The following is a 144,179-nucleotide window of genomic DNA, read 5'->3' on the forward strand; positions in this document are numbered from 1 at the left end:
GTATGCCTTGTTACCAGCAGTAGTTCATTTTAAAGTAAGCCAGGTTTTTGCCAAGGTCAGTGTTTCCTCAAAATGAAGGCAGAAATAGACTTATAATAGTGTGCTCTTGTACCTCTACATAGGTTCTTAAATAATTTTGAGCAGTTACGCATTTATCTAGAGGAAATCAAACTGTGAATAAATGCATGTTTACCAAAATGATTGTTTTACAGTGCATTTAGTTCTGATATTTATTAAGTTGACATTTCACACAATAACTTTTAAATAGTTTAGAATTCTATATAGTTTAGACATCAGTCACATCTGAGATAAGTAAAGGAAAATGTGCAATATTTTTTACGTAGGTGAGCTAACACAGTGTACCTAATTGCGGAATTATCTGGTTAATTTGTAATAGATAAGTTGTATAACATTTTCATATCTAAAAATGTCTTTTAGATCAATCTCAAGTGAAGTAATATTTTCAGAATAAAATGATACAGAAAAAGTCTACTGGCTATGATATGCACATTTTTAAGCAAGATATGAACTAGAGCCAAAAGTAGCATTTGACAGTTTGATTTACTCTGCCATAATATGCAAGCTTCTTATCTGTAGATATTTTTAAAAACATAGTCATGATGTATGTGATTATTAGTAAATACATCAGTATTATAATTAGATATTTGGGTCTTCAGTTTAGAAAATACATCATTTCACTGACATTAATGGAGTATGTTTACCTTGAATGGTAAGATTTTATAAATAGGGCTTCCATGATTTGGGGTGTGAATGCTAAAACTTATACGTAAGTTAATTAGATGTGTAATTTGGTTATGAAGTCTTTTCTAAAATGATACCACCAGAAAATTAATAGATTAATTTTTTGAGACAATCATTGGTCTGGATTGGTTAATAAAAACTGTCTTAAGAGGTTTTCTTTTCAAATATTTCTAGTGTATTAATCATACTTGTTTTTGTGGAATGGGGGTAAACCACACCATTAAGAGTACAAAATGTAATTTGGAAAGAGGTAATTATAAGATTTGTTTCAGGCCCCAAAATATAAATAAAGATTGGTGTGGAATTTCAGTGTATATGTTTCCTGCCCTTGTAAAATATCTTTTTAAAAAAGCATCTATTTCTAATGGTATAATACACAATAGGTGAACTTTCCAAACATCATCTTTTTTTTAATGTCTGAGTTACTTTGTTTCTTCAAAGGAAGACATGAAGTATAAATAGTATTTTTAATTTATTGAAGTTTCTAAAATGTGCAAAGCATGGTTTAGTGGAAATAGTATTAGATTCATTGGATTGTCCTGCCTCTGCTGTTTGATATATTTTGGGCAAATCACTTAATCACAGTGGAACTCAAGTTTCTTCAGCTGTATAAGGGTGGGATTAGATTATCTCTAAGGCCTTAAGTTCTTCAGTTTTAAGTAGAATTTGGTTGTAATGTCTAAACCTTATATGAGAAAATGGGCTTAAAATAACTTAATAGCCCTTAAAATAACTCATGTGTGATGAGTTACATTGATACCATGAAGGTTTACTATAGGTGTCATCCATAGAGTTTTCCTAAAAAAGCACATAAATCTGCCACATTCTGATTATGGTAATGTTAAGATAAAATTATCTTAGGTTACCAATTTATTGAATATATGGAATTTTGTAAATACAGAAATTTACCAGTTAAACCTAAGTGGATGTAGTAGTGTTATCATTTCAAAGAGGTCAAACTGTGTTAGCTGTAAGGGAGCACTTAACCCTTAACTTGAATGAAAAAAGTTTATATAAAACTATAAAATTGAATTTCAAAGTATTAAATCTTTAGTTTTATAGCAAAATAAACTGTAGACTCTATAACACGTTTATGGGTGAGACCATGGGGATGGTCTGAGAAATATCTCACAACAGCCATACATCGCATTATAGCTGCCTTTCCTCCAGTACAACTTGGGTTTAAGTGTCATTGGAAGAGCCTTTTATTGATATTTGTAGAGAAAAGTACTGCAAGCTAATTTTGCTTATCTGAGCCAAACTAGTGGGTATTCAAGAGGCTTTTGTTTCCTGTTGGTATTAAGGCAAATCACTGATTGCCTTTGTTGTTGAACTGAAAATGTAGTGGAGAGGCTCTGAAGCCCAGTGAGGGGAATCATTCAAAGAAAGTACACGTAAATCAAGCTCTTAGAACTTTAATCATACTTGCACGTTGCTTTTTCCTGGGATCTGTCACTCCAGCAGATAAAACACATGCTAAATGTTCTTCTGTGCAGAGCTTTCTGCCTTCAGTTGGAGAGATGGTCATGCATCTTGAGGAGCTCTGAAGACAACAACTGAAAAATCTGCAACCACTCTTAGGAGGAGGTCAATATTTTACTAAGAAGCCATAAGGGAAAGACCATTACTGAGCAGTAAATTTGACTAATTCAAAGAACCCTTTACCAGTCTGATCCTGCCTGTTAAAAATGTATGATGATTTTGTTCGTCTTTGATGTTGGACATTTATCATTGTTCTTACCCAAGGAAAGGCTGTTACACATTTAGAAGTAAAATGTTAGGTTGCCTGTTCTAACCCTTAAGTGAAGTTTGCCTAGCCTGAGTGATTAACAGTTTCCTGCTACGTAATGTGTGCCCTGTCGGGAACATTATCAAGTCACTCACAGAAAACAAACTTTCAATTTAGACTTCTGGCCCTCTGACATTTGAGTGCCTTGAAATGGGAAACAATTCTCTTAGGGAAGAAATGTTTCGGATCTTTTGTGATTATAAGTTTCGGTCAGTGTCTTACAGGAGTGTCCTTGGGAGACATCTGTTAAATATGAAATAATTAGAGCTACACAGGAATAAAAGCTAGATCACATAGCTCGAAGTGGTATCATGACTGATGGCTACTTTGAGGTGGTCATACAGGAATAGGCGTAAGGGAGGATCTTGAAGTTTATGACAGTGGAAACATTCTATGGTTTAACTGCATGCACAATTTGACATGTTGAGCGTGAAGAATAACTACAGTCACACATCTATAACACCCATCACTGCGACCATGATTAGTTTGGCTCTCGGAAACTTTCTGTTGGGGATCTTTTGCGGGAGGGACCGGAAGAGGTGGATCCTTTCTGTCGTGATGTGGGGAGGCCGCAAGCTGAGCTCCTCCGGGAGTCGATATTTAGGAGCGCATAAGTCGGCGTTCCGGGGCACACAGGCGGGCTGTCCTCGCTTAACCACGTCGGCGGGTGAGTGTGTGCGTGGGGGTCGCTCGCACCCGGCCCACGGCGCGGGCCGGCTGTTCTGCGCAGGCGCAGGCGAGGGCGGCGGGCTGTCTCGGGGCTCCGCGCGGCGTCAGCCAAAGACCTGTACGTTGGGTCCTGGGCCTCGCTGTCCGTTGAACGCTCGGTCTGGGCTTTTACAGTCCCTTACCCAGAGGCTGGGAAAAATAGCTGAGGGCTAGCGGTCCTGGCCGAGGAGAGCGCAGCCTGCGGCCCACCGCCGTGTATCCAGTGACCTTTGTCTTATTTTCGTTGAGCTCCTTCTGCAGGAGCCGGCCGCCACTGTGCCGGCTGGAGTCTCAAGGTCATGTGCCTTTTTCCTTTGCCCCGGCGGGAAAGGACACCAGCTGTCTCATAGTTATTGGTCGCCTTTTATTTGTGTTTTGTTTTGTTTTGTTTTGTTTTTGAGGTATGCGGGCCTCTCACTGCTGTGGCCTCTCCCGTTGCGGAGCACAGGCTCCGGACGCGCAGGCTCAGCGACCATGGCTCACGGGCCCAGCCGCTCCGCGGCATGCGGGATCCTCCCGGGCCGGAGCACGAACCCTTGTCCCCTGCATCGGCAGGCGGACTCTCAACCACTGCGCCACCAGGGAAGCCCTTATTTGTGTTTTGTTTGCACGTATCTTGCCATGTTTCAGAATTTAAGGCAGCAATATTATTTTTTGATGAATAGGTTAATTCAACACATTGTATTGGCAAATAAGATCAAGAAAGTAACACACCGAACCTGATGCTTGTAGAAGACAGTTTGATTATTTAACTCCCAATATTAACCAGAACGTTAAGTTCATTTTTTACATGAAACTCATTTAACAAATACTGTTTGCCAGGCACTGGGAATATTTAAGGAAGTGATACCTAAGGACCTCTTTAAAAAAACGTCAGGATGGAACTAAGATCAAGCTATAAAGAGCAAAAACTGGGAAACTTAAAGGCCTCCAATAGAATTGACAAGTTGTGGGAGTTCCCTGGTAGCCTAGTGGTTAGGCTCCCGGGATTTCACTGCGGTAGCCGGGGTTCAATCCCTGGTAGAGGAACTGAGATTACGGAAGCAGTGTGGCCTGGCCCAAACAAAAACAAAAAAATAATTGTTAAGCTATTACTCTCAATAGAGTGAAAAATAGTGCAACCAATAAACATGATTTAAATCAACGTGTAGCCACATGGAAAATGATTAGATGTAGTGTTAAGAAGGTAAGTTACAGAAGACCTAAATAGACATTTCTCTGAGGAAGGCGTACAGATGGCCCACGGACACATGAAAATCTGCTCAGTATTGCTAATTATTAGAGAAGTGCAAATCTACAATGCGGTATCACCTCACACCAGTCAGAATAGCCATCATTAAAAAGTCTACAAATAATGTTGGAGAGGGTGTGGAGAAAAGGAAGGCTCCTACACTCTTGATGGGAATGTAAATTGGTGCAGCCAGTATGGAGAACGGTATGGAGGTTCCTTTAAAAACTAAAGATAGAGTTACCATATGATCTTGCATTCCCATTCCTGGGTATATACCTGGAGAAAGCTCTAATTTGAAAAGTTACATGCACCTCAGTGTTCATAGTAGCACTATTTACAATAGCCAAGACATGGAAGGAAACTAAGAGTCCTTTGACAGATGAATGGACATAGAAGATGTGGTATATATACACAATGGAATATTACTCAGCCATAAAAAAGTGAAATAATGCCATTTGCCGCAACATGGATGGACCTAGAGATTATCATACTAAGTCAGACAGAGAAAGACAAATATCATATCATTTATATGTGAAATCTAAAAAAATGATATAAACGAACTTATTTACAAAACAGAAATAGACTCACAGACATAGAAAACTTATGGTTACCAAAGGGGATAGTGGTGGTGGGGGGGAATAAATTAAGAGTTTGGTATTAACATATACACACTAATATCTATAAAATAACAAGAATCTACTGTATAGCACAGGGAACTCTATTCAACATCTTGTAGTAACCTGTAATGGAAAAGTATCTGTCTGAATCACTTTTCTGTACACCTGAAACTAATGCAACATTGTAAATTAACTATACTTCAATTTTTAAAAAGGTAAAAAAAAAAAACACCTTACAAATCAGTTTGTATAATGAACTTGGAGATATATAGCGAGAATAGAGATACATCAAAATTTTAACAGTGATTATCTGAGGTGGAGTTGGTGATCTATCATTTTATCATTCATTATATACTTTTCATAATTTTTTCAGTAAATATGTCTTTTATAATCAGAAATTTAGAAAAGATACAGTATAAATATTTCCAAATTTTGGAAGTGAACATAGAAGGAATAAATATTTGGGATGAGGGAAACTTCTTAAACAAGATATTTAGGGAGCTGTATGGAAATTGTCCAGTTTTAGAAGAAGTTGGAGTGGCCAAAGGACCAGCTTGAGTATCTGTGGGGAGGTTTCTAGGAAACTGCGAGGTGTTCCTTGAAAAGTACAGTGTGGATGGAGGGCTGGAAAAGAGGGCAGAGAATGGCCAGGGATAAGACAGACATTTTAGGCCATGACAAGTACACGAAAGACCATGTACACCTCCTGGGATTGACTTTATCTTCAAGACAGTGGGAAATTACAGAACGAACAACATACTCAGACTCGTTTTTTAGAAATAACACTTGGCAGCTGTGTAGACAGTGGGTCGGAGGCAGACAAGACTAGGCTCAGGGAGGCCTTAGAGTAATCCAGACAATAAATGATGAATGCTGGAACCACGCCATTGGCACTGTAGAGGGCTTGTTCACTGTCAGCATGGTACCTGATAGGTGTTGATAAATGACTTTTTGAATAAATTAAAAGAAAAATTTCCCCATTCCTTTAAAATTTCAAATACCAGAATGATCACAGAATCGAGGTAAAGAAGGAATTGGTAGCATTCTATTAATACAAACTTGATTAGTTTCTCTCAGTTATGGTGAGGTGGATTTTAAGGCTCTTAAGAATTCTGGCCATACTGATGACTGAGGGACTAATTTTCCAGAAATAGGGGAGGTGAGAGGGAGATTGGGGTCATCACTGACCAGAGAGCAAGGACTGTGTTGAAATCTTTGAGGCTCAATTTCATGATAATACCTTACACAGTGACCCTTGAACAACACCAGTTTAAACTGCACCAGTCCTCTTAAATGTGGGGAGTTTTCTTCCAATAAATATGTAGTACAGTACTACATACACTTCCTGAGGTTGGTTGAATCCAGGGACGTGGAGCAGCAGATGTGGAGGGCTGACTGCAAAGTTATACCTGGATTTTTGACTGCATGCGTGCTTTGGCGCTGCTAACCGCCACATTGTTCAAGGGTCAACTAACTGTAAATCCTTATCTGTGTATCACAGTCTACATAATTCTCTGATATCTCATTTACCTACCTAAAGTCATAGGGAGGTGATATGTGACCTGGGTCTTAAAAAATAATACAGATAGAAATGGTGGAAGAGAGAATAACTTGAGCTAAAGCCTAGAAGCACAAACTTTTTTTCTGAGGATGTTAAAATGAATTTTGGCCAGGCTGTGAGGTCCTATTAAACAAAACAAAATTTTAAAAACATAAAAAGCCCAGGAGAAAAATGTTCAGAGACTATGAAAAGACAAGACATGAAATATAAATGACCATTTGTCTTAGTCCATTCCTACTGCTACAACAAAATACCACAGGCCAGGTGGCTTATAAACAAGAAAAGTTTATTTCTCACAGTCCTGGAGATTGCAGAGTCCAAGGTTCGGTGTCTGGTGAGTGCTCACTCCCTGGTTCATAGGTGGAACCTTTTTGCTCCCTGGGGTCTCTTTTTACAAGGGCACTAAACCCAGTCATGAGGGTTCCATCCTCAAGGCCTAATCCTTCTCAAAGACCCCCGCCTCCTAATACCATCCCCTTGAGGGTCAGGATTTCAACATGTGAATTTGCGGGAGACATAAATATTCAGACCATGGCACCATTAAACTTAAAAAAAGACACTTAACCTCACTCATGATAAATTAAAACTATAGTGAGATACCATTTTCACCTATTGGATTAACAAAGATAAAAAAGTTTGATAATACACTGCACAGGTGACTATCAAAGTATTATCAGTGTGGGGAAACCAACACTAGAAACTCATAGTTTCTAGTAAGATTGCAAATTGGTTCAATATCTAAGAAAGTAATTACAAATTTATAAATGCACATGCCAATTGACACAATTCTTGCGGTTTTACATACAGGTACTCTCAAAAAGAAATTATCTATGTAATTCAATCTTATGTTTTCGGAATAGCAAAAAATTAGAAATAACTTAAATAAATGTACATTAATAGGACACTGCTTAAGGCAGAAATAGAGACAGATGTAGAGGACAAACGTATGGACACTAAGGGGGGAAAGTGCGGGGGGTGGGGGTGGGGGTGTGATGAATTGGGAGACTGGGATTGACATGTATACACTGATGTGTATAAAAGGATGACTAATAAGAACCTGCTGTATAAAAAGTAAATAAAATAAAATTCAAAAAAATATAGGGCACTGCTTAAATAAATGACGAGTTACAGCCATACAACGGATTACCTTGCAAACCTAAAAAAAAGGAAGTTCTTTATGCTCTATTATGAAAAAAATCTCCAAGATACATTGATAGGCGGAAAGAGCAAGGTGCAGAACGATGAGTATACTGTGCTACATTCTGTGTAAAATAAGAGAGAAATTGATACACAAAAATGAAATATGTATAAAATATCTGGAGGCTTACATGCAAATCTAGTAACATTGGTTGCCTGCAGAGAGGGAAGTTGGATACCTAGAGTCAGGGGGAGGAGAAGCACTTTGTAGTGTCCACTTTTATACTTTTTAATTAAAAATTTTTTATTTTGAAATAGACTCATAAGAAGGTGCAAAAATAATACAGAGAATTTCCATATGCCCTTCACCCAATTCCTCAGTGATAACATCTTACATAACCATAACACATTGTCAGAGTCAGGAAATTGACGTTAGTATGATACCATCAACTAAACTACAGTCCTTCTTTGGATTTCACCACCTTTACATGCACTCATTGTGTGTGTGTGTGTGTGTGTTACCACACAGAGATTTGTGTAATAACCGCCACAATCAGGATATGGAACTGTTCCACAATCACAGCGAAACTCTTGGCAATATTCCTTTATAGTCAAACCCGACCACCAACCTTAAACCTTGATCTATTTTCCATTACATTATATTATTATTTCCATTATAATTTTGCCATTTCACAAGTGTTATGTTAGTGGAATCTTACAGTATATTCCTTTTGAAAAAATGTTTCTGCACTCAACATAAATACCCTTGAAATCCATCCAAGTTTTTGCATGTATCAGTAGTTCATTCCTCTTGATTTCTGAGTAGTATTTCATGATATGAATATGCCACAGTTTGTGTAACCATTCATCTATTGTAGGATATTTTGATTGATTCCAGTTTGGGGCTGTTATGGATAAAGTTGCTGTGAACGTTGATGTACAGGTTTTTGTGTGGACTTAAGTTTTCACTTCTCTGGGATAAATGCCCAGGAATGCACTTGCAAAGCTGCATGATAAATATATGTTCAACTTTATTAGAAACTGCTAAACTGCTTTTCATGATGTCTCTACCATTTTACATTCCCACTAGCAATATGTGAGATCTAGTTTTTTCATGTCCACACCTGGTCCACACCTGGTAATATCAGGGATGGTTAAATTTTAGCCAATTTGATAGGTATGTAGTGGCTTTCATTTGCGTTCGTCTAATGGCTACTGCTATTTAACATCTCTTCATGTGCTTATTTGCATCTGTATATCTTCTTTGATAAAATGTCTGTGTCCTTTTTTTTTTTTTTTTTTTTTTTTGCGGTACGCGGGCCTCACTGTTGTGGCCTCTCCCGTTGCGGAGCACAGGCTCCGGATGCGCAGGCTCAGCGGCCATGGCTCACGGGCCCAGCCACTCCGCGGCATGTGGGATCCTCCCGGACCGGGGCACGAACCCGTGTCCCCTGCATCGACAGGCGGACTCTCAACTACTGCGCCACCAGGGAAGCCCGACTTTTCTTTTTCTTTTCTTTTCTTTTTTTTTGCGGTACGCGGGCCTCTCACTGCTGTGGCCTCTCCCGTTGCGGAGCACAGGCTCCAGACGCGCAGGCTCAGCGGCCATGGCTCACGGGCCCAGCCGCTCCGTGGCATGTGGGATCTTCCCGGACCGGGGCACGAACCCGTGTCCCCTGCATCGGCAGGCGGACTCTCAACCACTGCGCCACCAGGGAAGCCCTTTCTTTTTCTTAACAAGGTGTTTTGCCGAGGAAAAGTTTTAAACTTTGATTAATTCCAATTTAATCAATATTTTCTTTTATGGATTGTGATTTTGGTGTCAGATGTGAGAACTCTGTGTGTAACCCTAAGTCAGGAAGATCTTCTCCTATATTTCCTTCTTAAAGTTTTATAGTTTTGCATTTAGATGATTTTGAGTTCAGTTTTGTATAAGATGTGAGATTTCAGTCAAAATTTTCTTTTTTGTCTATGATGTCTAATTGTTTCAACACTATTTACTGAAAAGACCATTCTTCCTCCTTTGAACTGCTTTTGCACCATTGTCAAAAAATCAGTTGGGTGAATTTTTTTTTTTTTTCCTCTGTCTGGACACTCTTGTTGCATTGATATTTCAGTCTGTCTCTCCTCCAGTACCACACTGTCTTGATTACTGTAGCTCTATTATAAGTCTTAAAATTGGGTATTTGATTTCTGTAATTTTATTTTCCTTTTTAACATTGTTTATTCTGTCTCTTTTGATAGAAATTGTGTCAAACATATAGATCAATTTGGGGAGGATTTATGTTGACTCTTCCAATCCATGAACACAGTATGTTTCATCATTTACTAGGTTGTCTTTGATTTCTTTCATCAGTGTTTTATATAAATTTTCAGCATACAGACTCTGAACATGTTTTGAGGGATTTATACAACAATGGAAGTATTCTTTCTTGGACTGATTTTAAATAATAGAGCATTTTGAATTTTGCTTTCCAATTGTTCATTGTTAATGTATAGAAACAGTTGACTTTTTTGTGTGTTAAATTTGTAGTCTGTTACCTTGCTGAACTGACTTATTCCAGGAGCTTTTTATTTTTATTTTTTAAAGATTTCTTGGGATTTTATACATAGACAATCATATCTGCAAATAGGGACCATTTAATTTCTTCCTTTCCATTCTGTATGCCTTATATTTCCTTTTCTTGCCTTATTGTACTGGCTAAGATTTTTAGTAGTACGTTGAATAGGAGTCATGAGAATGGGCATTCTTGCCTTGTTCTTGATTTTAGGTGTAAAGCACTTAGTCTATCACCATTAGGTACTTTGTGAGCTATAGAATTTTTATGGGTGTTCTATCAGATTGAAGAATTTCTCTTCTATTCTTAGTTTGCTGAGAATTTTTAGTCCTAAGTGGGTGTGGAGTTTGTCAAATGTTTTGTCCACATTAATTAGTAAGCTTATGTGTGTTCTTCTCTCAACTATTAACATGGTAGATTACATTGATTGATTTTCTATTCTTGAACTAGTGTTGCATAGCCAGAATAAATCCTACTTGGTTATGCTGTATTTTTCCTTTTATATGTTGCTGGATTCTGTTTACTAATTATTGAGAATTTTTGTGTCTGTTCATGAGAGAAATTGGTCTGTGGTTTTCTTTGCTGTACCATCTTTGTCTGGTTTTTGTCTGTTTTTTGCCAGAGTAATTTGTCTTCTTGGTGGATTCTCTCTCTCTTTTTTTTTAATTGAAGTATAGTTGATTTACATCTATATATGTAGATTTATATATAGATGTAAATCTATAGATTTACATCTGTATATGTAGGTTATTACATGTATATATAACCTATATATCCTATATATAATCTATATATCCTTTATAGGTTATTACAAGATATTGAATATAGTTTCCTGTACTATATAGTAAATCCTTGCTGTTTTATCATAATGTAATGTCCCTGGTAGTTTTCTTTGCTCTAAGGTCTACTTTGTTTAAATGTTTATTGAACAACTGAATGTTCTGCAGCAGAGTAACTAGTTCATAAAGCAGGTCCCTGTGTAAGTTGGAACACATAAACTGAATGACTGTTTATTTTAGGAGATACATATGTCTATAAGTGCACATTTTTTTTCCTCTGTAAAATGTGTTGAGCATACATAAATATCCATTTCATGTAGCTAACATGAAAGTGACATAATTTGAACTGGTTTTGATAAATAATCTCAAAATTAATATTACCCTAGTTTGTGGGAATTCCCTGGTGGTCCAGTGGTTAGGACTCTGCGCTGTCACTGCTAAGGGCCCGGGTTTGATCCCTGGTTGGGGAACTAAGATCCCACAAGGTGTGTGGTGTGGCAAAAAAAAAAAAAAAAAAAAAAAAAAAATACTCTAGTTTAAAAGGTAATGTAGTTTTAATTTGAATATAATTTTTAAATAATTTTGTGCAGCATAATGTGTATGTAAAAACAAATGGCATGAAAACTTTACCATAGGCATTACTTATTTTTGATGATTATTATTTCAGAAATATCTGATTGGAGTTAGATGGCAGAATGCAAGATTTTTATTTTATAATTTAAAGTAAAATCCAAAATTAAGGGGAAAAACCCTTTTGTTTATCAACTGTAATATAAGATTGCTGTATAAAATAGTTTCTTCAACTACATGCATATCAGGGATTCATACTGTGCAATGCTTTCTCTAGACATTTAATTTTCTTTTTTCAGCTTATTCAAAAAATCAGCTCAGTTGGACTCTACAAATTAAACCATCGGTTTTCAGTGAATACAGAATCATGTGTTTCAAATCCTATAGCACGACTTTTGCCTGCCTGAATAGGATGAAAAGTTACAGGTAAGTTTATTCATTACTGTGGCAAATATTCACATAATTATGTGCAATAATAGTTTAGTATTGATTGTGTTTAATAAACTTTGTCAGTATAGCTCATGTGGTTTGATTAAGGTAGCTTTTATTTATTTAAATATTCTTATTTTTCCAACAACTTTTAAATTTGGGAAACCCACAGAAAATTTGTAATATAGTGTACATCCAGTGCATGCCTTTCATCCATATTTAGCTATAGCTTTTATTTTTAATGCAAGACTATATTACTCAGAGAACTACTTTTTACTTCCTCATAATATCCTTATGATAGGACACAAATAACTCAGTGCTTAAATCATGAAAGATTTGGGTGTAACATAAATATAAGGTGGCTAAGTATACATTCTAGATAGTAAGATTGAATCAAAGTAATATCTTTATGTATTCATATATTAGAAACCAGTTTCTAACTTTGTGAAAAATATTGCATTGGGTTAAGGTATGAGCTCTGTTTTCCAAGTGCATGCTCCACTTCTCATAGATGAACTGGCTCTTTTAAGATTGGCTGTCTGTAAAATCATTCTTAGTCAACTGAGCAACCACCTACTGTTAACTATTGTAAGTTAGTCCTTTTTAAAAAAATTTTATTTTATTTATTTTTGGCTTCGTTGGGTCTTAGTTGTGGCATGCGGGATCTTTCATTGCGGCACACAGGCTTCTCTCTGGTTGTGGCGTGCAGGGTTTTTTTTTTCTCTCTAGTTGTGGCGTGCAGGCTCCAGAGCACGTGGGCTCTTTAGTTGAGGTGCGTGGGCTCAGTAGTTGTGGTGAGGGGACTTAGTTGCCCCATGGCATGTGGGATCTTAGTTCCCCGACCAGGGATTGAACCCATGTCCCCTGCGTTGGAAGGCAGATTCTTTACCACTGGACCACTAGGGAAGTCCCTGTTAGTTAGTCCTTGATTACTGAGGCTTTGCATGAAGCATGAAAAAGAGGGTAATATTCATAAAATAATATTAAAGAAGAGTAATATTTAACTCTTAAAAGGATATTAAGTAATCAATATAGAATGTACTCTATGTAGCTTAGAAAAACATAATAAAAATTTAAATGGCATTACCTATGCTAATGTAACAACCTATTCTCTTTTACCCAAGAACCTCTGGAGGATTTTCCTATCATGTACTTTGACATGGGACCTGGTGTAGTGTCTGTCTGATCCCCATTTAGTCCCTGTTTGATTCCATTTGATTAAAAAATATATTTACGTGAATTATATACTTTTCTGGGCCTTCTCCTTCAGATTATTTATTTGACAAATATTTCCCGAGCACCAACTGTGTTTTAGGAACTGTGCTTGTCACTAGGAATAAAATGGTAAGCAAGACAGCTTATGTTCTAATGGAGAGACATGATCAACTAATCACATAGGCTCACAAAGAAGTACAGAGTTGTATAGGAGTTAAAATAGGACAGTATTAGATGACATTCCATTTAAACTAAGGTCTAAAGGATGAGAAGAAATTAATTAGGTGTGTAGAGGAGGGAAGGGAGAATGTGAGAACGATGTTCCAGGCAGAGGGAATGACATGTCCAAAGTATCCGGGGAATGAACAAGCATGGCCAATTCAAAGAACTTAAAGAAGGCCCATGTGGCTGGAGTAGGGAGGACGAGGAGAGTAGTGGGAAGTGACTTTGGAGAGGGAAGAAACTGGGGACCAAATAATTCAGAATATTGTATGCTATGCTAAGGATTTTGTTCTTTCTCCCAATGTCACTGGAAAGCCATGGAAGCATTTCAAGTGAGAAAATAGCATGATGATATTTATATTTCAGAACAGTCACTCTGAGTATTGTGGGGAACAGATTAGAGGGGGATGAAGTCCTAAGCAGGCCAACTAATTAGAAGGCTAGGACAATAGTTCAGGCAAGAGATGACGGGAGCATGGATTAGTATGATCAAGCAGTAGAAATGGAGAGAAGGCTGAGGCATCTGAGTTCAAATCCTGGCTCCACCACTTAATCTCTCTGAGCCTTCCTTTTCTTGTCTGTGCACTAGAGATAATAATAGTACCTACCTTATGGAGTTGCTGAGGATTAAGTAAGATGACATATGACATATAGGGATTTCTTAAACAAGCAGTACCTGGCATTTAGTAAGTATTCAGTAAGTAGTTACTACTTCTACTACTTCTACTACTTCTACTACTACGTGACCCAAAAGGCCAAGTTTTATAAAGTTTCATTTTTGTTGTAACTTACTTCGAAAGCAAATTAATTTGTTTCATCTGTGACTATATATATATATATATATATATATGTATATATACACACATATATACATATATATATATTTATTTATAAGCAATGTGATTATAAGAAAACTTGTTTTGAAGCATCAAAAATGAGCGATACATGTATTTAGAATCTAATAAATTTCAAATTAGAATATCTTTCTACTTAATATATCCCATGTTGCATTTTTTTAAATGGCAGTTTTTGCCTGGCTCTTCCTTCTGACCTCTTAGACTCCCTTGGACAAGACTGTACAGTACTTCCCGGACCACTGTAGACAGCAGTGAGGTGAAGACCTTCCTGGCCTTGGTGCACAGGTGGTGGGACGAACAAGGAGTATATGCACCTCTTCACTCTATGAACGACCTGAGGGTGCCGTTCATTAGGTAACATTACAGAAATTCTAGGTCTTTTAAAATACAACTCTTTTCAATAATTCATTTTCTTTCGAGTTCATTTTTCTCTCGGTTTATGCCTAGGTTCAAAATGCTGCATTTTAACTTTGCTTTAGAAATTAGGGAGATTCTCTTCAATGTCCATTGTTTGACACTATTAATTTAATTTAATTTAATTTTATTTTATTTTATTTTATTTTTTGCGGTACGTGGGCCTCTCACTGTTGTGGCCTCTCCCGCTGCGGAGCACAGGCTCCAGACGCGCAGGCCCAGCGGCCATGGCTCACGGGCCCAGCCGCTCCGTGGCATGTGGGATCTTCCCGGACCGGGGCACGAACCCGTGTCCCCTGCATCGGCAGGTGGACTCTCAACCACTGCGTCACCAGGGAAGCCCTAAATATTTTTAAAAATTTGTTTTACTTATTTACTTTTGGCTGCGTTGGGTCTTCGTTGCTGCACACAGGATTTCTCCAGTTGTGACGAGCAGGGGCTACTCTTCATTGCAGTGCACAGGCTTCTCATTGTGGTGGCCTCTCTTGTTGCAGAGCACAGGCTCTAGGCGTGTGGGCTCAGTAGTTGTGGCTCACCGGCTCTAGAGCGCAGGCTCAGTAGTTGTGGCACACAGTTTTATTTGCTCCACGGCATGTGAGATCTTCCCGGACCAGGGCTCGAACCCATGTCCCCTGCACTGGCAGGTGAATTCATAACCACTGTCCCACCAGGGAAGTCCCGAAACTATTAATTTTTTTTTTTTTTTTTTTTGCGGTATGCGGGCCTCTCACTGTTGTGGCCTCCCCCGTTGCGGAGCACAGGCTCCGGACGCGCAGGCCCAGCGGCCATGGCTCACGGGCCCAGCCGCTCCGCGGCACATGGGATCCTCCCAGACCGGGGCACGAACCCGTATCCCCTGCATCGGCAGGCGGACTCCCAACCACTGCGCCACCAGGGAGGCCCCCGAAACTATTAATTTTTTAATAGCATCACTCGAATTCTACACTGTTTCATAAATTGAAGTATTTTTGGATATTATCGAGTTAATTAGAATTAAATCCATATGAAAAGGAATTAGGGTCTTATGGCATCAAGGTCATTTTATAGCATCTTTGGCCTTTAGGCAGTTCTGATAAAGAGAATAGTACTGAGAAAGTTCAATTCAACAAATATATTTTTGAGAACTTAACTTGTACAGAGCTTGGGGGCTAGAATCTGTAAACGCTACTGAGATATTCATCATTCAAAACACAGTCCATGTGCTTCAGGAACTTAGAGTTTGCCATGGGAGATAAAGGCAAGGGTTCATCAGACTCCACTTATCCGGACTCCACTTATCAATTGTTCATTCGTTCTTCTGTCCATTTATTTATTTATTTATTAAACATTTTTGAGCAGCTGACATGGGCAAGGCACTGTGATAGACACAGAATATCAGATTCAGACTGCCCTCGAGGAACTTCCTGATTGGTTTTTGCTGGTTTTATCAGTGCAGCAAAAAGGAAAATATTGGCACATTCTTATTACCACTGAATTAGTGGATCATTGAAACACTAAGGCAGAGAAAAGCAGAAATGTCATTCTGTTAGGCTAGATCAGTGGTTCTCAAGGTTAGCCCTGGACTAGCAACATCAGTATCACCTGTGATCTTGATAGAAATACAAAATTCTCAGGTCTCACACTGGACTTACTGCTTTGGGGAGTCAGCAGTCTGTGTTTTCCTTCCAGGTGATTCTGATGCACGCTTAGCTTGAGAACTACTCTGTTCCAACTAATGTGACATTACTAGTTAGACATCACACTAAAAAAGACCATCCAGGGCAGTACAAATTATGGTTAGAAGCTTAGATTTTATTCTGATCATAATTAAAACCATTGAAAGGGAGCAATGTGATCTAAACTATGATATAAAGAAGTCATTTTGGCCATTGTGTGAAGAATGGATTGGATTTCATTTGAAATGGGTCCTTTCTGTATATTATAATGTCCTGAAATTAACTACTTAACCACTATCTAGGTTTTTCTTAGAAGTCAATTAATTTGAATAGCAATAAAAGATTTCCTAAGATGTCCTTATTATATATGACATTTATTTTAATATAAGTATAATTAGAATTTGTATGTAGTCCAACTTAAAAGTTTAGTTTACGATACTGTTAGCTATATATATCTGTGTGTGTATATGGGTGTGTATGTGTGTGTGCTTACATTTGTGTATGTGGTAAAATATTGCTATGATTATCTTAGAATTAAGTTTACTTGATTTGGATGCCTGTTTACATGATCATGAAAACACCACTAAGAAGATGAAAAGTGACTCAATTTAGAAGGGAATATAGGCAAATTCTGAAAATATAGATCTCCAGTCTGCTTCTGCTAAACCCTGTAAAATAACCTATTTGTTGCTGATATGAAATGGGTCTAGCAAGTACTAGCAACATAGCTAATAATACCTCAGGTGACATGATATCTCAAGTGAATAAAATTAGGTTAATCTAAACTAGATTGTTTTTAAAGCTTTTCTTTAGATTATTACTAAAGTAATAGTTAAGTCATAATTATTACTAGATTATTTCAAGAACTTTACTTTAAACCTCTTGCTTCTGATTACTAAAAATATCTTATAAATTAAGCATAATGTCATTTTATGCTGAAAATAAAAGTTTTTTTACCCCCAAAATCAATAGTCTATTTCAAAAGAGAGTTTAATATTTCTTTGAAAATTATGCACTTTTAAGATTTAAGATAAAATTAATAATTTGTTTTTATATATTTTGAATTTTTTTAAAAGAGACAATCTTTTAAAAACAGTTGCTGATCACCAGCCAGGAAAACCTTTGTCTGGGATGAAGATTCTTGATGTTGGCTGTGGTGGTGGATTGTTAACGGAGGTAAGTGATTTACAACTGTCCTGGCATTTTTCTTTTTTTTTTTAAGGGGAACTTTATTTTTATTTATTTATTTATTTATGGCTGTGTTGGGTCTTCCTTGCTGTGAGGGGTTTCTCTTGTTGCGGAGCATGGCCTCTAAGTGCGCAGGCTTCAGTAGTTGTGACACGCAGACTCAGTAGTTGTAGCTCTTGGGCTCTAGAGCGCAGGCTCAGTAGTTGTGGCGCACGGGTTTAGTTGCTCTGCGACATGTGGGATCTTCCCAGACCCGGGCTCAAACCTGTGTCCCCTGCATTGGCAGGCAGATTCTTAACCACTGCGCCACCAGGAAAGCCCAACTTTCCTGGCATTTTTAACTGGGAAAAAAAAAAATTGAGAAAAAGTGGGCTTATGCCTCTTTTATCCTTTTAACAATATTGTTCATTTTAAAAACAGGAAGTGTATAATGTTTTAATATTTTTATGATTATAAACTAGTACATGCTTTTTACTTTCTTAAAAATATATAAGTATTTCAGAAAATTATAGTGAGGAATTTTTTTTTTTTACACAAAAATGGGGCACTGGTAAAAATAAATAAATGGGACCTAATTAAACTTAAAAGCTTTTTCACAACAAAGGAAGCCATCATCAGACAAAAAGATAACCTACTAAATGGGAGAAAGTATTTGCAAATGATATGATTGATAAGGTGTTAATATCTAAAATATATAAACAGCTCATACAACTCAACATCAAAAAACAAACAACCAGGTCAAAAAACAAACAACCAGGTTAAAAAACGAGCAGAAGACCTGAACAGACATTCTTCCAAAGAAGATATACAGATGGCCAATAGGCACATGAAAAGATGCTCAACATTGCTAATCATCAGAGAAAGGCATATCAAAACCACAATTAGATACCACCTCACACCAGTCAGAATGGCTATCATTAAAAAGTCTACAAATAACAAATGCTGATGACGATGTGGAGAAAACAGAACCGTAGTACACTGTTGGTGGGAAGGTAAATTGGTGCAGCCACTACAGGGAACAGTATGGAGGTTCCTCAAAAAACTAAAAATAGACCATATGACTGAGCAGTTCCACTCCTGGGTATACATTTGAAGAAAACAAAAAAACTAATTCGAAAAGATACACACACCCCAATGTTCATAGCAGCACTATTTACAAGAGCCAAGATATGGAAGCAACCTAAGTGTCCATCAACAGATGAATGGATAAAGAAGATGTCACACACACACACACACACACACACACACACACACACAGGAATAATAGCCATAAAAAAGAATGAAACTTTTGCCATTTGCAACAATGTGGATGGACCTAGAGGGTATTACACTTAGTAAAATAAGTCAGACAAAGACAAATACTGTATGTTATCACTTATGTATGGAATCTTAAAAATAAAGCAAACAAATGAATATAACAAAACAGAAACAGATTCACAGATACAGAGAACAAACCAGTGGTTGCCAGTGGGGAGAAGGAAGGGGACAGGGACAAGATATGGGCAGGAGGATTAAGAGGTACAAACTACTATGCATAAAATAAATAAGCAACAAGGATATATTGTACAGCACAGGGAAATATAGCCATTATTTTATAATAACTTTAAATGGAGTATAATCTATAAAAGTATTGAATTACTATGTTGTACACCTGAAACTAATATAATATTGTAAATCAACTATACTTCAATTTAAAAAAAAAGCACTGGTCATTTGGATAGCTTTGGAAATTTTGTTGTCTCTTCTCTCCCAAGATATTAGGCAATTTCTGCTGGTTTAAATGCACTGATAAGCTGTCCTTTTGCACTTGCTTCAGTATCAAAACGTAGCAGAATTTTGCCTGCTTTGGGGGCTCTCCCCTTCTTAGGTGCTCTAGAGTACTTCTCCCTGTGAACAATACTTGCTTTAGCTGACAGAATATTTATTCCCTACAGTTCTATTTTGTAATCTCCTATCAACACAATAACTTTTTGTTTAAATGCTGCATCATAATCTTTGCTTGAAATATATTTTAAGCAAACAGTACAGGATACAAATGTAAGTGAAGATACAATGGTGTGTGTTACTGTCAAGGTCATAACAGCCAAGTTGACAGTGAGGTTAACAGAGAGAGGCCTTTGATACATAGCTAAGTTTCCATATGCACAGAAAATGTGTCCTTCATATGGCAGTGCACTGGTTTCTCTTGGCATCAATTATAAAATTTCAGGAAATGTACAATATGTGAAAATACATCCCTTAGAATCAAGAATATGAGGTGTATCAAATTGTAAATTAGTACAATTTTACTGTATGTGTTCTATGATCTTCTCCATGGATTATTACAGATTTATGTCTCTAAAGTTAAAATAATTTGATTTATACTTTTAACTTATTAACTAAAGCGTTATAAAATAAATGCTATGCAGTTTTGATCAAAACAAAGGCTGTGTTTAAAAACCTGGGCAAGTCATGGGAAGTGACTGAATATAAAGGCTGAAAGAAGAATTAGCTACGAAGAATCGTTTTTAGTCAGTCACAAGAGAAACTATGGAGAAAAAAATGTGCTTTAGAGAATTTGAGTATTAGAAAATTTTGCTCTTTTTACAATGGCATGTTACATTTATTGCACTTTAAATATGTTAATACTGTACTGTGTGCCTGTAAATATATCTAGAGAATGTAGACAAAAATTTCCTCACTATTCTTAAGCAGTTCTTGATAAGTTTTGTTGTTGTGATTATTGTTCTCACTTTTAAGCTTTTTATTATGGAAATTATCAAACATGTACAAACTAGAGAAAATGGTATATTGAACTTTCGTGTACCCATAAATGATCTCCAACAGGTATTACCTCGTGCCTAATCTTGTCTCCTTTTTGAGAAGCTTTTTATTGCTAACGTGTGTTCTATTTTCTTCCTGAGGGTAATGTTTTCTTATGCCATTAGCCCCTAGGGCGGCTTGGGGCTTCAGTTATTGGAATTGATCCTGTGGATGAGAACATTAAAACAGCACAGCACCATAAATCATTTGACCCAGTCCTGGATAAGAGGATAGAGTACAGAGCGTGTTCCCTGGAAAAGACTGTGGAAGAAACTGCAGAAACATTTGATGCTGTCCTAGCTTCTGAAGTTGTAGAACATGTGATTGATCTAGAAATGTTTATACAGTGCTGCTGTCAAGTGTTAAAAGTAAGACTTACAGAGTTTACTTATTTGTTTTTCCTTTTGAGTTTGTGTATGTATCCATAGCAATAAATGTTTTATAATACTTGAAACCAGAAACACAGGATGAGGGGACCGCACCTCTACTGGAGACTACTTCTGCCTCTCAGCCTGCCCTCAATATCTGGGGTTTTCCAGATCCAGTATCTTGATGTCCAGGGATCTTGAAAAATGTTGGTGCTGAACACTGCAATACAAACAATAGATTTATAGTGGTATTTTTCTTTGGTATAGTCTGGATTAATTACCTAATAGGCATTGAATGACAATTACTAAGAAATTGACTTGGATTAATACTTAAAAATAAAAAACCATAATTAGCATAAATTGGTTAGCCAGCATTTGTTAAGTCACTCTGTATATGTGATATGTGTAACAGTTATCAGCTTATAACAGAATACTTCATACAAATGATCTCATCAGATCTTACCTACAACCAGATGAGGAAGGTAAGGCAGGCATTGTGACCTCCTTTGACCCAATAAAGATCAGAATCTGAGAAGTGTCAGAGGTCACATGGTCTTTAAGTCAAAGGTCACTAGGCACTTAAATAGGGCTTAAGGCTACATCTTTTTATCTGCTCAGCGGCATGTGGGACCTTCCTGGACCAGGGCTCGAACGTGTGTCCCCTGCATTGGCAGGAGGATTCTTAACCACTGCACCACCAGGGAAGTCCCTACATTATTACGCTTATATAATTTGACACAGTCCTCTGAAGGTGGTTCCAAATTTTCTTTTAATAAATATTTCCAAAGTAGTATTATTATTATTACTATATCAACTCTGTTGTTTATGTATTCAAGAGGTAACTCCCTAAGGTCAAGAGCTAAAAGAATTAAATGCTTAGCCTTTATCTAAATAGAGCTTTTAAAAAATACTTTTTGTTTTAAAATAATTTTAGATTTATAGAAGGGTTGGAAAGATAGTACACAGTGTTCCCACTGTGAAGGGTGGTGAAGGGTGCCCTTCACCCAGTCTCCCCTACTGTTAACATTCTACATAATAAAGGTAGGAACTGGGGAGAGGCAGGTGTGGCAGAAAGTCAAAGGCGGCACTCGCTTTTCTGCGCCAGTCCTGCACTTGCATGCCCCAGAGAGTGAGCGCCTCCTTGGATTTTGTGCCCTCAGTACCTCACTTGCCCCACCATACTCCTAGCCCTGTACGTAGCCCATGGTACATTTCTCAAAACTACAAAATTAGTTGACATTATACTATTAACTACACTACAGACCCTGTTAAATTTCATTAGTGTTTCCACTAATGTCATTTTTCTGTTGCAGGATCCAATCCAGTATTCCATATTGCATTTAGTTGCCATGTCTCTGTAGTCTCCTTCAATGTGTATAGTTTCTTGGTGGTGTTTCCTCTTAAAAACAAATTGTATTAGGTATACCTCCTATTTTCCAAGGAAAATTCCTTACTTATTTCTTTTTGTGCAGTGTCTCAGTCAGTGTGTATGGATGAAGTTCTCACATATATTAGGGATACTGGCATCATGGAATTTAAAACTAATTTTTGCTTTAATGGAAAGCCTATTTTAAAAAAAAATGACCAATGCTCATCACTGTTTCCTTAGAGTAAGGTTTTATGAAACACAGATTAGATATTTATAAGTAATTTTTCGCTTAGCTCTACTGAGATATAATTGACACATAAGTGATTTTTAATGAGATATTTTAGAATACTAGAGTTTTACAGAGAAAAGTTATAATGTGTAATGAAGTAGTGTCTGATATTTAGTTTTAAGGGCACATCCCAATATTTCAGGGCCTTCTCTTATTATTTTTATTTTTGGTTTAGAGTGGTATTTGAGATATTTTCATACATACATATCTTAATATGATTATTTTGGAAGGGGTCTTTGGCATTTTATCTCCATCAGGTGCTAATGAGAATGTGTGGAAGAGACATTAATGTTCTTGCCATTTGTGGGAGTAGATACAGGAAACACTATAAATATAGTCACTAAAAAATGGCAGACTAAACAATCCCGTAAGTGGTTTGCATTCACTGAAGTTCTTATCTTGATCTCTTTATATTCTTTATACTAATGAAATCAAAACAAAACAAAACACTTTCATACCTTAATCATTAAGGCTTTTGTCAGAGAACACCTATTGGCCTTGCCAGCCTGCACAAACCATGGGGCAGTGTGCGCTGTACCAAACAAGTTAGGCAGGCTCGGCACCCAAAAAGAAAGCAGTGTTGACACATTAAGACATCAATGTGGACATGTAACAAGGAAGAGCAGCCAGATCTCATTTCTATATTTTTATTATAAATTATTTGATATGTACCAAAGACTGTATAAATATAAACATAAATCATAGTAATGTATGATTTTAGGAGTTAGTTGTAAGCACTGTTGCATAAACTCAGTACGCGCATCTGTAGTGGACTGCCCATAACAATGAACTTCCCGAGAGAAAAAAACCCTCTATTTTGGTAGATTATATTTTATTCACATTTGTGGGTTTGTGTTTTTTTTTTTTTGGCCGCGCGGTGTGGGATCTCAGTTCCCCGACCAGGGATCAAACCTGTGCCCCCTGCACTGGGAGCACGGAGTCTTAACCACTGGACCCCCAGGGAAGTCCCCATACTTGTGTATCTTAACTGCACTTAAATTGTTTGGAAGGAAGGAGGAGGGTGGGGGAAGCCAAGCCTTTATCTAACTGATACTCCTAACATTTAAAATTTTACTTCTACACATATTTTTTTTTAGCCCGGTGGTTCTTTATTCATTACTACAATCAACAAAACACAGCTGTCCTATGCCTTGGGAATTGTTTTTTCAGAGCAGATTGCAGGTATTGTACCAAAAGGTACTCATACATGGGAGAAGTTTGTTTCACCTGAAAAGCTAGAGAGCATTCTGGAATCAAGTAAGTATTAAAATTTTTTCCAACTTCCAAGGCCTAACTGAACTTTTAATGTGCCTATAATTGTTAATCACATAACCTAGCACTTAATGAAATAGGCCACTATTCTTTGGATGTTGGTTTTCTCTCCTCAACTAGATCATAAACACCTTGAAGTTAGGATTACGTATTATATCCACTTTTCTATCACCTATGGCACCTAACCCAGGACCAAGCAAATCATAGGTGATCAGTGAATACTTTTTGGCTGTTTAGTCCTCACCTGTTTAAGGATGAGGTACAAATGTCTTTTAGTTACACATCCTCAGTTTGTCCTGTTGAGGCCGTGCTTGAATCAGCTTATTTTACGTATTACTTTTCCTGATTCCTTCATAGTCAGATATATTCAGATATATTTTGAACTTCCTTATCACTTTTTTTTTTTTTTTTGCGGTACGCGGGCCTCTCACTGTTGTGGCCTCTACCGTTGCGGAGCACAGGCTCCAGACGCGCAGGCTCAGCAGCCATGGCTCACGGGCCCAGCCGCTCCGCGGCATGTGGGATCTTCCCGGACCGGGGCACGAACCCATGTCCCCTGCATCGGCAGGCGGACTCTCAACCACTGCACCACCAGGGAAGCCCATCACTTTTTATGTAGCATTTTATGCTAGTTATAGCATGCCTTATAGTACGGTTATTTTAGTGTTCTTAACCTCTTTCTGGCTTGAAGGCAAGACTGTCTCCTTTTTGTGCTCCCCACAATGCCCAGCTCTGCTTTACACCTCGTGAGCACTTGATTTACCTGTTGAATTCCTGTCAAGTAATAACACTTGTCAGTTCATTTATTTGGCATTTGGTATTCCTCTTAGGCTCATGCTTTTTGTTCATATAACGGTATATCAATAAACTTGATTTTACTTGGAATAATATTATCTGTCCAATGAAATGGGGTAATTTCTTCTCTGCAAGTAACTGTTGAAAATAGAGTAGAAAAAATATTTTAAAGATGATTGGAACAGTCAGTTGTTGGCAGGTATTTTCTAAAAACAGCTAACATTTATTGAGTACTTACCAAATTCCAAATACCGTGCTAGAGTTTATGTTCTGCTGCAGTAAAGAATGAGCTGTTCATGGCTACAAAGTATTTGTGCCTATTGAGTTAAGAATCCTTTTTTAATTTGGAGAGTTGCATGAGACTCTTGGCATGTGGAAGGTAAATATTTATTAAATATGCTCTGTCTGATTTTTTTTTTTTTTTCTCAGACGGTCTGTCAGTTCAAACTGTGGCAGGAATGCTCTACAACCCCTTCTCAGGTTACTGGCATTGGAGTAAAAATACCAGCCTTAATTATGCAGCTCATGCCGTGAAATCCAGCATTCAGGAACACCCAGCTCCTGCCGAGTTTGCTTTAAAGGAGGAAACAGAAGAGCTCCGAAATGAAACCTCCACCAACTCAGGTGTGCATGAAGAGCTGAAGAAATGAATTGTTTCTAAGGACAGTAGTAAAATGGCTTGAAAGTCTGATGTTTACAAATACACAAAATATACCATTTGTCTTTTGAGACAGGATCATAAAGAAAAGAAAGTCAATAGGGCTAAAACCTTAGATAAAAGCTTTTGTTGTTTCATCTAATAGCTACCTTCAAGGGATTAGTCTATGTATTAAAAAAGTTTTCATGAGGTATTATGTGATCTAGGAGTTTAAGTTTCTCAGCCTTTGTTATATAAATAGGGTATACATATTTCGCTTCATCTTACAGATTATATGATATTTTTCCCACATGTATGCACATACATATATACTGTAATGTTTTAATTTAAGTAAATTTGTATCATCTAGGTTCTTCTTTATTTGGTTTTAGTTACAGGCAGTTATGCTTCTGACTGGTTTTATTTTATACCACATATTTAGGAAGATAAAATGTCTTTTTTCCTTTAAATTTTGGTTTTTGGAAAGCAAATTGATTGTTAAATATAAACTGGGTTTGGTCAAACATTAGAATCAAGGAATTCAGATTATGTTGGACATTTTTCTCTGTACAGTTCTATAAATGTTTTGTGGTGCCTTTTTTAAGTAGAAAAGATTTTTGAACTCAATTTAAGAGTTTAGTTATGGAAATTTTCTTTTTTGGCTAACATTTTGTAATTAGAGGCACTGACTTGAAATATACTTTCACGCCTCTTGAAGTATGTGATTTTTTGGCTTTTTCTGAAAGTCCAGAATGTATAAGGACTTTGATAGAGGGTGTTGACCAAATATGAGAAATATAGGTTGAACGCCTGTGACTCATATAGAAAGTCAGCTTTTACTTTCTAGCCTTTCTCACCGTTTTTTGTTTTTGTTTTTGGCTGCACCCCACTGGACCACGGGGAACTCCCTAGCCTTTCTCACTTTTAAGCTCATAAGCTTTGTGTATTTCTTTGTCAGTGCCTGTTGGATTGGGCTCACCACGCAAACAATTCCCAACCATCTTAGCTTATCACTTGCTTGTTCTCAGTGGCATTCCAGGGAGGAAACTGAAATTTAAAGGGTTAAAAGAAATTTTAACTTCAGTTGCTAATGTCTAATTAGGACACTAAAAATCAGGAGTTCCCACTGGGTTTCATTTAAAAGTTTGATTCTTAGTCTGAATTCTAGTAGTTTTGTTACCAAAGCAAAGCTTCTTCATTCTATCTTGGAAAAAAAAAAAAAAGTGTTGGTATTAGAAATTAATCTAAATGGAAAACCAGAAACCATAAAACTCTTAGAAGAAAACATAGGTGGAATACTCTTTGACATAAATTGTAGCAATGTACTTTTTTTTTGTCTCCTAAAGCAAAGGAAACAAAAGCAAAAATAAATGAATGGAACCCAATTAAACTTAAAAACTTTTGCACAGCAAAGAAAACCAACAACAAAACAAAAAGACAACCTACCGAATGGGAAAAAGTATTTGCAAATGATATGATTGATAAGGGATTAATATCCAAAATATATAAACAGCTCATACAACTCAACATAAAAAAAAAAAACCAGATTAAAAGATAGACAGATGACCTGAATAGACATTTTTCCAAAGAAGATATACAGATGGCCAATAGGCACATGAAAAGATCGCTAATCACCAGGGAAATGCAAATCAAAACCACAATGAGGTATCAACTCCCATCTGTCAGAATGGCTATCATCAAAAAGTCTGCAAATGACAAGTGTTGGCAAGGATGTGGACAAAAGAGAACCCTTGTACACTGTTGGTGGGAATGTGAATTGGTGCAGCCACTACAGAAAACAGTATAGAGATTCCTCAAAAAACTAAAAATAGAACTACCATATGACCCAGCAATTCCACTCCTGAGTATATATCCAAACAAAACAAAAACAAAAACACTAATTCAAAAAGATCTGTGCACCCCAACGTTCATAGCAGCTCTATTTACAATTGCCAAGATATGGAGGCAACCTAACTATCCATCAACAAATGAATGGATAAAGAAGATGTTATTTATATATATATATTGGGTTGGGCAAAAAGTTCGTTCAGGTTTTTCCACCCGAACAGTTTTTTTTTTTGCCACCCTAATACACACGCACACACACACACACACAATGGAATACTACTCAGCAACAAAAAAGAATGAAATTTTGCCATTTGCAACAACATGGATATTGTTGGAGGGTCTTAGATGCTAAGTGAAATAAGACAGAACGATAAGGTGAAGGGGCAAGATAACAAGAGATACAAACTACTATGAATAAAATAAGCTACAAGGATATATTGTACAGGGACTTACCTGGTGGCACAGTGGTTAAGAATCTGCCTGCCGATGCATGGGAGGTGGGTTTGATCCCTGGTCCAGAAAGATCCCACAGGCCGTGGAACAGCTAAGCCTGTGCACCACAACTACTGAGCCTGCGCTCTAGAGCCTGTGCACCACAACTACGAAAGCCGGGAAACCTAGAGCCCGTGCTCCGCAACAAGAGAAGCCATTGAAATGAGAAGCACGCGCACAGAAACGAAGAGTAACCCCTCCTCGCCACAACTAGAGAAAGCCTGTGCACAGCAACGAAAACCCAATGCAGCCAAAAATAAAAAGTTAAAAAAAATGATTAATCTAAGGACTGTGTAATGAAATTGATTAAAAGGCAGCCCCCAAACAAAGGGCATTTATTTTAGAAAGAACACTCTAACTTTCAATTATTAAAAATATACACTGTTAAGTGATGGAAATTCAGTATAATTCAGTAATAGCCCCATTAGGTAGGGACTACCGTCCACTCCATTTCACAGAGATGTTAGATGTATTCAGCTTCACACAAGTAGTAAGAGGCAGACCCAGGCAGTCTGATTGCTGAGCTTGTGCACATCACCACCTTGATACTTGTATCTAGTATCTGTGCCATCATATGGTCATCGTGGTAGCATAACCACACACAACTGGATTATTATCACTTATTTGAATTGTCTGTATGCAAGGTAGCACCTTCAAAAGCATTTAAATCAAACAGCGTCACAAAATCTAGAGTCTGGGCTATTTGCCTCAGTTCTCTTAGAGCTTCATTGCCTTTCTATGACTAAAACAATTACATGCTACTGATGACAACTTAATAAAACACTTTAAAGCCCCCAAATAAAATTATAGCCTTACTTTCTATTATAGTTACAGGTTTTACTATTGTATTAATTATAAATTGAAGAGAAGTATTGAGTTCAAGTACTACACAACAAAAATATCTCAGTCAAGCAAAAAAGTAAAAAACTTTGACATCATTTGAAATGTCTTTTTTTTTTTTTTTTTTTTTTTTTTGCGGTACGCGGGCCTCTCACTGCTGTGGCCTCTCCCGTTGTGGAGCACAGGCTCCGGACGCGCAGGCTCAGCGGCCATGGCTCACGGGCCCAGCCGCTCCGCGGCATGTGGGATCTTCCCAGACCGGGGCACGAACCCGTGTCCCCTGCATCGGCAGGCGGACTCTCAACCACTGCACCACCAGGGAAGCCCTGAAATGTCTTTTTGATGTATGCTAGGGACACTCACGAGGGCTTCTGTGCTACCGTTGACCTGGAATACACAATATTGAGAGGCATCAAGTAAAGATTTAGAGAGACTGCTCGGTAACGAGGCATAGGAGTAAGTCATGCTTACTGGAAATATTTTTTAAACCTGGATTGGCAAGGTCCCTGCAATTCTGTAAAACATATTTGTATAATTACAGGCTTACAGACGTTGATCCAAAAATCTACAAATCCTAAGAAAATGTCAATGGAGAAATAAAGACGGAAATGAAACCAAATGAAAGTGTTAGAACAGTCAACACATAATTGCTTTTATTAACTTACAATGTGACTCTATCTCCCTTAGAAGGGAGATTCTTACTTGACTATTACTAATGAGATGCAAATGAGATGCAAGTCTTCTCTATCAAAAAAAAAAAAAAGCCAAAAATCCTGACACTGATGGTTTGCATGAAAATCAAGCAAAAGAATTTATTGTGAGATCAATAAACCTCTTGTATCCCAGCAAGAAAAGGATGCAGCACATATAAATGAGCCACTGTCTAGGAACTAAAAGTCACCAGTTGGAGCCAAAGGAAGAAAATATGTTCTCAAGATGATGTGGACAGAACTGAGAATGGGGGTGGAGAGTTACAAAGTAAATATGGACACGAGATGTTTCCACTCTGATAGATTTGAATCTTTGTTTCCCGTTGACAGATGGGACCCAACGGACATAAAGTCACTGACATCATGTAAGATCTGCATTTGTCTTTCTGACTCTAAAACAGCCTCTGTATCTGGGGTCCTGATACAGGCTTCTGAGGTTCTAGGAGCCCCCTGAAATAGGGAACAAAATTTTGCGTGTGTGTGTATTTTTCTGCCGAGAATGTCCCCTAGCTTTCATCAGAGTCTCAAAAGTTTCATGACCCCCAAAAAAGGTTAAAGGTGACTACAGTTAAAATACTGCAGTAGGGAAATATAGTCTTTACTTGACAGAATATGTCAGGAAAAGAAAACTATGGTCACTCTGTCTTCTGCTTATATTTTGTAAAAGTGAACATGAAGACTGTCAATAGCTGTGGAAGGTGAAAACTGGATCACGATTTAAATTGCCTCTTTTTGGTCATTCTTTTGATATTAAATTGAAGAGACATTCTGGGATTCTGTTTTTAGACTTAGTTTTGTCAGGATGGGATGGTAGAAGGCCAGTCTAGATTAATTAACAATTAGATTTATGCAACGTTTAAAGAATTTCAACTCATTAAAAAAAAAGGATTGATGTATTATTTATGTATTTATTTATTTTTTGGTCGTGCCCTTGGCAGTGAAAGCACAGAGTCCTAACCACTGGACTGCCAGGGAATTCCCAAAAGATTGATTTTAAATAGAGATAAATAGTTGGATTAACCACCTAGGTAGCAGGCTAGGTGGATGGATGGATGAGAAATATGCAACCCAATGTTATCAAGGAGCCTAAGGGAACTGCCTTGTGCGGTGGGATATCCCAGCAGCTCTCCTCCTCATCTTCATCTGCCCCCATCCTCACACACACCACCAGGTAGCACCCAGACTCACCACATAGTAACGAGGGCTTTGCGCTCTCAGGCCTCTGCTTGTTTACCTGAGCACCCACCGACCTGGCAGTTTTGCTCTCGTTTTTCCCTGAGAACCAATCAATGGATGCTGAACCTTAACTCTTCCAGAGGCAAATCTCTCCGTGCTCTTGAGATGACATCTTCCTCTGAGATCAATCAGTTCAGGCCCAGGTGACTGGCACTCCACAGACCTGCTGGGGCCAAATGTTTTTGACACTCTTGTAGCCTGATAAGGATCCCTGCAATCTCTAGTCGTTGCCCAAGATTCAGACACCCACGCTGATTCTTTTCTATGATCTCTCCCTAAGACTGTTTCTTGAATTTGTCTTCCCTGACTCAACCTCCCACTTCTCCCTTCTACACTTTTCTGCTGTGACCTCTATAAGCACCAGTTCATGGTTTATCAACTACCCTACTTCTCAAGTCTGCATTGAAGTTTCCTTTACTTTCTACCTTAACTGAAACCTGGCTTTCCTCTGAGGGTATGGTTTCACCTGCCGCCATTCTGAGAGGAAGTTCCCTAATTGTCTATGAACCTCAGAGTTGCGAGATGGGATTTGAGTCCTTTTCACTCACTGCCATTACACTTTTTTTTTTCCTGCTTTTTAAAAATTCTTTTACAGAAGTGGACTCCTACTACATGTGAGGTTTTATAAATGTACTGTTCAAATTTATTTATTTATTTTAGGCCCCACCATGTGGCATGTGGCACCTGGTTCCCTGACCAGGGATTAAACCTGCACACCCTGCATTGGGAGTGTGGAGTCTTAACCACTGGACCACGAGGGAAATCCCACTGCCATTACTCTTTTTTTTTTTTTTTTTTTTTAATATTTACTCATTTATTTGGCTGTGCCAGGTCTTAGTTGCGGCATGTGGGATCTTTAGTTGCAGCATGCGAACTCTTAGTTGTGCGTGTGGGGTGTAGTTCCTTGACAGGGATCGAACATGGGCCCTCTGCATTGGGAGCGAGGAGTCTTAGCCACTGGACCACTGGCATTACTGCCATTACTCTTGAATAAAAGCTCTCATGTCTCCAAGCCTCAAGTCTAGCTCTCCTAACCTCTACTCCCCGTTTATTGCCAAACTCCACTTCTGGCCACAACCCTCAATCACAGTGTCTTTGTTCTTACCTAAGGCCTCCCAGCTTCCTGAGTAACTCCAACGTCTATGTGGATGGTTTGTGCATTACCTCATCAGCAACAGAACCTTGTCTCTAGAGGCTTCTACCATACCTTTATGGTCAACACTTGAGGTTACCTAAGAACATCTGAAGCCATAGATTGGAACATCCCACTCAGAGGAGAAGGCCTCTTTGAAACTATGATAGAAAACCAAGAAGCCGTAGAAGAAAAAATTGAAAAATAGCAAGCTGGGGAAAATATTTGCAAACTAATTTACAGAAAAAGAATTCTCTTTCTCAATTAGGACCTCATATAAATCAATGAAAAAGACTAATAACCCAGTGAAAAAAAATGAACAGTTCATAGAAAAGTCAATACAAATGCATCTTTCAAAAAAAATGTACTCAACCTCACATGTAATAAGAAACAAATTTAAAACTACAATGAGACACTGCTTTCTCATTGACAATTAGGAAGGATCAAAATATTTAAGAATATGTGCGGTTAGGCTACGTATGAGAAAAGAGACACTTTCAAAACTATGGAGAGTGTGTATTGCTCTTTATGGAGAACAATATGGCAACATCTATCACAATTACAATGCATGGCTCTTTTGACCCAGAAATTCCACTTCTATATATATATATATATATATATATCTGTGGTATTCTATGAAGAAAGAAAGAAAGGAAGGAAGGAAGGAAGAAAAAAAGAGAAAAAGAAAGAAAGAAAAGGAAAGAAAAAGAAAAAAAGAAGCTTGGAAGTTCTATGTTTAAGATAAAAAAGAAAGTAAGGTGCAGGACAGACAGTTAAATGATACAATTTGTGTAAAAATAAATAGAAAATGCTTTTATAATGCATAGAATATCTCTGGGAATAAACACAGAAGCTGATGGTTGTATTTGTCTCTGGGGAGGGGTCTGGGGAACAGTTAGGAGGAGACTATCCTTTAGCGTCCCAGCAGGAAACTGAAGGCACATGCAAACGGGATATTTTGAGGACCATTTAATAAAAGGACTATTTACAAAAATGCAGAACCCCAGCGCTAGCAACAGCAGGAAGCCATTGCCAGCCCTCCGGCTGAAGGAGAAATGCGTGGACTTTGTTCCTGAAACCCACAGAGGGAGCCACGTGAAGAGAGACACAGCATGGGGCAACTCTGCAGGAAAAGATACTAAGGGATTGTCATCCCTTCCTTACTCCCCTCTGGTCCTCTGATCTCCATCACAGGCAAGCTCCACGGTGGCAGCTTGGGTACCCATAACCACTGCTATCCTTCACAAAGGTCAGCATCTGGGGCAAGGAGCAGGGTGCATCCGGACGCGACATTGGTGTGTGTGTGGGGATATCTGGGTAGAAATTGACTTTTCATTGCATTCTCCTCTGTAGCTTTTGAATTTTGTACTGTGTTTATGTATTAATATCAAAAATAATGCATGTGATCCCTTTTTAAAAAGAATGGAGAAATATTTATTCCCCTCTCTGACGATCAACCTTTGCTTCCTCCTTTCACAGCCAAATTCATTGTGGGTGTTTTCTGCACTTACTATCCCACCTTCATTTTTCAAGCCTGGCTTCTGACCCCCTGACACTTGAAAGTGCTCACCTGCCAAGGTCAGTAATGTCTACGCTGCTGGGCTAAATTTATTTTACTTGACTTGTTAGGAGCATATGATGCAATTGATCCCATCTCACACTTTCTTGAGATGCCCTCTTCCCTTGGCTTCTGCGGCCCTACACCTGTCTGGCTTCCCTCCTGGCCTCTCTTTCCTTCTCAGTTTCCTGGGTGGTCCTCTCTTCCTCTGGCCATCCTCTAACTGTGGTGTTCTCAGGGCTCTGTCCTTGGCCCCTGTCTCTTCTCACTTAGCATTCACCCTCACATTCTCATGTCTACGCTTTAATGACCCCCACCTATCTCATTCCCAGGCCCAAAGCTCTTTTCTAAACCCACACATTCTGTTGTCATTGGGCATCTCCATTTAGGCATTCAATAGGCTGTTAGGGGTTGAACTGTGTCCCCCTAAAATCCATATGTTGAAGTCCTAATGGTCCAGTACCTAAAAAATGTGACTGTATTTGGAGGTAGTGCCTTCAAAGGTATAATTAAGGTAAAATGAGGTAATTAGGGTGGTTGTAATCTAATATGACTGATGCCCTTAGATAAAGAGAAGATTAGGACATAAACGTACAGAGCAAAGACCATGTAAAGACACAGGGAGAAGATGGCCATTAACAAGCTAAGGAGAGAGGCCTTAGAAGAAATCAACCCTGACAACAGCTTGATCTCAGACATCTAGCCTCCAGAACTGTGAGGAAATAAATTTCTGTTATTTAAGCCACGCAGTCTGTGGTACTTTTTTAGAGCAGCCGTAGCACACTAATGCACTGCCCAAGCCAAAAATCTTCCAAACCCTTTCATGACCCACCTTCTTAATTGCCCCTCACTTATCTGAGCCTGGTTATTATTTGAATATCTTTTCTCAGCATCAAGTCAATCTTCAGGAAATGTTTTCTGAGTGTTGCATACTGATTAATAAAATGCCCAAGTCCAGTGGATCAGAAAGTAGATAGGCAAAGCCACCTTATGGTGACAACAAGCTTTCAGCTATAACGTTGGATATCTGGTTAGGGGAGTATTAGATCTCTTCTCCACAAGTCAAGCCAAGAAAGCAGAAGCTTTACAGAAAAATTCAGGGTAACATTATCAAGTAAACTGTTTATTTTTTGAATAATACAGAGATATTTTAATAAAATAACATTAAATTTCATTATATAAAACCAGCAATAATGCTAACATCACATCCACCTTTTTTAAAAAAATATTTATTTATTTATTTATTTGGTTGCTCTGGGTCTTAGTTGTGGGAGGCAGGCTCCTTAGTTGTGGCTCCAGGGCTCCTTATTTGCAGCTCGCTGGCTCCTTAGTTGCAGCACGTGGGCTCCTTAGTTGTGGCATGTATGTGGGATCTAGTTCCCTGACCAGGGATCAAACCCGGGCCCGCTGCATGGGGAGCGTGGAGTCTTATCCACTGCACCACCAGTGAACCCCACATCCACTTAGTACTCCAAGAGCAGGATCTTAAATCTCTTAAGCTATATTTTGAAGCATGAAGTATAACATTCTTGTGAAAATGCTTTCCAGGATAAAAGAAACTTATAAAATATTTTATTCACTTGTTTATGCTCTTTGTGTTGGTTCCTGAAAAAAGGTGCCATGATGTCACTAGTCCCCCAGGATACTCTGTCTTCTCCCTCTTCTCCATCTAACGCCCTACCCCCACCCCTCCTGCCCCGTGGCTTCTGCCCTCAGCTCCTAGAACTCGAGCATCAGATGAACTTCTCATAAGGCATATGCAGTATTCTGTGTTCTAATTGCTTTTCTTGAGTCTTGATTCATTTTCTTTCCATTTCTGATTCTACTGCTGCCCCAGCCCTTTTATCTGTGTGTCTAGCGTCCAGACCCAGCAAGAATGGTGACTTAATTGGGTTGGTTAGGAACCATCCAACATGGGATTCTGTCTCTTTGGGGCAGAGTTTTTGGGGTTTTTTTCTTTATTTTTTTGTGCTTCATTTTTTTTCTTTTTAAAACATCTTTATTGGATTATAATTGCTTTACAATGGTGTGTTAGTTTCTGCTGTATAAAAAAGTGAATCAGCTATATGTATACATATATCCCCATATTTCCTCCCTCCTGCATCTCCCTCCCACCTTTCCTATCCCACCCCTCTGGGTGGACACAAAGCACCGAGCTGAACTCCCTGTGCTATGCGGCTGCTTCCCACTAACGAGCTATTTTACACTGGGTAGTGTATATATGTACATGCCACTCTGGGGCAGAGTTTTTTTTTGTTTGTTTGTTTGTTTTTTTTTGCGGTACGCGGGCCTCTCACTGTTGTGGCCTCTCCCGTTGCGGAGCACAGGCTCCAGAAGCGCAGGCTCAGCGGCCATGGCTCATGGGCCCAGCCGCTCCGTGGCATGTGGGATCTTCCCAGACCGGGGCACGAACCCGTGTCCCCTGCATCGGCAGGCAGACTCTCAACCACTGCGCCACCAGGGAAGCCCTGGGGCAGAGTTTCTGATGCCCCTCATAAGCTAGTATTCTAGACCACTGATAATCAAAGTGTGGTCTGGCTTCACCTGGAAGCTTGTTAGAAATGCAGAATCTCAGACCTCACCCCAGAACTCCTGAGTCAGAATTTGCACGTGAACAAGATCCCCAGTCATTCGTATACACAGTAATGTTTGAGAAACACTGATCTAATTGTACCTTTTGATCATTGTGGCAGATTCTCAGATGATACATATACAAACTTTGGGAAGCACTGATTTATTTGTCCCTTGTCATATCATTATGGCCAGGCTGCAGAGTGACATGACACAGACATAGCAATATCTGCGTAAAGGAATGGCCTAAATCTACCTTTCTCAAAAGGTGATAGCATAACAGGCAGGTGTTTGAGACTTTGTAGTCATTGGATTTAGACGTGGTTCAGAAGACTGAGCCACAGACCGATGGCCTAAAGAAGAAATACCATGGACAGCACTCCAGTACTGGTACCTGGGATGAGAGCCATTGTAGGTGGTGGAAAGCCCAAAGGGCTGCTGGTGTGGGACACATGGGGTTTGAATCCTGGCTCTATCATTACCTAGCTCTGGGACTTGAGCTTGTTAACTTACCTCTCTGAGCCTCCGTTTTCTTATTTGTAAAATAAGGATGCCAATAGTTAGTTAACACAGATTGTTTTGGTGAGTTACTGAAAAATGTATCATCACTAGACAGACAGGTGTTCAATAAATATTAGCTCCTTCCTTTTTTTTTTTCTCTTGTAATACCTCAATAGTAAAACAAGTTTCTTGAAAAAATAAAAATAACAAGATGCCTCTAGCCTGGAGCTAATGTCATGGTTATGACGCCAAGGCTTTCAGAATTGGCGGTGGTGGTGGGAGGGGTGGAGTAAAGATGCTCACTCTAGCTCCCCAGGTCTTCATACCATCTCACTAGGTCCTCATGGCTGGACCTAGACACTCAGGCCAATAATTAGGTACAAACGGATATTCTTTAAATACTGGCTCAACATTTAAAGAGAGCATAGGCGGGTGCCATGGGGGAAGAACAATGGAGAATCCCTGGTGCCAGTGCTCCTTGCCCCCTTTCTGCACAGAGCCTTTAGTTCGGATCCCAAACCTGTCCACTCTGCTTCCTATGCGGCCTCCTGCTCTCTCTCCCCGGAAGACAGTCTGGTGACCACCTTTGTCTCTCCAGCAGGCCCTTGGGTTCCACTCCTTGCAACCTGCCCGTGGAAGGTTCACTTCCAACCGCACGCTCTGCTTCTTGCTGAGAGGTCCCATAAACGTCTGCAGGGGTGTTTGAGACCCCTTGGTCTGGGCCCTGGCTGGCCCCTGCCCTTATCTGGTGGGGGCTGGCACCACGCCCCACATTATTAGCTGTATGACGGCCCTCACTGCCTGCTCTAAGGGGCTGGGACGGCAGGGGAAGTCGAAGGGCGTGTCCGCCTCCACTCCAATGTCGGCTCTCTCACGCAAACGCGTGGAGGCTTCCTATATCCATCCTTTCACCTTAAGAGTGATAACCGCCCCCCACCCGCCACTTGAATTTTTTTTCAATTCCTTCAAACGATTTTAAACTATCCATGCTCTTGCTAAAATTTGTGTGTACATCATACACTTGTATGAAGCACGGTCCTATTCTTTGTACGTAGGAACTTTTAAAAATGATGTTAAAGGGAAGAAAATTGATCACACACACACACATCCACGATTGACAGATTTTCTGCACCGAAAAGGAAAGGAAAAACAACAACACGCCACATTCCCTGAGTTCCCTGATAATGATTTCCAAGGGGAAAGCCTAGGACTTGGGCTGCGTCTGTCGGAGGGGAAATCGCTCTAGAGTACATTTTTGTTGTTATTTATCAAACCAGACATCTCTCCGTGGGCACACTGCCGAGACTTAGGTAACTGTGTAATGTGATAAGTGTTTTTATGAGTTATGCAAAGACACAGCGCTTTCCTGACGGCCGGAGCAACGTAATTCGCGACCTTGTCCGGGCCCGGGTTCCAGGCTTGCGCGGGGCGGTGTCTCTGCCCGAGCTCCGCGCGGCCGCAGGTGAGTCCTGCGCGCGCCCCGCTCTCGCGCCTGCGGGAGGGGCTGGAGCGGAGGCGGAGGACGGGCCGGGGGTGGTGGTGGGGGACGGAGATCCGGGCCCGACTGCAGATTCCTCCGGGGGGAGCCGCATTTCCAGCCACGTCCGCAGCCCTGCCCTCGCGCGCCGAGCCGTTCCCGGCCGTGCCGCCTGGAGGCGCGGAGCCCGCCGGGCTCGCCCAGCCCTGCAGCTCCGGCCGGGGCGGAGGCCGCCGGACCGCGGAGATGCGGGGCGGGGGCAGGGCGCGGGGTAGGTGACTTTATCCCGCCTCTGTTTCCCTGCCCCAGGGAGCAATGACATCACGCGGCCTTCTCCCGGCGCCGACACAAAGAGCGGCGCGGAGAGGCCGCTGCGGGGGGAGCCGGCGGCCGCCGCTGCCGCCCCGGGCCGCTGGGCCCCGCCGGCCAGGCCCGCCGCCCGCGGCCCGCGCCCTCCCTCTTCCTCCGCCGCCGCCTCGGTCGCCGCCGCCCGCGCCGCCCGCACCGCCAGTGCGCCGCTGAGCCCGCGCCCGGCCGCGCCGGCCCCTTCCCATGCGGGCGGCGCGGGCCCTGGGAGGGGCGCCCGCAGCCAGCCGCGCAGCATGCACTGGGGGGTTGGCTTTGCCTCGTCCAGGCCGTGCGTGGTGGATCTGAGCTGGAACCAGAGCGTCTCCTTCTTCGGCTGGTGGGCCGGGTCCGAGGAGCCCTTCTCCTTTTATGGGGACATCATCGCTTTCCCTTTGCAGGATTACAGTGGGATCATGGCAGGGCTGGGCTCCGATCCCTGGTGGAAGAAAACCCTTTACTTGACCGGGGGAGCTTTGCTGGCCGCAGCTGCGTATCTGCTCCACGAACTCCTGGTCATTAGGTGAGCCGGAGAGAGGGCCCCATGCAGGGGCGCAGAGAGGGACACCTGGCCAGGGCAGGGTTGGCGCGAGGGGGGACCCGTGCCAGCCCCTCGGTCACAACGCCCAAACGCCCGAGTCCTGTCCTTCTCTTTCGCCAGAGGCAGTCCGTGGTCACCTGGCCGTGAGGGGCAGTTTGGAGTTGACAGGAGAATTAAACTGGTACTGGGAGGGAAAAACACTTGTCTCCCTATCATTCGGTGCTAAACGCAAAAATTCTCTGGGCTGTTATGGAGCATAATAGTCTGTTATGAAGATCTTAGCTGCAGTGTTTTTGCAACAATAGAATTAGGTCCTGCAGAAATGCTAAGTTACATTTTTATGCAATGCCCTATTTGTTTATAGATGATAATGCTGGGATATTAACCACTAACCTTATCTTTTACTTAAAGGTTAGTTCTCCACTGTCCCTTCCCCAAGTGTCAACATCATCAAAAGACTGAAATTGCAAAAGCTTCAGAGACCTCCAGGTCCCTGTTAGGGATGCACAGCGGAGTGTGCAATTTTGATGCAGCCTTAACCCGGTTATGTGCTAATCTGGTATCTAAAGCTAAGCACCAGCTTCAGGTTTAAATGCCATTGTTGTGCGAACAGGAGGAGATCCGGGGACTGAACTAGCACATGGGCCTGCATGGGAGTTGCCCCAGGCCCTAAACAGTTGCCTCTGCCGCCTGCCGCAGAATGTTTACAGGATTGACTTGGAAATACCAGAAAATGGAGGCCCTGCTGTTGGTACATCCAGCCGGACACGAGATCTTTGTTTGAGTAGAATAATGCCATAGGCTGCCAGGACCAGTGGTTTGGCTAATTATACGCCAATTTACGGTTAAAATTTCCATGTGTTTGAGCCCTCTGTCACTGGGGGGAGGACCAGGAAAGAGCAGTTTTCAATAGCTCAGAATGTCCATCTTAGCCAATATTTTCTAAAGAGTGAGAAAATGTGTCTTACATGTCTTCTTCCCGTGGGGGAATCCTACACAATAGGTTTATAAACAAAGACAGTGATAGGTGACCTTTAACAGGCCTGCAGGGATTCCAAGAGGACACTGTAGCAGCCTAACAGGTATTTTGAATATTTTTAGTCTCTGAGAGAGTGGAAATCATTTAGGTCTGGAGAAATGTATTGTCTTTCATAATTAGGAAGTTTTATTTTAAGCTTATCATTGAATTCTCTCACTTTGCACAGTGTCTTGAATCTAGTTGAACCAAATTTAAAAAATTAAGTGATTTATTTCTCTAGATTATTGTATATATTTTCCAGTTTTAGAACTCTATTTCAAGCTAGGTTTCAAGCCATATGGAAAACGAAAACATTTGTGCAGTGCTTGAAATGGTAACCCAGTTGTTCTGAAATTCATATTCCAGTCCAAAGCCTTTGGAGGATTCCGAACCATGTGGCTTCTCACCAGTCTTCCACTTTGAGGAGGGAGTGAGACACAGCTTCACAGGACTGAGTCTCAAACTTGCTTAAATGACCTTGCAGAAATGGGGAGGTGGGTGGGGGAGCTCAGAGTTGACCTTGGGAGCAGGCCACACCCTGGTAGGTGTGGTCTCTGTGCCCAGAAGAGCCCGCTGCCCACTTGGACACTTATTTGAAAAAGTGTTTTTAATCCTTGGTTTATTCACTTTTGTTTCTTGACAGATGTTTACACTGAGTCGGGAAACCCTGTTGTAATGCAAATAATAGACAAATGGTTGCCTGTTTTTGACCCCTTAATAGGTGGCTCTGCTTAGAAGTGCTTTACCTATGTGATTGCATTTAACCTTCGCAACTGCCAACCGCCCTTGAATGCTTGATCTCCATTTCTTAGATGAGGAAATTTAGGCTGAGGGAGGTTAAGCAATTCACCCAAGATCCCGTAGTAAGAGTAGTAGGATCCAGATTCAAATCTGAGAATGTGTGTCTGCGGAGCCCGCACTTCTACTACTTTCTCCTAACAAGTTTCAATTCTGGAGTAAGTTTTGATGGCGGAGAGGAAGAGAACTGGGGCATTGCTCAGGGAAGACAAGTCTGTGGCACAGACCTGAGTTTTTGACAACAGCTAGGGGCACAGAGGGAATAGGGGAAGAAGACCAAGGAAAATGCTGCCCTGGGATTTGGAGGTTACACGATAGAGACCTTCACTTGACGGGAAGTCTAAGTTTCAATTGTCTGTGGAGTTTAGGCAAAACACAAAACAATCTGAAATATGTGGGATGGAAAATCCATCTTGAAATGGCTACGCTGTCTGAGTTCACTGGCAATCATATTCTTCACCACGGTACTTGGATTTCCTGCTGCGTAGACTTAACCTTAATCTATGGGTACATCTCCAGAGTGGAAAGTAAAGTTGACAGGTAAGAATTATTTAGGAAGTTTAATTAATGAGTAAAATAACCAAAGTAGGTATTTTGGATTTTACTCCTATTTTTCCCATCACAGTATTTTTAAAGAAATAGAGTCCCAGCCCTTTACTTTATCCTCCCCTAGTGGAGAGAGCCTTGCAGCTCTCTTCAATTCAGTCCAGCATTCGGAAATGTGTTGTTTGTAAATTGAATGACCCAGGAATGACTTGTTACCCATAGCTTGTTTGTACTTTAGGCACATGGGCTCAGCCTGCCCTAGAAAACTTAGGGAATCAGAGCAGCCCATGGGTCATGTGATCTCTATAAACTAACAGCCCATCCTGTGATATCCTTCACCATGGGAGTAGGGGCTAGTCTTGCTGCTTGACAGGTGTTCTCTTAGACAGTCCTCACTATAAGAGCACTTTATAAAATGTAGCTGTCCAGATTACCTGCTCCTCTGGTCTTAAATTACAGAGAGAGCTTCCTGACCTGGAGGGAGGGCTCTAGAGCCAGATTGGGTTCAAATTCACTCTGCCTTTAACCAACCATGTAACCTTGGACCTGAGAGTAAGCTTGGTTACTCAGTTTTCTCATCTGTGAAATGGAAATAATAGTAGCCTTCCTCACAGAGGTGATTGCATGAGTTAACACATGTGAAATGCTTAGCCAGAGTTCGACGTTATAGTGAGCATTCAATAAAAGTTGGCCATCATTAATTATTACAGACTTTCATCAGAAAGTTCCAGGCTTGCGTGGTCTGAGTCAAACCAGCTACTTTAATAAAATTAACTGAGGTATTGCCCATTTTTGGTGTAGTCGAAGTGCTTAAGAGCTTGGGAACTAACTAGTAACAACTTGATCTTAAATTGGTATTCCTTGGGCAAGTTATTTAACCTCTCTGAGCTTCAGTTTCCTTGTCTACTGTAAAATATAAGTATGATATAATATTCTAAATTTAAACTATAGCAATATCCTCTCTGTAGTGGTACTATCAGAAAGAAATAATTTAATATGTATGATGTACACAAAGTCATTGGCATATGCTGGTCACATCCATTCTTATTATGACATGGCCCAAGTTAACCATCAGAATTAGATTGTTCTGGCCAGTGGAGCAGGGGATTTTACATTTATCTCCTCTCTTTCAGTTCTTAAAATTTTTGCCTGGCTAATTTACATGAAATTACCACTCTGAGTTGAATTACTTGACTGGACAAAGTTAATTGTCAAAGCTACAGTTTGCCCTTTTTAGAAACATAGTCTAAGTGGCTTCTTAATTTTAGTATCTGACCTCCCAAACATTTCATCTAAGTGAAAACCTTTGTTTTATAGCAAGTATTGTCAGAAGGCAGCAAATATTTTTATTCTTTTGACTAGTGTTTTCAAAATTAGTCATTCTTAACTCTTTAAGTGGAAAGGGCGCTCCGGTGGTAAACTTCTCCAAAAAGAGTGTGTTTTACTGAACGGAGTTTCTGCAGGAAGTGGGCATCGTTGTGATGATGATATGAAGAGCTTGCCCTTGCTTGCTTGGGTAGAAGGAAGTGTGGGATTACACTAGGAACAGTGTGAAGGAACCAGAGGCTTAGGGAAGGCCAAAGGGGAAGGGTGAGGTTTATCTGACTGGGAAATGGTTGGGTGGAGTGAAAGATGGAAGTTGCAAAAGGTTCCCGAATGTGGTGTATGAGTGCCCCTGTGTGGAATGAGATTTTGTAGTTTAAGGGGATAAGACCATGTCTCTTTGAATGAGAATAAAGTCCACCACTTAATGCTTGATAGCTCACCAAATGTTTACAGATATTATCTTACTTAGTTCTCACGATAATTGAGGCAGAATTGGTACTGTCCTCACTTTCCAAATGAGAGAGGAGGAGAGGTCTTGGGTGACGTGGCCAATAGGAACTAGGGCTTGCACTTGACCCCAGGTATCCAGAAGTGGAATCCAGCGTTTGATCTCCTACATGGTGGCTATTGAAAAACTCTACCAGGGAAGTCCTCACCACCCAGAAAAGTAGCCAAAGGAAAAGATAGACGTGTGGCTGAGACAGAAGAAAGGGAAAAGGCAGGGGTACTGGGATATATGCTGTGTGGTGAAAGTGGGGAACCTGTGAAGGTAGAGAGGAGGAGAGAGCACCAGAAGCCAGGTTCCTTGGCACCACAGGTGAAAGGTCAGGTGAGGGCATGGAGAGTTTGGAAGAGGGACCAGAATATACAGAGCCTCACATTCCCTGCAGACTTGAATCGTAGCAGAGCAAATCTGCACTGTTATTCCAAGGTCCTGTGGATGAATAGACTGTTTCATGGTACAGTCTCGTGGTCAAGAACATAGGCTCTGACTACATGGTTTAGTCCAAGTTCTGCCGTTTACTAGTAATGGGACTTTGGGCAAGTTTATTCTCTGTGCCTCGGTTTCCTTATCTGCAAAACATGGATAACGGTAGTACCTACCTCAAAAGGTTATTGTGAAGATTAAATGAGATAATACCCGTGAAGCCCTCAGAACAATGCCTGATGCACAGTAAGCACAGAATATCTTTTTTTATCCATCCAACTTGTCCCTGGCAGGTAGACATAGCCAGCTGGAGAAGAGGTGGACCTATACCAGAAAGTACACATCCTGCCCATAGGCCACAGGTACCAGAAAGAGGTTGACATGTAGTTACTCTCCTGAGCCCTTGCAGTTATGGAAATAGCAGAGTTTGTGAGGTTCTCTTGTGTTTTGACCAAGCTTTCCCCCTCAAAGTGCTTGTTGGTGAGGTAAGACCCTGTGACAAACAGACCTGCTTGTCCATTGAGGAGCTACAGCCCAGCAGGGGCCTCTAAGGAACTAAGGGAACTGCATGTGTAACACGTGGATTGTTCTTTTTTTTTTCTGTTTTGGTTTTGACAGGAAACAGCAAGAGATTGACTCCAAAGATGCTATTATTTTGCATCAGTTTGCAAGACCTAACAATGGTGTCCCCAGTTTATCTCCTTTCTGTTTGAAAATGGAAACTTATTTAAGGATGGCTGACTTACCCTATCAGGTACTTTTGTGCAAATATGTTTTATCCTCGTGGCAGCAATATTGGCTAGGGGGGGAAGTACTTAATCTCACAGCGTGGGAAGGGCTTGCTCTTGGTGCCAGAGGGGTGGGTATGAAAGCAGTGGTGCCCAGTCCTTAGTAGATACTTAGGAGACTTGATCCCAGTCTGTTGATTTTTACATCCAATTTAACGAGTGATCACAAGGGTCTGGACTTTCGTAGTGTTGAAGGCCATGCTATTTTTTCCTGACAGAGTATTCTTTGGTTAATAGTTTGGCCTACTGGGAACCTATAAATAAAGGTGAGCCTGATGTGGTTCTTTCCTTCAGGTTTCTATTTGTTGGAAGCATTATATTTATCTCTTATGAATCCTGGGGACAAACGTCCAGCAGGCCACCAAAGAGATATTTGTAGATTTTGTGAGAGTTTTTCCTACTGATTTGTTGTTCTGTTTGGGTGACTTTCAGGGAAGCACTTGCTCATTTCAGCCTTAGAGAGGGAACAGAGGAATGAATGCGTTTAAAATATAAATTTTTCTCTGAGTAATGCTTGAGCCGTGTCTCACAAATTTGACAGGTTGTGTTTTCATTGTCATTCAATTATATTTTTAAAAAATATTCCCTTATGTTTTTCTTTTTCGCCTAAGTTCTAGTCATAGGCATTAAAAAAAACTTGGATTTTTGTTATTGTTTTTTAATGTTATGGTCAAAGCAGGTAGTCTTTGTGATATTAATTCCTTGGAATTTACTGACATTTTAGCCTAGTGTATGGCTACTTGTTTATAAATGTTGAAAATAGAATCATATTCCCTGGGAATAGAGCTCTCGCTTTATCTACTTGTTTGAGCATGTTTAGTGTATTGTTTAGACCTGTTATATCTCTGTTTTTTTAAATTTAGTTTTTTAAATTAAAAAGATTATTTTATTTTATTTATTTATTTTTGGCTGCATTGGGTCTTCGTTGCTGCACGCGGGCTTTCTCTAGTTGTGGCGAGCAGGGGCTACTACTCTTCGTTGCAGTGTGCGGGCTTCTTATTGCGGTGGTTTCTCTTGTTGTGGAGCACGGGCCTAGGCATGCAGGCTCAGTAGTTGTGGTGCACAGGCTTAGTTGCTCCACAGCATGTGGGATCTTCCTGAACCAGCGCTTGAACCTGTGTCCCCTGAATTGGCAGGCGTATTCTTAACCACTGTGCCACCAGGGAAGCTCCTCTCTTTATATTTTGTCTGCCTCTTCTAGCAGTTTCTGGAAGGATTGGGTTTAAATATTCAAGTGTATTTGTTGATTTCTCTCTTTTCCTGTCATTCTGTCAGTTCTTGCTTTAGGTAAGAGTATGTGTCTATTCGAGGTTATATTGTTAGGTCCATATAATATGAAAGATCACATCTTTTACTGGTATATAGTACCCATCTCTGTCCCTTATGATTTTTTTTAAACTTGAATTCTATATTATCAGATATTCAGATCGATTCTCCAGCTTTCTTTTGGTTCATATTTGTTTGGGATATCTTTCTTCATCCTCTTTCTCTATTATTATTACTTTTTTTTGTATTTGTCTCTTGTACGCAATGTATTAGTTATAGCCAATCGGAGAGTCCTTAATTGGTGAGTTTAATCCATTTCACTTGCAATGATTATTTTATTAGGACATATTTCTAACATGTTATTTAATATTTTTCTCCTTACTATGTTTTTTATTTTTTCTCATTTCCTGCTTTCTAATAGGTAAAAAAATTTTTCTTGTCATTTAAAAACAAATTCTATTTTTGTTGTTATGGTGGTTGCTCTTAAGATCCAAATTTGTGTTTATTTATCCCCACTCACTTCTTATATGGGTCAAAATCTGTGCTTTCCCTCTAATACTACAAGTCTGTTAGTAGGTTTGCGTGAACCTTGGGTCTCTTTCTTCCCAGGGCTTATCCCAGGTGTGTTGCTGTTATCTGATATTTTAATTCTGGAATTTTGGAAATCCTTTCTCTTTTTATGGTCCTTTTTTAGGCCAGAAGACTTACTAAGTTATTTGACTAGCTTTATTTCCCATATATCTTATCCTACAGGATTTATTTATCTTTTTTATATGAGTACTTCCTTGATGAATATTTTGAATGAGCCTTTATGGGGCAAACTTTCAGTGGCTTTGCATGCCCAAGAACATCTTTATTATGCCGCACATTTGATACTTCTGTGTCCAAAGTTCGTTTCCTTCAGTGCTTTGAAAATATTACTCCATTGTCTTTTTGGTTTGCTGTTGCTATTGAAAAGTCTGATGTTAATCTGGATCTTTTTCTTTCTCTCTGGAGGCTTTTAGAATTCACATTGAATCTCAACATTCTTTTTTTTTTTTTAATCTCAACATTCTCAAATGTCATCATAACTGGCTTGGTGTGGGTCTTCACGTATCTTGTTTGGTCCTTTATAAACTCTTTTCACCTCAAGTCTTTAATCTCTTTTTGATTCTAAGAACTTATCAATGTTCTTCACGTTTCCTTTTTTTAAAAAAAATTATTATTTATTTATTTTATTTATTTATTTTTGGTTGCATGGGATCTTTGTCACTCCTCACGGGTTTTCTCTAGTTACAGCGAGCAGGGGCTTCTCATTGTGGTAGCTTCTCTTGTTGTGGAGCACGGGCTCTAGGCACGTGGGCTTCAGTAGTTGTGGCACGTGGGCTCAGTCGTTGGTGGCTCGCGGGCTCTAGAGCGCAGGCTCAGTAGTTGTGACGCATGGGCTTAGTTGCTCTGCTGCATGTGGGATCTTCCCGGACCAGGGCTTGAACCCGTGTCCCCTGCATTGGCAGGTGGATTCTTAACCACTGCGCCACCAGGGAAGCCCTCCTTTTCTTTTTTGTTTGTTTGTTTCTCCTTCTTCTTTTCTATTCCCGATTATCTGGATCCTGGAATCTCTGCTATTATTTTCTGTGTTTCTGAATCTATCTCTTTATTCTTTTCTTCTTCCTTCTTGGAGAATTCGTCTTTCTGAGCTTCCACTGCATCCCTCTGTTCTCTTCTTGTATCCATCCTATTATTTATCTCATCCATTGTGTTTAACTTCTACATTTTTCTTCTTAATATTTTCCCTTGGTTTGTATTACAATCTCTTCCTTTATCCCTTGGAGGATATTTCTTATGCTAATTAGATTTTTCGGTCTGTCCCAATCATTCTGCCTCATGTTGTGTATATTATCTGTTGCCCTTCTCTTACAGTAACTGTACCCCTCAGGTGTCTGGTTATTTTGGTTTGAGGTCTCCTTTTACCAGGGATGTCAGCTTCCCTGCCCAGGAATTTGCACTGGGCAAAGGCTAAAGCTTAGGGCACAGGTTGTGTACCTCTGAAGGAGTTTAAGAAAAGTAAGGAGGTGAGCCCCAGGCATCCCCACACCACTGTGATTCCTCCAGTTTGCTGCTACTCCTCCAAATGGCTCCCACTGGTCAGGGGTTCACCTTTAAGCTCTTACAAAGAAGCAGCATAGGGAGGGGGTGGTCTTCTTAGCAGGAAACAGAGCAGCTGGGAGGTTGGAGGGGGAATGTTCCTCACCCAGCCAGGATTTTGGCGCCCTGTTAATGATATTACCCCCCAAGTCTCGCCTCCCCATGGCCTGTGCTTTCTGAGCTGGTTTCTCTACAGAAGAGGTCATGGGGGTGGCAGTGATGCTCCTAAGGCAGTGCTGGGACAGTGGAATGACATGCTTAGCTTGGTAAGTGGTCCTCTGGGAATATGGCACTGAATCTGGACTTCAGTTAGGGGATCTGACAGGCATGAGGTGTTTGGGGAACAAAAAAAGGGTCTTTATGACGGGGAACTGGAATGCAAGGGGTCAGTCTGGACAGAGAAGCAGGGAGATTATTCAGGACTTTCTAAGCCAGCAATGGAGGAGAAAATAGCAAAAGACCAGACAAGGTTTGAATCATCTACATACATTGGATCGGATCTGAGAGATCCTTGTTCAGCTCGGCGTTGGCTGTCAGCACTTGAAGATGTGTGTCACTGAGGGACTCACGTTGAAGGAAGAGACCGCTCCCTGCGGTTGCCTGTCTCTGGGCCGTTGTCACTCCCCACCAGGTCGCTGCATTTAGCCAGGACAGCTTTGGGGCAATTAGGGCCCCAAACCTGAGTTTCGTGCTCTGCAGCCTCTGGTGGCTTTCTTGATCTCCTGTGCCCCCCACCCTTGATGAAGTCCTCTTGCTGTTGACAGCGGCTGCAGCAGCTGCCAGGCTGTGGTGCCCTTTCCTTCCTTGCCTCCAAGCCATCCAGCACTGATTGCCCCAGCCTTGTCTCTGCCAGCAGCCTAACACCTCTGGTCATGTTTCAGAGCATGTTGCTGCACTGTTACTCAGTAACAGTGCATATACTGCTTTTAGTTAGAATAACTGGAACAACTGGATACATGCCTTGCTATGAAGCCTGGAGAGGCTTTCGACAAGGGGACTGCTTACCCCCTTCCAAAATTAGTATTTCTTGTTAAGTATATTTTTTAGGAAAGGAGTGATATAGGAGTGTTTTTTCTTCTGTGAGGTCTCTATGGAAAATAGATGAAGGGAGTGTTCAGCGGGGTAGGTAACAGGAAAATGGTTCTATGGCTTAGAAAGGGATGCCCTGAGTCCCCGGGGAGGGGAGCGGGGGTGGGGTGGCGTTGGCGTTGGGGGAGGGACGGTGCCTTGAGACCCGTGTGCCGTCAGCGAGGGTTTGTGTGCATGCAGGTGGTTCCTGGGTAGTGCTGGTGGGGCCCATCGCTTGGAGGATCAGTAGAGAGGTGTTCTGTCACAGACCCAGGGAGCTCTCCCCTCTTCCCCTTCTGTGCCCTGTACCTTTTAAAGAAAGATTAAAATGTCATCTTCCTAAGAGCACGACTTTATATTTGAAGCTTTTTTATTTTTTAACAGAAATGAGACGGGGATAAGTATTTGATGACCATTAGTAGGAACTCACAAGGGTTTTCTTAAAAAGCCTGATGTGGGGCTTCCCTGGGGGCGCAGTGGTTGAGAGTCCGCCTGCCGAGGCAGGGGACACGGGTTCGTGCCCCGGTCCGGGAGGATCCCACATGCCGCGGAGCGGCTGGGCCCGTGAGCCATGGCCACTGACCCTGTGCGTCCGGAGCCTGTGCTCCGCAACGGGAGAGGCCACAACAGCGAGAGGCCCGCGTATAGCAAAAAAAAAAGCCTGACGTGTTGGTTACAGTTATTATCTTTTAAAAATCAGAATATAAATATTGGTGGGTCAATTTTTAAAACTTTTCATTTTGTTATAATTATAGATTCATAGGAAGTTGCAAAAAGTGTACAAGGAGTCCTGCAGATATGGCTAATTTTTTTTCAAACTAAAAACGGATTTACCGTTTCTTTGTTTTTTGTTTTTTCCTGATTACATATAGATGGCATAAGGTCCTTATAAGAATTTCAAACACCACAGAAAAGTGTAAGGGGAAAATGAAAATCACCTGACATCCTACTAGCAGGAGATTATCATCACTAATTCTTCTGACCATCTTTCCATACTTGTCTTTAGACGTACATATATAAAGACATCGTTTGCCATAACTGGTTGTATAAGAAGCATGTATTTGACACAGTCACTCTTTTTATATACAAGAAAGAAAAAAGAAGGAAAATGGCTCCTTTGGAACTCTCTGCTTTGGCTCTTAGCCCTAACTTCTTTTTTTTTAAATTTATTTATTTATTTATTTATTTAATTTTTGAATTTTATTTTATTTATTTTTTTATACAGCGGGTTCTTATTAGTCATCCATTTTATACACATCACTGTATACATGTCAATCCCAATCGCCCAAGTCAGCACACCACCATCCCCACCCCGCCGCGGTTCTCCCCCCTTGGTGTCCATACGTTTGTTCTCTACATCTGTGTCTCAATTTCTGCCCTGCAAACCTGTTCATCTGTACTATTTTTCTAGGTTCCACATATATGCGTTAATATACGATATTTATTTTTCTCTTTCTGACTTACTTTACTCTGTATGACAGTCTCTAGATCCATCCACGTCTCAACAAATGACCCAGTAACGTTCCTTTTTATGGATGAGTAATATTCCATTGTATATATGTACCACATCTTCTTTATCCGTTTGTCGATGGGCATTTATATTCATTCCATGACCTGGCTATTGTTAATAGTGCTGCAGTGAACATTGGGGTGCATGTGTCTTTTTGAATTATGGTTTTCTCAGAGTATATGCCCACTAGTGGGATTGCTGGGTCATATGGTAGTTCTATTTTTGTTTTTTAAGGAACTTCCATACTGTTCTCCATAGTGGCTGTGTCAATTTACATTCCCACCAACAGTGCAAGAGGGTTCCCTTTTCTCCACACCCTCTCCAGCATTTGTTGTTTGTAGATTTTCTGATGATACCCATTCTGATTGGTGTGAGGTGATACCTCATTGTAGTTTTTTTTTTTTTTTTTTTTTTTTTTTCTTTTTGCGGTATGCGGGCCTCTCACTGTTGTGGCCTCCCCCGTTGCGGAGCACAGGCTCCGGACGCGCAGGCCCAGCAGCCATGGCTCACGGGCCCAGCCGCTCCGCGGCATATGGGATCCTCCCAGACCGGGGCACGAACCCGTATCCCCTGCATCGGCAGGCGGACTCTCAACCACTGCGCCACCAGGGAGGCCCTCTCATTGTAGTTTTGATTTGCATTTCTCTAATAGTGATGTTGAGCAGCTTTTCATGTGCTTCTTGGCCATCTGTATGTCTTTTTTGGAGAAATGTCTATTTAGGTCTTCTGCCCATTTTTGGATTGGGTTGTTTGTTCATTTAATATTGAGCTGCATGAGCTGTTTATATATTTTGGAAATTAATCCTTTGTCCGTTGATTCGTTTGCAAATATTTTCTCGCATTCTGAGGGTTGTCTTTTCATCTTGTTTATGGTTTCCTTTGCTGTGCAAAAGCTTTGAAGTTCCATTAGGTCCCATTTGTTTATTTTTGTTTTTATTTCCATTACTCTAGGAGGTGGATCAAAAAAGATCTTGCTGTGGTTTATGTCAAAGAGTGTTCTTCCTATGTTTTCCTCTAAGAGTTTTATAGTGTCCGGTCTTGTATTTAGGTCTCTAATCCATTTTGATTTTATTTTTGTGTATGGTGTTAGGGAGTGTTCTAATTTCATTCTTTTACATGTAGCTGTCCAGTTTTCCCAGCACCACTTACTGAAGAGACTGTCTTTTCTCCATTGTATATCCTTGCCTCCTTTGTCATAGATTAGTTGACCATATGTGCGTGGGTTTACCTCTGGGCTTTCTATCTTGTTCCATTGATCTATGTTTTTGTTTCTGTGCCAGTACCATATTGTCTTGATTACTGTAGCTTTATAGTATAGTCTGAAGTCAGGGCGTCTGATTCCTCCAGCTCCATTTTCTTCCCTCAAGACTGCTTTGGCTTTTCAGGGACTTTTGTGTCTCCATACAAATTTTAAGATTTTTTGTTCTAGTTCCGTAAAAAATGCCATTGGTAATTTGATAGGGATTGCATTGAATCTGTAGATTGCTTTGGGTAGTATAGTCATTTTCACAATATTGATTCTTCCAATCCAAGAACATGGTATATCTCTCCATCTGTTGGTATCATCATTAATTTCTTTCATCAGTGTCTTATAGTTTTCTGCATACAGATCTTTTGTCTCCCTAGGTAGGTTTATTCCTAGGTATTTTATTCTTTTTGTTGCAGTGGTAAATGGGAGTGTTTCCTTAATTTCTCTTTTAGATTTTTCATCATTAGTGTAAAGGAAAGCAAGAGATTTCTGTGCATTAATTTTTTTTTTCTTTTTTTTTGTGGTACACGGGCCTCTCACTGTTGTGGCCTCTCCTGTTGTGGAGCACAGGCTCCAGACACGCAGGCTCAGCGGCCATGGCTCACTGGCCTAGCCACTCCACGGCATGTGGGATCTTCCCAGACTGGGGCACAAACCCGTGTCCCCTGCATTGGCAGGCGGACTCTCAACCACTGCGCCAACAGGGAAGCCCCTGTGCATTAATTTTGTATCCTGCAACTTTACCAGATGCATTGATTAGCTCTAGTAGTTTTCTGGTGGCATCTTTAGGATGCTCTATGTATAGTATCATGTCAAATGCAAACAATGACATTTTTACTTCTTCTTTTCCAATTTATATTCCTTTTATTTCTTTTTCTTCTCTGATTGCCGTGGCTAGGACTTCCAACACTATGTTGAATAATAGTGGCAAGAGTGGACATCCTTGTCTTGTTCCTGATCTTAGAGGAAATGCTTTCAGTTTTTCACCATTGAGAATGATGTTTGCTGTGGTTTTGTCGTATATGGCCTTTAATATGTTGAGGTAGGTTCCCTCTATGCCCACTTTCTGGAGAGTTTTATCATAAATGGGTGTTGAATTTTGTCAAAAACTTTCTGCATCTATTGAGATGATCATATGGTTTTTATTCTTCAATTTGTTAATATGCTGTATCACATTGATTGATTTGCATATATTGAAGAATCCTTGCATCCCTGGGACAAATCCCACTTGATCATGGTGTATGATGCTTTTAATGTGTTGTTGGATTCTGTTTTCTAGTATTCTGTTGAGAATTTTTGCATCTATATTCATCAGTGATATTGGTCTGTAATTTTCTTTTTTTGTAGCATCTTTGCCTGGTTTTGGTATCAGGGTGATGGTGGCCTCACAGAATGAGTTTGGGAGTGTTCCTTCCTCTGCAATTTTTTGGAAGAGTTTCAGAAGGATGGATGTTAGCTCTTCTCTAAATGTTTGATAGAATTCACCTGTGAAGCCATCTGGTCCTGGACTTTTGTTTGTTGGAAGATTTTTAATCACCGTTTCAATTTCATTCCTTGTGATTGGTCTGTTCATATTTTCTGTTTCTTCCTGGTTCAGTCTTGGAAGGTTATACCTTTCTAAGAATTTGTCCATTTCTTCCAGGTTGTCCATTTTATTGGCATAGAGTTGCCTGTAGTAGTCTCTTAGGATGCTTTGTATTTCTTTGGTGTCTGTTGTAACTTCTCCTTTTTCATTTCTAATTTTATTGATTTGAGTCCTCTCCCTCTTTTTCTTGATGAGTCTGGCTAATGGTTTATGAATTTTGTTTATCTTCTCAAAGAACCAGCTTTTAGTTTTATTGATCTTTGCTATTGTTTTCTTTGTTTCTATTTCATTTATTTCTGCTCTGATCTTTATGATGTCTTTCCTCCTGCTAACTTTGGGTTTTGCTTGTTCTTCTTTCTCTAGTTCACTTAAGTGTAAGGTTAGATTCTTTATTTGAGATTTTTCTTGTTTCTTGGGGTAGGCTTGTATAGCTATAAACTTCCGTCTTAGAACTGCTTTTGCTGCATCCCATAGGTTTTGGATCATGGTGTTTTCATTGTCATTTGTCTCTAGGTATTTTTTGATTTCTTCTTTGATTTCTTCAGTGATCTCTTGGTTATTTAGTAATGTATTGTTTAGCCTCCATGTGTTTATGTTTTTTATGTTTTTTTCCCTGTAATTCATTTCTAATTTCATAGCGTTGTGGTCAGAAAAGATGCTTGATATGATTTCAATTTTCTTAAATTTACTGAGGCTTGATTTGTGACCGTGACCCAATATGTGATGTATCCTGGAGAATGTTCCGTGTGCACTTGAGAAGAAAGTGTAATCTGCTGTTTTTGGATGGAATGTCCCATAAATATCAATTAAATCTATCTGGTCTATTGTGTCATTTAAAGCTTCTGTTTCCTTATTTATTTTCCTTTTGGATGATCTGTCTATTGGTGTAAGTGAGGTGTTAAAGTCCCCCACTATTATTGTGTTACTGTCGATTTCCTGTGTTATAGCTGTTAGCAGTTACCTTATGTATTGTACCTATGTTGGGTGCAAATATATTTATACTTGTTATATCTTCTTCTTGGATTGATCCCTTGATCATTATGTAGTGTCCTTCCTTGTCTCTTGTAACATTCTTTATTTTAAAGTCTATTTTATCTGATCTGAGTATTGCTACTCCAGCTTTCTTTTGACTTCCATTTGCATGGAATATCTTTTCCCATCCCCTCACTTTCAGTCTGAATGTGTCCCTAGGTCTGAAGTGGGTCTCTTGTAGACAGCATAGGTATGGGTCTTGTTTTTGTATCCATTCAGTGAGCCTGTGTCTTTTGGTTGGAGCGTTTAATCCATTAACATTTGAGGTAATTATCGATATTTATGTCCCTGTGACCATTTTCTGAATTGTTTTGGGTTTGTTTTTGTAGGTCCTTTTCTTCTCTTGTGTTTCCCACTTAAGAGAAGTTCCTTTAGCAATTGTTGTGGAGCTGGTTTGGTGGTGCTGAATTCTCTTAGCTTTTGCTTGTCTGTAAAGCTTTTGATTTCTCCATCAAATCTGAATGAGATCCTTGCTGGGTAGAGTAATCTTGGTTGTAGGTTCTTCCCTTTCATCACTTTAAGTATATCATGCCACTCCCTTCTGGCTTGTAGGGTTTCTGCTGATAAATCAGCTGTTAACCTTATGGGAGTTCCCTTGTATGTTATTTGTCGTTTTTCCCTTGCTGCTTTCAATAATTTTTCTTTGTCTTTAATTTTTGCCAATTTGATTACTATGTGTCTTGGCGTGTTTCTCCTTGGGTGTATCCTGTATGGGTCTCGCTACGCTTCCTGGACTTGGGTGGCTGTTTCTTTTCCCATTTTAGGGAGGTTTTTGACTGTAATCTCTTCAAATATTTTCTTGGGTCCTTTCTCTCTCTCTTCTCCTTCTGGGACCCCTATAATGTGAATGTTGTTGAGTTTCATGTTGCCCCAGAGGTCTCTTAGGCTGTCTTCATTTCTTTTCATTCTTTTTTCTTTATTCTGTTCCGCAGCAGTGAATTCCACCATTCTATCTTCCAGTGCACTTATCTGTTCTTCTGCCTCATTTGCTCTATTGATTCCTTCTAGTGTCGTTTTCATTTCAATTATTGTATTGTTCATATTTGTTTGTCTGTTCTTTAATTCTTCTAGGTCTTTGTTAAACATTTCTTGCATCTTCTTGATCTTTGCCTCCATTGTTTTTCCGAGGTCCTGGATCATCTTCACTATCATTATTCTGAATTCTTTTTCTGGAAGGTTGCCTATCTCCACTTCATTTAGTTTTTTTTCTGGGGTTTTATCTTGTTCCTTCATCTGCTACATAGCCCTCTGCCTTTTCATCTCGTCTGTCTTTCTGTGAATGTGCTTTTCGTTCTACAGGCTGCAGGAGTGTAGTTCTTCTTGCTTCTACTGTCCGCCCTCTGGTGGATGAGGCTATCTAAGAGGCTTGTGCAAGTTTCCTAATGGGTGGGACTGGTGGTGGGTAGAGCTGACTGTTGCTCTGGTGGTCAGAGCTCAGTAAAACGTTAATCCACTTGACTGCTGATGCATGGGGCTGGGTTCCCTCCCCGTTGGTTGTTTGGCCTGAGGCAACCCAACACTGGAGCCTACCTGGGCTCTTTGGTGGGGCTATTGGCAGACTCTGGGAGGGCTCATGCCAAGGAGTACTTCCCAGAACTTCTGCTGCCAGTGTTCTTGTCCCCACGGTGAGCCACAGCCACCCCGCCTCTGTAGGAGACCCTCCAACACTAGCAGGTAGGTCTGGTTCAGTCTCCTATGGGGTCACTGCGCTTTCCCCTGGGTCCTGATGCTCACACTACTTTGTGTGTGTCCTCCAAGAATGGAGTCTCTGTTTCCCCCAGTCCTGTCAAAGTCCTGCAACAAATCCCACTAGCCTTCAAAGTCTGATTCTCTAGGAATTCCTCCTCCCGTTGCCAGACCCCCAGGTTGGAAAGCCTGACGTGGGGCTCAGAACCCTCACTCCAGTGTGTGGACTTCTGTGGTATAAGTGTTCTCCAGTCTGTGAGTCACCCACCCAGCAGTTATGGGATTTGATTTTGCTGTGATTGTGCCCCTCCTACCGTCTTATTGTGGCTTCTCCTTTATCTTTGGATGTGGGGTATCTTTTTTGGTGAGTTCCAGTGTCTTCCTGTCGATGATTGTCCAGCAGTTAGTTGTGATTCTGGTGTTCTTGCAAGAGGGAGTGAGAGCACGTCCTTCTACTCTGCCATCTTGGTTCCAATCTCGCAATCCTCCCTTTCTTGCACAAGGATTAAATTAGGCTTTTACATGTTAAGATTGAAAAATCATGATTTATTTAACATTTTGAATATAGAAGCTAAAAATAGGTATTGTGAGGTTACGAGGTTAGGAAACAGAAGCTGGTCTTTCCCCTAACTTCTGATGTTCTATGTATTTGCTGTTTTTGTCTGGGCACCACCTCCACCATCTTTTTGTTTTGGAATTTTTCTAAGCTACAGACAAGTTAAAAGAATAATACAATGAACATCCATATACTCTTCACCTAGATTCGCCAATTGTCAGCATGTTGCCTTCTTTCCTTTATTTCTCTTTATATATACTTTTATGAACAATTTTTTGATGCAACATTTGAACATAAGCTGTAAGAATCATGACAGTTCTCCCCTCAGTTCCTCAGCATGTATCTCCAAAAAAGAAGGACATTCTTCTACAAAACTACTTGTAAAGGGAAGTACTCAGATTCTTCCTTCCTGTGTAGGGAAAACCAGTTCCTCCCTACTGTGTGTTTCTCCCCATGAGTATCGTTTATTACTCACATGAAACACTTCATTTCTAACACTTATGGTCAGATGTGTGGAGGCTTTTCCCCACACCAAGTGATTCACTGACACCAGCTGGACATCCTACAATTTAATTCAATTCTGACACCACCCACAGATAGTGTCAGATCCCACACGTTAAGGACTCAGTCCCACAAGACTGCCCCCTCTCCCCGACCCCCAGATGCCAGCTGCAAGCCCAGATTGTCACCTGTGCTTCTGACCAACCGACTGTAGATCAGAGGTTCTAATGACCCCTCCTTAGGTCTGATTAATTTGCTAGAGCAGCTCACAGAACTCATGGAAACAATTACTTACATTTATCAGTTTATTAGAGGATATGATAAAAGATACAGATGAGCAGCCAGATGAAGAGTGAGGTTTGGGAGGGTCCTGAGTGTAGGAGCTTCTGTCCCCGTGGAGTTGAGGGTGTCACCTTCCCAGTGTGATGGTGTTCACCAACCTGGTAGCTCTCCAAACCCGATACTTTGGGGATTTTGTGGAGGCTTCCTCATGTAGAGACGATCAGGTGATAGCTCCATGTCCAAGCCCTCTCTCCTCTCTGGAGGACGGGGGAGGGGTTTGAAAGCGCTAAGCTTCTATTTGCGACTTGGTCTTTCTGGTGACCAGCTCACCCAGGCGCCTCCTCAGACTCACCTCCTTAGAACAAGCGGTGCTCCTAGTGCTCCTGTCACTTAGGAATGTGTAAGGGCTTTAGGAGCTCTGTGCTGGGAACCAGGGGCAGGGACTAATGCCTGTATTTCTTATTCACAATAGTGGTTGCGTGAATTTTTTTTTTTTTTTTTCGGTACGCGGGCCTCTCACTGTTGTGGCCTCTCCCGTTGCGGAGCACAGGCTCCGGACGCGCGGGCTCAGCGGCCATGGCTCACGGGCCCAGCCGCTCCGCGGCGTGTGGGATCTTCCCGGACCGGGGCACAAACCCGTGTCCCCTGCATCGGCAGGCGGACTCTCAACCACTGCACCACCAGGGAAGCCTGCGTGAATTTTTTTCAACGTGTTATAATCCACAAAAGTTGCTCAAAGTATCTCAAATTTAGTCAGTGGGAGACCTTTCAAGATGGTTCCAGAGGTGCAGTGAATGTAATGGGTATAAATTTAGCTGAAAAGTTGGGGATGCTGTGGCCAGTGTAGCATGTCAGTTTCCCAAGACTCTGGGATTTTCTTTTAAGGCCTCAAGTTGTCCATTTTGAAATGGTGATGGTGATGTTAATACTTCTGATGAAGGCACTCTGTCAAACACTTGGTGTGCATTTTCTCATTTAATTCAAGCAACTGTTATTATCCCCATTATATAGATGAGCCCAGGGGGGATTAAGGGAGACCAGGGAGGTCCAAGGTCACAGAGTGACTAAATGAGGGAGCCAGATTTTTAAACCCAAAGCCTATTGCTTTCACTGCTGTGCTAATAATGTAGTGTAAGTGTAGATGCATTCAACTCATCTAGGACAGACTTGCAGGGGGAAACATCAGCTTGGAAAAGAGGTAAAGAGGATTTACCTCTTCATCTTTCTTCTTCAAATTACTTTCAGAAACTACTCTAGGTGGGCCAGTCAGACCCCAATTGCTTAGATAAAAATAGACCAGGAGTTCTTTAGTATATTTAAGGAAGTTAAGGAAAATCAAGTATTATTTAAAAATTATATATATTTATTTTAAAAATAATATAACCACATTCAGAAAAATTGAAATGCATGGAAAAAGATCACCTGGCTCTCACACATAGTTTTGACAATTACTTTGGACATTTTTATGTTTCTTTTTAAAAATATTTTTTGAATTCATCTAATTTTTAGATATACTCATAGTATCTCTAAAATGTTGTCTCCTGCTTTTTTTATCCAGTAAGCAAAAAAAAAATTTTGATGATGAAAACCTACTAGAACTTTCATTCCCATAAGAGTTCATCATTGATTTTTATTACCCCAATTAAAAAAATGGTCTAGATAAAAATGTACCAAGTCCTCAGGGAAGGAATGGACTAGAGGGAAGGGCAGATTGTATAAACAGCAATTCTGAAAGGGGAGGGGAATATACACTGCACAGTGGAAGCATGGAGGAAAGGCAGATAATGGTTGTGCCTTGAGGAAATGGTTCACCAGCAAGGTGAAATTCCAACTGAAGTTTTTAGGATGGATAGGACTTTCAGAGGACGGGCAAAAGGGTTCCTGTACAAGGTACGGGAGTGTACAAAGTCAGAGAGATGGCAGGACTTTGACTTGGTTAGGGGTGGGCAGTTGGAATTCAGGAAATCAGAGGCACTGGCAGCAGGGAGGCTGGGCAGGTGGATGGCGATTAGATGGTATGGGCCTAGACCACTTTGTGAAGGGGGTTAGACTAGACCCATTAAAGCCGTTGGGTAATTTTGAGCAGCAGAGGTCCTGCATCTCATTTGCACTACAGACAGTTCCCTCTGATGTCAGTGTGCAGGATAGAATCCATCTGTGAACGACGAGTCTAGAAGGGGATGTGGAAGGAGGATATGGGTGGTATCAAGAGCAATCTGAAGCAGATACTATGTTATATGGTAAATTCACATCTTTAGTGTACAAATTATAAAAATGCCAGATGTACTAGCAACTTTTAAAACTTGACATTTCTCAACATCAGGAGTAATGTCTAGGGCTGCCATGTATAGTTGTGTAGGTTGTTCACTGCACAACAGTGCCTGGCCAAGGAGTGGGGGCAAAATCTGGACCCACCTCTTGCCAAGCTGTGAATCCTGGCATGGACTGTATCCACCCAGAGGAGGCTCCATTTTCCAAATTGCACAAAAACAATATGGCTAGCAGCAGCCCCCAAAACTCCCTTTTCCAGGTTTAGGCCTAGAATGAATTTCTTTAGAATAATCAATGAGATAAGAAATCAAGACACCAAGAGTCAGAGAACAGTTAAAGTCCCCATTGTTCTCTACCAAATTCATTGTGTGTGTATCAATAGTTCATTCCTTTTTATTGCTGAGTAGTATTCCATGGTAAGGTTATACCAGAATTTGTTTATTCATTTACCTCTTGATGAGCATTTGATTTTTTTCCCCTGTTTTTGACAATTGCAAATAAAGCTTCTATGAACATTTGTGTACAAGTCTTTGCATGGACATATGCTTTCTTTTCTCTTGGGTAAATACCTAGGAGTGAAATGGATGGATTGAGTGGCAGGTGTGTACTTCACGTTTTAAGAAACTGTCACATGGTTTCAAAGTGGTTGTGCCGTTTTACTTTCCCACCAGCAATATTTGAGAGTTCAGTTTCCTCCACAGGAACCAACACTTGCTACTAGCCCACAGTATCTGAACTATCGACTTGTATGAAGTATGAGGAAGAGTTTGTAATAATCTGATTAATTTAGTCTGTGTAGGCCACCCAAAAATGGATTCAGATTTAAAACTCAACTTTGGGTTCTACACAATCCAAATTTACTGAGAAAAGGGACTGAGTAAATGCAGTCATTACCACAGAATCCCCTCCATCAGCGTGGTTAAGATCTTTTAATATAGTGAGAAGATGTTGCTCTGTCATTCTCAGTGTCTATGAAGTGTGTGACTCCACCTCCACCTCCCCACCCAACCCCATTCTGGGATCAGAATCCCCTCTGAGACACTGTAAGCTTCTAGTGTGGGTGTGAATCAAAGGGAGCTTGTCAAAAACACAGATTTCTGGGCACTTTTCCCTGGATTCTGACCCAGTAATCTGGGTGGGGGCCCAGGAATCTGCATTTTCACAGGCACTGGAGTTAAGTCTGTTGGACACACTTTGGTACACCTAACTTATAATTTCTGGGACCACTTGTTTGCAGTGTAGTGGTATTAAGCATTTGCAAGTGTAAGCTACTGGGTTTCAAGTGAGGTTTTTGATCAGTAGCCTGGTCAGTACAAGCCTCCTCATGGTTTATGTTTACTTTTTGCATTTTTGGGTTGTTCATATATTATAACCAGACTGACTCTTACCAGGATCAGGATCATTTCAACACCTCCCTTCCTCCCTGCTCTTTTTTTTTTTTTTTTTTAAACAGTAAGCCAGAACCCATGATAAAATCTATGGGAGTAAAGTACTATTTTCATGTGAGACAAATCTTTTTTTTTTTTTTTTTTTTTTTTTTTTTTTTATGGTACGCAGGCCTCTCACTGTTGTGGCCTCTCCCGTTGCGGAGCACAGGCTCTGGACACACAGGCTCCGGACGCACAGGCTCAGTGGCCATGGCTCACGGGCCCAGCCGCTCCGCGGCATGTGGGATCTCCCCGGACCGGGGCACGAACCCGTGTCCCCTGCATCGGCAGGCGGACTCTCAACCACTGCGCCACCAGGGAAGCCCGAGACAAATCTTTTTTTTTAAGAGTAACTACTTATTCCCTCAAGAGTTTATATGCTGAGTTCATTCACTTGAATAGTGCAGTCACTATGAAATATGCCGTTGGAATATTTGTTTCTGTTAATCATACAGTGAAGTTTAAATAAAACATTGCTTTTCTCTTTTTAAAATTTACTTTGCTTAGAACTATTTTGGTGGAAAGCTCTCTGCTCAAGGGAAAATGCCTTGGATTGAATATAATCATGAAAAAGTTTCTGGGACAGAATTCATAATTGACTTTCTGGAAGAGAAACTTGGAGTGAATTTAAACAAAAACCTTGGTCCTCATGAAAGAGCCATCTCCAGGGCAGTGACTAAGATGGTGGAGGAGCATTTCTATTGGTGAGTCCCCGCGGGCGCCTGGGTGGGTGTCCAGGGCCTGTCCCTATCACTTGGAGTAAGCTAAGTTGTTTCACTTTTCAGACACTCCCCCCCCTCCGCCTTTTCCAAAGTGTTCTACATTCTGACTGACTTAGGGGTCAAAGTTACGACTGTTAAGTTTCTAGGTATCTAGAGCAGGGTTGACATTTTTGTGGAGGCCCAGCTAGTGCATATTTTAGGCTTTTCGAGCCATATGTGTCTGTGGCAACTACTTAACTCTGCAGTTTTAGTGCAAAAGCAGCCTCAGATTGTACACACATGAGTAAGTGTGACTGTGTTTCAATAAAACAACAAAAGCACTGAAATTTGAATTTCATTTAATATGAAATACTATTCTTTTGATTTTTTTTTCCTCAACCATTTACAAATATGAAAACTTCTTAGCCCGTGGGCTATATAGTTGGCTGACCCCTGATCTAAGTCACTGAGGTGAGGGAGATATTTCAGTAGACTCGGCTTTTTACCAGTACAAACTGCTGAATTAAAGTGATAGTACATCAGATACCCAGAGGAGGGAACAGAAGACTAAGGCAGGACAGAAGTCTCAGGTGACATAAATTAAGCAAGCTTTGGCAGAGTATCGTCAGTTTTCCTTGGATGACAAGAGCTTCTCTATGATCCAGAAGTAAAGCATACTACTATTTTCTGAGCAACTTGGCCCTGATTGGCTGACTGCTGGCCTGTACTTTGCTGATTGGCTGACTCCTATCCTGTACCTTGCCTTGATTGGCTGACTCCCAGCCCTTATTCTCTGAGTACGAAGCATACCACACACTGTGTGGATGAGGTAGGTACCCCTGTGCTGCACCTGGCGTGCTGGCTGTGACATCGCCTGAGTTAAGCAGACTTGGTTCTTCTTGCTTTACAAGCTCACTGATACGTGGGTTTCTTCTTTTTCTTTCATCCGTCTTCTGGAGTTTTAGCATCTTTCTATACACTCCAATAGATAGGAGACATTTTCTCCCTGATTTCTGCACTTTATCTTGTTCCAAAGATTTAATAAAAAATTGCCGAGCCCACTTTTTTTGGCATTAATTGTTACTCCTGGGTTATTGCTCACCGAGTAGCTTTTACCTCTTCCACCAAGGGATGCACTCACTGTGGGGTTGATTGTAGAAGGTTTTTTGCCATCACATTCCTATTTCATCCATTCAGCTCTCTTTCTAAATGGAAAACTTGTCTTTTGGATTTTGTGACCGTCTGTTGTTCTTTTTCTTTTTCCACTTTCAGTTCTTGCTCACTTTATTCCAGGGCTGACCTGAAGCACCACTTTCTTCCCCTTCTCACTGCAGAGGGTGGGAGGAAGGAGGGAACCAGACAGAGAGTGGAGTCAGGGGTGCAGATCAGCCTGGGAGTGATCACAGACTCCGTGTGCCCAGAATGAACTCGGGTCTGTTCCTTATAATACCTGTGGAGAGCTGCTGGCCCTCCCCTCTCAAAGAGTGCAGGGGTTGCAGTGTGGACCAAAATGCATGAGTGCAGGTGTCATGCTTAGTCTCAGGGAAAAACCTTTGAGGGACACGGTCGTCTCACCTGCTTGCCAGGTTCCAGTCCCCGCTTTGCAGCGATCAGGGAAATGAAGAACCAGCACAGGCACGCAAGCCCTCGGTGTCTTCCGTTGCTGAGGCCCCCGTCAGAGTGCTACATCGTTTAATGGATGGGCCCGTTAATGTGGAGAGCTAGCACTTTGTCAGCTGCCTGAAAAGCCGAAAACCTTCCATTTAAGTTGGTATTTTTCTACACTCTTTGTTTTCTGTAGTGGTTCATAAAATTTATATTCAAGTTAGAAAGACTTTGATCCAGCTAGGTTCCCAAGTACCACCCATCACTGCTTCTTGCTCTGGGTATTAGTGACGTTTTATATATGTTTACTCTCTGGTAGAAGTTCATCTCCTGCTCTTCCCTTCTGTTCTCTTCCTAATGAGAGGGTCCCTGCTAACGAGATGGGGTGTGGTGGGGAGGGGTGGGAGGGAGAGTTGGGAGGTGGTACCCTGGTGGGGAAGAATCTTAATTTGACAGACTACAAACCCCCAAGTGCTTGGGAAGTTGCTTAGGTGATTTGTAGATTCTTTTCTCTCTCTTTTTTTTTTTTTTTTGCGGTACGCGGGCCTCTCACTGCTGTGGCCTCTCCCGTCGCGGAGCACAGGCTCCGGACGCGCAGGCTCAGCGGCCATGGCTCACGGGCCCAGCCGCTCCGCGGCACGCGGGATCCTCCCTGACCGGGGCACGAACTGGCGTCCCCTGCATCGGCAGGCGGACTCTCAACCACTGCGCCACCAGGGAAGCCCCTTCTCTTTTTTTAATTAAAAAAAAAATACTTTTTTTGGGTTAGCTACTGTTTCTCATTTGTGTCTCAAGGGTTAATTTGAGGAACAGATAGTGAAGGTGGGAGGTCAGGTCTTGGCTGAGATATAAATATCCAGCGAACTTACAAAAAAAAATCCTAATTCCTCCAATTTCTTTTAGTCTCTAGTAGCGGAAGGAAAAACAAACTTTCTCTGTTTCATAAACTTTCCAAACCTTTAGCCAACTTCTTGCTTTGGGGAGATCCTGAACAGGCTTTCCTGAGAGCTCTAAATCCCAGGGGAGAAAAGACACACACACACACACACACACACACACACACACACACACACACACACACACACACACACACACACACACACACACACACACACACACACACACACACACACACACACACACACACACACACACACACACACACACACACACCCTCCCAGCCCCACACTGCCCGTGCAACCCATGGTAAGAAAATGTGTACCTGCGGAAACCGGGGGCCAGCATAGGGAACTGACCACAATATGTAGGAAAATATTACAACTATGAGCTTTCCATGAGAGCTTGTTAAATTCTGACCATCAACATGCTCTAAGGTTGTGTTTGTACTTACAGAAGTGGAAGAGGTGGAATCGTTTGACTCAGTTGATTCAATTATCTGGAGCTTTCAGATATGTTTATTTTGGTCTGAAACTTTAAAAATACTCCACTTCACATGTGATTTTCTGAAAAGCAAAGACATTGGAAGGCTGTCATTATATAACATCACATAATTCTGAAGCTCTGAGTTAGGTCTGTTCAAATAAGCACACTCAGCTATAAAGTGGTTTTTCCTAAACTTGAAATCCATATACTTGAATTATACAGCTATTATTGAAGATGATACTTTGTTCCACTGGATGCTCAAGTTAGATCTAATGCAGGGAAGCCGGTGTACAGCGAAGTCTGATTACTGGAATGAAATTTGAGTTTTGGTAACAGAAGCTATAGCTGCTTCTGTGTGACATACTGCCCCCTTGTGGACACTACTGAGTGTCTTGAGCGCCTTCCAACCCCATAGGGACGTGTGCAGGGCACCCGTTGTCAAACTATCTATAGCCCTAACAGTTTTACCCATAAAAATATAGGGGTTAGAATAGAGGATTCAAATTCATTTTTAGGTTGGCCATAATTTTTAAATTTTGCTTTTGGCTTTTGGTGAATGGGAGAGATGGGATGCTTTAATAAAATGACTTACCCAAGATCTCCTTCTCTAAAAGCCAGGAGACACTCTCCCTGATTACAGCTCGATTGATGCGGTCCCTTCTCCTTTCTTTTTTTGTCCCCCTCCACCCTTACTTTTAGATGTAGTGAGGACCCCTGTTTGGAGAGGCTAATCTAATGCCTGTGAAACGTGGTGAAATTACAGAAGCATATTATATGCTTTCACACCCTTGAGCATTTAGAGTACAAGTGAAAGATGGCAAGGATGTTGCATGACCCAGAAAAAGGCGTTCTCATGCTTGGGAAGGCCGTATGCTAAGACTCATTCGTCAGACAGTAGTTTGCCATGGTTTGCAGTTTCTCACATGTGTACTAATAGTCATTTCTGCTATGGGCCAGGCCTCATGTTAGGTTATAATGAGGGATATCGTCATTAAAACATCAGAGGTCTGCTTTTCTTTCCTGCCTTCCTCATCTGCTTTAAAAAAGTTTGAGCAGGGTTTACTCTTCTGTTCTAAGATAATCAATATGGAAAAAAGAAAAAAACCCTTTGACCTCCTTTTGTAGGAGAGACCAGATACACCAGTTGCGATAACGAAAATGAGTATCAACTTCCTGAGAGAGGCTCTCAGAATGAGAAATTGTTTTCATTGCTCCGCCTGGTCTAGTTTCCGAATTGGCCTTCCCCGTCCTGTCCAGTTAGTAATTCATGATGCCTTGTGCAGTGGGCCTCTTCCCAGCGGAGAGTGGAGAGGCAGATCCCGGAGGAGAACGGCGGCCGCCCCGTCCTCTTCATTCTCCATAGGCATCTCTCTCTCCATTTCCCTGTGTAAAGACTGTCAGCCCTTAGAAACACTACTTAGCAGAGGCTGGCTCAGAAGTGAAGGCTTCTCATTCAATCGGTAATTCATTCTTTCAGCAAACTTAGTGAATGGATGACTACCAGTAGGTGATACTGTGCTGGATGGGGGCCGGGAAGCAAGGTGACGAGATGCTGTCCCTGTCCTCAGATGGCTCCCAGGGGAGGGAGGCACCCAGCTTGCATAGTGGCCAGCGCCGGGGGAGCGTTTGAAGAACTGAGGCCAGGCAGCCAGCACCTGCCGGAGCGATGAGGGGAAAGCTTCCTGAGGAGACGGTGCCACAGCAGAATCTAGGGCCAGCCAGGGTGGCAGGCGAAGGGGCCAGGTGGGAGGGGAAGATGAGGATGTCCAGGCAGAGGGGGCAGCAATCTGCCAAAGTTTAGAGGCAAGAAAGGGGTGTCTGGGGGGGGCATGTGTTATTCTGTGTGGTGGATGCACGGGAGGCAATGCAAGTGTTGGGGTCCGGCTGTGGGAGGGATGGGAGGCTGGCGTGCCAAGCTAAGCAGCTATGGGGATTTAATGAATGACTGCGAGGCAATGAGGTGCCATTCGATTTGTGTTTTAGGAGGCTTTTTGTGGCTGCCTTGGGGGAAATGGATTCAAGGAGGGCCTTGAGGGGCTGTCAGGAGACCTGCAAGGAGGCCACTGGTCCTCAGGGTTGAGCAGTGATGCAGCCTGCACTGCAGTGTTAACTGAGTTGGAGAAAAGGGCAAAGCCACAGGGTGACTGGCTCTCAGGAGTGGGGCGTGGGGAGCGGTGAACAGGAACTCCTGGGGTTCTTTCTGGTTTGGGTGAAGAGTAGCAGAATTGGAGGGAAGGAAGAGGATGGATCCCACTTTGGAAATGTCGGTTTGAGCTCCCGAGGCTCCTTCACCTGGATCCGTGGACCTCAGGGCAGAGGTCTCATGGGCAGTCCTCACTTTGAAATCATGAGTGTGAAAATTAGATCACCCTATGAGTGACGTGTAAGAAGCTGGAAGGAATAAAGAGAAAAATCTTGGCAACATGGAAAAGGTGAGACGAAAAACAGTAGAGACGTAAGCTGAGGGAGAATTCTAAGAGGATGATAGTGTTGGCTGCTGCTGAGAGTTCAAGAAAGATAAAGATGGAAAGAAAATGTATTTGAACTTTGCAATAAGAAGGGATTGTTGACTTGGACGAGAGTGGTTTCGGTGGAGGGGTGGGGATGGAAGACCCACCACGTGGAGAGTTTTCAGGAAGCTTGGGTGTGGGAGGACATGGATTAGTGGTTGTTATGATATGGAAGCATGCATGAGCGATGTCTTTGACCTGTAGAAATTGACCTGACATTGTCGTTTATACACACTTTATGGGGCTTGACCCTGGAAGAGCCTGCCTGGCCCTCATTTGCTTCTCTTCCCTGATACTGGTCTGTAGTTTGGGGCACAAGGAGTGAAAGAGAGGAAAGAAATAGAGAGCAGGGTGGGAAAGAGAAGGGAAGAAGGCCAGACGGTTTCTGAGGTTACTTTTAGCTGCAAAATTCTGAATCAACCCGGTGTTTCTTCTGTGCCCTGCATCCGACCTTACTCCATTGCATCGGGGCCGGGAGGTGTTTCTCTTCCCTGCTCGGCTGTGAGGCCCGGACAGCAGCTGCCCCTTCCCTCTCCACCTGCTCCTCTAACCCGTTCGTCTTCTCAGACTCTCTTCCCAGTGCTCCATCCTTGTCTTCTGCCTGCGCCCTCATTTCCTGCTCTCAGAGGAGACCAAGTTCATCAGGGGGGAACCTGGATCCCCTCTGCAGCCCCTCACATCTCCATCTCACAGAGAGTGGTGTCCCTACTTCTCTCCAAGCTGGCCCTTCCAGCCTGGCCGTCTAGTCTTCTCACTTACCCTTGAACTAGGTTTCTCCCAAACCACTCCTTTACCCTAGAAACTTTCTTAGGCGACCTCAGCTCCTCTCGCAGCCTTGAAACTGCCCCCGTCATGCATGCCCCTGCCCCTAAATTCTTTCTCTTGAGTCTAAACCTATCTTGTGAATTCGCAACCTTCGGGACATCCTCCCTTGGAGGTTCCGTGGAACCTTCCAATGCAACAGGTTAATTCATCTGTCGTCACCTAAATCTGTCCCACCTCGTGTATGCTGGTACTGGTTACCATCCACTCCGACCATCAGCCTGGGAGATGACTTCCTCTGTGGTTTCTCCACTTCCGGTCCTTTCCTCACCTTGCCACGCATCTGATTGTTTCTCGTCTGCTTAAAACCTTTTGGTGGTTAAACTTTGCTTTCTGAATAAATCTTAGCACCCTTTGCATCAGACCCCTCCTGAGCCAATCCTTGCCCACCCTTCTAGCTTCAACTCTTACAAGCTCCCTCAGGCATCCCGGACCCCAGCCGCCCGTCCTGAAGTTCTTGCAGTTCATAGAGCAGCCAGGGCTCTTCATGCACATGCCTTCTGCTTCTGCTTCATGCTGGTGAACTTCTGCTCATTCTTCAAGATCAGCTGTGCTTGTGATAAAGCCCGTGCAATTTGTCTACAAGGAATGTATTCTTTTTCACATCAACCTGTCCGTTTAGAGCCACCGTATTCCTCATTTTTATGCTTTAGATGCTTCCTGGAGGCTATCATTACCTGGTCATACTTAACTTAGGATAATTTAGTTTTATTCTCAGATCACTGACTTCCAAAATAATCAAGGATGGTATAGGCCTTTTATTGTGAATTTAGATCTAGTACAGTTAGAATCAAAGTGCTGATTATTCTGAAGAAATTTGCAAGTTGACACCCTCATGACTGCAGGTATAAAAAGAAGAGCAAATAGAAAAGCGTTTTGTTTGCATGTTTATAAAGAATCTATTAGAATAAATGAAATCTTTTATATCAAAAGTGTTATTGACTTACTGCATATTAATTAGTCACCATTGCAATGTACTTTTTCCTCTTGTCAGTCAAAATTTCTTTCCTCCTCAATACTTTATTTTGAGATCCTTACAAAAAGAGGTACACAAATATTTCTAACAAGATTTGTAAGCATCTTTTAAAAAGCTAGTAAAGAAGAGTTGTAGTTATAATACAGAGTATGTTGAAATTGGTTGTGGGACTTTTCAGTAAAAATCAGGAAGGCTTAAAAAAATGAGAGAAATCTTATTTTTTTCTTATTTTCATACTCAGGAAAGAGCACTGAAAAGAATAGAACTATATAAAATGATCAAAATTTCAGGGCCTTATTTTCCGCTTTTGTTTCTTTTTCTTGAGGTGGAAGGTAGCTACAGTTGGCTATCAACCCTTGCGTTCTCTCTGTAAAAAATATTTTCATTCCTCTGATGTTTTCCAAGTGACCATTACTGCTGTATCAACCGACAGTGGGAGTAGGGATGACTCCAGTACAGCTTTTATTGCTCACTGTGAGGAAAAGCTAAAATATCTTCCACCTGTACACCTACAGCTACGTTTTTCTTAGCCTTTAGTAGGAAAACCTTTTAATTTCTATCTACCAACACTATGAACCATAAAAACATTCCTACGATTGCCCAGGTTCAGAGAACAAACTCAGCAAAGGCCTGGGTATTGCAACCAGCATAGCACATGAGCAGTGAATAGCTGCTTAGCTGTCCACACATACCACGCAGGAGCCCCTGGACAGGTGGGTGTCTGCCATGAGCACCACCCAGATGGGAAGACTGATCCAACCAAGTTCCTTTGGTGTTCATGCTCACCCTAGGGTCCTGGAGAACAAACCGAAGCAGAGAGCTGCCTTTCTGGAGAATGAATCATTTATGTACTATTTGTAATTTATATGGTTTATAGTAAACATAGACAGCTATACCTATTCCCTGATCCTGTCAAAAAGGCAAAAATATTTCTTTTTAAAAAATTCTTTCATATCAGGAAATATAAAATGCATACTCAAAGTGTACAAGACAAAAATGTGCAGCTTAATTAATTAACACAGAGCATAAAAAAGAATAATGCCATTTGCAGTAACATGGAAGGACCTAGAGATTATCACACCAAGTGAACTAAGCCAGATAGAGAAAGATAAGTATCATATGATATCGCTTATACGTGAAATCTAAAAAAAATGATACAAATGAACTTATTTACAAAACAGAAATAGACTCACAGACATAGAAAATAAACTTATGATTATCAAAGGAGAGGAGGGATAAATTAGAAGTTTGGGATTAAGATACACACACTACTGTATATAAAATAGATAACCAACAAGGACCTACTGTATAGCACAGGGAACTAAATTCAATATCTTGTAATAACCTATAATGGAAGAGAATGTAAAAAAAGAATACATGTATATAAGTATATATATATATATTTATAAAACTGAATCACTTTGCTGTATACCTGAAACTAACACAACATTGTAAATCAACTATATTTCCATAAAAGTTAAAAAAAAAAAACCCACAGAGCGCAGACCTTTGTAACCATTACTTTGATCAAGAAAGAAAAGCCAGCACCCCAGTCCTTGCCGCCTCCTTCCCAATGCCCCCCACCCCGCCACGTAGGTACTCACTGTCTCGTCTAAAAGCCTTTTAAAGTGGGTTTCTACTTGTTTTCTCTGGGGCTGGCTGAGAGAAAGCAGAAGCATGGCCTTGGGGGCTGGGGGATCTGCGGGCAGCTGCAGTTTGGTGGGATGGTAGCATGGCAAGCTCTCCGCGTTTGTCACTGTTTCTCCCTCGGGCCCTAAGTCCCGGCATGGACTAGAGTCTGTTGTAATATCTGCCGTGCAGACTGCTCTTTGGAAAAGCTGCAATGATTCAGTCCTCCAGAGTGTGCTAAATTCCCAACCCCTCACTGGAAATTGACTCTGTGGACCTGCTATGTATCTAACGCACAGTAGTAACTTGTTTCCACGCAATTGCAGGACCTTAGCTTATTGCCAGTGGGTGGACAATCTCAATGAGACCCGGAAGATGCTCTCTCTTAGTGGTGGCGGTCCCTTCAGTAACCTGCTGAGGTGGGTCGTGTGCCACATAACGAAAGGAATCGTGAAACGCGAGATGCACGGCCACGGCATTGGCCGCTTCTCAGAGGAAGAGATTTACATGCTGATGGAGAAGGACATGCGGTCTTTAGCAGGGCTTCTGGGTAACGTACCATGTCTTCTATTCTATATTTTCTATCCTTACTTTTTGCATGATTAGTAAAGCACTGTTAGTTTACTGACTTAAAGTTTTATTTTTGTTCGTTTCTTTGCTTCCACATGTAGGTTGCAGTCACACCATTTAACCAAGTCCCCTAATTTTCAGGAGCACATGTCTCTTTTTTTAATCACTAGAGCATGACTGTTTCTAGTGTGGCGTGGCCTCGTGCAAAGAGGACGTGGAACGTGGTGTAGCATTACTAACTGGCTGTAAGTGATGCTGGCGTTTCTGAATGTGTTGTGAACCAGGGGGGATTTTGAGCAAGGAAGCTCTTCTATTTATAAACGGGTCAGGGTAAAAGGCTGTTTATAAACACATCTGCTCAGAAGATTCAACTGGGTACTGTCAACATCAAGCTAAGAGAGATGCTGACCCAACCCGAGTACACGTGCAACATTTGACATTTTCTCACCTCTTTCATTTCCCTTTGTAATCCGAGTCCTCCTCTTATTAGCATGTCTTAACTCTTCTGATTTTGTATTTACTGCACCCAGTGGGTTTAGCTGTGTTGGGAAGCCTCTCAAAGAGAAGCACAGAGCGGCATCTGTTCGTGGGTGGGTGAGGATGCTGAGGCGAGTGACATGCCCTTGCTCACCTGGTCGGCTGGAGGTGGCTGGGCTGATGTGACTTTGTACTGGACAGAGTTTGCGTCTCAGCTCTGACAGATCACAAGCAGATCATGTGAATTCAGGAGCTTCAGTGTGTGGGATGATGACCTCTCCTGGGAACAACTAACGTATACGGAGCCAAGGTCATAGGACCTAGTCCTTTGGGGCTGCTGATTTTGTCTGGGGACAGTGGGTTTTCACTGACCCTCTCTCAGCACCCTCATTATCTATTCTGGAGCACACTAGGTACTTCACCTCCTCCGGGAAGTGGGGTTTGGGATTTGTTTTGTTGAAACCTACCTGGTGCCAAGGAAGTGGGGGCTGTGCTGGGTGTAACCACCCCCCGCCCCACCCCGTGCAGGGTGACCCACTCTGATAGGCTCCTTCATGCTCTTTGCTCCACTTACTGGACCTGGAGTCCTCCCCTGAACCTGGCCTGCAGGGGGAGAGCCCCACAGGGCATCCAGCTCTTGGCCCGCTTTGTCATGTGGGGGGTTTGATGCTGCTGGGCTCCTGCTCTAAGTAGACACTTAGGAGCCCTGCCTGGCTTGGAGGTTGACGCTGTCTGGACCTCCTGGTGCTTTGCCTCCCTGGGCCCAAGTGGGCCTGCCTGATGTAGGTATGAATGGAATTTGCCTCGAGTTTGCCTCGTTCCTTTGGAAACTTAGTGTTGGACTCTCGGCCTCGCACAGAGCAGGTGCACAGAGGGCCATTTCCTCCTAGCAGTGACTCTATCTGCTCCTGGCTTCCTTCCCAGCTCACGCTGTTGGGAGCCCCAGAAAGCCAGGAGTGGAGATGCTGAAGTGATGACAGCTCATCTCTGACAGCAGTGTTCGTTCCTTAACTAGAGTGGGGTGATCGTCTCCCTTCTAGAGCATTTCTGGTTGGGAGAACCTGGGGGCGGGGTGATAGCAATGATAACGATAACGCCAGTGTCTCTCTGGTATTTAAAGACTCAGAAAAATGCTTCCACCCCAGTGATGGTGAGATGGGAGACAAATGAATCACTGATAGCTAGGCTACCAGTGGCAAGTATTCACAACAGCATTCCAAGTCCAGGTGATTTTCTAGGATGAGAAACTGAGTGGGTTACTTGCAAAGCTGGATTTTTCTAGAGTTATATTCTGTATGGGGGCCCAGGGAGCAGTCTAGCTTTAAACTCTATCACAGGAGAAGCACTTTTTCTGCATTTGGGGAGGGAGAGGCTCTGGGGCTGAACATCATAGTTTTTCTTACTAAATGAGGCAGAAAGCAGCTATTTCTCCCTTCACCCAGGGTTATAGCTTACTTTTATTATTATTTTTTTTTTTGCAGTACGCGGGCCTCTCACTGTTGTGGCCTCTCCCGTTGCGGAGCACAGGCTCCGGACGCGCAGGCTCAGCGGCCATGGCTCACGGGCCCAGCCGCTCCGCGGCATGTGGGATCTTCCCAAGCTGGGGCACGAACCCGTGTCCCCTGCATTAGCAGGCAGACTCTCAACACCTGCGCCACCAGGGAAGCCCTATAGCTTACTTTTAATGTCCGGCTGCCTAAGAGACTCAAAATGCAAAATGACTTTTTATTGAATTATTTCAAGATTTGGGGAAATTGTCCAGGGATGTATTTGACTCATTAGGATAAATTAGTTATTGCTGTTTCAGTTCAACTGACTTCAGTGATTTGACACCTTCTATGTGCCAGGAGCTGGGAGATTGATTACAAAGATGAGTTAGAGCTTGTTCCCGCTCTCAAGTGCCTATAGTCGAGTGGGAGGGATGAACCTATAAGCCAGGAGCAGGCAAATTACAGCCCATAGCTGGTGGCCTATTGTTGTTATTGTTTTGCTTTTTTAAATGGCCTGTGAGCTAAGAATCATTTTTACATTATTAAAATGTAAGGAAAAAATCCAACAGAGATCAAATGTGGCCTGGATAGCCTACAGTTTTTACCATCTGACCCTCCTTTGAAGAAGTGGTTACCACGCACAAGTGCACGAGTCGGGCTGCGGTAGGGCCCGTGATAGAGGTCTGTGCTCCCAGGGGCAAAGAGGCAGGAGAACCGTGCAGGGCTGTAGGAGAGGTGGCAGCAGCTGTGTTGGCTCAAGAAAGTAAACAGTTGTCCCCATGCAGAAAATAAGGAAGCGTCTCCCAGGCACATCACGAGAAAAGGAGTCCTGGGTGAGGGGCATTTTGGGATCATGGTTGAAATGAAGATCAAAAGGTAGTTGGGGCCATATTATAAAGGGTAATAATTATCACACTCAGAGATGTATACTTTATCATACAGGAAACATGGAGGTGGGAGAGCCTGACAGCGTAGTTGGGCAACATGAAAAAATGATATCTTCATGTCGGAAAGGAGGAGTCAGAATTGTTATTTACTGAAATTAAGAGATTAAGTAGCTAAAATAATGGAGAATCAACTAAAGTTATAACAGCTAATGGGAGTGTCCAGTAAATCTGCAAAGGTTGCAAGCATGCAGACATCTACAGTTTTCTTGAGTATCCCAAATAAGCAATTAGAAAATACAATTTAAAAAATCCATTCACAATAGCAATAAAATTTTAAAATATTAGAAATAGAATTTGTCGGAAATATTTAGTATCTAGAGAAATAAAAATAAACAATCCTAATAAGAGAGAGAAGGGTTTTTAGAAAATGGAGGGTGTACCTTGATTGATTGATTGATTGACTCATTCGAGAGTGATGACCCGAGAGCCAGAGGCAAACCCCAGCTTCCTCACTAACTAGCTCTGAGACCCTGGGCACATTTCTTAACTTCTCTAGGCCTCAGTTTCCTTATGTTTGAAATGGGGACAATCACCACGAGAAGAAAAGTAATACATGTAAAGTGCTCAGAATGGTGCCTGGCATGTTGGAAGCAATCAAACAACAAGCAAGTTAAAGTACAAGGAGGAGAGGAAATTCAGGAAGGAGAGGTTCAAGGTGCTGTGAGAGCTGATAAGGGGGTCTCCTAGTGGTCAGTGCTAGTCCCTGTTTAGTTCTGCGTGGTCCCCTGACCCCTCTTTATTTATTTTTTTAAAAATAAATTTATTTATTTATTTATTTATGGCTGAGTTGGGTCTTTGTTGCTGCATGTGGGCTTTCTCTAGTTGTGGTGAGCGCGGGCTACTCTTCCTTGCGGTGTGCAGGCTTCTCATTGCAGTGGCTTCTCTTGATTCGGAGCACGGGCTCTAGGTGCATGGGCTTCAGTAGTTGTGGCATGTGCGCTCAGTAGTTGTGGCTCGCGGGCTCTAGAGCGCAGGCTCAGTAGCTGTGGCGCACGGGCTTAGTTGCTCCGCAGCATGTGGGATCTTCCTGGACCAGGGCTCGAACCCATGTCCCCTGCATTGGCAGGCAGATTCTTAACCACTGTGCTACCAGGGAAGCCCGACTCCTCCGTTTAAAGCAGAGATACCCTCCATGTAGTAAGTGCTTGATTGTCACCTCAGGTGAGAAGGGCACACATTGTCTGTTTCCATCCTCCGCCCCAAAGGGTAAGAGTCTGAAGAGCATGAAAGATGTAAAAATTAAAAACAAATGTTAGGTTTTGGGAAGCAGTGTGGGTGGAGGCAGGCAGCCTCGTGGCTGCACAGGAGGGAGTTCTGGAGTCAGATCCCTGGGTTCAGACCTTGGGCTCCACCACTTGCCAGCTGTGCAACTTCACATGAATAACTTAAGTTTTTTTCACCTGTAAAATGGGGGTTGGAACCTAGAGAGTGTGAGGACTAAAGGTGCTAATTTATGCAATATACTTACTATGTCTGGCACATAATAAATGCCAAATAATTATTAGCTATGACCATTATCACTTTTACAGATTTTGTATGTAATACAAGTTCACTAGGAACATTGTTTTCTGGGGGAAAAAATGTTTGTGAAGAAAACCATTTTTCTGATTTTTAAATTTATTAGTTAATTATAGAAATTTGAGGGACTTCCCTGGTGGTGCAGTGGTTAAGAATCCGCCTGCCAATGCAGGGGACACAGGTTCGAGCTGTGGTCCAGGAAGATCCCACATGCCACAGAGCAACTAAGTCTGTGCGCCGCAACTACTGAGCCTGCGCTCTAGAGCCCGCGAGCCACAACTACTGAAGCCCACGTGCTACAACTACTGAAGCCCGCATGCCTAGAGCCCGTGCTCCACAAGAGAAGCCACCGCAGTGAGAAGCCCGCACACCGCAACGAAGAGTAGCCCATGTTCACGTCAACTAGAGAAAGCCCGCGTGTAGCAACGAAGACCCAACACAGCCATGAATAAATAAATAAATAAATAAATAATAAATTTATAACAAAAAAATTTTAAAAATAAAAATATCAGAAAAGTATTTAAAAAAATAATTTTGGTAAGGTTCAGAAAAGCATAGAGAAGGAAGATTAAGTCCTTAATCTTATAATGTACTGCTAACCACAGTTACCATTTTTGTGTGTATCTTTCCAATATTTTTATGCATAATTTTGAATCTTATATATGATTACCTGTATTATATATGTATGTATATTTGTGTACACACACATACATAATTTTCCAACCTGTCTTTTCCCTGTTTAATATATTGCACATATTTTCCTCTATTATCAAGTATTCTATACCATGCAATTCTGTGTGACTGGTATCACATTTGATGCCATAAAAGCTGACTAAGATTCGTCAGTAAAACTCTGTTTTGCACTCTGCTCGCTCATATTTCCGTCCTATTATTAATTCTGAGTCTACAGGTATGCACATGAAGTGGAAGGAAACTAAGACAGAATGAACATAAGAAATATGTAGCTGTATCCCTCATTAGCATAGAGATCCCCAGCTGTGGCCATTAGAGGTGAGATTAAAGTAAGAATAGAGGATGGAATCTGGTATAAAGTAACAGCACCCATTTGGCTGTTGAGGAAACCGAGGCACAGGAAGGTTGAGTGACTTGTCCACAGCTGCACCAGTCATAAAAAGTGGAGGCAGGAATCAAATCCAGGCTGTCTGACGCTAGTCCCCTGCTATTTTCTGGCCCAACAGCTACCCTGCAGTTCCTTGGGAGCTGAGACTTAAAGTGGAGTGTGTGTTATGTTATGTCAGGATGACTCCTTTAGAGCATTGTCTGAAGTTGCCAGAACTTTAACTGGCAAGTTAAAATGTAATCTCCAAGGTAATTTTACAAGCTGTTTTATGACGCTGATCTTGGAGGCTGAGAGCAGCACGAACTATGGAGTCTCATCATTGATGTCCGTTTCCTGGGCTTTGTGAGTTGAAGTCACCCCCATGCTGAGGAGGCTGCCTCCCAGCAGAGATGTGTTAAAACTCCAGGCTGAAGTGTACAAGTACTTGAGGAGAAAAGGTCTCTTTTTTAGGAGCTGTTATTGAAAGAGCCAAGTAATAAAGTGGAATTTGTAAATGAAAGTGAGAAAAACAAGCTGATTTCCAGTCAACTATACTTGATTAATATAAAGTGAAATGCACTTTTCCCTCCTGGTCTGAGTCATGAACATGGCTTGGGGAGTCTTTAGTTTTCAGAGTCCTTGTTGCCATTGGGTTAGCACATGTCAAAGAGCCAAATCTATTGGTTATTTTAATAAACACCAATGTGTGATCTTGGCTATTTATTAAAGAGGAAAGGGATGCAAAGTAGTGATTCCTTTCAAAGGCAGCAAGCAAAGTGAGTCACTTGCCACATGTGCTTCATGTCACCCTTTTCAGCATGTATAGTTACAATGTGGTATAATTTTTCAGAATGATTGTATTTTGCTATTGAACTGAAAAATAAAATCATTTAAAATTTATTTATTTGTTTATTTTTCAGGTTGTAAATAATTTCATTTTTTAAATGCATAGATATTCAACTGATCACTTAGTTCTTTAGTTAAATAATATATAGAAGATTAAAACTGGCTTTGTGATTAGTAATAGAAAATCTCTAGCCCATTTTTAATCAGAAATGCCTTTGGGGTTCCATCCCTCCAGACTGAAAAACCTTGCTATGGAGCAGAAGTGGTGATGCGGTATATTAATTTTGTATCCTGCAACTTTACCGAATTCACTGGTGAACTCTAGTAGTTTTCTGGTGGCATCTTTAGGATTTTCCATGTATAGTATCATGTCATCTGCAGACAGTGACAGTTTTACTTCTTCCTTTCCAATTTGGATTTCTTTTATTTCTTTTTCTTCTCTGATTGCTATGGCTAGGACTTCCAATGCTTTGTTGAATAAAAGTGGTAAGAATGGTTATCCTTGCCTTGTTCCTGATCTTAGGGGAAATGCTTTCAGCTTTTCACTGTTGAGTATGATGTTAGCAGTGGGTTTATCACATATGGACTTTATTATAAGAGAGCTGGTCTCAGAGAGCTGGGACTCCAGAGCAGGAAGCTGGGCTTGGTAAGAAATAGATTGGGGGTCTTGTAGCTGCAGCACAGGAGCTGCTCTCTTTGGGAAGTGTGGCTTAGGTTGTTGCCAAAATTTTCTGCATTAAAAAATTTATTTATTTACTTTTGGCTGTGTTGGGTCTTCGTTGCTGCATGTGGGCTTTCTCTAGTTGCAGCGAGCAGGGGCTACTCTTCATTGCGGTGCATGGGCTTCTCATTGCGGTGGCTTCTCTTGTTGCGGAACATGGGCTCTAGGCACGCGGGCCTCAGTAGTTGTGGCATGCGGGCTCAGTAACTGTGGCTCACGGGCTCTAGAGTGCAGGCTCGGTAGTTGCGGCACACGGGCTTAGTTGCTCCACGGTATGTAGGATCTTCTGGGACCAGGGCTTGAACCTGTGTCCCCTGCGTTGGCAGGGATTCTTAACCACTGTGCCACCAGGGAAGTCCTTTTTCTGCAGTTTTATGCTTCATGTCTTGTGGTTCTCAAGCTTCTCCTAGTCGCAACGCAAGATTGCAATATGATGCTTTTGGAAAGCAGCTTTTGTCAGGTGGACCGGAACGAAGGGTTATAAAGGAAAGTTGAGGTGGCAGCTCCTTGTGTGTGGGCGTTGGGGGTGGGTTGAGGCTGGATCTGAATTTCTTCTCTTGTCTCTAACTCACCCTCGGGTTCAGGCTGGGGAAACAGGCTGCAGGATGGGGGTGTTGGTGGTATTGATAGTTCAGACTGTTACAAAGGGGTCTTAAAGAAACTGTCCATTTACCTGATTGTGATGAAGCAGCACAGAGGACTGAACTCTAATGTTTGTTTGCTTTTGACTGGACTTTTATAGACCCTGCATGGTGACGCAGCACTTATGTCATGGGAAAAGCAAATGAATAATTGGCAGCTAGAGTTGGTTTGGGAGACATAATCATATGGGGGAGAATAATAAAGGTACAGTTTCAGTTATGAGGCTCAGCTGGGCACTGTTGGTGGGCAATAAATAACTGCTGGATGAATGAAGGAAAGAATGAATGAATGTCAGGACACGTTTAGCAGGCAGCCCACGTGGCAGTCCAGGATCTGTGGGTCTGAGAGTACTTTCTGAGCAAAAAATTGAAATTTGTGAATGCTTTTAAGAGGTAGGATCAGAAATAGTGCTGGGCTCTCTAGGTGGAAACTGCAATTTCCTATCAAAGAATGCTCTTTTTAGCCATGGCTAGAGACCTTGGGAGGGAGAGTATACTTGTAATAATTAGAATGCAGACTGAAAGATAATGCCTTTGACTTAGGACTGTATGAGTCTGACTGTATGGGCACACATGCATTCAGCTCTTTGAGAGGGGCTGTGAGCAAGTTGGGGACAGCCCTGGCTACTAGCACTGCCACCTGAGGGAGATCTTGTAATACTTATAATAGCAACACTTGTGAGAAGTGCCACCCTGGAGAAGTACCAGGTGCAATGAGGGCATTTTTTTCAGGGGAAACTGACATGGTCAAGGCTACTTTGAGGGGATGACATTTAAGCTGGGCTCTGAAGATAAATGGGGGTTAGGCAGGCATGTGTGTGGGGAAGAGGAATCGGACGCGGCAGGGAGGAGATGAGCGTGGAACGTGGAAGGAACTCCGCCTGTGAAGGCTCTGAGTGGAAGAGCAGCTGGGAGCCTTCAAGGAATGAAAAGATGGCCAGTGTGTCTGGAAACTGTGTAGAGGTGTGGCATGAGGTGGAGGTAAGCAGGGGCTAGATCATACAGGCCTTCCACATCACGTAAAGAACGCAGGCTTTGTTCGAAGAGCAGTGAAAGCCTTAGGTGGTTGAAAGTAGGGAAGAGGCGGGACCTTATTTATGCGTAACCCACTGGAGGGGCCAAGGGTGGATTCGGGGCCCAGTGAGCAGGCTGGTGCAGTCCAGGAAAGGTAAGATGGCGTTTGGACTACGACCATGGCCATAGAGTTGGGCATAAAATTTAGTGATTTTAAATGTGTGTGGGGGGGTGGGCGGTGGTGATGGAGAGGGCAGGGGTGAAGAATAACCAAGTTCTCAACACGAAAATTGAGTAATAAGCAAAGTAGCCATTCCCAGAGCTGGGGATCACTGGAGAGAAAGGGAGGATCACGAATTTCAGTTGTGGATATGCCAAGTTTGAGATCCTGGAGCCAGGTGCATGAGTGGAGAGGAAGTATATGAAAAAGGCAGCCTTCTGAATCAGTGGAGAAAAGATAAATTAATTCAGTAAAATGGTGTTGGGACAGCTGGCTAACCATCTGGAACAAAATAAGTACAATCCAGACTTTGTCATATACCTGAATAAATTCCAAATGGATTAAGCACTTCAGTGTAAAAAATAAAACTGTAAAGATGACAGGATAAAATATGGGAAACATTTATATAATGTTAACTTGGGAATATTTTTCTAGTAATGGCACCAAAGGGAGAAACTATAAAAAGAAAGGTTGAATTGGTGGATTACGTGAGAAAAAGAAAACAAAAATTGCCATAAATAAAGTTAAAATTGAAATGGTAAGTTGGAAAATGTTTGTGACATGTGACAAAGCAATATTACTGAACTTGTGAAGAACTTCTGCAAGTCAGTAAGAAAAGTGAGTGCCTGAAAGGGAAAATTGGGCAAAAGACATAAAAAGGTAATTTGCAAAAATAATACAAATAATAAACACATGAAAAGTGTTCAATTTCTTTAGTAATCAAAGCAGTGCAAGTTAAAAAATCAGGCACCACTCTGTTAATCAAACTGGCAAAATTTTTTTTTTTTTTTTAATAGTGTGAAGTAGCTGCAGGGGTGTGGAAGAGGCACTAACCTCTGTTGGTAGGAATAAAAACTAATACTTTGGGCTTCCCTGGTGGCGCAGTGGTTGAGAGTCCGCCTGCCAATGCAGGGGACATGGGTTCGTGCCCCGGTCTGGGAGGATCCCACATGCCACAGAGCAGCTGGGCCCATGAGCCATGGCCGCTGAGGCTGTGCGTCCAGAGCCTGTGCTCCACAACGGGAGAGGCCACAACAATGAGAGGCCTGCGTACCGCAAAAAAAAAAAAAAGTTGTTTCCGCAAGGAAGCCTTTCTGGAACTTTCTCCCAGAGTGTGTCTGGCAAACCTGTTCCATGCTCCCAGGCCCCTGGTACTTTCTTCCCCAGAGCACTCCCTGAACCTTCTCTGCATGGTAGGCTTGACTGTCTCCTCAGCTGGACTGGGCACCAGGCCTGGTGGGTTGGTTTCTGACTCTAGGGCCCGAACAAACGCCTGGCACACGTTAGGCTTTCAGCAAGTGTTTGTTGAACAAAGGATGCAATTTTCAGTTCTGGGAGCCATCTTTTAAAAGGAATGTGGCCAAACTAGGGTGTATTCAGAGAAGGGTAGTTAAGAAGGGGGTTAGTCTCAAAAAATTTTCCTATGAGGAATTTGAATATACTGGGCATGGATAATGTGGAAAAGTGCAGATATAAGGGTCATAAACTAGCTTTTTTCAAGTGTTGAAAGTGGGTAGTGACTTAGGCGTTGTTGCAGGTGATGGGTGTGTTTGGGCGTTGTTGCAGGTGATGGGTGTGTTTGGGCAGAGGACAGAGGGGGACTGGGTGTGTATGAGGTGAAGTAACAGATTGCAGCTCAGGGTGAGACAGCACTGTAGAGCAGACCCATCTGAAGTTGGGAGGGCTTGTCTTATGATGTGGTCGGAGCTGCCGTTTTTTTGGAGTCACCCTCTGAGGGTGAGGACCACCATCAGGATAGCTGAGGAGTCTTTTTACAGGCAATACGATGTTTAAGTAGAAATGGTCTCAGGGAGTCCTTTCAGTTCCGATGATTTGGTGATTTTATATTCATTCTCTAGAAAGAAGAGCAGAGACAGTTTTCCAAGTTATAAAACATGTAAAATATGTTTGTCATTTACTATAGGGCAGACAGAAGGGCTGGTGTGGGTGCTGGAAGAAGGACAGGTGGGTAAAGAGCCATGGAAGGGGCCACATGAGGGGACTGTCTTGGTTAGGGTGACCCTGCGTGGGTCTGTCTTCATGGTTCTTAGCCCAGTCCTTCCTTCTTTCCGTGTCACCAACCTATTACGCAGACTGCAGGGGTTTTGTGTGTGTGGATAAATCTTAGACACTGTTTTTAACAGCATCCTGAAGGTGTTGTAGTCTTAACAGCACCCCTGAGAGATAGTTATTTCACAGAAGGGAAAGCCAAACGAGGGTCAGAGAGACGAGGGAACGGGTCTCGGGCTGTGCAGCTAATGACAACGCATTTCTTTTGCTGCAGGACAACTTCTGTATATTTGCATTGGTGGTTTGTTAAAATCACCTGCAAGAATAGTAATAATTTGACCTGGAAACCATAAATTCTATTTTTACCTGTATTGACTGGGTCCCTGTGAGTGCTTAAGCTTTTTACAACTTCATATTGGAATCCGATACTAACTGAAGTGAACTGATCCACTCTGAAAGATCCTTACATATTATTCAATAACTCTAAATTGCTTGCAGTTGCTAATGGAGAGGACCATTAGATCAGATGCTCAGAGAGCAGCACCTCTTCTCTTCAGGCATCGCATCCATTCCAGACTTCCAGAAAGAGGGGGCAATGGAGGCCTGGGGGCCTGGCCATCTTAAAGAACCAGGGATTGGGGGGGCCAAGCCCTGCTCATCCTAAAGTGTTTGCAGGACTTCCCTGGTGGTCCAGTAGTTATGGCTCCGTGCTTCCATTGCAGGGGGCACGGGTTCCATCCTTGGTCTGGGAGCTAAGATCCCACATGCCCTGCGGTGCAGCCAAAAATAAATAAATAAATAAATAAATAAAGTGTTTGTATCGTTATGGGGACGAGGCAGTTGTGGCTCATTTCTTTTCCAGGTTCATTGTTGCTATCTCAGTTGGTAAAAATATGTTGATTATCCACGAAAACAAAAAGAAATTACTTTTAGCAGATTAAAATGAAATGGTAATCAGTCCTGAGTTCTTGGAAATCTTTGTGGCTTATTTAGCAACACAAATTGGTTGATGTAATTCTGACAGAAGTAGTCTGGTTTTTGCTTTATCCTGGGGGTGTTCTAGCTGTTCTCCCCTGAGCAAAGTGACTTTGTGTTTAAATTTTCAGGGTTCCAATTCCTGAATGATTAAAATAAAAGCAAAAAAAGAGGAAGACGATTCACAAGATAGTGCCATGTAGACAATAGATTCTTTTTTTTTTTTTTTTTTTTTTTGCGGTATGTGGGCCTCTCACTGTTGTGGCCTCTCCCGTTGCAGAGCACAGGCTCCGGACGCACAGGCCCAGCGGCCATGGCTCACGGGCCCAGCCGCTCTGCGGCATGTGCGATCTTCCCGGACCGGGGCACAAACCCGTGTCCCCTGCATCGGCAGGCGGACTCTCAACCACTGTGCCACCAGGGAAGCCCAGACAATAGATTCTTAAATCTTATGTAGGTATGTACGTGTTAAGGATGAGCACAGAATGTGAAGGCTCAGTGCTTTTCCTGGGTCGCCAGATATGGAAACCCTCCCCATTTGTGTCGTGGGATTGGGGAACTTTCCCTTTCCACTCCTCTCTAGTTCTTGTGGCTGGACTAACACACAAGACAGATTAACAGGAGAAAAACAAATTTTCATTTGCGAACATGCAGGTCTCATAGAAATGGTACCTAAGAAGTGGTCAAGGAAGGGAGCTTTTATATTTTTTAGACAAAGAAACAATATGCGAGGAATTGACAGGACAAAGAAACGGGTTTTGGGTGCTCAATTAGTGAAGAATCTAAACAGGGTTTGGGCTTGGGGTAGTCAATCAAAGACGTAACGAGGTTTGTTTATACAGGCTTCTCAGCCCCGAATTCCCTGTCTCCGGGTGTTAAGGGTGTCCTTCTACTTCCAGAGGCAGGGAGTGCACCTTCCACATGGGAGATTGATTTCCTGTTTTCAGGGAGACAGAGAGGAGGGTCAGAGTGTCCCTCTTGCACTGGCCATTTCTTTTTTTTTTTTTTTTTTTTTTTTTTTGCGGTACGCGGGCCTCTCACTGTTGTGGCCTCTCCCATTGTGGAGCACAGGCTCCAGACGCGCAGGCTTAGCGGCCATGGCTCACGGGCCCAGCCACTCCACGGCATGTGGGACCTTCCCGGACTGGGGCACGAACCCGTGTCCCCTGCATCGGCAGGCAGACTCTCAACCACTGCGCCACCAGGGAAGCCCTATTTGTTCATTTCTTGCATTTGAAGGAGTCCTCAGTGACATCCTTGGCCTGACTGAGACTCTTTGCCTTAGTCCTTGGCCACCACGCAACTACAGCAACCACTTTACCGAGCTTCCCTTTCTTGTCAGTTTTACAGAGGCCCCCTCATTCCCCTAGTTTCTTATTGTCATCAACTTGAATTAGGTTGATTTGGTCTTCAGCACAAACAGCCTCCACCAGCTTGACCCACACAGGCTCATCACACAGAGATGGATGCGAGCACACAACGATGGGCTCGGCGCTGGTCTAAGGCTCTGGCAGCTTCCCGAATTCCACGTGCGAGGCCATCGGTGGATGAGGGTGGTCTTCGGTACCTCCTGTAAAGTATCGTTAACGTCCGTTACACCTTCCAGCAGCAAAGCAATGCCTTCCTCAGCCATGGCTGTGGGTTACAGGTGGAGCCGAAACTGGAAAACACCCGCCAGCTTGGTGGCAGCAGAGAAAGAGAACCTTTTCTTTATTTTAGTTTGTAATTTTGGATTTTTAGAAGTAGGGAACTTTTACCTGAAGGAGAGGCTTTGAGGAGTCTCTTCCTTGCTGTAAGGCTGATGGAAATGACATTTCTTGGGTGTGTTGAAGCACAGAGGATTCAGGCTTCCTCCTCCCCCGGAGGCTTCATCCTCCATTTCAACTCTACAGATTTCCGGGCATGAGACGAGGAGGCATTAGTCTCCTGCTGTTTCAGGTTCACCCGATTGTTGGCTGGCGGGTGTGTGTGTGGGTGGGGGGGGTGTGGGGTGTGTGTGTGTGTGGGGTGTGACCTTCTAACACATGCAGGCACATACTTTTCATGTATTAAGTCATTTACTACTCACAGTGATCCTGTCCGTGGGGAAATTTAGGCTCAAAGAGGTAACTTGTCTGGGAACACCTAGCTATCATGGATTTGAACTGAAGTAGTCTAGGAGAAGCCAGAAATCATTGCCGAACACTTTTTAGCCTTTGTCTTACTCATTGGCTCTTCTGACCCTTTTTCCCGGCTCTCCTTTTTAGGTTCCTTAAATGTTGATTGGTCTCAGAAGCCAAGCCCCCCACCCTCTATTCATCTCCTGAATCCAGCTGTTTTCTGTATCTTCACTTAGACTTCCCACAACCATGTGAGATTCAGCACATTCCCAAACAGAACCCCTCACCCTCCCACCAAACCAGCATCCCCTCCTGTGGCCTCTCTCTCTGAATGGCACCATCCTCCATTCAGTTATTCAAGTTGGGTGCCAAAAGTCATTCTAGATTGCTCCTTCTCTGTTGCCTTCCACCTGGCTTTCAAAGCCCTAGACTGCCTGGGCCCTGCCTTCTTTCCAATCTCATTTCTTAACCCTCACCCCTTGCCCACTCTGTGCCAGCCATCCTTGTCTTCTCTCCGCTTCACAAACACACCAAGCTTATCCTGACCCTGGGGCACTTGTCCTAGCTGTTTCCCTTGCCTGGAATTCCCAGTCTCCAGATCTGTGCATTGGTAGATCCTTCTCGACATTCATGTCTCTGGGTAAATATCAGCTCCACAGAGAGGCCTTCCCTGACCACCCAGTCTAACATAGCTGTCAGTCACCCTCTATCACATCACCTTACTTTAATTCTCTGCATTGCACTTATCACTGGCTGATGCTTGCTTATTTATTGATGGATTTGTTTATCATCTCTCCGTGGGATGTAAACTCCATGAGAGCAGTGACCTTGTCTGTTCTGTTAGTCCCAGGATCCCAGCACCCAGAGCTGTGTCTTGCATATAGTCAAAATAATATTGATAAGAGCTGACATTTGTGGAGCATTTCCAGTGTGCTTAGGCAGATAGTAGTACAATATATAATACCCTCATGTGGTAATAGGTACTTTCATAATAATATACATAGTGTATATTATATATTAATTATATAACATACAATAAAATACATATACTTATGATATATGTATACTATGTAATATAAAATACCTACTATATACAATATATATCATATGTACATATATATGTGTGTGTGTATGTATATCCTCATGGTAATATAATAACAATACCTATTCTCATATGGTTTGGTGAGAATTAAATGAGGCAGTATTAGTAACAGCTTATTATGATTATGATTGTCATTAGTATTATTATGCCTGGTTTGTAAATGAGGAAACTGCGGTACATAGTGGTTAACTACCTTCACAGGATCACGTGGCTGAGACGTGGTGGGGTCAGGCTTGGACCCAGGAGTCTGGCTGTAGAGCCAGATGCTCAGTAAGCTCACTAGGAGCTCACTGGACACCTTAACCTCTTAGCTCCTTTCTGCCCCACAGCCATAGGGGGAGCACCCAATGTCTGTTGCCTGGATTTTGCCACAGATTCTTAGCTGATGTCCCAACCTCCAGGTCTGCTTTTGATTTCTACTAGCGTGGTCAATCCGAACTGTTAGGCTCCCAGTTCTCTTAGACTAAAATCCAAACTCCTGTTCTTCATAAGCTAAATTCTCTTCACACCTCTGCCCACATTTCCTACTTCTTCCCCATGTGCACCTTTATTCCTAACGCACCAAATTCCCCTTGGGTCCCTGAACACACTGTGCTGTTTTGCAGCCTCATGCAAAACCGAGGCTGTTTCCTTTGCCTTGCTTAATTTGACAGATTCTCAAAGCTTGTTTCGACTACTTAGAAACTTCCTTAGTGTTCTCCCTAACCTCCTCCAACCCCATGGGGCTGCCTGCATTGGGTGTTCTCTTCTCTCCTGTTTCACTTTGTGCACAGTTGGATCATGGAAGTACTATACTGTACTCTTCTGGGCTCCTGCTATGCTCCCCTACCCCCCAACCTCCAGCCTTCCCTCAGCCTTTCCTGTGGACGTTATCATTTTGACTGGCTTCCCTCCAATCCTGGTACCTAAGAGAACGCCTGGTAAATATTAGGCACTCAGTAACTATTTGCTGAATGAATACTAACTTCCAAAAGGAATTTGAGGCAATCCTATATAAGACAGAGCATTATAATATATTAAACATTAATACAAACATTTCAGAAACCAACTAGAAAAAAGTTATGGTCTTGGAATGAGTTTATTCCTGGAATTGGGCACAATTTAACTTTGAGTTTTTTGGCTACCAAGATAAAAAGGGAGATGTGTGGGGGCAGTTTCATCTTTATTTTCTAGGAAAAGGAAAAGGTTCTTCAATTGAGACAAGTTTTTTCATGGTCCTGAATTCTAGGGAGAGATTCTTCCATGGAAAGGAGATTGGATTTCCTTAAGGACAGTGTTTTTGAATGTAAACATTTGTAAAAAAATTTTCTCATTAAAAGCTCAAGGTTTAATGTTGAATTGCAGCTCCAAAGGCATTTGTTTGGGGTCCTACTTTAATACAGTGCCTGTATTTTTTATTTGGATATATTTATTATAGGGGTGGAGCTTAGAGAGCCTAGAGATTTTGATAACTTACCCAACAACCATAGCCCAGGCACCTCTTATCAATAGATCCACTTTCCAATGTAAGTTATCTTTTGGGAGGGGAAGTGTGTGGGTTTAGGGCAAGCTTTGGCAAGTCCTGAATCAGCTATTTTACATTTGGGTCTTTGGTGACTACCAGGGGTTTAGCTTTTCCATGCTGTTCGTTGAAGAGATTTCTTGCATTAGACACCAGGTGGTCGGTCCACCTTTGGAGGATCTCTCATCAGAACTTAAGGTCCTGCACAACTACTGCATGCCACAACTACTGAAGCCCGCGTGCCTGGAGCCCGTGCTCCGCAACAAGCGAAGCCACCGCAGTGAGAAGCCCACGCACCACAATGAAGAGTAGCACCTGCTCGCCGCAACTAGAGAAAGCCTGCATGCAGCAACGAAGACCCAACACAGCCAAAAAAAAAAAAAAAAGAAAAAGAAAAAAATTAATTAATTAAAAAAGGAAAAAAAAAAACAAAAAACTTAAGGGCCTGACTTGTGCTGCCTGGTTCGAAGACCATCTTGCCTTCATGAAACAGTGAGCTCCAGCAGTGTGGGGCAGGGCCACTGTAGTTCTTCACAAACTGTTAGCTCAAGCACCTGTATAAGCCCTGGCTGAGCCTCAGAGTTGTACATCCTAGAGTTCTGTGCCATCAAGTGTGGGGAGGGATAATTTTGGTCTAAAAGATTTAAGGACAAAGTATTATAAAATAGTCTGCATTCACTGAAAACTATATTTACTGAGCACCTGTTGGGCACTGGGCACTGGTGGGTACTGGGGGATACAGTCTTAGTGCCCAGGTAGAGCTCACCATCTAGTATGATTTCTGTCTTCACTGATTTTAAAATCTAGATGGAATCATAAAAGAACCATTCTGATGAGACTGTCAGGGCAGCCATGTACCAAATAAACTCCTAGGTAGCTGAGTTGGTTCACCTGTCAGATGAGGATGATTTAGGATTGTCCATTTAAACATTGGGGGGGTGTCTGCCAAATGTTACCATTTGAGATTTAGCATAGTCGATACAGTCTCTTCCCTTGGCCCCTTGTCAGTGAACAAGATCAGGTATTTTTTTTGGTTTGTTTTTTCATTATGAAAATTTTCAAACACACAGAAAAGTAGAATAGTAGCCCAATGAACAGCTTTATAACCATCACCTCTATTCAATAGTTGTTAACATTTTGTCATATTTGCCTCAGCTATTTTTTTTCTTGATGTGGATGTATTTTAAAATTAGTTACAGATATCATGACATTTAACCTCCAAACACTTTTGAAGGTAGCGCTGATATTTTCCTCATGTGGTCAGCAGCCTCCAAGGTGGCCCCCAGTGATCCCTGCCTTCAGGGATTCATCCTCTTGGGTAATCCCCTCCCATTGAGTGTAGGCTGGACTTATTGATTTGCTTCTAAGAAATAGAATATGGCAGAAGCAATGGGATGTCCCTTCCAAGATTAGGTTATAGAAAGATTGTAGCTTCTGTCTTGGGCATCCTCTCTCTCCTGTTCTTGATCTTTCACTTGCTCTGATGCAAGCCAGCATGGTTGTGAGCTGCTCTATGGAGAGGTCCACATGGCAAGGAACTCATCTCTGGCCAGGAGCCAGCAAGGACCTGAGGCCTGTTAACCATGTGAATGAGTTTGGAAACATCCTCCCCTAGTGAAGGCTTGAGATAACTGCAACCTGGCTGACATCTTTTTTTTTTTTTTTTTTTTTTTAATATTTGGGATTTTATTTTATTTTTTTTAATTAAAAAAAATTGAAGTGGGCTTCCCTGGTGGCTTAGTGGTTGAGAATCCGCCTGCCTATGCAGGGTATGCGGGTTCGTGCCCCGGTCCGGGAAGATCCCACATGCCGCGGAGCAGCTGGGCCCGTGAGCCATGGCCACTGAGCCTGCGTGTCTGGAGCCTGTGCTCCGCAACCAGAGAGGCCACAACAGTGAGAGGCCTGCGTGCCACAAAAAAAAAAAAGAAAAAAAATTTGAAGTATAGTTTATTTACAATGTTGTGTTAATTTCTGCTGTACAGCAAAGTGACTCAGTTATACACATATACAAATTTTTTTTTATATTCTTTTCCATTATAATCTATCCCAGGATATTAAATATAATTCCCTGTACTCTATAGTAGGACCTTGTTTATCCATTCTATATGTAATAGTTTGCATCTACCAACCCCCAACTCCCAGTCTATCCCTCTGCCTCCCCTCTCCCCCTTGGCAACCACAAGTCTGTTCTCTATGTGTGTGAGTCTGTTTCTGTTTCATAGATGAGTTAATTTGTGCCGTATTTTAGATTCCACATATAAGTGATATCATATGGTAGTTGTCCTTCTCTTTCTCACTTACTTCACTTAGTATGATAATCTCTAGTTGCATCCTTGGCTGACATCTTAATTGCAGCCTGTGAGAGACCCTGAGCCAGAGGCACCCAGCTAAAGCTGCCTGGATTCTTGACGCACAGAAACTGTGAGGTAATAAATATTTGGCCTTTTAAGCTGCTAAATTTTTGAGGAAATTTATTATGCAGCTATCAATAACAAACACACCTACATAGCTCCAATCCCATTAATCCTAGTAGGAGCCTCTTTGAGCAGCTGCTGAGCTGTGAAGGGTACAGCCATGTTGTCAAGAGGGAAGAGTGCTTATCCTGCTATGATGGGCGGCAGGCATCGAATTTCAGTTGCCTCAAGTTACATAGATAAAAGGTTTTACATCTTTTAGAAGTAGAGTCTTATCTTTTAGTCTCTCAGGAGACTATTATTACTACCCATTCTGATTTTAGCAGTGTTCTTTTCTTGGCTGTGAAGAAACCTGGATCCATTCCAAGATTGTAGAGCTTGGCACACAGGAGGTTTCTGTCTCTGGATTCAATCATCTTTGAGAAAGTAGTGTGCAATGGGGAGAGAGTTATGTGGGACATTCTTAACCATCTAATGGTCAGGATACATGGACAAGAATGTTCAGTAGGGGAGTAATAAGGCCTCCCAGAGTAGGAGCTAAAGACTCAGTCCTACACTCGGAAAGAAGCATCATACAGAATTCTATATGATATCCAGCATACTCATGCACATATCATTTGAGAAGGTATCAGATTCCCAATTTTTTTTTTTTTTGGCCATTCTCAGACCAAGGATCGAACCCAGGGCCCAGCAGTGAAAGCTCTGAGTCCTAACCACCGGACCACCAGGGAATTCCCTAGATTCCCATTTTTAAAGATGAGGTCAATAACAGTTTGATTCCATCCAAACTTTTGTGTGAATCTGAGTAAGGTGTGAATCTGAGTAAGGTCCATCACTCTGGGCAGGTGCTAAACAGTTCTGGTGGTTAAAGTTTGCACCAGTTTTTGGTGATTGCTCAGATGTTTGAAAATGGTTGAAGATCCTGGATTCCAGCTAAGGTGAAACCTGGGGTCCATAAAATGATGACAGATCCTCCAGAAATGTGGAGTCTGCTTGCAGGGCCCTGATGGCCAGACATAAAACCTGCCATTAGAATCTGCTACTATTCAACTTTTTTAAAAGAAGGATAAGTTCCTTATAAAAGGATTTGAAGTTAAATTTCAGCATGACATTGAATTCAGTCTGATGTGTTGTTTCATTAATTAAACCGTATTTGGGGGCTACCAGATAGTCTTTATTGAATAAAGAGACAGAACAGCTGTTTCCTCTGATTACCCAAATACAGAATAGCCAGGACAGAAATGAAATTAAGGGGAAAGCCTCTCTTGGGATGTAGTTTGAGTAGGGTGCTTTATATTCTTTACCCTCAGAAGGTGTACTTGGGAAAGTGAAACAGGGGAGACCCATAGAACTTTTATACCCCTCAAATCTCACTGTTTCAGTTGAATGTCTAGTCAGACTCAAAAGCAGCAATATTTCAGCAACTTCAAGAAGAGAGATAAATAAGAAGGCCGATCATCAGTGAGTCAGTAACGCTGCGTCATCGTTAGAGACGTTAGCTATGGTTCTTGAAGACTTCCAGAAGCTGCTGTTGAAAGTCATTAAGTTATAATAATAAGTGAGTCTGAGCAGGCATTTGCCTCCTCCTGAGAAATATCTTCCTAAACTGGATTTCCTGTGTGTGAAATTTTTCCACAACTGGTACAAATCCTTTATCCAAATTTCCTAAAATTACAGTATATGTGCATGAATGCTTTGAGTGCATGGAGTTCAGAAGGTGCTCAGAAACATTAATAGGAGGACTGAAGTACAGAAGAGCAAGTGCAATCCCATCCTTATAGTGGGGAGTGTATGTTCATCCTTGTCTCATCCATAGGGAATTTTAAGAGCTGGGACATCAACAAAGAGAAGATTGGGAAGAAGAGGCGAGATGATTGGTATTGGTGGTCATTGGGGAAGGGGTCAAGATAGTTCATACTCTCTGGAAAAAATTTTCTTGTATGTTCTTCTAGAGAATTTTGTAGAAGATTGGAGGAGTATCTAGTTGCCTTCCAGAATGAAATCTGAGGAGGGATTAAATTTAGGGGCTTCTTCTGGTATCCCCCCACCCACCTTTATTTTTTCCCAGAGTGTGAGCCAGTTGGTGCAACTAGTAAATGTCAGAAAGTTGTCAAAGTTAATGGTTTTAATTCTGATATTTACTCATAAGGACCATTAATAACCTCATATATAAGATAGCACCACCCCCCTCATAGTTGAAAGAATCACATATCCAGTGATTTTAGAGTATGCTGGGAATATGAACAAGAGCTGTTTAAAGGAAGTGGCCTGTCATATGATTTCTGACAAAGAGAGGTCTGACCAGGAGTGTAAGAGAGACTATAACATAGATTTCCTTCAGCTTTGCCCTCTGGGAGAGTCACATGCAGGTAAAAGAGCTTCAAGGATGTGTTCTTTGAAGGTTGGCTGGTAAGATTACTGTGACCTGTGCTCCTTGGGGAAAGCACTCAAAGTCTTTGTCTCTCAGTTGTTCTTAAAGTCCCAGTTAATTAAAGGTTGAGAGAGGGACAATTAGAAATAGGAATGATATCAACATTGACTTCACTGGAATTATCTGCTTATAAATCCCATCAGTGCTCAAGTATAGGGAACACTAAGTAGGTGAAACACGTAATTACTCTTAATTCTTAGATTAATAGAAAAATGAGTGCTTGAAAGTCTTTTGACTATTAATCTTTAATTTCTCTCTAGAACGATATTCTCCCCACAGCCAGTCTTTTCTCTTCTGCCACTTATAGCATTTGGAAATTTAGCTAAATGGCAGGAATGGAGCTGGTAGTGGCCAGTAAAAGCTGGGAGCAGAATTAGTAAGGGAATAAGTGGATATAATTCAGAGGTTCATTTCTATAGCTACTTCCAGTGCTCTGAAACAAACATTCTGCCCACTGTCCCATAGTGATATATGTGAACACAGGTCATCGGTTTTTACTTAGAAGTATGTTAGTGGAGGCTTACTTTCCTAGGGTGTTGTGCAAAATAAATATGGTCGTAAATGCTTTGTGTGATCCCAGAGGAAAGAACTGGGATCAATGGTAGATGTACCAAGGGGACATATTTTGTCTCAATGTAAGGAACTATCTAACCAGAGAATTGCCTGCCTTGCCCAGGAAATGAGGGAGAAGTCCCTAGAGGGGCTGCAGTTGGGGACTATCTGGTAGGGAAATGGGAGAAGGAATTTCTACACCGTGTGGGAGGTTAGACTGTTCCGCCCACAGCTGTAGTACTTGTTCTATTATTGTCGATGAGTGTAAAATAATTCCTTACGTTAGAGTAGCACCTTCTAGTTTGCAAAATGCTTTCACATTATTACATTTTTCAATCCTTATAATAGTTCTCTAATCTAAGAAGAGATAGATCAAACATACTTAAGGCTATCAACACCTTGATTGATGATTTCTACTGTGATAGGTACCAAATGGACAGAAAAGTAAGGCAGAGGGTTACCTGCCCTCAAGGAGATTAAAAACTACTTGAGGAGATAGGACACACACATAAATAAGACTGTGAGATGACGTGTGAATTACCTAATGAGTGATCTAGACCAGTGGTTCTTAAAGTGTCGTCCGTCCATCAGCAGCATCAGCATTACCTGAGATCTTGTTAGAAAGGCAGATTCTTGGGTGCCACTCCATACCTACTGAATCAAAAACTCCTGGCTTGGGGATGCCTGGGGGATGAATCAGTATTTTTATTTTTATTTTTTATTTTATTTTATTTTTTTAAAGTTTTCTACATACAACAGCTTTCTTTTTTAATTAATTAATTTATTTATTTTTGCTGTGTTGGGTCTTCGTTTCTGTGCAAGGGCTATCTCTAGTTGTGGCAAGTGGGGGCCACTGTTCATCATGGTGCACGGGCCTCTCACTGTCGTGGCCTCTCTTGTTGTGGAGCACAAGCTCCAGACGCGCAGGCTCAGTAGTTGTGGCTCATGGGCCTAGTTGCTCCACGGCATGTGGGATCCTCCCAGACCAGGGCTCGAACCCGTGTCCCCTGCATTGGCAGGCAGATTCTCAACCACTGTGCCACCAGGGAAGCCCCGAATCAGTATTTTTAAAAAGCCCTCTAGGTGATGATGATGCATGCTCGAGTTTAAGACCACTGATCTACTCTAGTCTAGACCAGTGCTTCTCAAACTTTAACATGCATAAGAATCATCTGGAACAGCACTATTCAAAGTGTGTCTAAGAACTGCAGGCTCTCCAGGGAATTTTTATGCCTCTAAAGTTTAAGAAACACTGACCTGGAAGCTTGTTGAAACACAGGTTTTCTCCCAGTCTCACTCCCAGTCATTCCGCTTCAGTAGATGGGGCCTGAGCATTTGTGATGCTGATGCTGGCCTCAGGCTATCCTTTGAGCAGCCCTGCTCTAAGCAGTTGTCCCTCTGGGGTTTGGCAGGGGAGTGGGCAATGAGAGGTGCTAGGGGACTGGACAGTGCAGGTAGCCTTCCTGGACTGGAGGAGGGAGAACTTGACCTGAGTCATAAGGGAAGCGTTGGGTTAGACAAGTGCAGGTTATTTGAGACAGGAAGGATGGGATGAAGGATGGTGATGGGATGAGCTCCCGGCATATTTGACTGAACTAGAGCATTCACATGAGGTAGACCTTGACTTGTCCTGCCAGGGCCTACAGAGACCCATCTGCTGGCAGCTCTCATGCATCCTCCCCAAGGAAGAGGCTGAGAGGCAGGCAGCAGGCAAACAGCCTAGACCAGGAGTGCTTCCTCATTTGCTCTGTTTTGTGGTCCCTCCCTCTGGTGAGACTTTTAAGATCCATGTTGCTCTCTATTTGTCCTCTCCTCATCCCTCGGCCCTTAGGGAGCCCCATGTACCCTGGGTCCCTCACCTCCCAGTGTTTCTGATATTTTCAGTCTTTATTTGCTCTCACCAATGGTTCACGGTCCACACACCAAATCTGGGGGCTGGCAGGGAGTTACAGGTGCTCCTTCTGTTCATCTCTACAGAAACTGGGGGGGTTGGTTTACCTACTGAAAATGAGGCTTGAGTTGCCTCGTCACCCAAGCCTGCTCCTTCAGTGCCCTTCAGAAGTGCCCGTAGTGTTTTGTTTTTGTTAACACCCTCCACTAAGGAAAAATGGGCTCACTTGGTGAAGCCTGGGCGTGCTGCAGACTTGAGACTTTGGCTTGTCCTCTTCATCTCTAAGCAGAGTCTAATCTAAATTCAGTCTCCCCCTTAAAAATACTTCCTGCCAAGCTCAAAAGGCCAAATCTGGAACAATTTGAACAGCAAAAAGAATAATGAGAGTACTGGATTATAGGCCATAGAATAAAATAAATACCGACAAGTGCACACTTAAATAAATAATGGAATACGTCAGTAAATGGGGGATGAAGGGAATAGTAGTATTTGGATCAATACATGTAGAAGGATTGAGGGAAACAGAAAATCCTGATTAGGCAAACACCACAGTAATAATTGTTTCAGATGATATCTACTGATGGATGCTAAAATTAGTGGGCCAAAGTTTGAGGAGAAACAGGATATTTATACAGTCTCAAAGTTTCTCTCCCAAGGCTATTAATTGCAAAAGGAAAAATAGTAACATTACAGTGAAGAAACCTTATAGACACCACCTTCACCGCATGGTCAGGGTTAACATCCCCAGTGATATGGACATATGGACATTGTGGACCCCCTGATATGATGCCCTGAGAAGGGGTATTAGGGTTCTCCAGAGAAACAAGCCAATAGGAGATCTAGATATAGATATCTAGATCTATCCATGTCTATTTCTCTTCTATAATAAAGTTATATTGACTCATACAACTATGGAGGCTGACAAGTCCCAAGATCTGCAGGGTGGGTTGGCAGGGTGGAGACCTGGGAGGGCTGATGGTGTAGTTCCCTTATGAACTGGCTCAAGACCAAGGAAGAGCCAATGTTTCCATTTAAGTCTGAAGGCAAGAAAAAGCCCATGTCCCAGTGCAGAGGCAGTCAGGCAGGAGGAATTCTCTCTTACTCCAGGGAGAGTCAGCCCTATTGTCCAATAAGGCCTTCATCTGATTGGAGGAGGCCCACCCACATCAGGGAGAGCATTCTGCTTTACCCACTCTACCACTTAAATGTTAATCTCATGCAAAACACCCTCATAGAAACACCCAGAATAATGTTTGACCACAGAACTTCGCACCCGTAGTCCAGTCAGGTTGACATAAAATAACCATCACAGAAGGGTTCATAAAAATGCATGACTACTCTAATTATTAACCACCTTAGACAAACCCAAGTTGATGAAAATTTTACAAAATAACTGACCAGTGTTCTTTAATAAAAGTGTCAAGGCTATGAAAGACAAGGCAGGCCTGAGGAGATTGGAGGAGACTAAGGCAACCTGATAACTAAATGCAGTGTGGGATCCTAGCTGGGATCCTGGAACAGAAAAGGATACTAGTTGAAAAACTAATAAAATTTGAATGAAGCTTATAGTGCAGTTAATTGTATTATATTGATGTTAATTTTTTAGTTTTGGTAAACGTACTGTGGTTACCTATGATGTTAATCTTAGCAGAAGCTGGTTGAAGGGTATACAGAAAGACTGGAGGATTTCTTAGTAACAGAGGGTACTTTTTTTTTTTTTTTTTTTTTTGTGATACGCGGGCCTCTCACCGTTGTGGCCTCTCTTGTTGTGGAGCACAGGCTCCGGACGCGCAGGCTCAGCGGCCATGGCTCACGGGCCCAGCCACTCCGCGGCATGTGGGATCTTCCCAGACCGGGGCACGAACCCGTGTCCCCTGCCTCGGCAGGTGGACTCTCAACCACTGCACCACCAGGGAAGCCCCAGAGGGTATTTTTATATTCTTTAAATTTATAACTGTCTTGTGTGTATATATACATATAATTGTGTATCTACCATGAAGGCTAAATTCTATCCTTTTTTTTTTTTTTTTTGGCAAGTTCCTTTAAAAACCCTTAGACTTTTGTTCTTTTTTTCCTTCTGTATTCTGTGTTCCCTCCTGACTTAAGCATCCTTTTGTAAACGTTCACAGCTCAACCCTCTTGCTGTTCCATGGAGGATCTTTATCTCTGAGGTGGTTCTCCTCATGGCATATTGTACAGAGCAGAGGGCATCAGGCTGGGCGTCAGGAGGCCCGGGTGCCAGCATTTTTAGTCTGGTTCTGTTATTAACTCAGTATCCTTCCAGTTTTAACATTCTGAGCCAAATGGCAAATTTGGGCTGAACGCTATATGCATTAGTTGATGTATGGATCCAAATGATTATATTTAGTATTTTTTCCCTTTTATCAAGGTCTTAAGTGCTCTATTTTTAGATTTCCCAAGTTTTTATAAACTCATGTACGTTTTTTCCTCTTGCCCCCAAAGTCTTTGGAGTCTACAAGAGAATTCACCATTTACTCTGGCATTTCCCTTAGACTCTTTTCTTTTAGCCATTGAAGGAAATCAACATTTAGGGGGGCCAGGAAGCCAGTGTAGCTCTCCTTTCACTTGTTTTCTCCTCTCTGAAACTGGGTCATATGTGTAAAAGTGAGATTTGAAACAGGGCTGTCTGAACTGAAAGCTTCTATTGCCCTGAGACGGCTTTGAAAGGAGGCTTCTGGTGGAAAGATGGATAGAATCTACCAGATGGAGAGAAGTGGGGGCACATATGGGTTTTGGGGGGAAGGGAAAGGGGTGGGCACAGCATGAGCAGAGGCGTGGCAGTGGGAAGCATGAAGCGTGCTGGGGAGTGGAGCTGTTCTGGGTCTGCTAGGGTCAAGGAGGATGAGGGATAAAGCTGGAACATGGGTGGGAACAGAGTGCGATGAGCCTTGGATTCCAGGTTGAGTTTGGACTGTATTTCATAGCCCGTTTCATAAACCATTGAAGGTCTTTGTGAAAGGGAGTGCCACAGTGAAAAGAGGGTCTTAGAGATTTAAGTATGGGTGGGATATGGAATGGACCGGAGAAACAGAGGGTCTCTCCTCATGAGTGCTGGTGTCTAATGAGTTAACCAGATATAGCGCTCAGTGCTTTACATGTGTTATGTCATTTAATCCTCACAGTAGCCCTAAGAAATACCCTTAATATCACCCCCATTTTCCAGATGGGAAAACTGAAGCTTTGCGAGGTTAGTTAATGACCAGGCTTTCCGTAGGGAATCACAGTGGTGGCAGGATGGGAAGTAGGATGGATCCGTTTCCACCTGGGCTGCCTCTTTATCCTGCAACACAGTGGCCTGGAGACAACCTGGGGCAATTGTAAAAAAAAAAATAAAGTAAGTGCTGAGGCTGGGTGTGCTTGGCTGGGGTTACTAGAGATGGTTTAAGCAAACTTCCAGGTGTTCTCAAGCACCTCAAACTTTAATGACTAAGTTGGAGACAAGGAGGTGCCTCTGGAGGTCTGGGGGTGATCAATTCTTCCTTTTTTCCATGAACCCCCTCTCTCATCCACATATCTTGATATGTTTCCAGTTACTTCCCTGCTTTGCTGTTGTATGGGTTGATATATCACAGAATTGTTTAATTTGCTTTACTTTTGTTTCTAGTTATAAGTCAAAGGGGGTACATGCATTTGGTTTTGCAAAGCTTTTTTTTTTTTTTTTTTTTGCGGTACACGGGCCTCTTACTGTTGTGGCCTCTCCCGTTGTGGAGCACAGGCTCTGGATGCGCAGGCTCAGCGGCCATGGCTCACGGGCCCAGCTGCCCCGCGGCATGTGGGAGTTTCCCGGACCGGGGCACGAACCCATACCCCCCGCATCGGCAGGCGGACTCCCAACCACTGCGCCACCAGGGAAGCCCTGGTTTTGCAAAGCTTTGGATGCACACTTAAACGGGCATATAATGGGTGCTTGCTGAATGCTGTTGTGACGTAGTGGATGGTGAGGGCTGGCCCAGTGACCTCTCTCTGCTCTCTCTGCTGCAGGTGACAAGAAGTACATCATGGGGCCCAAGCTTTCCACTCTAGACGCCACCGTCTTTGGACACTTGGCGCAGGCAATGTGGACCTTACCCGGGACGAGACCTGAGCGGCTGATAAAAGGCAAGCCCTACGAAGCTCTTCAGGTTTGGGGAGTTGCCGGGGGGCGGAGGGTGGGAGCAGCACGATGGAGAACTCTAGGCCAATGCCCCTGAGCTTGGCTGTGCTTTATGGAGGCGCCAGGCCTTGGTGTCTGGGGCCAGGGTCGGTTTCCTGTGCTCAGGACATGTAGAGGCTTCTCACCTGCCATCTTGCTCAGACCATGTTCTTAGCAAAGCGGACACAAATCCTGCTGTGTTCTACACCAGGGCTTTTCTTCCAGCTCCTTACGTAGTGGACTTAATACTTGTCACTGAAACAGGGCTTGCATTCCCCCTAGTGCCCTTGTCCTGTGGGTCTCCCTTACTTTCCTTTGGACTGCGGTGGCTCATCAGTTTCTGGTTTATCCAGCACTATGGCAGCCGTGGTCGGGTGGGGCTGATGAGCTCACTGCCCATCTCACATGCTCCTTTTGAGTCTGAACTGGTCTCAGATATTTCACACGTGCGTATAGGTACATATGATTCTGCGTCATTTGAGTTCAAAGCACTCTCTTCTCCTATTCCAGCGGCGTGTCTGTAGATCATACGCTGAGAGTAGTAGAGCTGGAAAGTCCAAGATAGCGGGAAAATGGGGAAAGTGTCAACAAATGCTTTGTAAGTCTAGTGCTATGTGAGGTGTTATTATGGATATTATTATATGTGCATTTTGACCAAAGAAATGGTATCGTTATTGTGTGATCTTGATGTAAGGCCCATGAGAATTACAATTCTAAACTGGAGGGGTCGAAGTGGGATGAGTGGGACCGGAGCTAGAGGATGCACATATGTGTGAGGTAGGGATGGGGGTGGTTGCCAGGAGTAAAATTGGCAGTGGGGCAGGGAAAGTCAGCTCAACCTGGGTTGATGTCAAGGGACCAGATCTTCATGTGTGTATGTATGTGTGTGTGTGTGTGCCTGCGTGTGCATTGGAGTGGGGTGGTGGGATATACATGGCGGCTGGGGCCTCTGGGAGAGGCTTCCTCTGCCTTGATGAATGGGAACCATTTTGAGTCATCTCTGGTTTTAAACAGTACCTAAGCAAGTGCCTGGGGCCTGGGAATGTGGGCATCAAGCTTCCATATTTCGATTTGGGGAAGGGGATTGACAAGAGTTAATCAGGCTTCTTATACCCCAGCTGAGAGACTGGAGGTGTACATGAGATCACCAGTGAATAACATATAGAGTACTCTTAATTAATGTTGGATGGATGGATGGAACCAAGCAAGACAGAATCATACAAGAAACTGAGGCAGGTGAGCAGTCATGTGTGGTAGTCGTGGGTGGGTGGGTGGGGAGGTTGTTGAAGTCTATAGCTGTGTGTGTGTGTGTGTGTGTGTGTGTACGCATGTGCATGCCCAGAGATTCAGAACAGGCTAAAGGCAGCAGGAGTAACTCTCCAGATTGGTGGGGATGGGGCTCCAGACTTGGTTGGAATGGATCAGGCATTGACTGAAGGTCTTTTAGAACAAAAGCTAGGTGGGGACAGGGATAGTATGGACTTATATTTAATTTCCTACGTGATCAGAATGGAGGTGTTCCTTGTCTTGTGGTGTGTTGGAAGTTATCTAAATTGAATATGTTATCATATTGGTGATGTTTGTACCACTTAAAGTAGTTTCCCTTTATTTTAATCAGATTTTCATGGTGGTCTAAAAGATAGTGATTTCTTTTCGTTCATCTAGGGGTGTGTTTTGTATTTACTCTTGTTTCCTGTTTCTTCGTACTCCCTCCTTCCCTACCACACCGCCTTTACACACCTATGAGTACACACACACTCACATCTACTCATATGCTTCTATACCCACATGCCCTGTACACACTCACTTGTACACATACATTCACACTTCTACCCAAGCACATACACACACACACCCCCTATGCATACACACTCACACACACACCCTATGTGCGCACACACACACACACACACACTACAGTTGACACTCAAACGACACAGGTTTGTACTTCATGAGTCACTTATACGTGGTTATTTTTCAGTAGTAATGAATACTGCACCACACAGCCCATGTTGGTTGGATCCACGAATGTGGAGGAACCTTGGATACAGGGGACAGACTATAAGTTCTTTGCGAATTAACCCCCATGTTGTTTAAGGGTCAAGTGTATTGAGGTCTTCTGTTATTTAGTCAGAAAGATTTAGGTATCCAGTATCAGTAGCAATCTCAGATTGTACAGAATCCCTTCTCGAAGAAATGAAGCATCTTTTGTGAATTTATTTATGACTTGGCCCTTTCCTCTATTACTTCCGGGAGGGACTTGAGGCGTTCAGTGTTCTTTTTAAAGAAATGATCAGTGTTTTTGGAGAATTGATTTTGAGTCCCATGCGGAGACGCACACGTTTGGGGGAATCTGATGCTGTCCCCTGCAGGGCACTTTGGCGCGTACATGCAGATTCTTAAAATAAGCCGGTAGCTACCAGCTCTCCATGGGGACTGGCGGGGAAGAAATCATTCAAGTCCACAGCGAGCCTCTAAAGCTCATTTCGGTCATTATTCGATGCCCCTTTCTAACCTTTTGATCGGAGCTGCTAATGCAGGCAAACTACTGATTTGATCTCAACTTCTTTCTCTGCCTTTGCTCTTTTTGTGGTGGAGACCTTCAAAGGAGAAGTAGAAACAAACAACCAAGAGTCTGGATAATTTAGAACTGGCTCACATCCAGGAGTGGAAGTGGCTTGGATCTGGCAGTTTTCTGCCTTAGCTTTGGAACAGCCAAGCCACTATTGTCCTTGCCATCTGTGTGAGTGTGTGTGTATCAATATTAGCTTTTTGGTCCTAGATATTTAAAATAATCTAGCCACACAGGCTACTCCGGGAAACATCCAGAATCATGAGAACTTTTCCTTAATTTGGGTGAGTAGGAGGACAGACTTTGAATATTCAGCAATTCTTAAAATATACATAATATGTTTGTGTATGATATGAAATGTCATTTCCTTACTAGAGAAAATTTAGAAAAGATAGAAAAGTTAAAAAAAAAATTAACGTGTGACCCCATAACCCGCAGAGAATTTCTGTTAATATTGTGGTATGTTTCCCTATCTTTTATCAAGTACATGTATATATGTATGTTTAAAAATTGGGATCATTATATTGATATAGTTATAACCTGCAGTTTTTTAAAAAAATTAATTTATTTATATTTGGCTGCATTGGGTCTTCATTGCTGTGCGCGGGCTTTCTCTAGATGTGGCGAGCAGGGGCTGCTCTTTGTTGCAGTGTGTGGGCTTCTCACTGCGGAGGCTTATCTTGTTGCGGAGCACGGGCTCTAGGTGTGCGGGCTTCAGTAGTTGTGGCTCACAGGCTCTAGAGCACAGGCTCAGTAGTTGTGGTGCACAGCCTTAGTTGTTTCGCGGCAGGTGGGGTCCTCCCAGATTAGGGCTCGAACCCATGTCCCCTGCATTGGCAGGCAGATTCTTAACCACTGTGCCACCAGGGAAGTCCGTAACCTGCAGTTTTTAATTAACTATGTATTATGGCCATTTCCCTTGTCATTAAATATTCTTCAAAACAGTGTATTTAGTAGTTGCATTATATCCTGTCCCATGGCTACATTGTAATTTATGTGATTAATCTTTTTCTGGACTTGTGGGTTGTTTCAAATAATTTTTACTAACATTCTATATTAACCACTGTGCCACCAGGGAAGTCCCGAATCTCAGTTTTATTATCAGCAAGTTTTTTTTATTAAAGTATAATTGACCTACAGTATTATATTAATTTCAGGTGTACTACATTCAATGTCTATGTCCATTTTGAAATGATCACCACAGTAGGTCTAGTTACTGTCACCATACAAAGTTAATACAATATTATTGATTATATTTCCCCATGGTGTACATTAGATCCCCATGACCTATTCTCTTTATAACTGCAAGTTTGTACCTCTCAACCGCCCCCATTCATGTCCCCACCCCCCGACCTCCCCTCTCCTCTGACAACCACCAGTCTGTTCTCTGTATCTGTGAGTCTGGTTTTGTTTTGATTTTTTTGTTTGTTTTTAATTAAAAATTTTCATTTTAGTAGCAAGGATACTTTACTTTTTTAATTAATTTTTTTATTATAGTTGATATACAATGCTGTTTTTATAGTTTTTTTATTATAGTTTTTTAAATTATAGTTGATTTACAATGCTGTGTTAGTTTCTGCTGTACAGCAAAGTGAGTCAGTTACACATACACTGCTTGTTTGTTTTTTAGATTCCACATATAAGTGAAATCTTATGATACTTGTCTTTCTCTGTCTGACTTATTTCACCTAGCATAATACCCTCAAGTTACATCCATGTTGTCACAAATGGCAAGGTTTCATTTTTTATGGCTGCGTAATATTCCATACTATGTATGTATGTGTGTGTGTGTCTTCTTTATCCATTCATCTATCAATGGACACTTTGGTTGCTTCCATATCCTGGCTATTATGCTGCAGTGAACATAGGGATGCATGTATCTTTTTGAATTAGTGTTATTGTCTTCTTTAGTAAATACTCAGGAGTGGAATTGCTGGCCCATAGAGTAATTTTATTTTTAGTTTTTTGAGTAACCTCCATACTGTTTTCCATGGTGGCTGCACCAATTTACAGTCCCACCAGCAGTGCACGAGGGTTCCCTTTTCTCCACATCCTCACCAACACTTGTTATTTCTTGTCTTTTTTAGCAACCCTCTTAATGTGGAGTCACATTTGATATTTTGATCAGAGTATTCTTATTAGAGAATTGCATGTGGATTTGGCACTCTTTAAAATAGACGTGGAGAGTTGGAGAGCCTAGAAAAGTGAAAGTAAAGCACAAAAGGGAACGGGTTCTGTCGCACAGCTGCTTGCCCTGGAGAGCCGTACCAAACCCAGAGAACCTAACGCTGCTTTTCTGAATTTGTAAGGAACACAACCTTCTGTGTTTTAAGAAAAACAAACACTGTTCAGCAACTCTTTTACCATCAGTTATTTATTGTACGTGGATTATTTTTTTTTGGCTTATTATTTGATTGATTAAAAGGTGGAAAAAATGCTGGATATCTTTGAAAAACATACACGTATATGCCCACCCCATACTCTTACTGTTCTCCATTCAAAGTGTTTAGGAAGAGGTTGTGGGGGAATTGGGGTCTCAGGGAAGGGCTGGCTCAAATGATCTTTGCTGGTCTTTGTATCCTGAGATCTGTGAATTAGCTTCAGTGAGACTGGGGAAGGGGGGGGTGTCCTCATTACCGCATTCAAGTTTGCTAAGAACTTTTAAAAAAAATTTTTATTTACTTATTTATTTTTGGCTGCGTTGGGTCTTCATTGCTGCGCGTTGGCTTTCTCTAGTTGTGGCAAGTGGGGGCTGCTCTTCATTGCGGAGCACGGGTGCTAGGTTGGTGGGCTTCAGTAGTTGTGGCACGTGGGCTCAGTAGTTGTGGCTCATGGGCTCTAGAGCGCAGGCTCAGTATTTGTGGCGCACAGGCTTAGTTGCTCCGCGGCATGTGGGATCTTCCCGGACCAGGGCTCAAACCTGCGTCCCCTGAATTGGCAGGCGGATTCTTAACTGCTGCGCCACCAGGGAAGCCCTGGTGAGAACTTTTCTGAAGAGGAAATGTTCAGCACCCTTGCTGCCTGTGTGACACAGGGTTATAGGGAGCAACCAAGGACACAGCCAGCACCTACCACAGGCGTGGAGCCAGGAGGTGCTGAGTAAATACCTGGAAACCAAAAGAATGTGTGTGAGCGCCAGCCCTAGGTTTTCCGGATATTGGCTGGTTAAGAACCCGGGGCTGGCAGTGGTGCTGGGAGGCATTGGAGAAATATAGGAAAATAAAAGGAGTCACTTTTTCCAAAGAGCCGGGGGGAATGTTTCCATTTGAGAAACTCCAAGAGAAAAGCTCTTTATTCTGTCTGGGAGTGTCCTTGGGGTAGAGGGCCATTTGGCTTTCTGATAAATAACCTCTCAAGTTGTCTGAGAATATCAGTAATCACTCATTAGTCATTTTACTAATTTATTTTATTGGATTTTTAAATTAAAAAGGTAATACGTATTGTCACAATAAGTTGAATTAAACAGGTATATTTTAAAAGATTTATTACCTTCCCCTCACCCATGTCCAGTGTCACTCCCATAGAAAACTAATACTAAGGAGTTGGAGTGAACCCTTCTGTGCCTTTTTTTTTTTCATATACAAATTTACATACATGTATATAGCTGTTTTGGTTTGTTTGTTTTTATTGTTTTAAAACTAAACAGTGGAATTGCATTATACACATTACTTTATAACTTGTTTTTTTCACTTAATAAAATATTATGTCTTTTTAACAGTTTCCCAATATTCTATAGAATTGATATACCAGAATTTATTCAATCAATCCCTACTGATGGACATTCAGGTGTTTCCATCTTTCTTTTCTTTCTCTTTTTTTTTATTGACATAATACTGCATTCAGCATCCATGCTCATCTATGTTACATACTGATGATTTTATTTTAGTAGAATAGAGTACTAAAAGTGGAGTCCTGAGCCAACAGATAACTGAATTTAAAATTTCAATAGATAACATCAGATTACTTTCCTAAAAAGCTTATAACAATTTATACTTCCACTAGCCATGTAGTATAATGCCTGACCCTCCACACTGGATGGTATTAGACTTTTTTTACCAGTCTGATAGGTGACATTATCTGATTGTTGAGTACACTTTGAAAAAAACCCTGCAGTTTTAAAAAAATTATTTCACAAAGTTTACATCTTCAGTATAGGCACTTATGTTAACACGGGCATCTCTCTCTCTCTCTCTCTCTCTCTCTCTCTCTCTCACACACACACACACGCACACACACACATTACACACAGCCTGTTTCTACTGCTGGCTTTTTTCATTCTTTTTGGCTGGTAGCACATTGAGTGGGTCAGCTGGTGGAGAATCTAGGAACAAGCAAGGATTGGGAAAACCAGATAAATGGAGAACTCAACTGTAGATTTTCACTCTTCGTTTCACTCTTTTTATCAGGGGCAGGATATGAGGATGGGCATGTGAGCTCGCAGCCCTTGCTTATCAAAAAGCACACCCTTTCTTCACTGTGTGATAGAGGAATCTCTTCTTCATGACAGCCCATTATCTTTGAGTGACGACACATGTCTCCTCAAAATTCTTGAGACTCCAGAAAGAATTACAGAAAAATATTCTGTAACAGGTAGTGGGAAGCTATTAATTCCCAGGCCAGGCTGTCAGCTCATCAGGAGAGAGACAGAGTCCAGTCATGGTGAAGGGAATGGAGTCTGGAGACTGCTTGTGTCTGAATCCTGGCTCAGCCACTATATAGCTATGTGACCTTAGGCAAGTTAATTAACCTCTCTGTTGCTTCAGTTTTCCTATTACAGATGGAGATATTAATAGTTCCTGCCTCATAGGATTGTTGCCAGGACTAGGGATGGGAGTTAATATAATTCAACAATAAATAAAGCACTTCAAGTAGCACCTGGTATGCAGTATGGCCTATATACATGTGTGCTATTATTAATTTTTATTATTGCAGACTGAAGGGGTTCTAATGTCACACAGTCATGAAGGGGGCAGCTCTCCTGGAAGAAAGGTAAAGAAACAGGCTGTAGAGAGAATGGCTACAAAAGAAGTAGAGACAGTCATATATTGTGTAGATCCCATGGACATTGTGACTAGATTCTTACTTTCTGGGAATGGACTTGATTGAAGCAAACAGGGTTGTCCCCAGGGCCTGCTGTGAAGTGACCACAATTCATCTTTGATATTCCCTGCCCCCAATCGCCCCTTGCTGCTGCTTCTGTGTCTTTATCTAATTTTTGGTTACCAGCAATACCTGGTGAGGCGTTTCGTAACTGCTTCCCTGAGGGAGAAAATAAGAGAAAGTTTTGCGTGCATCTGCCCAAAAAGGAGCAATGATGTTGGCTTCTTAGCTTCCGAGCGCATACAGAAAGTCTTCGAGTTGGGGGCAATCAGAATGGACTCATATAAGTGTGAGTTGAACTATTTTGATCTGAGAAGACTGAAAATGGTGACCTGGAACCAATACAAATCCACTGGTTTACAGGATCCATGAAGTGGGGGGATTTGCCTTATTATGTTTTGTAACGGATATATTTAAGCAGAACAGCAATCAAGTTTTGAAAAATTTTAGTGGGAAAATGCTTATAATGTTACAGAAAGTGACAGGTAATGATAATAATGACAATAAATAAATAGAAAAAAATACTGAAAGAAATCACACCAAAATGTTAATTGTGATTACCTTGGATTGGTGAGATTATAGGTGCTTTTGTTTTCTTCTTTATGTGTGTGTGTATATATATATATATATATATTATGTATATTTATACCATTTCTATATACAGACTTCTAATTTTCCAAAATGAGCATATATTATTTTCTCTGATAGAAAATAAAATAGAGTAGTTACAGGCTATAACCACTAGAGCTGTTAATATAGAAACAGCCTAAATGGCTATAATAGGGGACTGGAAAAAACAAAATGAAACTATGGTACATCTGTATAATGAAGTACTATGCAATTATCAAGGTGGTCATGGAGTGAAATTAAAAGGTTTACATTATATGTTGCTAAGTGAAGAAAGTAGCATAGGAAACAGAATATATAGTAAACGCTATATAGCAAATGTAAATATATGTAAATGAATATATAAATATGTAAATTTCAGGAAGAGTTTAAATGAAAATGTTATTATGGCAAATGGAATTATTGGTAATTCTTTTATTTTTTGCTTATCTGTATTTTCTAATTTCCTGCAATAAAACATGGATTACCTACACAATAAGTGAATGTTTATGTAACTTTCAAAAAATAAACATCCAGAGAATATTCTTAGGGCAATAAAGTCCTATAAGAGACAGTGACAAATTATATACTTATGAGGAGTGTTGCCATCTGGTGGATCAAAAGCAAAAACTCACCCTCTTTCTACATTTTTCATTTGCAATTAGGAAATGAAAGCCATATACCGTGCCGTGTTTCAGATGAATGCCTGAACAATTTTAGCAACTTAACAAAAATGTTCCTTTGATTCACAGGAAAAAGAAGTAGACCAACGACCAAGCCCAGCAAACCCAATCGTGGGTGCACTGTTGAATTTTATTTAAAAAATAAAAAAATCTCTGTTTTACTAAATATGTTTACAGGCATGCTCATCTATAAAGACAATTCTGAATTACCTATTTTATGGATGATTCAGGGCAAAATTTCCATCCTAACCTAATTTTTTTTCAACTAGTTGGCATACTGACCAGCCCATAATGACACTACAAATATTTGTGGAATGAAGGATCACTTCTGGCTGACTTAATCCAACTAACAGTTGGTGTGTTTTCATGGACTATAAATTAATTTAGATATGAACCAGTCAAAGCACTAGTTCTCTTGATATGCAAACATAAAATAATAAAATATTTCACAAAGCCAAATGATGGTAGTTTAGCTGCCATTTTGGATAAGCTACCCCCTCACTTCTCACCACCATCGGACTCACTCTGAAATTTCATTCAGCCCATTCACTGAATTTAACTTTTCCCACTCACCTTTCTCCTTCTGTGTATAAAAATCTAAACATTTTGACAGTGCCTCTGTGGAAAAACATGGTTAATGCCTACTCTACCCCATCCTTCTAAGTTTCCCAGAAAGCCAAGTGGCTGGTAGATTGCTGCCTTTGAGAACTAACCCTCGCTTTCCTCACCACCCTGCAGGTGAGCTGATCAATCTTGCCATGTACTGTGAGAGGATAAGGAGGAAATTCTGGCCTGAGTGGCACCATGATGATGACAACACCATCTATGAGTCCGAGGAGAGCTGTGAAGGCAGCAAAACGCATACGCCCCTGCTGGATTTCAGCTCTTACTCAAGGACAGAGACCTTTGAAGATGAGGGAGCAGAGAACAGTTTCTCCAGAACCCCAGACACGGATTTCACTGGACACTCGCTCTTTGATTCTGATGTGGACTTGGATGACTACACAGACCACGAACAGTGCAAGTGACATTCAGCCCTGCTGACCCTCCTCTGTTGGAGCTGCCATTCCCTGGGGTCAGTCCAGTTTCCCAGGTAGAAATCCATCCGAGCTGGGAGGAGATTTTCGTGCTTGGCACAGTTCTCACAAGCTAACTGGACTAGAGCAGCCTTATTTCTTTTTTGTACAAACAAGACACAGAACCATTCCGATGGCTCCGTTTAAAACAAACCGACAAAAAAAAAAAAAAGTCAGCATGGTTCCTGAAATCCACTTTTGTTTTCATTAGAAAACTAAGATTGTGTGGTAGAGCAGGTGCAAGAGCAGGTTGTCCACAGATGGTGTGTACATCGATCCGCTGCAGCCCGAGGGCTGAGGTGCAAGATGGATTCTTGAACATCCTTCATCCAGCAGGGTTCAAAGTCAGGAGAGATGTCATCAGAAGGAATGTAGGAGATAAATGTTCTGTGGTGGCTGCTTGTATTTCCTGTGTGTATATTGTATGTTGAGATATAAGTCAAATAAAATCCATAGATATTCAGTGAACACCTACTATGTGCAAAGCACTGTGCTAGGTGCTAGCCAGTATGAGTTTTATCCTAAGCCCTGCCAGTGGCTAGCTGTGTGATTCTGGGCAAGTCCCTTAATTCTTGTGTGCCTCATTTCCCTCACCTGTAAAGTGGGGGTAACAATAGTCCCCGCCTACCTACCTCACAGGGGTGTTGTGAGGATTCATGTGGTAACATACGGCGCTTTAAACCTCTCGGAAGAGGTGTGACATAAACATTTTATTCTTGATTTTTTTTTTTTTTTTTTTTTTTTGCGATACACGGGCCTCTCACTGTTGTGGCCTCTCCCGTTGCGGAGCACAGGCTCCGGACGCGCAGGCTCAGCGGCCATGGCTCACGGGCCCAGCCGCTCCGCGGCATGTGGGATCTTCCCGGACCGAGGCAGGAACCCGTGTCCCCTGCATCGGCAGGCGGACTCTCAACCACTGCGCCACCAGGGAAGCCCACCTTTTATTCTTTAATGTGCTTCGTGTGTGTGGAGATTGGAGGGCAAAGGAATTCCACATCCAGGCAACAGCGGCCACAGTCACTCGCCCAAGCGGAGCCAATGGAACACACACCAAGGCACAGTTAGGACTCTGTCATCATCCTCTTTGTGATCTTGCTTGAATCGAAATCTTTTGTTCAAAGAACCTTGGAAATGTTTCTACAGATCATCAACAGCTACGAACAGTCTTCAATTCTACTGTACATTTGCAGAGAAGCCTTTCTTTCGTTTCCTGAACACACACTGGAACGTTGTCCTTTGTTGATTCTGGAGTGTTAAGTTGCCTACGTTTGGTTTACTTGGGGGGAATAAAGCTCAGGAATAGGATGGATTTAATAGTGGTGAAGGGGAAAGGATTTGACTGATTTTTGTAAGCAGAAGCTCGCCAACTTGTAATGTCCTTTTTTTTTTTTTTTTTTTTGTGGTACTCAGGCCTCTCACTGTTGTGGCCTCTCCCATTGCGTAGCACAGGCTCCGGACGCGCAGGCTCAGCGGCCATGGCTCAAAGGCCCAGCCGCTCCACGGCATGTGGGATCCTCCCGGACCGGGGCACGAACCCGTGTCTCCTGCATCGGCAGGTGGACTCTCAACCACTGCGCCACCAGGGAAACCCTGTAATGTCTTTTTTGAAAACAAACCTTGCAAGATGTATTGGAAAGATGAAGTAGGAAGAGGATCATTGTAACTGGTAGCAGAGAACTTTGTGCAGTGTAGACCCTATGCAGTTTTATTAACGCAACTTTTCTGGTGTTCTCAGCCATTGTCCGGCGAGGGGAAGGCAACGCTGAGGAAAATCTTAATGTTTCTTAAGGATTTTTCCTCCCCTCCCCATCCTCTCTCTCCCTCCCCATAGAGCCCCTGAACTCTTGGGGTTACTGTGTTGACTGAGGCACTCCATCTCTGAAGACATAGTTTTGGTTGACTTAGAACATTTTCTAGTGAAATATGGGTTGAAGATCCTAGGCTGTGGATTTGGGCTTCTGACCACAACTGAGTGGGGAAGGGTTATTTCTTATGGGGTTAAAGAGGAACTTCTTAAAAGACAGCATCTTCTGGTAAGTTCACGTACTTTATTTGAAAAAGACTCTTTATTGAAAAAGACTCTCTTTGAATATGGTTTTGAAGAAATAGTCCTAAAATGCTGTGGATTCACAAAGAAGTAAAGGGGGAGAGTTTTTGAGGCTATTTACCATTTAAGCAACAGGGTAGGGCATATGTAACTGGGAAGAAATGCTGAAATACCCCAAGCTAGACATTTTTATTCCACAGAAAACTCAGTTGTTAATATCTTATTAAAGCCCTTCATCTTTTGAGAGGACTGTTCGATGACTAATAAGAATGTGTTGGAGGATGTATGAATGGATAAGCCTGTTTTGTTTCCAGCATCATTTGGACTGTTCACCTCTCTTCTCTCTAGCTTAGTGTGTTGCAAGGCCAGCTGGTGGTAGTTCTGTGTGACAGGGAAGCGCCTGGCCTGAAAATGTGAATGTAGTGAACAGGTAAACTGTGGACCAATCTCCACAAGGACTGAGTTCCCCTTTCCCCACCCTCAGCTGGAAAGAGTTGTGTTTGAAATTTTGTCTACAGTTTATTCTTCCTGTATAACACCAAGTGTGCTGTATCTTCAAGCCAAGAATGATTAAGTTATGAGTATGTAGAAGTCACAGATACTTTTTATTGTGTGTTACTTGGAGGGCAGGTCCATGGAGAGCCAGCATTCAAAGTGAAGTTGTAAGACCTTCATTCATTCTCTTCAGGAGCCTCCCGCAGGGGCTTGAACGGACATTGCTGGAGTCCTGGGTACTCCCTGACAGCTCATGACTGGGTATTCAGCATTGTGTACGGGTAACTTGATTAGGAACCCTAGAGTAGACCCAGGTTTTAGTTTCCCAGAGTTGGTTATGGAAACAAAATAACCAAGACAAAACCCACTGTGGAGTGGGTGACTGATGCACTCTTAATTGGGAAGGCTTTAATTTTATGTGCTTCATTCTAAAGCTATCCAGGTTTGAAGTGTTCTCCAAGTTGATGAACAGGTGCTACTTGTAAGAAAAATAAGAAATTAGGGGATATTTTGGTCAACTGGCTTACTTGTTCAAGTTCTGTATTTCTTTTTTACTGGAAGGTAACTTAAGGAAATGTGACCTTTAATGGTAACAGATGCTTTTGGATGGACAGAAGACCCATGGGCTACCTGTTCTTTTTTTTTCCTCTCACTGTAAAATTAAAATCTGTCCTTCTCTCCACTTCCCTTTGCCTCACCCCACCCCTGTCTCCACTCATCAGGATGAAGGAGCAGCATCACGCTTTGTCCTGCATATGCCAGAGTAGATACAAGGATGATTAAATTTACGCAGAAGTAAACTATATTGTCAGAGGTTCCCATTTCTTGTAACATCATGACTTGTGAATAGTGACACTACCAAGGCCACATGCTACTCAGCTGACTGATCACAGACTTAGAGCAACTGGACTTGAATCAGAACTGCAGTCTGGTCTTCACGTGAGTCCTGCCTGTGTGCACTGAGGTATGAGGATGTGTGTTTGTGAAACAACTAGGGTTCAAGGAAAGGAAGCTTTAAGGGTTATAGCCGTGGGGGTCTTGCCCAGGTTATTTGAGAGAAAGTATAGACTCTTAGAAATGGATAGCTGGGCCATGGATTCACTCTAGAAAGCCATATTTATTTGGAGGAGAGGCCCGGAACGGAGGTCTTTCACCTTGCCTTTTACAGGGTTCTTCCCATTACATCAGCTTGACTTGGATTCTTTTTAGAACCCACCTTCCCAAGAGGTCACTTCATATTGTTCATAGAACCAGCACATCCCTAGTCTGTCTCTGACAGTGCTTGGAATTCTCCACTCTTGTCCCCTGTATCTCTTCAGCCTGGTCTAGGCCAATTCAAAGGATCTTTCTTCGGTATCTACTCTGTGCAAGGCGCTGCTGGGCTCAGTGAATGATACCCAGAGGATATCCAAGTCACCAAGACTCTTCATTCTCGGATTATATCTTTTAAGGAATCCATGCCCATATGCTCTCTCACTGGATATTTAGTTACTCACTGGTGAGTTGATAGCCACCTACCCTGTGCCTGGCCCTGGGATCCACACTGGATATAGAGTGGTGAGCAGGACAGACATGGCACCCTGGTTTTAGGGTATCCTCTTTTACCTAAGCTTCTGTGTTAGCCTCTTTTACGTGCTTAGCCACTTCCCTGATCCATTCCACTCATCACCACTAGATTAATATTTCTAAAAAGCTCTAATAGGGCACCGTTTTGCTCCAGGCTGAGGTATTCCTTAGGGCCTGGTGTTCTCACCTCTTTCTTCACCTTGTTTCCTGGGGCTCTTCCACGTGGTCCGTCCAGTGCATCCAAGCTGGTCCACTTGCCTAGACACGCCTCATGTGCCTGCGCCGTGCCTGCACTCATGCCAGCCCTCTCCTGAAATGCCTGCCCCTCCTCTCCACTGGCGCAAGTCGTATGCACCTCGCAAGACCCAGCTTGGTCAGTTCTGCAAGAAGAGGTCTCAGCTCATTATAATCTCCCCTTCCTCTAGAAACACAGCTCCCATCATTTCCTTCCCTGAAGGCTGCATGGGAAAGGCATGCCCAGAAAGTGGGTCGTACACTAGAAAGTAATGGTTTTCAATTTTTTTTTTCTCCATCGATAATCTGCTTCAAGTTCTATGCCCTAGTCCAAGAAGACTACGTATATGCAGATACATGAAATTTTACATGTAAGTTCAGGAGATTTAGAGACATCTTGGCATTATCCATGGATTCCTTAGGGGGTTCATGGACTGCAGGTGAAGAAGCCTTCTTCGAAAGAGTCTTTAAAAGTCACTGTTGCTAGTGTTTGTTCTTGCTTGCTTTTATCACAGCCAGACAGGAGACAGATTGGAATGGGATGTGCAGGCAGAAGTGATCTGTCATTATCCCCGCGGAGACTGGGTGACAGGGGAGGAGGATAAGGCCTCTCACATTAGTTGAGAAAATATCTTTGTTTTGACAAGTGTGGCATTTTGAAAGTGACAGGGTTTCGTTGTCATCGTCATTGTCATCTCCCTTCTGACCACCCAAAACGTTGATTTTGCAAAATCAATTCGGGGCCAGGGGAGCTTTCCTTCAGCCCTGAAACCCACCACTTTTGCTGGCCGGCCTGGGCTTAAGGTGGGAGAGAAGGCGCTGGATTTTTCCTTACAGGAAAGAGTTCTACACAATCAGGTTTTTCTGCATTAATTAAGCAATTAATTAATTCATAGAGCAGTTGAGTGTATTTTCAATAAAAGGACGGTGCCTTTTGTTGATAGGGAACAACTCAGGTTCCTCCTCTTCCTCTTCTCCTTCCTCCTGCCCCTCGCCTCCCCCTTCTTCCTTTTTGTTTTCAGGGCGAAGCTCCTTTCGTATGACCCAGGATCCTTTGTTCTCCTTTTTTTGCGGTACGCGGGCCTCTCACTGTTGTGGCCTCTCCCGTTGCGGAGCACAGGCTCCGGACGCGCAGGCTCAGCTCAGCGGCCATGGCTCACGGGCCCAGCCGCTCCGCGGCACGTGGGATCTTCCCGGACCGGGACACGAACCCATGTACCCTGCATCGGCAGGCGGACTCTCAACCACTGCGCCACCAGGGAGGCCCTGTTCTCCTTTATATGTAGTGCTGTTTAAGATGAACACAGACTGATGAAGGTATATTCAATGACAAATACTTCTTGAGTCTAAATGCTGAACTCTGGCAACCCATTTCTAACAGGTCCGGGATCGATGGCTTGACCTTCCTTCACTTGCTTCTGGTGGTCTAGATGCAACTTGCAAAGTTCAAAAAGACCTCTTGGTGGGTGGGACCCCTCATCTGGCCGGCAAAACCCTTGCTAGTGCCAGGAGTAAATGCAAATGGATGTGAGGCTTTCCTCCTTTAAATTTCTTACCAGAAATTTAGGTTTTTAGTCCCTGACTTTAAAGAATATCTTAAAGATATTTAAGATTCTTTAGTCTTTAAGGTAACTGGAACCAGCAACACATTGGCCTTGCACCTTTGAGAAGGTTACAGAGAATATGAAAAATAGCGTAAAAGGAAACAACTCACTGTTTGGGGGCTAACAGTGTGGCCTTCTCAACCATTCTGGCTCTTGCCAAAGCAGGGAACTTGCCCCCAGACCAAAGCTTCTCTGAAGCTTCTGCTGCTGGCTAGACCATTAGGATGGTCTCAATGTTCAAGAGGATTATTGCCCCTAATTGTCAAATTTGTAGACAGTAAAGGGGACCATTGCAATAATAAGACAACTTATGAATGTGGTCCAGCCAGCACCAACACTCTTGATTATTTCCTTGGGGAAACAAGTTATCTAGAGCAAAAGATTGGTACAGTACTTTTGGTGTTCCGTACACAAATTTCAGCAATTAACTTGATGGCCTTCTTGAATATTTTTCAATTGCTGTTGTCCCTAATTACAGCTTTAAATATTTTGAAACAATTCACTAACTATAGAGCAATATATATTTATGATGATATTTCATTTTATGAAAAATAGTATTACTAAATGTGACCAATTCACCTCCTTCCCCCCATCCATTAGCAAGCATCCTTACCGCCCCCCCCCCCGCCTTTTTTTCTGTTTTACTTTTAGCTCTAGAATAGAGTAACTTTTATTTATCAGTAAAATTTAAACCTTCTTTAGCATTAAAAAAAAAAAAGTTACCCCGTGGCTTTAAAAACAATAGGATTTAGCTCCTGAATTGTCAAGTTAATCAGCAGTGGCTAAACAGATAGCAGAGGGAATGTGATATAATTGGAGGCTAGAAAAGAGTAATGCTTTGGGTATTTACTACCTCCCTCCCTTAAAAAAATACAACAATCTGTGGACTTTTCTCTTTAATAGTTGTTCAGAATTGGAAGTGTTCTCTCATATTTGCTTCTAGCCCCCAACAACAGATCACATTTGGCTTATTAAAACATCAACAATGTCCAAATGATTGTATTTTTACCTTTAACAAATTATATCTGAAATTTTTTGCAGCAATAAGACTAAAGATAATGCTCATCTTTTGGGGGGATCTCTGCTTCAGTAGGGGCAACGTGTTTGTGTTACTTCTGTCAAAATGATTTTACCTCAAGTGATCAGTCTCACAGGATCATGCTTATTGTAAACATGTTTTTTTCCCAGCAATCTGTATCCTGCTGAGTGTCTGACAACTCCACCGTTGATGAGGGTGACGGTTCCTCCATGGTGGTGATTGAAAAGATGAGGGTCTGAGTCCTTCATCTGGTGGTATTTGAATTTCACTGAGTGGGAGGAGAGAAGGAATGATGAACAGATACTGGGGCTTCAAGCAACCACGAGGTGTGGCTGTGTTAGAGATGTGTCAGGCACACTGAAAGTTTTCTGGGTGGTGACATCTTACTAAAACCATCCAAGGGACTACGGGTTTAAATCAAAAACAAATGCAGTCTGTAGGGAAGGATTGTCTGTGAATATCCTGTTGATCTTTGTCCTGGTTTCTGGCTTGTTCTCCTGGTTTGCCCTGCCTGAGGCTGGGCCTGGGAACTGGAGGAGTGGTCCCAGTGTGTTCACTCCTTTGATTCTGGAGCTTCCTTCTAGTCTCTCAAGAGTGTTTGTGTTTCTCTTTCTGACTTACTTCACTCTGTATGACAGACTCTAGGTCCATCCACCTCATTACAAATAGCTCAATTTCGTTTCTTTTTATGGCTGAGTAATATTCCATTGTATATATGTGCCACATCTTCTTTATCCATTCATCCGATGATGGACACTTAGGTTATGCTAACACATATATATGGAATTTAAGAAAAAAAATGTCGTGAAGAACCTAGGGGTAAAACAGGAATAAAGACACAGACCTACTAAAGAATGGACTTAAGGATATGGGGAGGGGGAAGGGTAAGCTGTGACAAAGCGAGAGAGTGGCATGGACATATATACACTACCAAACGTAAAATAGATAGCTAGTGGGAAGCAGCCGCATAGCACAGGGAGATCAGCTCGGTGCTTTGTGACCACCTAGAGGGGTGGGATAGGGAGGGTGGGAGGGAGGGAGACGCAAGAGGGAAGAGAGATGGGAACATATGTATATGTATAACTGATTCACTTTGTTATAAAGCAGAAACTAACACACCATTGTAAAGCAATTATACTCCAATAAAGATGTAAAAAAAAAAAAGAATGAAATAATGCCATTTGCAGCAATATGGATGGACCTAGAGATCATCATACTAAGTGAAGCAAGTCAAACAGAGAAAAACAAATATCATATGATATCACTTATATGTGGAACATAAAAAAAATGACACAAATGAACTTATTTACAAAACAGAAACAGACTCACAGACTTTGAAAACAAACTTATGGTTACCAAAGAGGAAAGGTGGGGGGAGGGATAAATAAGGAGTTCGGGATTAACAGATACACACTACTGTATATTACATAGATAATTAACAAGGACCTACTGCATAGCACAGGGAACTCTACTCCATAATCTATAGTAACCTATATGGGAAAGGAATCTAAAGAAGAATGGATATATGTATATGTATAACTGAATCACTGTGCTGTACACCTGAAACTAATACAACATTGTACATCAACTATAATATAAAATAAAAATTAAATTTTAAAAATTTGCAAAAAAAAGTGTGGCATATAGTTTCCATTTTATGATAGAAAATGTACAGAGTATATTTGTATATTCGTTTTATAGAAGACCTTTAAATGTTTAGAGACACCCCAAAGGATCCCTATATAGGCAGTGGTCTCCAAATCTTTGTGCCATTGACGTCATCAGTAAAACGATCTGAGCATGCCCCGCAGCTTATTTATTTATAAACGCACACACACTGCTCTACTGATATATTATATACATTAAAAGCCATAGCAAACATAGAAATTTACAAAGAAAAGTCTCTACTCAATAGAGAGAGTATGGGGCGAGGAAGGCTTAGGCATAGCACCCAGAATGTGGCAATTGGTTAAAGAATGTGTAGGTAACGTTGGTAGGAAAATGGTTGTAAAATAGGCATGGACGCATGATTTTAGGTCAAGGTTATTCATTTATTCATTCAATTTTTTTTTTTTTTTTTTTTTTTGGCCATGCCGCACAGCACGCGGGATCTTAGTTCCCTGACCAGGGATGGAACCCGTGGCCCCTGCAGTGGAAGCACGGAGTCCTAACCACTGGACCTCCGGGGAATTCCCCATTCATTCATTCTTAAAACAGGCATTTTTGGTTAGGAGAAGAAAAGAGTGAATAATTAGATATGACATTTACAAGAGCTCTTTAAAATTCTGTTTTTGGGACCACTTGATCTAGAACGTCTTGTCAATTCCTGCAAGATTTCTCAGTACACTGATTTAAGCAAAACAAGAAAAGAAAGGAGGGGAAAAATCCCCATTAATGCAGATGCTGGCTCTAATGCCTGAGAATTTCTGAATCTGAAAAGCAAGTTTTGATAATTCCTGGTAATCATCATCTCACTGATTATGTGTCTTTTTTCTATCCTTCTTTCTTTTAATAGATCTTTATTGGAGTATAATTGCTTCACAATACTTAGCTTCTGTTGTACAACAAAGTGAATCAGCCATATGCATACGTATATCCCCATATCCCCTCCCTCTTGCGTCTCCCTCCCACCCTCCCTATCCCACCCCTCTAGGTGGTCGCGAAGCACCGAGCTGATCTCCCTGTGCTATGCGGCTGCTTCCCAGTAGCTATCTATTTTACATTTGGTAGTGTATATATGTCCATGCCACTCTCTCACTTCGTCCCAGCTTCCCCTGTCCCCACCCCGCATCCTTTCTTCTATTTGTTTATTAGCCTGTGTCTCCAAACGTGTGGAAGATGTACAGATTTATTTTCAGATATCTGAGATAGGAAGGACCAATGTTGGTGTGATTCAAACCCACATTTCAGCTGCTTGGGGGCTGATGGGTGGACACTGCCTGGAAAATATTTACGTGCACCATCTGTTTTGCAAACACAATGAATAGCATCTTGCTGAACGAGGGCCTCGACGTGGAGGTGGCATTCCAGTGTTTATTTCTGGACCTATGAGTTACTTTAGCAGTTATTGTTAGTAGTTTATAAAGCCATATTTAAACTTGTACACTTGACTGTAAGATAGATTTGAATTGTGCACCATGTTGATTACTGTATATAAATGTGGAAATTCTGTATATTTGGTCTTAATGCTGTATGTATTTGATGTGTAAATGATAACTAATGGATATGAAATAGCTGGCTCTGAATGTCTTTATTCCAATTCACTTCTCTTTTGCAAATTTGAATGTTTAAACTTTACACCCATAGGGGAAATCTGAGATTTTTGCATCTAATATACTGTTAAGTGGTGGTCTCAGATGATTGGGAGAATATTTTAGTTGTAAGGCTCTGGTATAATTAGAACAGAGGTAATGAATTTTTTAGGCATTATGATTTTCTGAGAGAATTTTAAATGAATGTTTTTTAAGTAGAAAAACCGGTCTCTGGATTACGTTGTCTTTACTCTCCTGCCTTTGATTCATGCCCAGCGTTCCCGTCGGAGCCCTGTAAGGACTGATGTCCACTGGCAGAGAGAACAAGAGGAGGTAGAGAGACTGGAACACATGCGAACCTTTACTGTGGCATCTGGGCCTGATGATAGACCGATTTTCCTTCTATATAAATATGTCTCAATTTGTTTTCCCAACTGTTCAGTGCAGTAATTCTGATTCCCATTTTGCAGATGAGGAAAGAGGCTTGGGGAGGTGAATTAGGACAACGTGGCTGAGATGCTCAAGTTATATATTGGGATCAGAGATTCACAGCGAGGTTTTAGAAACACAAATCTTATTACTGTTTCACACACACGTGCCTGGCGAGGAACGGCGAAGGATAGCTGAGCCTGTGGTCATTTCAGGATGGGTTAGAGACATTCAGGATGTTTGAAATCCGATCTACAAATTTGACCAACTATTATTCAAATGTTAGCTTCTTACCATTTAGAGCAAATTACATTAAAATCCCCAAATCCCCCCAATATGGGGATATCTATTAAGTAACAAATGAGAGAACCCCCTAATCCCACATTCTAGAGAGAATGGTTTGGTTTTTATTCTTTTAGAACTCCTTTTTCTCTTGACCTATAAATCCTAACTATTCAGCTCTGCTTGTTAATAACACAGATGCCGCCTGGAAATGCTTTGGGGCAAATCTATTGTGTATCTACTTCTAGAACATGGGTGGGGTCTTACCCTCAAGCTTGGTGTCTGTACCTTTACGGAAGCTTTATTCTCCTTGCTTTCAGGAGGAAGCGGGTTGTTTGCCTTTCCAACGCACAGTGCTCTCAGAAGTGTTAAGAGAAATACTTTGTGAACAGTTGTGCCGGATATCGCATGAAGCCGTTTTTCACATTTTTGTCCTTTGCTTTTAGGGCAGAGACAGCATGGTCGGCCTCCTGTTCTCTCAGGGGCTACCTGTATTTTTTGTAGATGGTGCCACTGTCAGCACCCATTAAACGCTGCCCAGCTGGGCTGGTACCCATTAACAGACTTTTAAAATCTGCCAAGGTTAAAGTAGCTTATCCTTCGGATGAAAGGGGACTTTGGAAAACAAAGAGGAAAGAGAACCAGATTCCTTCCTCACGGGAATGACTGCATTGCTGCCCCGTGTGCCTGAGAGGTACCTGGTCGGTTTCAGTGATGGTGTTCTTATTGTGAAGACATGGGGGTCATCTCCGAGTGAGGGACCATCAGGACTGGAGTTTACCTCCCTGGGTGTTTGGCCTGGGCGAGCACACTTGGTAACTCGTGCTCCGCACGTATCCAGGAAAACCCTGATGAAAACAGCATCCCCGGCAGCCTTGAAAGGGAGGAGACTTGAGGAAAGGTCTGAGTGTGGGAAACAGCAGCCCCGGGCCTCTTCCCAACCCTACTGTGTCCTTGGGTTTATTGTGTGGAAGGCCGGCTGCTGCTTCTCCACCCTCACGAGGCTCCTCCAGCTTTAGCTGCTGCCTTCCAAGGAAAATAGCAGAAATTTTAAGGGCTGCTCAGGGGTGTCAATAGTCCCGATTCACCGGTGGCGCAAAAATGGGAAGGGGGGTAAGTGTGGAGGAAGGACTCGGGGCCAGACTGTTTGGAAAGTCATCCCTTGGGCGGTAAGGAGGGTTTCTGGGTAGGGAACGAATGCGAGGAAAGAATATTTAAATAAGATTCATGGATGACAGCCTGGATGCAGGACTGGTCAGAGGAGGGGCTGCCGCAGAGCAGCTGATCTCAGTGGCTCAGAAAGAAGTTATAGGTGGGAAGTGAGGACAGGTAGGGGAAATGTGGGTGTGGGGAGAGCAGCCACCGTGCACGAGGACACACTGAGAGCCCCGGATGTGGGGAGCCCCGGGGGAAGGTAACGCCGGGAGATTGGGTTCGTGATGCTGCTGCTGCCAGATATGAGAAAGATGGAGGAGGGGGAAGTGATTTGAGGGAAAAGCAGCGTTTGGTTTGAGCCCCCTTGAATTTGAGGAACCAGTAGGAGATGCAGCACGGGAACTTGTGAAGGGGTAAAAGTGAAAGCACAGCCCCCGAAGGGATGGCTGAAGCAAACGGGCTGGAGAGAGAATCAAAATGATTGGCACCTTGCATTTGCATAATGTATATCTTTGAGGTACTGTTAGAGTCAGTAACACCCGGACCGCATCACTTACCATCTTCGTTTACAAAGGCTTGATCTTTAAGAGAGCTTCTGGCTCAAAGCTCCTTTTATCCTTCCCTGAGGCTGAAAACCGCTTCTCTGCCAACACGGATTCCACCTCCTGCTTTGCTGATGCTCAAGCACTAAAGAGAGGAGTTTTTTGACCAAATCAAATAGTAATAGCTCATTAATTAATATTGATAATGTTCATATCAACTCTAACAATATAATTATAATGTAATATTATATGTAATTATTATACTATATTAATATTAATAATAGCTAATTAATTAATGAGCACCATATTAATTACTGTGTACCGAGCACTGTGTTCTTAGCAGCCTACTTCTATTCACTCATTGGCTCCACACCACAACCCTGTGGGGTTCTGTCATTCATCGTTATCCTCATCACCACACCCTCATCATCATCATCACCATCATCACCATCTCTAGTTTACAGATGAGGAAACCAAGGCAGAGAGACGTTAAGTAACTTTCTCTAGTCTCTGCCAAGTGATCGGCAGAGCTGTGGTTTAAATGCAGAGAGTCTGAGTTTGAGTCCAGCTTTAACCTAAGTGTCCATCGACAGATGAATGGATAAAGAAGATGTGGCACATATATACCATGGAATATTACTCAGCCGTAAAAAGAAACGAAACTGAGTTATTTGTAGTGAGGTGGATAGACCTAGAGCCTGTAATACAGAGTGAAGTAAGTCAGAAAGAGAAAAACAAATACTGTATGCTAACACATATATATGGAATCTAAAAAAAAATGCTTCTGAAGAACCTAGGGGCAGGACAGGAATAAAGATGCAGACGTAGAGAATGGACTTGAGGACACGGGGAGGGGGAAGGGGAAGCTGGGATGAAGTGAGAGAGTGGCATGGACATATACACACTACCAAATGTAAAATAGATAGCTAGTGGGAAGCAGCCGCATATCACAGGCAGATCAGCTCGGTGCTTTGTGACCACCTAGAGGGGTGGGATAGGCAGGGTGGGAGGGAGATGCGAGAGGGAGGGGATATGGGGATATATGTATACATATAGCTGACTCACTTTGTTATACAGTAGAAACTGACACAACAATGTAAAGCAATTACACTCCAATAAAGATGTTAAAAAAATATATCCATACTACAAAAAAAAAAAAAAAGAGCCCAGCTTTGGGGACTTCCCTGGTGGTCCAGTAGTTAAGACTTCGCCTTCCAATACAGGGGATGCAGGTTCGATCCCTGGTTGGAGAGCGAGGATCCCACATGCCTTGCGGCCAAAAACCCAAAACATAAAACGGGAGCAATATTGTAACAAATTCAATAAAGACAAAAAAAGAAAGTGTGAAAAAAAAAAAAAAGGAGTCCAGCTTTTATACTACCGTCTACCACTAGCTCTACAGCACTGAAGAGGAAAAGGAGGCAGAGGTATGGAAAATGGGCTAAAATGGGCACAAGTGCCTCTGTGGTGGCAGCAAGAGACACCATGCCAGTTGCTTGGAGGCAGGTGGTGTGGGCAGGTTGGGTGTCTGTGCCTCATGTCTTAGCATCAGTGAAGTCAACCCCTTCTCCTTAAAAGCAGCCTCCCCAAGTCACTGGGCAGCTTTTCTCTGTGAGCGGAGCCCAGGAAACTGCTTAGAGCTCTGAGGATGGAGCACTCGGGGAACCCCACTGCCAAACACCTGTGGCTGTAGCTTCCTTAAACATTTGTTTCACTTCTTTGTTGCTGTTGATAGGTATTTACTCGCCAGGCAGGGCTCTGTAGCTGGCTGTAGGATGTCTTATTTCAGGTGTTGGGTAACTTTAAGGGTTTAAGGCCTGCAGCAGCTCGAGGCCCTCAGGGGAGAGGCACACTGCAGCTCTCCCCATAGCTTGGTGCGTGTAGTAAATGATCAGTAAAGGCTGGTTACAGGAACGGTAAAAGACAAATCAAACTGCAAAGAAATATCCAAAGTTTGAGGTTTGACAAGACAGACTGTGCAAAGGCAGCCCGTAAATTACTCAGAACAAACCGCAGGTGACTGAGATATGGGGTAGTAATTGCTGGAGGCTCAAGTGGTTTATGCAGTCCTCAGGATCCCTAGATGGAATTATAGCCCCATAATTCAAACAGCTCCCATTTCATTGACACACAGATACCACACATCTGAATCCCAAATCCTGCCCACGGTTGGCACTGTCTTCTTCTCCACCCCTGCACTCTTATGTCGCCCAATAAATTCTTTTGTTAGAGCCTCTGGTGTTAGGTACATTCACCGGCTCTTTGTCTTACATTGTTTCTATGTATTATAGGATATGTAACTTATTAATGAGACTGCATACATTAAAACTCTGTGTATAGCTTTATTTTGGGGTTTTGGAAGCTTATGCCTTTTAGCTTTCAGTTTTTGCATCCTATAGGAAGCAGAGCAAGGTTAGTGATGCATTCTTTGTATTTAGCTTGAACTCTGCACATAAAGATAGAGGGAGGAGTTCCTGGTAGGTAAGAGATAAGTCTTCTTCTTTTACGTTTTGCTCCTCCTGCTCTAACTCTTTCTTACGTTAGGAATTTGAATTCACAGTAATATGCCAGGGCTTCCCTGGTAGCGCAATGTTTGAGAGTCCGCCTGCCGATGCAGGGGACACGGGTTCGTGCCCCAGTCCAGGAAGATCCCACATGCCGCGGAGCGGCTAGGCCCGTGAGCCATGGCCGCTGAGCCTGCGCGCCTGGAGCCTGTGCTCCGCAACGGGAGAGGCCACAACAGTGAGAGGCCCGCGTACCGCAGAAAAAAACCCAAAAAAATATAGTAATATGCCACTGTTCTTAGCCCTATTTCCTATACTGTCTCATGAATATGTAACTAGTACCTTAAAAGCAGACATGTCAGGTACAATTATAAATTATTATTATTATTATTATTTTGCGGTACGCGGGCCTCTCACTGCTGTGGCCTCTCCCGTTGCAGAGCACAGGCTCTGGACGCGCAGGCTCAGCGGCCTTGGCTCACGGGCCCAGCCGCTCTACGGCATGTGGGATCCTCCCGGACCGGGGCACGAACCCATGTCCCCAGCATCGGCAGGCGGACTCTCAACCACTGCGCCACCAGGGAAGCCCCTAAATTATTATTTTTTTAAATAACTGCCCCTGCAAAGCCACTCCACGGTGCTAGTATTTCCCCTAATGTTGGATGAAATTTTAGGCAAGTCTCATTGTTTCTCTGCTCACTCTTAGATAATTGAAAGCTGGGGATCCCTCCAGTCCCTCAAAACAGTTGCAGTTCTGTTATTAATATGTACAGTCAAGGGCAATAATACAAATTATGAATTGCATTTAACACTGAAGCTACTCCTCTGCTTAGCCTGAGTCTCCATCAGAAGAGGGGCATGGTCCTTTTTTTTTTTTAAAATAGTTGTTATTTTACACAGGGTCACCTGGGAAAGTCTTTTAATTTAATTAAATTAATTAATTAATTTATTTTTGGCTGCATTGGGTCTTCGTTGCTGAGCGTGGGCTTTCTCTAGTTGCGACGAGCGGGGGCTATTCTTCGTTGCAGTGCCTGGTCTCTAGGTACGGGGGCTTTGCGGGCTCAGTAGTTGTGGCTCGTGGGCTCTAGAGCACAGGCTCAGTAGTTGTGGCGCACGGGCTTAGTTGCTCCGTGGCATGTGGGATCTTCCCGGACCGGGGCGTGAACCCGTGTCCCCTGCATTGGCAGGCAGATTCTTAACCACTGTACCACCAGGGAAGTCCGGGCATGGTTCTTTTATTTTCTTTATTCTATCAACTTCTCCCTCTCTCCTCCTTTCCCACCCCATACATGCATTGGCCAACTGCAGCTTCTGACCCTTCTAGGGATAGACCAGAGAAAGGCAGAGGAGTTTAGAGAGTTTAGAGGTCTAACTCGGCTGCCACCAAAATGGTTGTAGATATTTGCAGGTGTTTAAAGATGACTCTCTTGTGGGCACTTTCACGGGCCCTTTGGAGACCTCCCTAGTATCAGGAAATCTTTCACCTGGATGTTCCCATGATACAGGCAAATGCCTCTCCTCTGGCTGAGCCCTTATGACTCTGCCATTGCCCCACAGCTGGGGCTGGAATTCTAGGACTCTTCCAGAAGGCCTCGTAAGCAAAGTCTCTTTTAGATGGTGCCATCATCTCTGTTTCTCTCTGTGCTAAAATGTAGACCTCTCCACCAAAACGTTGAGCTCTCCACCAAGCCCCACTCACAAAGCCTGAGGCAACTGGAAACTTCCCCTACCCCCTTGCCCACCTCTGCTTATGTGTCTAAGACCCCACTGCAGAGTGGGATTAGTTGATGCCTACTGTCTTGGGGACTCAGTGGAAGGTGAGGGTGCAGTCCTGTAAAATGTAGCAGATACGTGTGAATGAGAACCAGATAATTATTTTTAGGTGAGTTTAGTGGTCAGGAGTCTGTGAATGTCCTCCACTGACATCCTCGCCTAAATGGGCAGCATTCTGACATCTCTTCTCAGGCTGGTTATGGGAGTCTCTTATCACAAGGACTCAGGGAAGTTATAATGATTTGTGTTTTTATTATGCCTGTGTATAAGATTAGGGTTAATCTAAGACTTGTCAAAAATAGTAGAAATCCATGCTTTTTTTTTTTTTTTTTTTGGTATGCAGGCCTCTCACTGTTGTGGCCTCTCCCATCGCAGAGCACAGGCTCCGGATGCGCAGGCTCAGCAGCCATGGCTCACGGGCCCAGCCGCTCTGTGGCCTGTGTTATCTTCCCAGACTGGGGCACGAACCTGTGTCCCCTGCATCGGCAGGCGGACTCTCAACCACTGCGCCACCAGGGAAGCCCAAAATCCATGCTTTTAAAGTCTGGGTGTTACGTGCCATCGTGCCCCTGGTGACAGCACGTACAACCAGGAACAAAAACCCACATTAAGTGCTGAATTTGTTAAAAAAAAAAAAAAGTTAAAACTTTTTGACATCTTAAAATTATAAATGATGAATTATACTAATAAGATGAGTGGAAAAGATTATAAGTGCAGATGAGTTCCTAGTAAGTGAAGCCAGCATGGGCAAGAGATATCACTGATGACCGTGGGGAAGATGTGGACTCGAGCTTCTTCTGGATGAATGGGTAGGATTCAGGCAAAAAACAGTGGAATGGGGGTTCCATTGGACTGTGGGTCTTCTGAAGTAGCACTCTATTTTATGACCCTTTCATTTTCACATCTAGCACAGAGCTGGGCACAAAATGTGTGACCATATATGTTTGTTCATAATGAACTGTGCATATGTTGGAAACAGAGAGCAGCAGGTTGACAGTGGAAAGGTCTTGTTGTAAGTAAGTGGCAAATGAGTCTGTAGTAGATCTGTGCAAGGCCATGGAGCATGGCGGGTCCCAAGAGGAGGACTTTGGACTTTGTGTGGGATGCAGTGAGGACTTTCCGGTGGAAGATTCGTGAGATGATAAAGGAAGATTAATCCAGCAGTAGCGTGCGTTAGAAGGGAAGAGCAGGACATCCTGTGTATTTGTTCCTTCCTTTCTGTTCACATTGTTGCTCTCAACTTGGGTCCTTCTTGCTTCTTGTCAGAACTTCTTGCTCAGACACCTCTGGTGGCTCTTGCCCTTCTACGGAGTAGTCTCATCTCTTTAGCCTGCTTGTCAAGGACTTCCTGTACAGAGTTCCCCCACTATCAGAAAGTATGGAAACTCACATGAGCTGAAATGTTATCAAACAAAGAAGCAGTTACCTTAGAACTCATCTTGCCAGTGGATGCAAAAAATACAATGAGATAAAGCCCAGATGCTCACGGACACAGTTCAAAGTTACGGCAGCTGGATGCTGTGATGCCAAGTGTAGTTCCCAGGGAACAACTCGGGGGAACCACTCTGTAACAGCCTCTGTAACAGCTCACTGCAAGACAATCACTGGATGCTATTTTCTCTTTTCTCCTTTTTTTTTTTTTTGTAAAAGTGAAAATCCTTTTTGGATTTCTTTTGGTTAGTGGAGATAAGTAGGTCTTTCTTAAAAGTGAAGTCACACAAAGCAAACTTTCAAAAAAGGGGGGATTCCTCTATTTTGGTCCTAATGATTTCATTTTCCTACTCTTCAATGTGAAGGCCGTCTTTTACCCAGAGAGCTGATTTACTCAAAATTGTGTCAAACTCCTGGCCACTTTCATGCCTTGGATCATGGGATTTCCATCCTGTCTGCTTATCTGTGCCCTGAAAACCATGTATTAAGGCCATATCCAACTCCTCCTTCTCTGCAAGTCTTCCTGCTCTGAGAAATGGCCCTTTCTTCTTAATTTCTGAAGCAATCCTTGTTCATCTGTTCACTGATCACCCAGCATATGCTTACATGCTCTCCTAGTCACCTCTTGCTGTACCATGTCCCACTTTCTAGATGGTAAACTTCCAGAAATGACACCTGAGTTCTTGTGGTTTGTAAAATTTCCTCTGAGCCTTCGTGTTGTCCAAAATGGGGCCAGTGGAAATAGAGGGGAAGAGATAGAAGCATGAACGGTTTCAAAGGAAGAATTCACAGAATTTTGTGATTACTGCCTTATCTAAATCCTTCTTGGGGACTTATTTTTATTTGTATGCTGTTCAAACTCTTGAGATAATAGGTTCCATATACATCCACACTCCTGTGTAAAGAAATTCTTCCTTTTATTTGTCCTAAATTGCCCTTTATACTGATGATCCTATTTAAAGCATAAGGTCTATATGCCTTTTAAAGGTTAGGGCACTGTTTAGCCAGACGCCCAAATATTTATATACTGAGACCTACAGGAGTGTTGTCTGATTAATACCTGTCTTCTTGGGAAAGCTGTGAATAATGTCAACATGAACTACATTATTCCTGCTAAAAATTCATCCATTTAGTTTAACTTGCATGTAACTGACACCTGAAAGTCAGGAGCTGTTTGCTGAGCGCATTTGCAATACTGTTGTAGCTCATTCATAACAAATGGTGATGAAGTACCTTCAGCATATGAAATGGGAGCCTCAGCATAAATTGGAAATTTAGGGGCTCCTGGAAACCTTTAATATGTAATGAATGTAAAGGGAAAGTGCAATGGGTCTCAGAGAAATCCTTGTTTTGGGAAAAAAAGACGCCTTTAGTAATAAAATTGAATTGGGTATTAAGATGATGGTATTAACCACATGCTTTATGTTAATGCCAGTGGAAATTTAGCAAGATAGCTGAACAATAAAGAAGGTGGAGATGGGGGTATTAAATAGAGCTGGGATGGGCCGGGGAAGGCAGAACCTCTCGGTCTTTTTATCCTTCTCTTTCCTCTTTTTTGATTTCTTCTTTTCTCTCCTGTTACATGGTTCTGTTTATGCTTTTTCTTCCCTCTTGAAAGCTTTTACCTCCCTCGGTCTTTCATCAGCTTCTCCTCTTTCCTCTAACTGCAGCTTCCTTTCTCCCCTCCCACTTCTTTCGTACTCTCTGTGAATCTACTCTCCCTCCACTTCAGACGATCTGTTCCCCCTCTGTTGTAAATTATGGAGGCTTGCAACGAGAGGGACCTTGAGATCATGTCGTTTAGTTTTCTCTTCTTACAGATGAGCCTGAAAAGCCCAAGAAAAATTAACTTGCTTGCTCAAGTCACCTAGATAGTGAGTGACAGGATCTACACAAGAGGTACCACATCGTAGTATTGAAAGGGACTGGAATGTCATCTATGCCATTCTTCCATCCGATGCAGAAGCACTTTCTAAACTGTGTGGAAATATTTAGCTTGTTTGTGAATATTCCCAGCAGGACTGAGAGCCCATCCCTAGGTAGAGTGACCCTTGACTTGTCTATAAGAATCTGGTGGCTTGACTGAGGTAATAGGCCTTGGAGTTATCCAGCTTGGTATGAGTGAGGGGAGAATAAGGAGAGGTTTAGATTTAGTTTCCAGAAGCTTCATAATGGAGAGTGGGGTGTTCTGATCTCCCAATTTCATCACCCTGTGTTTCCACCATTCTCCCATTGGCTGCCTGCTTAGACATAGGCCCTGGAAGAACTCAGACAGTTCTTAGGAATAATCAGACCCAAAGCTTCATTTGATAAATGAGAAAACAGAGAGGTTTTAACCTCTCACACAGCTAGTTAGGGCAGAGCCAAGGATTTGACTCCAGGTTTCCTGTTTCCCAGTTCAATTCTTTTTCTCCAGATCACCCTGACTCTGAAACCAGAGGAGGTGTTTTCTTTTTGAGAACTGTATTTCAAACTAGGGTGGGATCAGAGCTCACATTTATTTTTAAAAATAATTATTTCATAAAATTTCCAAAGATACAATTACTGTTATTAAAAAAGAAAATATTTTATAATCAAATATATTATGTATTAGTAAAATATATTATTAAGAATAATTAATGTTACAAATATTTTATAAAAAATAAACAGCTATGGAATGACTCACAAGAGGCCAATTAACTGTCTAGTTGTGGGGTGGGGTAAAGTAGATCATGGAAAGCTGCTGGGAGGAGGTGACATTTACCCTGGGTTTTGAAGGATGAGTAGTAATTCACCAGGTAGTGGGGGTGGGAAGGACAGGGGAGACATCCCAGGGAGATCAGCGTAAGTGATGAGTTAGGGGCCCATGTAGTGGGATGTTTGGAGGAGTGGCCAGGGAGGAGAGTAAGAAGGGGGTGGGACCAGGCTGTAAAGGGCCTTGTTTGCCTTGCCAAAAATTTTCAACAATATCTTATAGAAAAGTTCTGTTTAAGAGCCCCTTCTGATGGACAGGGCCATGTCAGGGGGTGTGTTTTGGGGTGTCTGTGAGCTTAGTACGACTTTAGACAGCCTGTCTGCTGGTGGGTGGGGCTGTGTTTCTGTCTTGCTCATTGTTTGGCCTGAGGCATCCAGCACTGGATCTTGCAGGCAGTTGGGTGGAGCTGGGTCTTGGTGCAGAGATGGGGACCTTGCAGAGCTCAAGCCAATTAATATTCCCTGGGGCCGGGAATTCTCTGGTGGTCCAGGGTCCTGGAATTGGCGCTCCAACCCCAGGACCCCAGGCCCGACACCCCGCTGGGGGACCAAGACCCTGCAAGCCAAAAAAAAAAAAAAAAGGAAAAGAAACCACACAGTCAAATAAAACCCAAGACAAATAACAGAAACAAAAACTAACAAACAAATAAACAAATAAGAAGGCCCCTTCTGTGATCTTGGAAATGTTTGTCATTTGTATTGTCCAATATGGTAGCCACATGTGGCTACTGAGCACTTGAAGTGTGGTTGGTACAATGGAGAGGCTTTAATTTTAATGAATTAAAATGTAAATTTAAATAGACACACATGGCCAGTGGCTACCATATTGGACAGTGCAGCTCTACAATATGTGGGACCATAAGAGATGCTAGGTAGGTGAGATGTATGTTTAGGGATTCCTCCATTTGAGGAATCATGACTATGAAGCTGAATTTATGCGATGCTAGGACAGTCAATCAAGTAGGAAAAAAATAAATTCATTGATCAATTTCTGCACAGACCAGCCTCAGAATGAAAACAACAGTGATCTTGGGATGGAGGTTGCTCATAAAACAGGCATGAATTCTCATGAGATCAGAATGAATGCTGCTTTAAAACCACAACTCCAGCAATGGTATCAGTGGCCTTTGTATTGTGATATACCAATAAGGAGATAATAGCAAATAAAACACTGTTTTATTAAGGTTCCCCTCTTTCCTTCGATTATTAGACTATGCAGCTGCATTTCTATAAGATTTCTGAAATTTCATGTATACATTAAGAATATAATAATTTAAAAAATTCATTCCGGTTCATTTATCCATCACTAGTTAAGTTGCAAGCAATGAGTCGTCAAACAAGGGAATCTTCAATGTTTCATTAGCACAGGTAGTCTCCAGAGAGACAGCAACTGCAACGCACATTCTGGATATATTCTAAGCTAGGGAGTGTACCTTTCAACGATCCCAAAAACAAAAACAATTTTCTGATCTCCTGATGGGCTAAGGTCTTGTTTGGCCCAGTGCAGGTAAGACTGGGGCTGCAGTGGGTGTATAGCACCCGCTCCCTGCCCAGGCTGCCTTCAGTGTGGATTCACCTCCCCTCCAGCTCCCTGGAGCCTGGTTTGGTTTCATAGTTGATCTAGTCCAGGATTTCATAATGGGCCTAAGCCCCTGACTTTAGTTCCCCACCCCCCCATTACCCTCGCCTGGACCAAGGTTGGGCCGAGAGCCCAAATCCAGATTGTAGCACAGGAAAATTATAAACACTGTAAGTCAGACATTTTATTGTTTCTTCTCCTTCACCTTTTCCTCCAAGGCTAAAGATATACCCAGACTTCCCTTGAGTACACTGAGCCTTGGCTAGAACTAGACCGATTTCCAGACACACATGGGATGGTCGGGAGCAAGCAAAGGTACAGTTTTTCCAGGTGCTTTGCAGAGGTGAGCAGAGCTTTGGACACCAAGTCTATGTCCCTCCTTTTTGCCTGTGTCTCATCTTGGAAACTTGGAGGGACGGGATACCAAGTCACCCACAAGAGGGCAGCAAATGATTTCCATTCTAGTTTTGTTTCCCTTCCACAGAGCTTCTATTTAGTCAAGAAATAAAAATTTGATGCTGTTGGGAGGAGCGGGACCTGGGGCTCATTTCCCTTCGCAGCTTTTGCACATTTTCCCGGGTATCCTTGTTAGTACATCTTATTGCTGGAGTGTGGCAAGTCCTGGCTGGAGGTCCCCCAGCCCAGGCACGCAGGATGGGAGGCCTGTGGGGATGGGGCCTTGTCTCCACTCAGCTTTCGAGGTCATGGTTTATCCCTGAGGAAAAGAACATCACAGCCCTGCATTTAGTAGAGCATTTACACATTACCTCGTTTCACCTTCCCTTGTTCTGAAAGATCCCTCAGATTGTGATAATTTGTGGACCAAGTTATCAGATGCTGCTCAGTTGCCAATTTCCCTACACAGGAGACTGAACTCGGCGGGGGTGTCTGGAGGGCAGAGGTCTTTGCCTTGGTGGTCATCGTCAGGAATCCGCCCTGCTGGTGATGAGGTGTGATAATTCCTGTGTTCACACCACGTGAGGCGCAGACAAGCCTAGGCTGAACTGTGAGAGTGGCCCCAACCTGGCATCGTTTGATTACCTCCTTCTCTATGCCCCTCTCTTGTGGGAGGGGTTTTCTATAGTCTCCAAATTCAAATTGAGGAATATTTATTAAGCACCTCCGCTGTCAAGTCACTGGGTAGATGCTGAAATGGCCATCAAATGACACTAATAATAATTTAATTATTAAGTGTGTATGCTTAGCTCATTTCATGACTACCCTAAACAACCCTAGCAGGTAGGTATTGTTCCCAGTTTGCAGATGAAGAAATTGAGGCTGGGAGAAGTGAAGCAGTTTGTCACTTAGCTGGTCAAGGGGAGGAACAGGAATTGGAACCCAGGCTTGGCCAACTCCAGAACCCTAACTGCACTGCTATATTGGTTTTCTTCCTAGAAAGACCTTTAGTCTCAAAGACCTTGTAATTTACTGCAATGGGTTTTTAAACTTGGGTCTACATCAGAATCACTTAGGGAGCTTTTAAAAATCCCAATGCCAGGGTCTTATCCCAGGCCAGTTAAAGCAGAGTGTGTGTGTGTGTGTGTGTGTGTGTGTATGTGTGTGTGTGTATGTCTTGGGTGGGGGGGGTGTACTAGGCATCAGCCTTTAGAAAATCTCCCCCAAGTGTCTCCCTGTGCAACCAGATTTGAGGAGCCCTAAACGGAGGGGGAGGGATGGGTGATATAAAGTCCAGGCAAAATAACGAGCAGAATATATTTGTTTTCGCTGGGATTGCCTGTCTGTGTTCCTGCAAAGATGGGTACCTGTGTCCAAAAGGAATTCCCAGTTAATAATGGTTATAATAACTCATATTGGTTTGAGTGCTTGCCCCTTGTGAGGCAGTTTTTAGATTGTCACCTATATTAACTCTTTTAATCCTCACAAAAACCTAATGTGGGAAGTCCTACATTTTCATCGAGTCTAAGAGGCCAGGGTTCCAAGATGCATCATCATCGTATGTACACTAAGAAATAAAGAAAAAACCCCACCAATTCATTGTGTCACCATAAATGATTATTTTTTTTTCAGAGATGTTAAAATGTGGGAAAACATGCATCCTAAGATTAATGGAATAAAAAGAAACGAAACTGAGTTATTTGTAGTGAGGTGGATGGACGTAGAGTCTGTCATACAGAGTGAAGTAAGTCAGAAAGAGAAAAACAAATACCATATGCTAACACATATATATGGAATCTAAAAAAAAAAAAAAGGTCATGAAGAACCTAGGGGCAAGATAGGAATAAAGACGCAGACCTACTAGAGAATGGACTTGAGGATATGGGGAGGGGAAGGGTAAGCTGGGACAAAGTGAGAGAGTGGCATGGACATATATACACTACCAAACGTAAACTAGATAGCTAGTGGGAAGCAGCCGCAGAGCACAGGGAGATCAGCTCGGTGCTTTGTGACCACCTAGAGGGGTGGGATAGAGAGGGTGGGAGGGAGACGCAAAAGGGAGGAGATATGAGGATATATGTATATGTATAAATGATTCACTTTGTTATAAAGCAGAAACTAACACACCATTGTAAAGCAATTATACTCCAATAAATATGTAAAAACAAATTAATGGAATGTGGTTGTATTTCCACTTATATATGAGGAAACAGAGGCTCAGAGAACTTCAGTAAGGTGTCCAAGGTTGCTCGGCTAGGAAGCATTGTAAGCATTTACCATGTCATTAGTATTCTTCCTAGACATAATTTTTTTTTTTGGCCACATGGTGGGGCATGCGGGATCCTAGTTCCCCGGCCAGGGATGGAACCCGTGCCCCCCTGCAGTGGAAGCATGGAGTCCTAACCACTGGACTGCCAGGGAATTCCCTTCCTAGACGTAATTTTTAATGGCAACAGTAAGTTTCATATAAATAAACCATAATTACTTTAATTACTCCCCTCATTTTAGTTGATTGTATCTCAATGTAGGTTTTTATATGTGTCTTTTCCCAGGGCATTGCCAACCATGCATTGGGTGCTGACTATTTTACAGCTGATAGTTCAGTTAAGTCGTCCCCACTGGTGTGAGATAGATGCTGGGACAGTGCAGGCCTCCCGCAGAGCTTTCTCTTTTTCACCCGACTGGGCTGCTGATTGGCTACGCATTGGTTAGTCTCATTATGCAGCATCTCTAGTCCTCTAACTTCTGATTGGTCCTCCTCTCTGGACTGAGCCAGTTAGTCGCTCTTTGAGACTGACTGATAATGATTATATGGTAAATCAGGTCTTGGGTGCATTGCTTTTCCTGCAGTTTTGGGAAGTGAGTATCCACTGAGGGTTGAGATCAGGAAAAAGCGTCTGGGGCTTTCTGATTCCGGGAGATCCAACCCTCTTTACTGCAAACCCCTGTAGGCATTCTTCCCGTGTGATCCGTGATGAGATGTTGGCACTTCTACGAGAAGCCTGACCCATCTTTTGTAGAGTCTATCCTTCCCTCTAGCAGTGTGCTGCGGTTTGGAGTTCAGGCATTGATGAAAGTGACATACTTTGTAGCTTACGGGAGAAGGTGGCAAGTTACCTCAGCTGGTTGAGGGTTTGGTTGGCAACACCTGAAAGCAGGTGTCTCAGTCTGAAGAAAATCAGCCAGACGCCCACTTCCCTGTCCTTTCTCCATCGCCCTCTTTTAGCCAAGTGTTACAGTGTTTGTTCCCCACGCACTGGGATGCAGGTGATGTAACAACTGACCGCTCGTCGGTCATCTGGAAGTGTTGGTTATTTTCTTCCACCCAAGGTAGATTTCTGGTAGGTAGGGCTAGCTTCTTGAGATCCCAAGACTATTTCTGATTTACCAGAACTGTGTGGTATCAGTTATTTATTATTGTGTAACAAACTTCCCCATAACTTAGGGTCATAAAACAACCACCGTTTTATTATTTCTCATTTGGTTCCATAGGTTGACTGGGCTCTGGGCTCAGCAGAGCAGCTCCGCTTGTGTCACTTGGAGTCTCTTTCAAGGAAGCACAGTCCGATGGTGCATAGACCTCGAGTCATGGGGAGGGCTACCCTAGCTACCCTCAGTGGGAGGGCTGGGCCTCCGTCCCTCGCCATGGTCTAAGGACCTCTTCTCTCCATGGGGTCTCTCCATCAGGAGAGTCAGATTACCTGCATGGTGACTCAGGGATCTCCAAAGAGCAAAGGTGGAAGTTGCCAGGCTTTCTTAAGGCTTAGGTCTGGAACTGGTGTGGTGCCACTTCAGTTTGTTAGGGAGTCACAGTGCCAGTCTAGATGCAAGGGGAGTGGTTCATAAATGACTTTTTAAATTTTTAATTTTTTTATTGAAGTATAGTTGATTTACAATGTTGTGGTAGTTTCAGGGTACAGCAAAGTTACATATATATGTAATTTTTTCAGATCCTTGTCCCTTAAAAGTTGTTACAAAATATTCAGTAGTGTTCCCTGTGCTATACAGTAGGTCTTTCTTGGTCATCTATTTTATGTATAGTAGTGTGTATATGTTAATCCCATACACACTATGTTAAACTCCTAATTTACCCCTCCCCCTCTTTCCACTCTGGTAACCATAATAAATGACATTTTTATGGAGGGAGTTACAAAGAATTTGAGGCCATTTTTACTCTGCCACTTATGTTCACATTTGGTGGTGATACCGGCGAAAGTAGGCTAAGAGAGGGATCGGACCCCAAGGGTTTTCGGGTGTGCAACTGCTTCCCTACTGTTGCTTTGATGAAGATGCCAGATGGGTCTTGTGTGCATTGGCAAATGTCTTATTAGGAAGAAACAGGAAAGTGTAGTGGACGGATAGGGTGCCTTGTGGTCTTTCTGCATTGGGCGTTGGCCGTCTCATCCAAGTACAGAAAGGAGAGTTGGGCACTTTTCCTAATTAAAACTGAATTCTTACCTCCAAGTTTAGCTATAATTTGTTTGTTGTCATGTTTGCTCTGATTTGGCTGGTGAAGCTCTTCTCTCAGCTGTTCGTGGCCTTGGAGAGCTCCCAGCAGAGCTGTTGCTGGGCTGAATGACGAGAGAGAGTCTACCTCTCCCCGTGTGGACGTATCTCCTGGAGGACGGGCCAGTGTCTTCTCTCCCTTTGTAACTATAGCGCCTGGCATAGGGTAGACAAGCAATTGACTGGTTTCAGTCGAGCCACAGGTGTTATGAAGGAGACAGGGCAAACCTAGGTAAGGTCAGATAGTGAAAAGCACAAGAGACAAAATAAAAGTACTGTCTTCCTACACTCAGCCTCATATATGGGCGGAGATGGGACAGGTTAGCAATAGGGACCTGAGGCTGAAATCAGGACAGGATCACTGAGAAAAACTTTAGGTATATTAATCAAAAGAGAGATGACTCAGGAGGGCCAAGTGGGTTAAGGAATAGAGGGACCATAATGTAGCACAGGCTTTTCAGACTTTGACGTGCAAGGAAATCACATGGAGGTCTTGAAAAAAGAGAAATGCTTGCTTAGTAGTTGGAATGGGGTCGGAGAGTCTGAGTTCCAAACAAGTGACCAGTTATTGCTGATGCTGCCTGTCCAGGGAAGATGAGGTGGAAAGGAGAAAAATGAGGCAAGTTTTCAGGTTGGAGAAAAGTAGGCGAAGCTCGGAGGTGATGCAAGGGCCCTGCTAAAGGAGTCCTTTCCTCTGGACGGCTCTTACCTTGGAAATTTTCTCTAGCAGGACTGTGAAAGGACATGTCCTTCCAGAAGGCAGGTGTGTGGGAGGCAATGGGGGAAACTGTGTCAGGTTTTTTTTCTATTTACTTTGTGCCAAATAGACCTCAGATATTTTCTTAAACATTCCCCACCTCACACTCCCCTCCCTCAGGTGTGCTGGGATTCCATCTTTCCAGGTTACCTGTAAAATGGTCTCAGAGATTCCTTCTGGGGGAAATAGGGAATTTGCTAATTTTGAAACTGCTTTGAGATATGGACAGATACCATGATAGCCCGCAATACATTTGAAGATCAAAGTGATGTTTGAAAAACCTCAGATGGTCAACAAAGATGAGAAATACTTGAAAAATCTATATCTAAAGACTCTTTGCCATTTAAGGATATTATTTATTTTCATTCTTACCCGGCAAGACTTTCATTTTCCCAGTTCAATATGGTAAACATTTTAAGTAGTGTGGGGTTACTTCTAATTCTAAGAATATGCTTCTAGGGTCCCAGTAAAATCCTGTTCATCCCAGGAGCACTCAGTACTGACTGACTAAAGGGGAGATTATACCCAGGAGATCTCTGGCTTCTGCTGTAGCTGCATAGAGTTCAGTGTCTCCATTCCATCCGAGACACATGGGCCCAGGACCACCACGCCCTCCATGGTGAGAGCTGTTACGGACTGTAATGGGAAGTGAACACCTCTGCAGGTTTATGACCTCCAACCACCCCCCGTGACTATCCAGATAGACAATATCTCCTCTTATCACATCCCTTCTGTCATAACCTGGGAGATAGTGGTCAGGGTCCAAATAAATGATACCACTGGAGTTCAACTGGTGATTTTTTTTGTATCACAGTAGCGATTTCAGGTATATACTCTCAAGCTCTGTGAGATGCAGCCTCATGTCTTTACTGTAGAGGAACTGTTGTGGGTTTTTTTTTTTTTTTTTGCGGTACGTGGGCCTCTCACTGTCGTGGCCTCTCCCATTGCGGAGCACAGGCTCCGGATGCGCAGGCTCAGTGGCCATGGCTCACGGGTCCAGCCGCTCCGCGGCATGTGGGATCTTCCCGGACCGGGGCACGAACCTGCGTCCCCTGCATCGGCAGGCGGACTCTCAACCACTGCGCCACCAGGGAAGCCCAAAACTGTTGATTTTTAACACTAATTTTCCAGATGATTGTTTTCCTTGGTCTTGTATTGCTGCAAACCACTCCCTAGAAAGCTAATATTGTATCGTCTTCTTCTTTTAAAGTGGTCCAGTTTAGATAAGGAAACATGCTTTCAGATTCTTATCCAAAGCCTATGCAAACCACTTAGGTTTAGAATATTGGTCTGTAAATCTTACAGGGTCTGGGATATTCTTGGGCCCTTACGTGGTTTCAGGTGGATCAGAAATTGATGCAGTGTGTCTTTGGGACTACAGCCTTGCTCTCTGAAGCCAGCCTGTAACTGCAAATACTGAGCAGTGGTATGAAAGGGATAAGAGAGGTACCTGGATGCTTTGAACTCTGAAAAGGACTTCTGTTTCCTTTCCATTTCAGCTTAAAGGTCAGTCCTCTCCAGTGGCAAAGCTTGTCCTCTGGGGCTCACTTCGCCTCGATAAGAACAGTTTGCCTGCTTTCCAGGGGTGCCAGCTGAAGGCAGCCAGATGGGAGTGACGCTGCCTCTGCCCTGTCTGCTGAGGTTGACCTGTGTGTGGTACTTGGGGTAGCCAGTGACAGAGACAGTAACAATGATATGCAGCTTGCTGGTGTGCATGGCTTGTCCGGGGAGAAAACAACGATACCTGCTACCGTTTAATGTATGCTTACTGCCTGCTGGGCTCTGTGCGTTCATTCTATCATTAATTCCCTCAACAGCCCTGCGAGGTAGGCATTGGCATTGTCCAGCTTTCTGCCAGGATGACACGGAAGGGCCTGTCAATACAGCTAGCTTGCAGTATCTTAGTTCCCTGACCAGGGATTGAACCCCCTGCAGCAGAAGCGTGGAGTCGTAACCACTGGACTGCCAGGGAAGTCCCCAACAGTGGTGAAAATGAATTGGGTTGGTCTTCACTTCCAGCTTTATCCATCCCTTTAGTTTCTTTGTCCTGCCTCCCTAACCCTGCTTTACCCCTTAGGGAATCCAAGAAGGGCGAGAGGGGAGGAGGACGGAGCAGAAAAAGAGGATGGTGTTAGTGGTTCAAGCTAGGACAAGCTCTCGAGGAAGTGGAAGTGAATGGAATAAAGTTGCTCTGTCTTGAGTTCCAGGCCCTGACACACAGGAGAATTTTTTTCACGGGAAGGAGACATGAGTGGTCCAGCCAAATTCTTCTTTGAAAGAGCATGGAGGGCAGGGCTGGAGGAGTGGTTCCCTGGGGTAGGATCGCCTTGGCATCACTGCCAGCACCAAGGGTGCTGTGGTGTGGAAGATACAGGCCTCTTCCATCAGTATATGGGGTTAGTCTCCTAGTCTCTAACGACAGACCAGTGACTGCCAGCTTATTCACATTCAGAATTCAGGCAGTTTTTTTCACTTTTCTCAGTGCAGGGAGCCAGACTTTAGGGAAGCACTTCCTTTCCTTTGTTACCGACACTCTGCTCCAGGGGTAAGGATGCTGCCGGATGGCGCTTCACAGAGCTGTGGGATGAGGTCCCACAGACCCTGGTTCTGGAAAGTCGAGGCTTCCTTCTGGAATCCTCCATTGCGGCTCTGGGTTTACAAGGCAGCTTGTCTCTCTTCTTTGAAACCAGGGTTATTTGCTAAGCAAAGGCAGCAGTATCACATCTCACTGACGCTTCCAGCAAATGATCCTCTTAAGCAAGTGCGAGGGGCTGGAGGCAATGCTGGGGGCAAAATCTATGGAATGAAAACCAAAACAGATGCTCAGCCTCCATGCCAGCGCACATCAGAGGACACCTTCAGAATGCTGATGTGGAGAAGGCTCCTCAGAACTGCAGGTGGAAGGATGGGAGAAGGGGCTCTCCTCCATAAGAGCAAGCTGCCTCCATCCCGGGGCACCGAGTCAGTGACCTCAGCTCTTCAGCTTTGCCTTTTTGGCTGGAGAGAGGCTCAGCCACGGAGGCCAACTTGGATGAGGGCATAAGAGGACTGGACCTGGGCTGGAAAGGGAAGTGCTTTCTGCACACTGTGGTGCTTTGATTGCATCAGGTGGTATATCCATGAGTCCAAAGGGACCATTCCCATCAATTGTATTTTTATTTTTTAATTAAAAAAATTTTTTTTGGCTGAGCAGCATGCAGGATCTCAGTTCCCCAACCAGGGATTGAACTCGTGCCCCCTGCAGTGGAAGTGCAGAGTCCTAACCATTGGACCGCCAGGGAAGTCCCTCCCATCAATTTTAATAGGTGGCAGAAGTCCCTGCTGCTCGAATGTATGGTCTCTGTTTTGATTTTGGAAAAAAAAATCCTTGGCTATTTTTCACATCATCTTTGCTCAGTCTTACCATTCCTGTCATCAGTTTATTCTAAATCAAAGGAATTCCCTTTCCTGATGGAAACCTGGGACGGGGCTCTTTGCACAGAAGAGAAGTCAAGGAATATTAGTGGCTGGTGGTTCTGGTGTTACCAGGTTACTAGTGTAATGGCAGCACATAGAAGTGGGACCACATGAGGATTCACACTCTCAACCACAACGCTGTTGGTCTGCTTTCAGATGACTGTTGGAAAGGTCCGTGGAATTTGATGTTTGCATTTTTCTGGAGCTTCATCTCAGTTCTCCTTTCTCTTCACTGGAGTTATTAGGGTCCTCTTGGCTTCCCAGGTTGTCTGATTTCCAGCCACAGTTGTCTCTTCTCCCCAAGGCTGGGTCTTCCTGAACACACCTGTAGTCTCAGCTCTGCCCTGGGCTCAAGGACTAATCTCATTTGCAAGCAAGAGGGATTTAAGGAGTTTCAGGTTTGAGCATCAAGTGGCCTTTGGTGCTGGTACAGCTTTGACCTCATGCGCTGATTCTGATAACTGAAGTTGTGTGCCAGTCCTGAGACATCCATCTTACCCTGTGCCTTATGTCTGATAACTGAGCTTCTGTCTAGCACTCAAGACCCAATTGTTGGCATTTTCATTGGAGAGTTTAGTTTTTGTATTATTTACCTGTTATATATTGTTTCAACAATCTTCCATTTATTTTTCTTTCTTCAGGGTGAGGATTCTCTTCATTCTCTCTCCCTGAACACCTTCTATCTGCAGATGGATATCTCTGATGCTGCCTGCCTGTCAAGGCTGCTGGGTTTCTCCTGTGTCCCTTTTATCCCCTGATTAGCTACCTTTTTAGTTAGCATGATATCTCTTTTTGGACTCTGAATCTGAATGCCCATTCATCCATGCATTCATCCACCCATCAACTTCCTATCCACCCTTTCATTCACCCATTTACCCATCCACCCATCTACCCATCCTCCCACCCACTCATCCATCTATCCACCCATCCATCCATCCATCCAAGCGTACCTACTGTGTCAGGCATCATCTTCTCTGACTATACCCTTTAGAGACGATATTGCACCTGTCAGGCTGTGTTTCCTCCCAGCGCTTATAACTAGATCTCTCTTTTAACTCCATTGAGTGGATGTAGGTGTGGGGCATTCTTCCCTGATGTAAGACCCTTCCAGCCTCTCTGTCTAGTTGTACTTTACTGAGATTTCTCATTTGCCCACATAAGCCAGAGGCTTCAATTCAGTTTTTTATTCTTTCTTTTATGATTCTGATCACCATTATGAAAATATATAGTTTCACATTTTTAATCCAATTATTATTAACTCCATAGTATTCTTTGAATTTTATTAAGACTCTGGATCTGGTCAATATAAACATAATTTTATTGTTTCATATATGTTCAGATTCCTTCGAAGTTGTACAATTGGTTCATATTAATTCTACTCCTACTTTGGTCTTGATAAATTTTAATATTGTATTCTTCTGAGAAATTTTGTATCATTCTATCAAAATCTCATATTTTCAATACACTTATGGAAAACACTTATGGAAAAAACAAGGTGCAAAAGAATAAATTTCTTGCCCAACTCAGGCAACCTCAGAGAGTGACAAGCCTAGAGAGAAAGCCATTCCGTGTTCTCTCTTCAGACTCCTCAATGGGCAATTATTGCTCAGCTTTGCAAATGAATTGTTTAAAATTATTTCCTTTGAAGTGGCAGATTTGTTCTGCAAAACAGTAAAGTGGTAGAAAGAGTTAAATTAAGAAGACATAATAAAATTATGAGGTTTAAAGGAGTATAAAAAGACATTTAATAATTTGAAAATATGGTGCAGGAAAATTTTTTTTAACTTAGAAATTAGTGGCCTACACAGATGTAAACAGCAAATGTGTTGGCACCAAGGAGGGAAGTGGGGTGGTGGGATGAATTGGGAGATTGGGATTGACATATATACATTAATATGTATAAAATAGATAACTAATGAGAACCTGCTGTATAGCACAGGGAACTCCACTGTGCCGTACAGTAGAAACAAACACAACCTTATAAAACAACTATACCTCAATTTAAAAAAAATTAGTGACATAGGTAATAAGTGAGTCCAAAAGCAAGTGCTAAATGCAAATTAATTGCTAAACTCAGCAAGTGAGTAGAATACATAAATCTCTCAGGGAGAGGAGATTGGTCCTTTTTTGAGGAAGATTGTTGGAATCTGGGTGACATACTCAGGAAGGTCAGAGGTTCCAGGACTGGGGTGGAGACATTTAAAGACAAGCAGACCCCACCGGAATCCTGGACACTTTCATTTATGCTTCCAGACAGTGTGTTCTGAACGAGCACTTGAATAGTTCCTCTGGGCAAAGTCCTTAGATGTGGTGGCTGGAAGCCAGTCCTATTATCTCCACAGTCGTCTTTCTTGCTCTTAACTTTATAACAATTCACTTGATTCCCAAATGAAATGTTTCTCACCCGTCAGAGTCTTTGATCTGGCATGTCAGCGTCACATCAGATTGCATCACCTGCTCCCTTCTCTCCTTGCTATATCATCTTACTCTGTTTCTTCTGAACTGCATGTCCCTTCACATTTGGATGATTACGTTTGAAAACGCTGCCTCGACATTTTCCCTATTGTATCATGTGTCTCGTGCTCCCACTGTCTGTTGGAAATGAGAATGCACAGTGAAAAGAAACCCAAACATTTTAGTTAACAAGATAGGATGGAAACCTCCCTATGTGTACTACGCACTGGAATACGTCTGAAGAGACACCCTTGAAAAAAAGCACTCTTCTTTAAAGCATTGCATATAATTCATTTAGAGTAGTTAAAGTTTAGCAGTCCCTAAATTCTGCATAGACTCTGATTGGTCCATTCTCTTCTGCATTTTGGCAAATGAAGACCTACCTGCTGAGTTACTTGGTTCTCTGCTCTTTATACAGCATAGTATATATTATTTATTATAGAATAGTATTACCATATGTTATATTGTTACTTAAGCATGATCACAGTCATCTGGACCCTCATCAACTTTGTAATAGGTCCTACTTATTAAGCACATACTGTATGGAGTAGCGGTTTTCAAGCGTGGGTGCACCTCAGAATCACCTAGGAAGCTTTTAAAAATCCCAAGGCTGGTGGGCTTCCCTGGTGGTGCAGTGGTTGAGAGCCCGCCTGCCGATGCAGGGGACACGGGTTCGTGCCCCGGTCTGGGAAGATCCCACATGCCGCGGAGAGGTTGGGCCCGTGAGCCATGGCCGCTGAGCCTGCGCGTCCGGAGCCTGTGCTCTGCAATGGGAGAGGCCACAGCAGTGAGAGGCCCGCGTACTGAAAAAAAAAAAATTCCAAGGCTGGGACTTCCCTGGTGGTCCATTGGTTAACACTCTGTGTTTCCACTGCAGGGGGCGTGGGTTCGATCCCTGGTCGGGGAACTAAGATCCTGCTAACATCCTGCATGCCATGCGACATGGCCAAAAAAAAAAAAAAAGAAAAAAGAAAAAGAAAAAATCTCAAGGCTCAGGCCACACCTCCAGGTCAACTAAATGAGAATCTTGGGCTGGGACCCAGTCATCAGTATTTTAAAAATTTCCTTGACAAGGTGTAGCCAGGTTTGAAAACCAGTGATGTAAAACCTTGCTCCTCAAAGCTTGGTCTGTGTACCAGCAGCATTGGTGTCACCTGAGAGCTTGTTGGAAACCTCATCCCAGACTTAATGAATCAGAATCTGCATTTTGTCAGG

At 42.5% G+C, this 144,179-nt stretch overlaps 2 protein-coding genes and 1 pseudogene across 7 annotated transcripts; 2 read left to right on the forward strand and 1 right to left on the reverse strand.

Annotated features, from left to right (window-relative positions):
• Positions 1–3,090: 3,090 nt before the first annotated feature.
• On the forward strand, positions 3,091–30,133 carry COQ3 (coenzyme Q3, methyltransferase). The gene is made up of 8 exons (XM_082633394.1): positions 3,091–3,218; positions 12,012–12,138; positions 14,637–14,789; positions 17,581–17,680; positions 20,620–20,862; positions 23,618–23,777; positions 25,017–25,211; positions 28,946–30,133. Exons 1-8 carry the CDS (start codon positions 3,110–3,112, stop codon positions 29,002–29,004), a joined length of 1,146 nt encoding a protein of 381 aa, XP_082489520.1. The 5' UTR covers positions 3,091–3,109; the 3' UTR covers positions 29,005–30,133.
• Positions 30,134–37,501: 7,368 nt separating this feature from the next.
• On the forward strand, positions 37,502–109,194 carry FAXC (failed axon connections homolog, metaxin like GST domain containing). Of its 5 annotated transcripts, none has more exons than XM_082633858.1 (7): positions 37,556–37,574; positions 38,336–38,457; positions 43,710–43,845; positions 60,944–61,140; positions 70,389–70,612; positions 98,544–98,660; positions 108,394–109,194. In XM_082633858.1, the coding sequence occupies exons 2-7, from the start codon at positions 38,351–38,353 to the stop codon at positions 108,681–108,683; spliced, it is 1,071 nt and encodes a 356-aa protein (XP_082489984.1). In that variant the 5' UTR covers positions 37,556–37,574; positions 38,336–38,350; the 3' UTR covers positions 108,684–109,194. The 5 variants fall into 5 exon arrangements, with proteins under 5 accessions (XP_082489985.1, XP_082489984.1, XP_082489983.1 ...); XM_082633857.1 differs by lacking the exon at positions 37,556–37,574 and adding an exon at positions 37,768–37,860; XM_082633859.1 differs by lacking the exon at positions 38,336–38,457 and having other exon boundaries at positions 37,502–37,574.
• LOC309811362 (small ribosomal subunit protein eS12-like) lies at positions 83,419–84,184 on the reverse strand (annotated as a pseudogene). Its single transcript has one exon. The product of its transcript is annotated as a small ribosomal subunit protein eS12-like (transcript).
• Positions 109,195–144,179: the final 34,985 nt, after the last annotated feature.

This window comes from Mesoplodon mirus, assembly GCF_964341445.2.
Source record: "Mesoplodon mirus genome assembly, chromosome: 10".
Classification (NCBI taxonomy): Eukaryota; Metazoa; Chordata; class Mammalia; order Artiodactyla; family Ziphiidae; genus Mesoplodon; species Mesoplodon mirus.

What these genes read in the sequence shown, in the direction of transcription:
- COQ3 (XM_082633394.1), top strand. Translation starts at nt 3,110, where the DNA reads ATGTGGGGAGGCCGCAAGCTGAGCTCCTCCGGGAGTCGATATTTAGGA. An exon ending in AATAGGATGAAAAGTTACAG is followed by an intron (nt 12,139 to 14,636) that starts GTAAGTTTATTC and finishes CTGACCTCTTAG; the next exon opens with ACTCCCTTGGACAAGACTGT. An exon ending in GTGGTGGATTGTTAACGGAG is followed by an intron (nt 17,681 to 20,619) that starts GTAAGTGATTTA and finishes TTATGCCATTAG; the next exon opens with CCCCTAGGGCGGCTTGGGGC.
- FAXC (XM_082633855.1), top strand. Translation starts at nt 38,192, where the DNA reads ATGCACTGGGGGGTTGGCTTTGCCTCGTCCAGGCCGTGCGTGGTGGAT. An exon ending in TGGCTGACTTACCCTATCAG is followed by an intron (nt 43,846 to 60,943) that starts GTACTTTTGTGC and finishes TACTTTGCTTAG; the next exon opens with AACTATTTTGGTGGAAAGCT. An exon ending in ACCTGAGCGGCTGATAAAAG is followed by an intron (nt 98,661 to 108,393) that starts GCAAGCCCTACG and finishes ACCACCCTGCAG; the next exon opens with GTGAGCTGATCAATCTTGCC.